A 112,157-nucleotide genomic window follows, 5' to 3' on the forward strand; every position below is an offset into this window, starting at 1 on the left:
GGCACAGTGACGTATGTGGAGACCCCTGTTCAGCTGGGTTTTGTGTGAGGGTATCCCGCTTTGCAGGCGGTGGTCATGTCCTGTGTTTTTAATGTGCATATTTCCTGTTCCAACTGTTAGCATACAGACCGACGTAGTTTGCCACGTAGTCAGTTCCTCTATTTTACAACAGTTCTCCTCAGCAAAAACTGGGTCCATATCCAAAGTAAGCTCAATATTTGACAATATTTACAATGTCTGATGCTCACAAGAAATCCTAAGAACGTACGAGTTCAACTTTCCCTTGGAGGATTCAGTTATGTTGTTGTGAAAGCGTATTGTAATTCCATGATTTGGAAACACAGTCAAAGTTTAATTTTTTTTTGTTTTCCAACTTAAACTAAAATCCATCTGGAGCAAAATGTCGGTTTGTGAAGGAGAACTGCAGGATTTTATAGCTGAGGATTTTGAACCTTTTTTCCCCAAAATCCATTACATATGTGGCACCAACTATAATTTAGCTCCTTATTGTCATTTGTGTTCATGATTTTCCGTCTTTTTACAACATATTTATGAGAGTACTCTTATATGTCCATACACTGTCACTTTTCCATCCTCTCTCTCTCTCTCTCTCTCTCTCTCTCTCTCTCTCTCCCTCCTCCTCCTTCTCTTACTCACACATATATGTAACACTCACACACAAGTACACACAGACCTGAAGGTCTTAACTGTTGTCCTGGAGAAAATTCCAAATAGGGGGATCTTGTTAATATCTTTTACAAAGATACAGTGTTTCAAGGCCTAGCGTTGGCTGAGGGAAACTTAGCGGACCCTAGGAAAAGAGATATTAATAACTCTTCCAGCCCAGCCCACCGCATTCTTAGCGTGTGAGTCACACTGTAAACCAATGTGTGTGGAGGAACGGGTGGTTTGCCTCTGTTTCTCATTTGTGTTTCTTTCCATGGAGGAGTGGAAGAGGGAGTCGAGGAGAGACCACTCCTCCCTGCACAAACTTTTGGTGCTACACACACACACTCAAGCACAAGCACACATGAACATGAAAACAACACACAAATACACAAAGTGAGGTAAACATTTGGAACCTTTGTTCTTCCAGGCAGTGTGTGACAGAGTATGGAGTACGAGAATAAAACATACAAAGAGGTTATGTAAGAGGTGAAAAGGGGTAATGTGCTTTTAAAAAGTGGCTGTGTTTGAGAGTCGGTGAGAGAGTGGGAGAAAGATTGCTCTGGAAAATGGAAAATGTTGGTATGGGGTTTTGGCTTGGAGTCCTGTGACTCACTGTTTATGTGGTGTGTCACTGAGAGACCAACTGCAAAGCATATGTGAGCTTAAGAATTGGCCTTTGTGTTTGTGTGTGAGCATCTGTGTGTGTGAGTGTCTGTGCATGCCCAGAGTTTATGTGACATTATGAAAGCTTAAATCTTTCAAAGGTGTTTTTCTTCTTCAAATGTTTTGACAGAGCTGAAATAAGGACATTTTTCTCTAGTTTGTTCAGTTATGCCCCAACCTCTCCACAGATCCAATAACTAAGCATTATGAGAGTATGATAGATAGATAGATAGATAGATAGATAGATAGATAGATAGATAGATAGATAGATAGCTAACAAATCAAAACAAAAAGAAAAAAATGCAGCAATGACTATAGTGTCAATGTCAGCACAGTTTTATTGAGCATAATAACAATGATTATTTTTAAGCAGTGGGTGAAGCTGTGTACAGTAGTCCTTAAAATTTTCTTACGTTTCTTATTTTCTTCAGCATTCATGTAATTTTATGTGACTTCCATCGTGTGACAACAGTTCATATGAGTATACTGCTCATTAAGTACAAATAAACAAAAAAAATCTTTTAACACGCACGAAATAGAGAGGAGATAGTTCACATGAAGTATATTCTACAAATTTTTTTTTAATTTTTTTTTTGGGGGGGGATGACATGCACAAGAATGTCTCTGCCATGATTCCTGCACAGAGTTCAGTTACAGTGAGCAGTTTTCTCAGGACAACAGCAGCCTGGAGAACCTCAGACCTGTCCGTAAACTGATCATTTTGAATGTTTCTCAACACTTCACATTCAGTTATTTGTCTGGTTATATAGATATAGATATGTATAAAAATATGTATCTGTAGCTCCATTGGCAAAGATGAAAGCACCTTGTTATTCACAAGTGAGGTTTGAGCTAAATCACAGAGTCTACTGTGTGAACAGTGTGTAGTCTTTCTCTCTCATATCACATCTCTAGTTAGAATAGTGCTGCACAGGGCTTCCTCTAACCAATAAAATGATGTAGCTATGGTTAAAAAAAAAAAAGACTGATCACAAATAGGAAATAATTCCTTTATTCTCTGAATCTGAAAAATTTCCAGCCTGCTAAGGAACACTTGTGTGTATACTTTAGATAAGTCTGACAGATAAAAGAAATTAGTGTTAGGCAGGGCATGTGAAAGAGGGACACTTAGATACATATGCGAAAGCGTGGTGCAGAAGACACTTAGCAGCCCCTGTGGCAAGGCACTTTTAAGATTTTCAAAGGATTTTCAGTGTTGACCTCTGGGCAGGATCCATTGTCTAGGCATCAGAGCCTTTTTGCCGGCGTTTGGAGGGTGGCACCAGTCGAGCAGGCAGCTCGGGGGGTAGTCCGTGCCCCTCGAGCTTTGCCTCAATCAGATGGCTGGCCAATGCGAACTCCTCATCGTCCAGCATGCCGTCACGGTCCACGTCTGACAGCTTCCAGATCCGGCCCAGCACGGAGTTGGGCAGTCGCGTGCTCACCATCCAGTCTTTGGCCTTGCTCCCGCTCAGCTTGCCCTCGTTTGGCGACAGGTTGTAGAAGATCTCGTCGTACTTGGGTTTATCCTTTGTTACGACCCAATCCTCCTCTTCCTCGCCTCCCTCACCATTCTCTTCCCCTTTCTCACCAAAGGGATCTCCCTCCACGAACGGTCCAGCGCGAGTTCCCAGGAAGGCTCCACCCTGTACCCCAGGTTGGTCTCCTGCCTCCAGTTCCTCCTGCCGCAGGAGGGGCATCAGTTTGGCTATGTCGGTAGACAGCAGCTCGTCCAGCAGAGCCATGTGGTTGGGTTTCAGAGATTTGAACTTGGTGAAGTCATGAACCATAAGTTGTTCCTAAAACAAAAAACAAAACAAAGGCAGAGGAAGAGTCAGCACATGTAGTGCACATTACATAAGAGGTTTAACACCGTGGATCTAAATTGAGATTGATCTTTATTTCTCGAGTGAGGCATCAGACATGAGTAACTTGTGCTGACCTGCATCTTGGCGCAGTCGGGGAAGTCCCCTGCAGAGATGTGGTGCTGTAGCTGGATTTTAGAGAAGATAACTGGCAGCTGGTATATCAGGTTTTTCTTCTTGTTGTCTTTGCGGAAAACAGAGGGCATCTCCTGCTTCAGATAACTGATGATGTGGGCGTGTACCTGGAGAGGAGGTGGATATAGGGCAGGTAAGTATTCTCACAAGCAGGTTACTGTCACAGTACCCAACAGGAAATTTAAGTTATGCTGTGTAATATTCTGAACTCAATGCTTTCGGCAGTCCATTTGCATAACTCCAGTTTGTCTCACTGTTAATACACGAACCAGTTCTAAATGCATTGAGAAGAACGCCTCTTGGTCACGTACCCTCACCAGACGAGCCCTCTTAACCAGGTCGTTGAGCTTGCGCAGGGCTGCATTGCGAGGAAGGTTCTGGATGTCGGCGAACAGGTCTTCCTCCTCCAACTCGAAGAGCTTGCGGTTGTCTGTCACCATGAGCGGCTCAGACCAGAAGGATCCGATGTAGACCCGAAGAACCTCGGGGGTGCCGAAGACTTTTCCCAGAGACCACATTAAAGCACCATAGACTCGCATCAGCTGCTGAGTCCCCACCATGTCGGCCTTGTTCAGCACCACACGCAGTTTGTCCTCATTGCCCTTGAGCGCCCCAATGGCCTCCGAGAACTCATCGGAAATCTCCAGTTTGTGGGCGTCAAATAGGAGAATGATACGGTCCACACGTTCCGCAAACCAGCGCAACACAGCAGGAAAGTCATACCCTGCGGAGAAAGGTTTAAACCAAAAACCCAAGGTCAGACAGCGTTAACCTGGTTACTTCTCAGTCCATAGTTACCCTAAAACTTGCTCATGCCCATGTTGTGCAAGAATTCTTAATTTTTGCAGTTCAATGAGAGAGGTGGGTCCCAACAGAGGTTTTCACTACGGTAGAGTACATGGCACACTTTTTACATTCACAGCACTATTTACAATCTCTTTTCATTCCTTCATTCATCTTTCCATCTTAGCCTTGCCTGTGCATTCCTTCATCTTCACACCCTTAGTTTTACACCCCTCCAATCCACATACTGCAGCTGCTCACAAGCAAGGAAATATGTGAGGCTAACCAGACCTTGAGAGGATTGCTGATAAACCAAATTCGTGTTATAATATTCACAAAGTACATGTATCTGTGGCCACAGGACAAAATAATTCTAAATGCTCATCACTTTAGCCTCTAAGATCTTAAAAACTTGGTTAGGACTAGAGTTGACATTCTGATGGTCCGTTAGGTAAAATTAATAAAACTAATATAATTCACTTTTTCAAGCATATGCACACAAGCTTATTATGTTAATGTTGGTATAGTCACAATGTTATGGTCATGCATGAACTGAATGACATTTTGGATGGATTTTAGAATGAGTGAGACGGTGTAGTATCCAGAGCAGATTTATGGTCCACAGTCATAACTCCATCCTGTCCCAGTTGCCATCCCAGATGTTTTGCACTGGACTGGAATTCAAAGAACTCTCTGGACCTGAGCTCCCTCTCTCTCTCTGTTTATGTCTTCATCATGTCCATGTTCTCCCACTGCCGGCTTCCCTGAGCTGTTACTGTTGTGTGTGAGAGTGTTTGGCATGTTGCAGGAGAGAGGGTTAGAAGGGTGCGAGGAGACTGAGGAGAATGGATGCTGTTATTCGGGGTGGCGTCTCTGTCATGCCCCTCCCTTCCCTCCCAAACCCCTCTCCTCACCTTTTCCGCCGGCCTCACCTCGGCTTACTCTCTGCTTGGCTCCTGACAGGATGCCAGGAGTGTCAATGATACTGATGCTCTCCAGGACCTGGTTAGGCAGCTGGGCACACTGGAATCTAGTAACAGAGGAAAACACTATGTCAAAAAGGGCATGGATTTCTGTTTAGTTTCATCATCACCTGTCCAGTTATTAAGCATTAAGGTACAAATTGCTGGGTAAATCTAAAGCAAAGTAATCATGGTTATCAGATCAAAGTATCTTAGATGACAATAAGTGTGGATTTATGGAAAGAATGTATGTTACGCTGAAGTTTCCAATGTCCAGTCATGACTCCCGGCGTGATCTAATGTGCAGACTACTTGCTGCACCCCTCCCAGGTCTGGCCCATTGTGTGGAAGTTGTGCACAAAACGCACTGGACTTCCTGAGGGAAAATGACCACCTCTGCCAGAATCAAACAATACAGCGTGCTAATGATCTTTTGCTTAGAACAACACGGAGACTTCCTGCTGTAAACGAATGTAACAAGAGTACCATTTCCCCTCAGAGGAAGCGGGAGAAACGAAGTTTGCTAACATACTTGCATACATTCATGCTGGGCCTGTGGATCTACTTGATCTGAAAACGATTTCTGTCAGAGTGAGGCAGCACAGGAGAGGAACACTGCCTGTGGCATAAAGACATAATAGAACCTTTAGGCAAGGACCCTGATTTTGTTGTGTTTCTGTAAAGCAATTGACCTGAAGTTACCTAATAAGAGAAGATCTCTCTTCAGATTGCTTGTACTGCTTGCATCATCACCCCAAGAACTGCCAAATGAGGCTTAGTGAAAATTTTCTTACAAGCAGACACACAAGCTGGAGATTTTTTTCCCATTGAATTCAGTCCTTACTTAACTTCACTACCGCATCCATTTGCCCTCCACCCTGTAGAACATGGCACATCCTCAGCACTGTATTTAAAAACTCCCAGACAACAAACAGTGTTTGCTTTCATCACCCTCTGTCTCATGGTATCTCTGCCTTTAACCATTTTTCCACAAATAAGGAAAGTCCCTCCCCCCTCAGAAATTTGGCAGTGACTCTTGAAATTCCATGCAGAGAAAACTGACGCACAGTCTCTCTGTTATCTCTCGCTTCTTGCCTTGATTGCTTCTTATAAGGAAGGGAATCGGTCAAGGGCATGGAGCTTGCTTTCCCACACAGTCCCACACACTCTCATAACCACATAACTGTGTATATGAAGATGCTGAAGAAAACACCTTTGTAAATACAATATTTGTTCACCTGTTCAGAAAAGTATTCCCAAAAGGGTTGAGTTTGCGGAAGGGCTTGTTTGGGTCCACAATGAGAGCGTTTCCAGGAATGATTCCTTCTTTTTCTCCATGCATGATGGCTATGAAGCTGTCTGTGGTGGGTTCAGGCCCCACACGACTGCCAGGATAGTCCTGTTCCAGAAGATACCTGAGACATGGGAACAAAGCAAGAGTTATTCAGTCATTTATTTAGTGTTGATTTGCTTGTCATTGCCAAGATCAGTGCCCCGGGCTTTAAAATGTTTTGACATAAAGCATGGACAAAGAAGATAACAGTGTGCCTCAATGCCCCAGTGTCATTTTTAGCTTTGGCCAAACTGTAACAATGACAATGACACACTCCAGCCTCAGTTCCTGTTTATGGATTTTGCCATATATCTAGAGTGTCATCTCTGTATTTTTTTCTTGTCATTAAACATCCATTCATTGACTTTCCAGTGGATTCTCAGTGCTGAAGAGAGCTTGATGTTTGGACTCATACCTGATGAAGGTGGTCTTTCCTGTAGAGTACTGTCCCACCACCAGCACCATGGGTTTGTTGTCAAAATCAGCATCTTCCAGGCTCGACGAATGGAAATCGTGAAAGCTGTAGTACTGCTCCAATGGCAGGAGTTTCTTACGGTAGAGTGACTTCAGCCCCTCCGTGACGGTGCGAATCACCTCAGGGGCCTTCTTGTCATTTTTCCGCCCCCAGCGAGACATTATGTTGGATGATGTATGAAGTTTAAGCGTCTAACACTTAAATTACTGGCGTGTCTTTTTTCTGTTCTGTGTATGTTTATGTTTCCTCTGGGTGAACCGTGGAAACCCCTCTTTCCTGTTTTATAAAAAGTGTCTTGCTGTCCCTAAGCTTCTCCTCCCAGTTCCCACTATAAATGAGGACAGTACAGTGTGGAGTATTTTGTATTTTTGTAAGTAGTTATGATCTATATGTTGGATTTGTCCCTTTATGGTAAGAGGCTGCAGGTTCTGTCTCTGCAAGTAAAAAAAAGAAAAACGACAAGACAAAAAAGTCTAACATTAGTCCCAGAATGTAATGAAAATTTTTTCACCTGGTCTTTGGATAAAGTTTTTTCCCTCGTAAATGTAGTGAGACTTTGCTTTTCCTGTAAATGTGGAATCTTGAGAGGATCCACTTTAGCCCACCGGGAAAGTACAAGACGTTGTCTGTGCATGCCTGGAAGAAGCTGATGTTCACTCTGGAAACACATACGCACACCCAGGCCTGGTTTCACACACACACAAGTGCAGCTCATTTCCGTATATTGAAAATAGTGAGACATGTTTTCCAGTGGAGGTTCCTTGTGGAACGTTACATGAGTGAAGGACTGACGTTGATGTGCACAGAGGAGGACTGCCGTGCACAAAGCACACAGGCAGACTTTACCCAAACACAGACCCTCATTGAGCCCTCTTTGTTCTTAGCCTACTGAGCTGAGACGTTCTCCTCTAAGAAGTATTAAATCCAGTGTAAATACTCTTTCTCTGCTTAGCCATACTGTTTTGTGATAATAAGCACTAAGCAGACACATACCGTTAAGTGTTCATCCATTAGTGGTGATAATACATATAGATCTAGCGATTGACAAAGTCCAAACGAAAACAGACTGTCAGCAAGAAGTGTCAAAAGAACTCAGCCTATGAGATGACGTACATGAGAAAAGCCAGGCTCAAAATGGCGAAGCCCTGCAATGGAAAGAGCCCCATCTTAAAATTAGGGCCTCAGTTATAGTGAGTGTTACAGAGAGTTAGCCCTGAAAAGCAGAGGTGTTTTGGCGACTCGTCAGATGGAATCCCTCACAGGTATGAGGTTTGGACCAGTCGTTTTGGAACATGAATCATGAGTTGTGCGTAGGGGTGGAAAATGCCTTGTGGCATCAGTCACCACCATTGCAACAGAGGCAGCAGCCCCTGGTGAAAGAAATAGGAGCTGTGTAGCTTAGCCCAGTCCCATAGTTAACATGGTGTTTCTGCAGGGATACGATAAGGAGAGAGCACGGTAATTCGCGTGATCTCCATCAATCTGTTACTCCAAGCATGCCCCTCAATTGACCCTGTAAGGGACCAGTGTCCCCCCCCTCCATTTTCAGTGTTCCCTGTGATTCACATCAAATACAGTACAGTTGTACTGGGAGACATGGACAAATATGGATATTTGACGGCTCAACTAAAAAAAAAAAAAAGCTGAAGTATAACAAAGACTGTGTACCTCTCAAGAAACCCAAGACAGCTGTCACCTAATGGAAAACCTGTCAGAGACCTTGTATGTTGTCGATGAGAGTTCAAATTAACTTTGGCATGTATGTAATATAAGGGTGAAAAACAGGAGCACAGCTCTATGAACATATATCCACATTTGTATTCTTACCTGGCTCGTTGATAGATGTTAAGATTGTTTGGGGAAAAAATTAAAGATTTGTCTTGCTTGAAGAGCCAAATGCCACCTTGTAAACACCAACAGGTCCTTTAACAGTTCACCTCTCTTGTTTTGTTGACACTATAAAACTCACCCTATGACAAATGGCTTCATATACTGATGCTGTTATGAAGGTAAATGTTTGTCCCTGGAACTCTGAGCATCAACGCAGCTAAAGTACTCGTCTCTGTGATGGGTCTTCTCCAGAGATTTAATATGTTTCAGATGAGCTCTAGATCTGGCAGCTCTCTTTCTCTCCCTCTCTCCTTTCTCCAGTTGGAACGACACAGGGACATGCAGGCAGACACACGCACTAGCTCTCTCTCTCTCTCTCTCTCCCACCTCTGCAAAGCTCCCTTTCCCTCCCTCTCTATCCTTCTCTTTCTGCACCTCCTCTTCAGGCACGGCCTGACGTACACTGGGGCAAGCCCTCGAAAGGCTGGTTGTTTGGAGCAGAGGAGATGGCATATGAACAGAGAGAGGGTGTGTACAGATTGGGGGGCGGGGGTCTTAATGGGCTGGTACATCAAGCGATTAGGGTGGAGTACCCTTGTTTTCTGTTAGTTGATGGTTATACATTTACACAGTGTTCCACGCACAGAACATGTCAACTGTTGTCTGTCTCACTCTTTAAAACTCAATGTTCATGTGACATGAATTACCATAGCTGAGCTCAAAACCCAGAATTAGTTTTCCTTTTATATGTCACTTATGCCCAGGGCTTGCAGTTCACATGATTCCTGATGTTCTATCTTAAAACAGCCTTCAGAAACTTGGCTCATTCTTCCCAGAATTAGGATTCTTCTTGCTCCTCCCCAAACACCCTCTGGGCATCTCCTGTCATCAACTAACAAGCACCTCCTGCTGGCAGCTGAATGCATTACACATGGTTCTCATTCATTATTGGAGCAGAAGACAGAAGTGAATTCCCATTTCTCACAAACACAATCACAAACTTTTAATGATGGCAACAAAATGCGTGTCTCTTTCATAAAAGAAGCAAGATTTAATTTACAGTTTTACTAAATGTACAGTTCTTTTTTCTTTAAAAAGTGTCATTATACACAATAAATACAATACAAAATTAATCTGTTGTACTATACTTCAAATTCTTAGTTCTATTTTTCTTTTTTTGTACATTATTATTGTTCTTTATCTTTTTTCCTTGTCATTGCTTAGGCTGTGTTTGCTTTTGAGTTTGTCCAAATGGGCTTTGAAGTGAATTACAATTTGGCAAAAAGTGAGTATGTATTTTAAAAAAAAGAAGAGGAAAAAAGCGTTCTGAGAGGGAACATTTGAGGAGGGGATGTGTAGGAGGAATCGAAGACTATGCTCTGAAACAGTCTATGCCACAATTATTCTCTGAAGTCATCAAAACTACATAAGAGAACTCTCGTGAAAATAAAACCAGGAATAACTTTTGGCGACCCCCTCCACCCCCAGACACGCATAAAAACAAAGAAAATCTGTGACCGTTTAAACTGTTAATGTGAGACACAAATCGGAATGCTTTAAGGTCAAGTGATCTGCTACAGACTTGGTGCTTCATGAATGCTGCATTTGTCCATTTGTGCTCTCGATAAACCTAAAAACCTAAATTCAAGTGTTTTGGAGACAAGGGCTCCTGTTTTTGTTACTGATGATTTTCAGTGTCAGGGTTCATCTTTCTATGTTGTACTAATAAAATGCAACAACACTTTACAGACAACATCAAGAATTTTGAGGGCAGTTGTAATGAGATAAAAATCTGGACCACAAGCAAGAACTTATTCGTTACCAGTGAACAGATTGCGATATCATCCTGTATGAGTGGACCTAGATGCAGACCTGCCCTGAGACATTAAATCATCCAACACCTTTTTCAAAGCATAACATACACTGAGATAAGGAAAACTAAGATGTTGCTTAAATGATGAGAAAGTGTTGATTTCAATTAATGTGAGATTTACAAGATCAAGTATATTTCTGGTTGATTCTATAATTTCATTTTAACCCACACAGTAAACAACCCAGACAACAGAACAGTGCCAAGAGCAGGCCTGAAGTTTTTCACCCTGCAAAAAAACAAATCAGACAATTTCATGATTAAATCATTCAAGGTGCACTTTCTCCTTTCAAAAGTACACTTGCTGGGCCATATGTAAACCAAAAAGAACATTTTTTTTCTCAGTCAATGTCCTTAGACAAACAAAGCAAACACAGCTGAACAGATCAAAGTGACTCTTTCTCTTTACTCTACTCTTCTCTCCAAGCCTCCTCTGCCTGTCTATCAGTCAGTCAGTCAGTCAGTCAGTCACTCAGCTGAGGGGCTGTTATCTACTGTGCGTCTGTGACACCAAATTCCCATTTTGGCCCCGGCCGCCAACCTGTGGGCCCTGGGTCATCGAGGACGAAGATGTTGCAGAGGAAGAGGAGGGGGGGGCAGACTGTCTGTACGAGGATGACAATAATGACGAAGAAGAAGGGGTGCCCGGATGGTGAGTTTGGTGCTGGTTGGGCAGGTTTGTCCCATGAACCCTCCCTGTGCTTCCTCTTCCAGCAGGCCCACGGCCTGGCGGACCCTGCTGCAGGTTGAGTATGCTGTCTATGGCGCACTGCAGGTGCTCGTTTAGGGAGTCATCGGGCGGCGGACTGCCACTGGAGAAGCTGGCATTGTCCATGTCTGGAGAGTCCGACTTACAGCGTTTGGCAGGAAGTGATGAGTCTCTTGTGTAGGAAGACTCTCCAGGTGAAGGGGGACCTGGTGCATGCTGGTCCATCCTAAATGTCACTCCAGCTCGCTCTCTGTTTTTGCCCCCCATACCCTTCACCCTCCCCAAACCACCCCCTTCATCCCCTTCCTCCTCCTCGTCTTTGTCTGAAAACTGTTGGTGGTGATGGTACGCATTTTTGATACCCCGGTAGAACACATCCTCTACCTCTGCCAAACCCCGTTCCCCTCCCCCTTGCTCTGTGTGTAGATGGGGCGGGCCTCTACCACCCTGCCTCTCCAGTTTGACACTGGCTATCACCGTTCGCTCTGGCTGTGGGGAGGGGCCTCGAGGCTGAGGGGATGAGGTTATGGTTCCTGTGGGGCCAGGTGGTGGAATGGGCACAATGTCCCCACCGCCCCCTGGTACGCCGGGCCGGTGCCGTGGGCTGATATTTTCACGATAGGTTTTGCGTAAGGGGAGGCGGCATGTGGTAAGTGGTGGGTTGGCGGTGGATGTGGGGTTTCGTTTGACACCGCCCACCTCGTGGTGTTCGAGGGTGCCATTCATTTGGGCAGTGGAAGTGGAAGAGGAAGAGGACCAGGAGTGAGAGGAGGATAGAGAAGAGGGAGCAGAGCTGGAGGAATCTCCGCCTCCAGTGGCAGAGCCGGCATGTGTGGTCACTGTGGTAGCAGTTGATGAGGACGCAGGGCTGCAGGTTGGGGGAGGAGTCCTAATCACAGTGGTTACTGTGGTGACGACAGACCTGGCCTTTGGGTGCAGCTCAGGTGTAGGTGGATGGGGATTGTGTTGGGACTGCGAGTGGACTGGGTCCAAGGCAGTGTTGTGGACTACTTTGCTAAATCCTGCCTCCTGCTTGATCTTCAGTTTCAAGCCGATTCGCCGCCTTGCCTCATAGGTCTTGATGGGTGGTTTGCTGGTCCGCTGGGGTAGAGTGTCGTCGTCATCAGTGGAGCGAGAAGAGGACGGAGTGCGGCCGAGGGAAGAGCTCTGACTTGCTTGCTCTGTTGATGGATGAAGCCCTGCTGCGGGTGTTGAAGTGCAGCTTGTAGACCACGACACAGAGGCACTACCTCCACCCTGCTTGATAACTAGTTTGGTGGGTGGGAAAGGAGCAGGGGCAGGGACAGGGGCAGGAGCAGGAGCAGGGGCAGGAGCTGGTGCTGGAGTTGGTGAGGCTGACACAGGTGGCGGTGGTGCTGCTGCTGCTGCTGCTGCTGTGGCTACTGTTGACCCAGTCCTGACGGAACTAAGCTCCAACTGAACAGGCTTCTCCAGCAAGCAAGGTTTTGCCACAAACTCTTCTGCAAGCCGATATGAACAAACAAGTTAACAAAGAAGCAAAACCAAATCAGATGAAAGTCATACAGTCTTTGTTCCATGTCACATGGAACAAACTCTTCCATTTGCAATGAAAAAAAAACAACTAATGACCTTGTTGGACCTTGTATATCTTTCAATACCTGGTTTCTCTTTGGCCAAAATCCTGTCCTGATTTAGAGCAATCTTTTCTTCCTGGATGAACATCCTGTCAATCATCACCATCTCTGCAGAAGGACCCAGCTTCTGTTTAGACACAAATGAGCAAATCACTGTTAGAGTTGGTGGAAGAAGTGAAGTTATTAATAGTATAACAAAGGAAACAGGGTAAGAGGATCACAGGTCAGAAACAATAGGGACAAAAACATACCCTTGATTCCTCAAACAGAAGGTGACGGTATTTATCAATCATGGCTTGCGTTCGTTTCAGAAGCTGACTGGAGACACTTTCAAACTCATCGTCCACTGAGAACAGAAAAAGAGAGAGGAAGGAAGGATTATGCAACTTACAATCATGCAATTAGGACACAAACAGACAAGAACAACCTGAGTAGTGATACAAAGGACACTCTGTTAAGGAAGTAAGTGAAAGAGCTTGTGAGCTCTATGGTACCTCGGCGGTAGTCATGAGGAGAAGAGGCCATGCCCTGGTACAAGTGGTAGGGCAGAAGTCTGTGGAGAGTGTCCTCAAAGGAGCGGAAAGGGGAGCTGTAGTCTGGGTGTAACACTGAGCCTTGTTGTTTCCTCAGCTGTTCCAGCATCCTGCAGAATTGATCATTGAGAAATGAGGATGATAGGACACAGCAATGTTTTGATTCTACTTAAATAAACTTTAACTTGCATAAGAACACCTGGCCACCTACCAGAGGCCAGTCAACTGGCCTGATAAGGCGAACTATAGAAAGTCTGAAAGTTAAGCTCAGATTGGACCACACACAAAAAAATGTAAAAGGCACTAACCTTGCTTCTTTGCTTGGCTCCATGCTGAATGGCCTTTTCAAAGCTGAAGTCTATCAAAAGACAAGCAAAACCACAACATGATGTATGGTTTATTGAACTATAGCCTTACTGCAGTCTTACTCATTTTCATTCCACAGGACCCGGCTAGGAGGCCAGTTCCATTCTACGAGACCACTAACATACCTGTTTGTTTCAACTTCTCTACTAATCAGAAAACCCATCAAGACATGTTAGTGCAGGACTACAACAGAAAAGTACCATCCAGCAAAGGAACAGAAAATCAGAAAGACAGCAGCAATGCATAACAGTATTTTTCTATGACAGCATTCTGACCACTCAGGTGAGTTATTGAGAAAAGTGAAACCTATTACCTGCACCTGCACTGGGGCGGGAGGCTGTGGTGCAGGCATCTGAGAGAGTCCAGTACCCAAAACCTGAATTGGCAGTGCAGCTTTGCCCAAAGAGAGCCCACTCACTGAGCTTATAACTCCCGGCTTAGCCTTCAAAGGACAAACGATTGATGAGGATTTTACAACAGAGCAACAAGTTAAAGAGGTCGACGCTACCAGGAGTCTTTTATAACCTATTATTGTAACTGCGCCATTTAAACACTTAAACTGTAGGTTTCTTACCTGAACTGCCTGGGTAAGGCTTGGTGGTGTGATGCCGTGGTTAACTGTAGATCCTACTGGTCCCGAGGCTCCGGAAAACACTTGGGAATCACTTGACCCTGTAATGGGCAATGTTCTCAATTAGAAACTTCTATTTTTCTTCTACAAGATTTTTGATTTTTTGTTTCAGTTGGGAAAGTACACTAAGGAGGATGCTCACCTGTAGCCAATGTCTTGACTAGCACAGATTTCTGCTGGACAAGAGAGGGGACCGCTACAGGGATCCCAGCACTGGCTGTGGACGTCACAACCTGAGCTGATGCCTGATCTGCCGGTTTGGGGAACTGAGCTGTGACTTGTGGCTGAGGAGCCTGAGTCTGCTGCTTGACCTGGAGGAGGATGTTCTGTTGAACCTGAATGAACAAGCATGAGCAGAAACATGAGATCTTTATCGCATCCCTGGGGAGGCATCCTTTAGTGCCCATGACTGTGACAATGTGGTTTAAATCAGGTGTACCTGATGCAGTTTTTCCAACAGCTGCTTCTGCTGAGGGGAGGGTTGGGTGATAGCAGACATAGTCTGTAGCTGAGTGTTGATCAGCTGCAAATGGTGCTGCTGTTCAGGAGTTAGGCCTGACAAAGTGACCTGCTGTTTCACCACGGCACCTGGAGGTGCACCTACTGCTGGCGTGGCAAACTGGAATTGTGTAGGCAGCACCTGTGGCGGTTTTGGGGAACAAGAAGCAGGAGGCACCTCTGGCTGGATAGATAGAGGCTGGGAGGTGGGCAGAGTTTGAGTCTGGAGTTGCACTTGTATCTGGGGCTGAGGTTGCTGCTGCTGTTGCGGTGGTGGAGGTTGCGGCTGTGTTGCTGGCTGGGGAGAGCCTCCTATCTGGTTGTGTATGATGAAAAGGGGAGGCAGAGCAGAAGGTGTGCAGGAGCGTGATGGAGTCTGAGACTGAGGCTGAGGCTGGGAGGGAGGGCGAGACTGCTGGTGAGCGTGAGGCGACTGGATCTGTTGGCCAAGGGTGAGGGGGGAAGCCTGTGAAGGTTGCGGGCTGTCCGATACTGAGGGGGTCACAGTATGTGTGGCCAAGGGCTGAGATGGGGATGCACTCTGGATCTTCAGTGACTGCTGTTGTCCGGCAGAAGGTACCTGAGGACAAGCAGGCAGGGGGAACATTGTAGAAGAATTAAAGACACATCACGTGAACATTTGGCTTATTAAATTTAATTTTTCAGCTGTATGTTTTGGAACAAAACAGGGTTGCATAAGGTTGTCTGAATTACAACCACAGAGCATTAGAAAGAACACATAGCGGCAAAAAAGGAAACAAGCAGGATAATAGGAAAGCAAGCAGAAACAGGACAGATACATTTTCTTCTCAAAAGCTTTCAAAATACACTTAAACCTGACATGGACTGACAAGAACACTGCTAAACAGTCAGGTCCATCTGAATAGAGCTATGTAAAATCATTTCTGACGAGAGAAACATCAGATCAGTCCAAGTGGATATTCTAGAGAGACAAGAAGTACAATATGAACTGGAAATGGTGACTTTTTAATAACAAAGGGAAGAGTAATCATGGAAAATGTGAGATTAGAGATAATTCAAGGTGAAATTATCTGTAAAGGAAAAGTGAAACAAAAAGAAATTTTCAGAAAAATAAAATTCAGGGAAAATGATCTAGCTAGCTGAGAGGTAAACACTGGAGGTGGCAGGCAAGTGATCAAGACTGAACTTTGGAAAGTGGTCTTGAGGGTGGGAAATGGACTTGCTTTTCATCTTGGGGGAAACTCTGGGAGTGAAATCCAGCAGCTATGTCAGTATAAGAGGTATGTTTTGGTAAGATGTTAATTTTATAGGGAAAAGAAAGGACACCAGGACCATGGAGAGCTTAGAAGCTACGGATATTCCACTCTACAACATGCAAAAGAGACGAAGGGAGATATATATAAAATGGTCAAGTTATAGTAAAGCCCTTTCCAAAGGCATACACATACCACACCAAATATGAGAAAGAAAAAAGAAAAGAGCAAACGCATCTTCTGCATCATTAACATTGCACTTTCACTACCATTACAATATACTGGTATGAAATAGTGTGTTTAAAATAATAACTCAACATGCAAATTTCTCATGCTGGCTTTCATGATCAGAGATGTGGCGATTGTCGGCAAGCGTGGATCGATAAATAAACGCTGAATAACAAACCATTTAGAAAACATCTTTGCTGAGTCAAAGGAAATGAGTCATAGAACTACAGGCAAAGACACAGAAATGGTCTAATAGTTTCACAAACTTGTCAATTTTAGTGTATGAGGAAGACAAACACACTCTTAAGGTTCAACGTTAGTTATAACAGGCAAAAAAAAGCAAGCAGACAGAGTATCAAATACCATCATACTAATACCAACTACTAGATATTAATATTCTAAATCTGAGTATTCCAAAATGAGAATAGGCTGCAGACCATGAAGACAGCAGAGGAGACAGATGCAAAAATGAAACTGAAAGGGACATTAAGTGATATGAAAGGCATTAGGGTGAAGAAATAAGAGACAGATAGAAAGGTCTACATGCAGATCAGCAAGGCACATTAATAGAGGGTGGGGGAAAGAGGAGGAGAGGGAGTTCTGCTGGGAGACACAGTGTTCCAATATGCAGCAGTGGCAGCAACAAGTGGGTGGGGCTTAGCACAGAGCGTAGGCTCGTCTACCTTATTAACCACTGCTGCCACGTGGGCAGGGCCAAGGGAGGGGCTCGGACTCTGACCCGGCTGAGTCTCAGTTAATAGGTTGTCATGGCCTGAGGGGACTGGACCAGAACTGCTGCCGCTGACGATAACAGATGCAGGTACGCCAACAGAGGCAGGTGGGTCTTTCCCTGCCTGGTGTTGCTGGTCCTGACATAAGCAAATTTATCAATTCAGGAGGAGGGGAAGAGGTACAGTAGTAATCCAAAGTGGTCAGAGGTCAGCTTGGGCTTTCATTTCTATTTTATGTTAGCTTACTGGCTAATGCACACAGTTTACAATCACCAAATAAGGACTAAAGAGAACACACTGACCTGTTGCAGGAACATTTGCAGAGACTCTTGGCTAAGGATCATGCTAGAGCCCTGTGGCGTCAATAACACCTTGCCTGGGCTATGCTGTGCCTGTGGGGTAAGACCCACTGAAGCCAGAGATGATGTCGATGTTGCCACAGTAGAGGACGGTGACGAGGATGACGACACTGAGACAGGCGCTGTAACAGATGGGACTGTCTGCACAGTGAGGATCGAAGGCTGTGGTTGAGTCGGGGCAGCATGAGCAGTTTGATCTGTGGAACTGCCCAGCACAGTGATGGCCTCCCCTGGCTGGCACTGTGCCAAGGCTCCTGCACCACTGCTGCTGCTAGGGATGCCACCAGGCTGCTGTTGCAAAGTTGGTTGCAAACTAACAGCTGAGCTTAAGCCCTCCATCGCCAGGGAGTTCTGTATTGGCATCCCTTGTATGACTGTTTGGACATGCCCTGTAACCGGATGGGCTTGAGTCTGTGTCTGGGCCAAGGAGACAGGCATTTGGAACAGTGTGGGATGTCCTAATTGACCGGGTTGGAGTTGGATGGGTGCAGAGAGAATTTGGGTGGCGCCAGGATGACCCTGTGAGGCCAACACCTGGCCAAGATTGATATTCTGATTGGCTGTCAGGATCTGATTGGCAATAATCTGCCCCCCTGTTCCCTGACTAGTGATGATGTGACCACCTGGGTGCTGGGTCAGGATCTGTCCCCCTGCCTGCAGCTGGGGTAAGAGGAACTGGTGGTTTTGACCTTGCAAGACTGTCTGGGGAATGACAATGCTGCCCTGTTGGTTTAATAGGTGAACACTAAGAGGTTTACCAGTTGTATGAGGAGCCTGTTGTTTAAACAGAGCTTGTGGAAACTGTGCCCCTTGTGATGTGGGCTGTGTGCTCAGGACCACATTTGAGCCTGGTTTGCCAGTCAGGAAGGCCACATTCTGGGCAGCAGACACTGGGACTTGCTGTACACCAAGGGCCTTGCTGGCGTCATTTTGTAAGGAGTGAGGAGCTGGGACCTGCTGTTGTTGTGGCTGTTTGAACAGTTTGGGCTGGATAGCGCCACCTTGTGGAGGTTTGGGCTGTATTGGAGTTGGTGTCCTCTGTATGATGACATTCGGCATGATTTGGCCTTGGGGCTGAGGCTGTGTTTGAGAACTGATTCCTGTTCCGATAGGAGCACCTCCAAAACCCACAATGCCACCAGGAGCAGCCATTGTGCTGCCACTACTATTGGTGTTTGTGCTACTCACACAAACTGCTGGCCCATTCAAGGCAGGGGACCCAAGGGTGGCCTTGCCCCCTTGAATTAATAGCCCCCCTCCAGAACTGAGAACAGATCCTCCAAGCCCAGTCTGGGCTCCAGCAGCTGCTGCCTCAGGCCCAGGCTGGTGCAACTGGTACCCACCAACGGTTTTTGTCAAGATTTGCTGCCCAGAAGGGTTTATTGTCATTACAGTGGGCTGGCCCACAACTTGTATCTGTCCAATGCCCAAAGGTCCTGACTGGCTTCCATTTGGTAGGGCTTGAAGGCTTGAGATTGGTTGAAGGGTAACGTTTCCCAGGCCAACTTGCTGCATGAAAGGCTGGACACTAATGGCCTTGTTCATGACCTGGGGTTGAAGCTGTAGGCTTGGATGAGCCAGAACGGACCCAAGCATGTCTGGTGTGGCATTGGAGGGTGTGGTAGTGGTGCCTGGGCCAGGAAAGATCTGGGTAGGTCCTCCAATGCCCACCCCTGGCAGGCCAGGGTCTGCTAGAGGTTGGACCACCTGTGTCAGACCAGACAGCCCGAAAGAGCCCAAGTCAAGCTCTGCTTCAGCTTCCTGAAGGCTCTGTTCTGTAATGTTGGCTTCAGCCAGACTCTGCTGAAGGATATCACATGGTTCGTGATTTGTCCCAACGCCATTACTCCCGCCATCTCCGCCTCCTCCCGGTGAGCCCCCAAGAATGTCATCATCCTCAAGGAAGTCCAAATCAACACTGACTCTGGGAAGTCCTGAAGGCTCGTTCGTTGGCAACGGAGCCTGTGGCTGGACCTCAGGAACATGGCCCTAGAAAAGATGGAGACAACAGAGTCTGATTGTGGACATTGCAAAAGGTTATGGATGGAACTGGAAACAAATGGCAGAGAGGGAAATGAGATGCAGAAGCCTCTGGTACCCTGGAGGCCCAGACAGGAGTTGTAGGTGTGTCGTTGGTGGATGTAGGTGCAAATGTGACTGTTTTGAAGGGAGGAGCTGTTGAACGCATGCCACATGAACAGATGGAGACAAGAGGGTGGGAAAATGGGGGATGTTACTCACCCCAGTGCTGGAGAAGAACGAGCTGGACGGGTCACTCGAGCCATCCAAAAGGTCGTCAGTGTCCAGCTACAGACAGACATACCCACGATAGGACAGAGAGACCACACCGATACAGACAAACACATGAGGGGGGCAGCAAGGAGACGTACAGGGGACAGACAAAGGGGTGAAAAGCAAGGGAAGAGCAAGGTAAGTGCAGTGTGTAGACCCACCAGTGCACAAAACAGAAAATCACAGAAGTTAAGCCATTTAGCAGGACAGGGAGACAAGAAAAGGGGGAATCAAAAGATGGGGAACCATTTGATTAGTATGTCATTTATGTGAATTAAAAAAGAGGAGAACTCAGGGTTGAAATTAAGAGACGCAATCATATTGTGAAAGAAGACACCCATAAGCAGAAGAAACGATTCAAGGACAGGAACATAAATTCCGCCCAGAAAAGGAGTTGAGGACATGGGGATATACTCTAGATAGCTAGCATGTTGTGTGTGAGGTGCTGTGCATCTATGCAGCACAAAGAGAGGTTTGACACCATGTCTGGGTAGCAGCCATGTTTATTGACATAGTAACCCTGAACCCTTATGAAGATAAACAAATGACAAGACACCGCTCTGGATTCCTGACAAGAACAGCTGACAAGACACCTTGTCTGCCATCCACTTTCAGTACTCACATGTGTTTCTGATCCATGAAGAAAGTCATTGAGTGCTTGTGGGTCACTGTAAGGCAAGAAAGCTCTGATGAGTTTACTCAGACTCTAAACTGCCTAATTCTTGACACTCTTGAGGAGTAATATTGTTTAACACCATGACAGACAAGCCTGCAACACACATTGTGTACTTACCAAATTACATCTAGCAAGCACCTGCCGTCTTCATCATCCATGTCAACTGGAAGAGAATAAAAAACAAACAAACAAACGAAAATATATATATATATATAAATATTGTGCACTTGCATGGGTGAAATATTACATTCACACTAATAAGAAACCAATATGAATCTTCTTCCACCAGAGACTACCATGCAGTACAAATCTCACTGCTTTAGATTTACATACGAGCTTGAACTAAGGAGTGCCAATGAAAGATAGACAATGCTACAACATTTGCTCAATACTACAACTATGAGACTCTTGCTTAGAAAAAAAGATAATCTATATTAAAACCTAATACCATAAAAGATATTAAAGGTGGTTCAGAAGATGTGCTGTCACTATAAGAAGAATAAAAGCATTTATACTTTTCACTACTGAGATTATCACATTTTTTTCAAGCAGCATGAAAGCATGATTAGTCTATAACAACCTTTTTATTCCATCTCATAATTCACTATTTAGAAGCCACACATATTATTATTTATACATTATTCAGAAAACTGACTGGAAGGACACACATGCTCCATCATAACAAAACAATGATCACAAGTGTACCATCATCACCATGTTAACTAAAATATGACAAGACAGATCATAACAGCCTGGTTCAATTCACTTCACATTCAACTGCTTTTCATCCATAAGAAGAGAAGTGAGAGAGATGAATCCTCTTAGGGGATGTAGGTTTCCCTCCCTTTTATTTTTGGCCTTAATGACTTTCTTGAAGGTCAGTTCATTCCCTGCCTCTAACATACATAACAGTCAGTCAAACAGGCTAACAGTTTAACTTGGCAAATTATAACAAAATGCACAGAAAACATCTCACCAATTTAAAAAAAATGCAAATAATTGCGACTTTCAGTGGTAAAACTGCACCATTCAAAAAACAGATGTGTCTCTGAGAGGTAATAGTACCGCACCGTGCTAACATTCTTGGATGGCGTTACAGTTGAAGTACAACACTGTTTACATTTTTGTCATCACTATCTAATTAATTATTACACTAAGCCCATCCGAAATATGACCAAACGTGAATAACCAGGGGAACTACCCTTTACCTAAAATACACCGGAGCAGCTCGTTTACATCATATTAAGACTTATTGTGCTGGAATTCGTCAATCATTGTTAAACACGAAAGTGGACCTCAATGAGCAGCGGGCAGGGGTGTCTTTAAAAGTCCTACTGGAATGTTACTCATACATATGTAATTTGTCCCCTTAAAATAGATTATAACAAAGAAAAGTATACTTAAATGAGCATTGTAAATTCTTGTTAACAATGATTTCACAGCTGACGAAAATACTCGAATATGACTGAACACCACCTTGGTGTTTATAAGTTTTCATGACGTCTGGTGTAAAATAACTGGCCATAAACGTAAACATAGTGTTTCCATAACCTGATTTAAAACAAATTAAAGAGGCGCAATATTTAGATAATCTGATTTTGAATACTATTTGACCATGCAGTAGAACGAACGCAAGAAAAAAGCGCGGTTTTTGCTCGGTCTCACACAGACAAGATGATAGACCAGAGACGTATTAAAAAAAACATGCAGACAAAATATCCCAGAGAATGTTGTTCTTTGCAACTCGATAAAAACAAAAACATTCATAAAGCTGGAATCGCGGCGGTCATTTAGTCTAATCTCAAAGAAACCAGAACCACAAAATGCATATGGGGTAGGCGGGGACGCGATGTACGCCAGTTCAAAAATAACCTGCAGTGTAACCTATCAAATCCAGATTTCGACAAAAGCATCCCTCTTGTGATGTCTTAAAATCACACACGAGCATCACACACTGAGAAGAAGGATAAAAATGCATGAATGGAGACTCCGGAGCCATAGGATACCAGGGGTTTTATCTCGTTTTGCATTGCTACAACTTTCCTGGAAATATCGGGAAGTGCAATGCATTTGATTCTGTTTGCTACTTAATCAGTATATTTAACGTTTCATACCATCTTTATTTACTTAACTTAAAAGCCTTCAACGCGCCTATATTCGATGTTCGAATTACAGCAAATTCAGTTAGCTAGCTATTGCTAGCTGACTAGCTATAATTTTGCGTTAACAGGTTTAGACGCAGTACGTATAAACCTGACAATAATGGAATATCACAATGATGATTCTGAATTAAACGCTTGAGTTGTTCAAAGACATGGATCAGTAACTGTCAAGATTAGACGTTCAGCCTCCCTTAAAAGCAATTGCGTATCTTTATCCTTGCGAGCTAAATATGAGTTTATGTTGGAATACTCTTGGACCAGGGGGTATGCTTGGGAATTCGTTGTAAAATCAATCTATTTGGCTTGTCGTGCAGGAGTTAGGCTATATGGACATGGTAGAAGTGATGTTTGCGACCTGGTTGCAGTATGCAAATGTTGCAGCTTTATAGTAGTTATTCAGATTTATAGAGAAATTGCTACATTGTAACAAACTCACCCGAGACGATAGAGGTGCAGGCAGCGCGGGGTCTCCAGTACGGCCCTGCACGGGCTCCGATTCAGGACCCGATCACAGAACTCAGAAGCAGGAAACAGTGGCCCGCCGCGTTCGCCTGCTCATTAATCACTTCGAAACAATACATTCCAGTTCAACGAACACCTAATCAGATTGTGTACACAAGCAGAAAAGTCAGAAGTATCTTATTTCAAACTTCGTTCAAAAATCGTTAAATTATAAGTGCGATTTAAGACGTTTCCGGACAAAAATAAAGTTATCACTCAATTGCTGTTATAAGTATTTAAATTTAGTGTAACACTATTGTTCGTACAGTATATTTCCAATTTTATTGCTGAGCTTGGGGACCTGCATGCTTTAACGATCTGTGTGCATGCATGTACGTAATGACAAATGGCGCAGACGTTTCATCATCTTGGGAAACATACGAACACTGTTTACTGCAATCACAAAAACACACAGGCGGATAACGCTGTAACTGTCGTCTGGGTCCGGATTCATGTCTTGGAAAAGCTTTTTATTTGTTTGTTTGTTTATAAACACAGTGAAATGTGTGACAGGAAAACATTTATGAACAGAAAAAACCGTTTACTGAGTCTGATTAAACTGAAGAATTACACTGTGCGAAAATATAGGGTAATGTGAAGAAGGAAGTATTTGGAAGGGGAGTGACTTGTCGCGTTGTTTATGCTCTGTGATTGGTTGAATTTGAAGTAGGCCTTGAATATTGTTTACAGTTTGGGTGTGGCTTCAAAGGTTTACATTGGGTCAGTGGCATTCGGCAATATTAGGGATTTGATTTGAAATCACCGCGTCGGGTGTCTGAAACGGCCCGTGATATAATTTACGTCTCATCTGTTGTATTTTCATTTAGACATGAGGATGATTTGTGCTTGAAGCTTATGATTGGGAGACATCTTGAATATTGCTAACCGTCAAGAGCAAAGTGTTCGTGGCCGATTGAGTCCATTCACATCTGAGAAGCGGGGTGGAAGGGAAGACAGCTAAAGATTTCTAAGTCATCAAACATAAAAAGATCATAGCTTGAAATGTAAACGTGGAGATAATAAATCGTATCTTAGCCCTTTCTTTGTAACCCATTTCAAGAGTGATACACTTTCTCTTCCTGCACAGTAGAAGGCGCCGAAAGCCTGCGTCAGGACGGGGATATTTTCAGTGTTATTCTGAACTCACATTATTCCCTTCTCCGACTCTTTATCCAGTCGCTCAACCAGCTGTAACCTCCCCAGTTTACCTTGATCTTCAAGGTTGGAGTTGTTAGTTGTTGTAAAGCATTTATATTCTTCAATTTGGTGATTTGGAGAGGGAGGGGGAAAAGGAGAGAGAGGAAAAAAGGTTGCACGTTTGGTTTGTGTCTGGTGTCTGAGTTGCAGTTGCAAAGGTCTGCATGCCTACAGAGATTACATTGAACGAAATTTGAAGACAGATTGAAGTATAGGGGATGCTATGGTTGAGTACCACACTTTTAAATCTGTAGATATTTCTCAGACCCAGTGGCTCAAATTTGACACGATTCATTTCAACAGTCAGCTTAAATTCTGGGTTTGACATGGGTAACACTTTAATTCTCTTAGCATACTTTAGCAAAACATTAATTGCTCTCAAAGACCTTCACTTCTTCACACAACCTCAGGCTGACATATTTCAATAAAAAGCTGCTCAAATCCTGACTACAAACTGATGGAACAATTGACACAAGTACTGCCTTGCGAATAACAAATATATATATTGAGTGAAGTATATATATGTGTGTGTGTGTGTGTGTGACTGTCAAATCAGTCATCGGTTTGTCAGTCTATATATATATATATGTGTGTGTGTGTGTGTGTGTGTGTGTGTGTAATAAAAATGTTGCCGCACTAGCTAGATGTGTATCTAGTTGCCCTGTCTATTAGCATATTAATCTTTAAGCCTCCCTGCTAGGACTATAATGTAATCTAAATTCAAATGGTAGAGATTGGCCTCCCTAATTGCCCATCTGACATAGGGCTAAAAAACAAGCAAACAATATAGTTTTAAAAAGATAAATGGCACTCTGGATATGAAGAACTTATTTTGTACAGGGAAGTTGTCATGGTAACCAAAAACAAAGCTTACAGAGTGATATATTAGTGCAAAGAAGATGAAAACAAATGACATAAAGCTGCCATCTTATGATCTATCACACAGATATACATTTAAAACTAAAACAGTGCCACACACATGACGAAAAAGCTTTGTAAGGCTGCCACCTGAACACACTAACTGCTGGCTGGGGAAATACTGCTTATTGATATGTTTCAGGAAGTGTACCCAAAAAAAAAAAAAAATTGAAAGGGGAACTAATGGGTCAGTGAATTTGATAAAATCACACTTCAGTCAACAAAAAATTTTTAGAACTTTATTGAAGTACTATCATCTGCTGGCAAAGACTTGGACTTCACTGGTGGTGGCGTTGTGTAAAATGATGCCACTGGATACAAGAGAACCATAGAAATCAGTTAACTTCTCTCTTTAGATCAGATTCAAGAGAAACATTAGATATTTGTACAGTAATATAATCATCATTATTAAACATCATATATCAATGATACAAAGAACGTGTTCAACTCTCTGTAATCATGAAGTTAGATAGCAAATGCACAAACTTAACCTTGACATTGTCACATCTGAAGAGCATTTATTGTAATAGATTCAACAGAAAACTTCAAATAATTTCTCTGATCAAGTGAATTGAACTCCACAGGCTTAGAACTACACCAGGTTCTAGAGTGGTTGTTCTTTAACACTGGTCTTCCATTACTTAAAAGATCATAAAAGATCATCAACACACTCCATCCTCCAGATTTCTGTCCTGCGCTAATATTACTCTTTTGATCCGAATGCTCCTAATGCTTCTACCTTTCCTAAAACAGACAGCTGCCAAATCTCAACTTTTCTCTTTTGTTCTACACAGACATGAATTAGAATTCCGACCATAAGATCGTGAGAAGTATTGTTACCATCCTAACTGCATGGCTGTCCCTGATCTACCTCCTACCCATTACCCCCATACACTGAACTAGTGGCAAACCTTCCAAATGGACAAAATGTTTGTACAAAACAAAATTGCACAATTCAGATATGGTAATCTTTACTAATTAATTTACACGATTCTCTTTCAACCATCCCAACAGAAAAATCACCAAGTTTCATTAAACATCAGGAGTTGGTTTATAAATAAGCCATGTGACAATTCCATTATATCCCCAGGCTCTCATATTTTGTACATTTTTGTGTATTTGTGTATTTTATTTTGTGTAACTCATTAATGCTGAACTGGATTCCTCTTCTTGGTTCTGGTTTACAGTCGATTAGATCAACTGTAAACAATTGTCCTGGATCACCATCCTCTTGACTGCACTGTTCAGATGTTGGAGACCACTTATTTGAACTGTTATACCCTCTCTCTGGGCCTTTCAACTTTTGTGATGCGGCATCAGGAACACACTGGGTGTGCTGCCATGCACTTAGTCATTACCATAAATTCTTTAATATCATTCCTGTAACACACCTTGATGGAGAGAAAACAGCAGCACACAAAAATATACTTATGACTCAGGGTCATAACATTGAATTATGGATATTTAGCTAAAATGGAATGAACTCTTCCCATACAAATGTTTTGCCTTAAGTCTGAGTACAGTGTGTTCTGCTTCTTTGTCGTTTACTTTGTTGTAATATGTGTAATTATGTAACATTATTGTTTATTTGTGATCACAAAAATAGTACTATTTAAATAGCACTTAAAATAGTACTTTAAAAAAAAAAAATCCGAGTAGTAATTTTTTAAATAGTTTTTCTTCCCTCAGTAATATTCGCACTACCAGTAAAGACTCAATTATACAAGTTGCAATCACTCACAGACAAACTACCATCTTTCCTGGCCTCCATGACCACATTATGGATTCAAAGGGCCCACTGCCGGACATTTGTTGGGAATAATGGGAATTGTAAGAAGACATGGTTATTGTTTCTCTCTGTGTGTGTGTGTGTGTGTGTGTGTTTAACAATTCATCCTTTATTTGGAGCAATTTTTATTATTCCTTCTCAGTGTGTTTGCTGGATGGCTATATATTTATGAAATCATGCTTTAAATTTGAATGTCTGAATGAACCAACTTTAAATTAGGAGGTTTAGTTTGTTTACAGTTAAAAAGCTTAGACTACTTCTTTGAAAGTTGAGTAATTAGACCTCTGTTGGGAGCACCTCCACCAGAGAGACAAAAACACTATTTTATATTTATTTTATGCTTGATTGTCTTTTGATTGTTGACTGTTTGCATGGGACCTTACAGGTGTGTGAAGTTTGTGGTGTGTGCATACATTGTAGGAAATATTGTGTTTGGCCTTTGTGATATGAGTAATGTGAGGTGTATGTGTGTCATGTTAGAATGTGATGTTTACAGTATGTAATCTGCATATGGTGTGCATTATCTGTATATGTGTGTGAGTGTGTGCTTCAGTGGGTTTACTTCAGCAGTGAGAAAAACAGCCTTGTCATTGCTTGGCTGTTGTTAAATGGTTTGGCACCGTTCTAGAATGAAATGTGAAGCAATCCACCACTTAAGCCAAAAGGGATTTTTTTTAATTCAATGATACATTTGATACTCAAAATCAGTTAGGAATAATTACAAAAAGACTAATTCCATTGAAAAACACTAATAGCCAAGTTTGGGGATGGCCCAGACTTTTATGGAGAATTTGGTGTTTCTACCAAACTAGAGACGATGTTTTTATAAAACTTCAAAGAATGAATTAAAACTAGAAAAAATAAATTGTAGAAATGGTGAAACTAACTTTTTTTTTTTTTAAATCTAAGTTTCTTTTCTAAATTATCTATCTATCTATTTTTTTTTTAGTTTAACTAAGCTAGGCAACACAGTCCAGTATAGCAGACATTCAGCTCACTACTGTACCAGCTCACGTGACGAGGGTTAATTGTCGAAACTTTCGACATGATAGTGAATCGATGTGGTCTCTCCCTAGAGTGTCTCGCTTAAACTTTGTGAATTATAAACTGAACAGTTTGCGTACATAGTAATTAGACGACATGGACAACTCTGGTAAAGAAAAGGAAGCCGTGGCTCTTATGGCTGAGGCAGAAAAGAAAGTTAAATCTTCGCAGTCCTTCTTCGGTTCTCTGTTTGGGTGAGAATATTTTAGTAAGCTAACTAACGCCAGTGTGTTGAAGACGAGCTAGACGGCTAGCAAAGTTAGCTTCCTTGGTATAAAAAGTTGAGAAGTAAGATGGCAGACGTTAATCGCAACGTATTGTCAGAAACCGTTCATTAATTCAGGACATATTATTATCGGTTTAAAGTACGTTGAACTTCTTACTAGCCACGTAGCCAGCGAAGCTAAGATAGGTTAGCATAGGTTTCTCATCCAGTTAGCTTGAAAGGTGTTATCCTATATGCTAACTGGCGAGTCAATATCAGTTTGTCTGCTGTTAATATTACTTTGAGCACAGTTTAAGTGAAACATTATATATGCTTGAACGATTATGGTGTTTTTAACTGTCCAACAACATGAGTGGATGTGGAAGAACTGCGAAGAGTGGACTTCAGGGCCTCTTAACTCTAAACTGGAATGTTTTGCAACTTGCTATACGCTGGGTAACCACTCAGCAGATTTCGACATCTCCTCGGTATCAAAGCTAATACATAAACAAACAGTCAGTTGACCGAGTAATGCAGACTCAAGTTTCATAGCTGTTTATCATCTTGTTAGATTTAACTTAAGGTGAAATGAACATAGTAACACATTCACGTATAGTTACAGTCACACAGACAGCTATTGATTTTGCTGCAAATATACATATAGTTAAGCTACAGTAGTGTTAACTTCGTGGGAAAAAACTCGCTTATATCACAGTCCGATTAAATTTCCGTTTTTCTCGCCTTGCAGAGGCTCATCGAAAATGGAGGAAGCCTGTGACATGTATGCCAGGGCTGCCAACATGTTTAAAATGGCAAAGAACTGGAGTGGTAAAGCCATCAAACTTCCCACCTATTTGCCAGTATTCAAATACATATGTCTCTGTGTAACAAACACTTGTTATGGTGTCTTAATCATGGACGAAGGATGACGTATGACATACTCTGAGGGGGGTGCAGCATTAGTGATGAGACTGTTCTGTTTCAGCTGCAGGTAATGCCTTTTCTCAGGCCGCGCGTCTGCATTTACAGATGCAGAGCAAACACGACGCTGCCACCAACTTCATCGATGCTGGCAATGCTTTCAAAAAAGCTGACCCTCAAGGTATTGTTCTGCAAGCATACACGCCGTTCACTGCAGCTATCTAATGACTTCAGTCACATGCCAAACACATGGCCTGGAGCTGTCTAGCTGGACTGTGCAGTTAAGATATTTTAGATACATGTAACATGTATATTGTTTAAGCTTAGATCAGATGAAGGAATTTCATTGCTTGCAAAAATAATGATCCACTTTGGGATCTCAAGTGGACATATCATTGCTTCCTCATGGTTTATTACCGTTTTGAATGCCTCTGTTGTTTAAAAGGTTAATGATTTTCTTTTTACTCCAAACCCTATGTCAGTCGATGGGTGAGGTGTTGTCTCCAGGAGAATGTAAAGTGTCAGTGATGTTCCATCTGTCTCTCTTTTTTCTTGACAGAGGCCATCAACTGTTTGAATAGGGCCATTGAAATATACACAGACATGGTAAGGACCTGTGACCTTTTTTTTTTGGCCCCCATGCATAGAGCCTACATGTAAATAATCGTGTCTGTTTTTGTTCACTGTGATTGTCAGCTGTGAAATGATGGCTGTGTCTGGAGTTTTAGATGACTGAGACGTTTTGATTGTCGTCCACTTGTCGTTTGTTAGAACAAACAGATTATGTTGTCTGCAGTTTGACTGGCCTTTAAACTTAAGGTGCGACATAATATTGCATCTTTTGACAGATGGCCTTATGGTGCTAGCTCTGTTCACTGCCAAAATTGGGATTTAAGCTCAGTGTCTAGTTTAGTGGGTCATGGTGGGTAGTGCTGTTGCCTCACAACAAGAAGCTCCTGGGTTTGATTCCCCGGCTGGGCGGCCAGGGTCCTTTCTGTGTGGAGTTTGCATGTTCTCCTCTTGTCTGCATGGGTTTCCTCCCTGAGCTCCAGTTTCCTCCCACAGTCCAAAGACATGCAGGTCAGGTGAATTGGGGATACTAAATTGCCCCGTGGTGTGAATGGTGCGTGAATGTGTTTGTCTGTGTGTCAGCGCTGTGATGGACTGGCGACCTTTCCAGGGTGTTTCCCCGCCTTCTGTCCAATGAATACTTTGATAGGTTCCAGCACCCCCCCATAAGCGGCTTAGACAGTGAGTGAGTGAGTGAGTGTTTAGTTTAGTTTAGATTGGAGATATCTTTCTGGCCACTAGAGGGTATGCAAGTTCTTTAACATTTTGTCTGAGGCTTGAGAGTTTTTTTTCCTTTGTTTTCCTCTGGGCCTCAGATCCGTACATTGTGTTCTGGTACAAGACTCAGCAAAACATAAACGTGCAGCTCTTAATCATCTGTATAAGGTGTCTTTTTGTAGAGTAAACATGTGCAGAGTTTGGATACCTTCAGAAACAGATGCAGGAAAAACTGTAGGCCCAGTGAAAGAGTTTAGGTAGAAATTTGGTCAGGTTCAATGCGGTTTCAAACCACTGTCTAACTACAGACATTCTTGTGTCATTTTAAATCGTTCGGTGCTTTCGTCATCCTGCATCCAGCAGCATTGTTCAGCTTCATCTACACGTGTTTGCAATTCACCTCAAGTTATACGCGGTGTGTTTATCCGTAACTTATAGAGGTTTAAAACAGAAGACGTTGTTAGAGTGTTTGTACTTTTTGTACAGTGTTTGGACTGCACAATTTGGTCAAAGAAAATTTGGTCAAAGAAAAAAAAAAAATCATACCATGGTTAGACGGAAACAATTTGCGATTGCGATTTGAGCTGCGATATGATAAACATCTAAGTTAGCATCTCATATATTTTCTTAGTTCTCAAGACTAAAATCAGATATAGAACTACACTGTAAAAGGATGTTTTGAAACAATTATGTCAACAGAATCATACTTTGAAATGTCTCAAACGGTACAAATTGTTTATAACCTTTCAAAAAAGGATTTCCCACAGAATGTCACACATGTAAAGTCACCAGCAATTGTTTGTTTTAGTTCAGGTCAGCTTTCGTCTGTCTTTTTTTCCTTTCATGGATAAATTCATCATAAAGCTCTAAGCTGTCGTGAAGCACGGGGTAATGCCCAATGGGATGTCCAGAAAACTAATGAAAGAGTTGGAGGCAAAGAACTCCACGCTAAGTAGGGTGGCCTACACCAGACGCGGGTTCACGGATTTAAAACTTTTGAACGGATTTATGACTGAGATGTACAGAAATACAAGCTTGACCAGCCAATCAGACATGATTTTTTTCCGTTGTCACTTTATGTTATAATATATTTTATTCAATCACAGCCTTTTGCGGTTTAGCAATCGCACGCGAACATATCACGATTTCAATTTTCATTCGATTGATTGTGCAGCCCTAGTACTCATTACACCCTGATGAACACCTCTAGGTTGAGCAGTAACTCACGTTGGCTAACATTTCTTTTCTCCAACAATAATCAAAGGCCAGAGTCAGGATATAGCACAAACATGCAGGTGGAATTTATGTCATTAAAAAGAACCCTTAAAGATTGAGTCACATCATTCCACAAGGTCATTTTTGTGGTAGAACAAGACCTACCACTGCAAAAGATTATCATCTTATTCATCTGACCATAGCTTATCAAAAGCTTTTCCTCTTCCCTGAAAAATCCCAGAAAAAAGACTTCAGTCTCTCTGCCTATACTATCTGTCCTGACTGAAACACAGCCAGCAAAGAAGCATGCATAGAGATTTCCATCAGAGGTTTCTGTCAGAAAACAGTACAGTCAGATTAAAAGGGATGAATCACCAGAATGCATTAAGAGAGACATATACAAAAGGAGGGGGCGTGGAGTCAGCAGTTCAGGACCAGTTCACCCAGTAAAGCTTACTGCTTCCTCCTGCAGAACCTAAATCTTTCAGTGAAAATGAAGGAAACATGGTCCCACTAAGCTAACATTGCCTGAGCAGTTGATCCAGTGCTGATCTGGTTCTGTCAGCAACTTCTGATTCTATATGTTTGGTAATTTTCAGCTAACTGGCAGTACATGGCCATGCAGGCACAGTGTCGTGTGTGTGTGTGTGTGCATGTGTCGTCTTCTGTGGTGTTAAATCACGTATTCAGACCCTCTTGCTCAAGAGTGTACTCCCTGTTTTCATTTTTTCGGTTTTGGTGAACCAGTGTGTGTTTCCCTCCAGCTCTCCAATACACACTCCCTCTTTCTCTTTTTCTTTCTTTCTTTCTTTCTTTCTTTCTTTCTTTCTGTCTCTGTTTTTGTCTGTCTCTCTGTCTCTGTCTGCAGGGGCGGTTTACCATCGCAGCCAAACACCATGTCACCATTGCAGAGGTATTTGAGGCAGAACTTGTGGATATTGAAAAGGTCAGACCAGGAATTTCTCTGTCTCTGATATTAGCCTTACAGAGCTAAATTTGTTTTCTTTGTCTTTGATATCAGCCCTGTGGGGCTAAATTTATTGTGTATTGACTGGATGGTACTGAGATTACAGTGGTTCTTATCAGATGTTTTGTTTGTTTGTTTTAACATACAGGCTATAGCTCACTATGAACAGGCTGCCGACTACTACAAGGGAGAGGAATCCACCAGGTTGGGTCACACACAGCACAAACAAAACTTTTGATAACCTTATCATTGTCATAGACCAGATAACAGTGACAGCACTGCATCTGATTCACAGATATAATTTTAAGAGGTGCAGAGGTTCATCAGTTTATAAAAATTCAAAGCACAAATTATTTGTCGTTATATAGAGGTGTGCCTTTCCATTATATGTGTGTGTATAAATATATATATATATATGTGTGTGTGTGTGTTTGTATTATTTATACATTCATTACAACAGAGTATTAGGGCCACATTGAGAGGAAAAATCCGGAGATTTCGCGAATAAGGTCGTAATATTACGAGAATAAAGTTGTAATTTCAGAAGAGGATCAGAAGAGTAGCGTGGTGCTGCCCAACGTGGCGCTGATGTGCCAAAAGATTAAGTATTTCGTTGTTCGTGAAACCTATACTAACGTAAAACTTCATAAGACGCTCCCCATTCCTCATTTTAATGCAGGCGGCAGGCTGCTCTTCTGATATTTTCCCTCTAAAATAACATGCATTGTAAATTACGACTTTATTCTAGTAATATTATGACTTTTTCTCATAAAATGACGACTTAATTCTCGTAATATTATGAATTATTTCTTGTAAAATTATGACTTTATTCTCGTGGCAGTTTCCCCCAAGACTGTGTGTGTGTTTCTTCGGATTAGACGCAATTTCTTGCGCAGTCCTCCCCTGATACGTATGATAATGTGGTGCTGATGTGCCAAAAGATTAAGTATTTTCTTAATTGTGAAACCTATACTAAAGTATCATTTAACAAGATGCTCCACGTAGGAGATTAACCTACGTTAGCTCTAGCAGCGTAGTTACTAGCTAGTTCATCTACCCGCCATACTCACTGCTCAGTCAGCCTGTGTGGTGGGGTTCACAGTGTTGATATAGGCATTTATTAATTTAGAGTTTAATTACTTGGCTTGAGTGTGGATTAGGAACTGAATGTTTGTTTTTAAATAATTTTCTTTTTAGTGATGTTTATGGTTATACATGTTTATTTCTGGGTTTATAAAACCCATAAACCAATATTACATTTGAGTGTTCATAATTATTATAATAGTTTATTGAAGCACACTTTATTAACACTACATATTAATATTTTAATATCCTAAAATTAGAAGTGTAATAAAAACAAAAACAGGACTGTTTTGCGGATTTCCACTTTTATTCGAATACAAATACAAATAATTTTTCTGCCTTAACAAATACAGACACAAATACAAATACTAGGATGTCTGCACATCCCTAATATAAATATATAGTTTTTTCTTTCTTTCTTTTTTCTTAAACCACACACGCACACATCTGTATGTGCTGAGGCAGATACTGAAACTAACTGTCGGCATTCTTTTTTTACTTTGGTTTCTGTGCCTCTAGCTCAGCCAACAAGTGCCTTTTAAAAGTGGCTAGTTACGCGGCCCAGCTGGAGCAGTATCCAAAAGCTATTGAGATCTACGAACAGGTGAGTGAGTCAAAACCTGTCATTTACGCTCACTTGCTGTTGAATGTTTTTATCTGAGTTTTTTGTTTATTTTTTATCTGAGTTCTTTGTCCTTCTCCAATTTGTTTTAGTACCGGCCTTTTTTTTTTTTTTTTAAATAAACTGGTTCCCATGACATGCTTCACTGGAATCATATGTATTTAGGTAAAGCCACTGTGGTAGTACAACATCAGTAACTGAGCCATATGAAAAGCAAGCTGTAAATACAGGGACCTATCTGTTCTTGCAGAACAGTCCCTTTTGAATGTAGCCAGACAAAGCACCTGGATCTTACAGCTAACTTTAAAAATATGCTAAAGTGAAGTAAGGATGTAGTCCCAGTGTGGTTTGCATGCAGTCTGTGTGATGCTGCGGTTATGCGTTTGGTCTGGCTGTAGGTTGGGACCCACGCAATGGACAGCACACTGTTGAAATACAGCGCTAAAGACTATTTCTTCAAGGCAGCCCTCTGTCACTTCTGTGTCGACATGCTCAACGCAAAGGTATGCTCAGGCTTTTAAACCAGAGACTGCTGATCAGTGTGAGTCAGTGTGATCAGTGTGTCATTCTGTTCACACATTCCAACACGTAGAGTGCTGGATTAAACACAATTATAAGGCCTCTGAGTGGATGAATTGTCTGTCAGTGCAAATTCAACAGGCCATGAGCCAGCATTCATTGTTATCTCTCTTCCTCTCTCTCTCTCTCTCTCTCTCTCTCATATATTTAACCTTTTCTCAACATAGCTGGCATTGCAAAAGTATGAGGAAATGTTCCCTGCATTTTCGGATTCTCGGGAATGCAAACTGATAAAGGTTGGTTTCCCACCCTCCCAGTTCTTTTCCTAGCTGTTAGGTTGGAGTGGTTTGAAGTGCATATCCTGATCCACTAAAATCAAAATCTTTCAGTGTTGAAATGTAACCTTCAACAGTAGACAACACAAAAAGAGGCTTAAAGTTGATTGAGGATTAAAGTCAACTTCATTTATTAAGGTTAGAGTAAATATCCAATATCCTATTTAAACTGTGAATAATGCCATTGTTTTTCAATATATGATTTTTAAAACCAACCAAACAAAAAAAACCCCAACAACCTGAAAAGCGTGGCATAAGCTCAAATCATTTTTAAAAACAAGTTAAATTAGTTTATGCGAAAATAACACAGTTTCCTGTAGTCTTTGCCGTGCACTGAGAGTAAAAGAGAAAAAAAAAGACAGCAGTCAGTGGTAACCATGTGCCCTCAGCTGTGGATTACAGAACCCTTATGCACTGTGAAAAGTCATTTATGCAAATACATGCAAAACCTTATATAAACAGGGCATTTAATTTAGTTGAGAATTTGACAGTTTGAACCGGATGTAGGAGGCAACTTTAAAACTCGTGAAACTAAGCAACAATTAGTGCCCTCAGTGTGAAATGTGAGAGTTTTGTGAGTGAGCTCTGCTGAGGTTTCATTTATTTTTGTTTTTCGTTTGTCTCCCTCATACAGAAGCTGCTGGATGCCTATGAGGAGCAGAATGTCGACGCGTACACTGATGCTGTGAGTCATCCGATGGCGCACATATGTCACACCGTCTTTATTTATGTGTTATATTGGTTAGGCCAGGATAATACAGCCACTATACATAATTATGAAACACAAAACATGTTCCACAACTGTTTAAAAATAGATCCAGTAAGGACAGCAAGACAATGAGAATGCAAAGCTGAAAGAGCAGATAATGTCCAGGGGAGGTATCTGATGAGAAAAGAAAAGGAAATTACAGGATCGCTTCCGTTTTTGTTTTAAGAAACACCACAGTACAGACACTGAGCAGAAAAACAGGATGCCACTGCAGTAAGAATGAATGACACTGATAGTTGTAATGTAATATCTCTTCCCCTCTGTGTCAGGTGAAGGAATATGACACGATTTCACGGCTAGACCAGTGGCTCACCACCATGCTGCTCCGCATTAAGAAAACTATACAGGAGGACGAGAGTGATCTCCGCTAAAGGCCAAATCGGCCTCTTCCTACAATCACCCCCCCCCCCCCCCCCCCCCCCCCCAAACCATGACCAAATTTAGCAGTCTGTCTCCATATTCTCCTCTTAAGTCTGCCTGTTCCTCTATCACTGACTCTCTTTGCTCTTTAGTCTCTGAGTCACAATGACAGAAAACCCTCCGTTGACTCTCTCCGGTCATATCATGTAGGTGCCTTGCCACAGACATGGTCTCATAGCAGACATCAGAGAACACTAAGTGGTTAAAAACAAACAAACATACATACCAAACCCCTTGTGATGAAGCCGAGTGTGGGTGTCGAGTGCCTTATTACTGACAGTAAAGCCACAGCCTGTTTGGGACGCCCACCGTTTTAGAGCTCAAATCACTGTGCCTTATACTCACACACACAAAAAAATTTTTATCTGTACGCTTCATGTGGTTTATTCTATATGTGTTCTTTGAATTTATATTACGAATTATACTGCAGTTTCTGACTTACACAACAGTGGCTCTCTCTTTGTTTGTGTCATTCTGTGTTTGTGTGTGTGTGTGTTTTTTCCTTTTTTTCCTCTGAATTGCTTCTATAGAGGTGAGGAAAAAAATCTCGTAAAATATATAGTTCTCTCTCTCAGGGGTACTTTGGCAGGCGGCAGGGGGTGGGCGCAGAGTAGTATATGAGAACACAAGTTCTCAGAAGTTCTCTTTTTGTCAGATAGTAAAAATGACACTGGTGGAGAGGCCATTCAACAGGCACTGCATTCTGCTGAAGCATGTCACCCATAATCAGATATTTGTATGGATATTTCTCCATACAAATCAGGAAAAACCAGTTTCGTCTATGGAGGAAGGAAAACTATATTTCCATACCATGTGAATTTGTCTTTCAGAGATATGAGTGTTGGCAAGCATTAATAAAATTTGTGGTATTTTCTGAGTATTATAAACCATTACCAAGAGATATGACCTGACTGGTCTTCTTCAGCCCTGGTTTGTCTTGATGTCTTTTTTTGCTCTTTTTCTGAGGTTGTGCCTATATTTTCATCTGAAGAAACATGGCTTGTTTTGAGGCAAAGGAACCGGGTTTTAGGCATTTGTGTGTGTGTGTCTGTGTGTAGGGGGGGTGATCTGAGATCTGGCCCTGTGTGTGTGTTTTTATTTATACACTGAGCCATTTCAATAAAACAGATTTTGAATTCAGTGTTTAGAGCTGTGTTTGAAACACTGGACCTTAAGTGGAATCTCAGAATGGTGCTGATGACCAAGGTGATGATTACTTGAAACGTTTTTTTTTCTTCCTCACAGGATGCAAGTGGTTTGGTAGCATTATGGTAGACAACTATATAGAGCAGGGGTTTTTGACTTGAGGGGGCCGCAAGAGAAGACTTAGATGCAAAATGGCAAGTACAATGAAAAAAAAAAAAAAATAGGTTGAAAACCCCTGATATAGAGCATGTCTGTTGGCAAATATGATAAGTTACCAGTTTCAGGATGTTCAATCATATTACACTTTGATGTAATATACACTTTGTGTATTTTAAATGACAGTTCTTAGCTGTCCAGCAGCAACTTGTGCACTGTATCCAGATGAGAATGTAAGTGACTGAAAAGATCACTCATTCCCCCAAATTGTTTTCCCCCACTGGCCCTTCATAATAATACTTTCCACCACTTGACATTTCAGAGCACTTTGCTGTCTGAAGCGTTAGTCTTTCATTGAGAGTAGAATTTGATGGCGGGAAATTGGGCAAGCACGCACCACCGCCCCACAAAAAAGGAAGGTTGGCCAATCTACCCTTATTTGTATTTTTTTCCTGCCTCTGTTAAGTCATGATAATAAATTTCTCAAGGGAAAAAATGCTGCAGCGGTTAGGTCGCCCATATCTTGTGAGAAAACCTTAGTTAAATAAAGTGGTAAGGGGGGCGAGGGCGTGAGGGTGAATAACTTTGTGACTACCGTCAGTAAAACCATCAAATTTAACAAACTGACCATAAGCATGGGTAACCATCACAAATATTTGCCCCGTGCAGTGCACTGTAAAATTAGTTTTCCCTCAGTGTGGGACACAGGAGGTTCTCACCAACATTTTTTTTTACTTTAAACAAAGAATAAAATGAAATCTGCAGGGAAGGTTGTTGGCCGACGTTAGAAGCAACCAAACTTCCGTTTTGCAGCCAGTTTACCGCTATACCTGTACGCCGTGACGAGTCGAGTCCGACAATTAAAACGTTGAAATTGTAAAGTGTAGTTTAAATTGCCCATTGCTCGGATTAGAAAAAAATCACGCCATTCTCTCAATTTTTGCGAAATTAAGATATTTAACACATTTTGAAAATCACCCGTGGATGGTATGGATCGTATAATACGGGAGGAAACCTGAACTGGCGACCTGAGAACTCCACAGAAAAAAATTGGTTAGATTAAAATGGAATAAACCGTGTAAGGTGAGCTGCATGGTTCACGGAATCTTATTCAAATGTTTGAAAGTGAGAGTTAAATGATCAAATTAATTACATCATAAATTACAACTGGCTGTTTCTGATTTCAGCGGGGTCATGTCATATATGATAGCTTTGGGTGGAATAAATAGGAACGCTCTTATGTTTAATGGCAGGATGTACTTTAATTCTTTTTGACGTTTCTGTTTTCACTCTGACCGAGCACTTTTTACACTAGCTTTGCTGTAGCCCCCAGGGCTGAAAACAGGAAGCTGTGGCAGTAAGAATTAAACATGGTATGGTTACCTTAGAAGCGTCGCAGTAGAAGGAGGACAAGGGTTGGGGTGGTTCCTTTGACACCAATTAGTGATAGCGCAGGTGTTCCTTGAGAGGGCACGCGTTGTGTGTGAACGTACATCTAAAGGTGTGGCACCTAATGTCCTTGTATCTTTCAAATGACATGGAAGGAGTGGCAACGATAAGTCTATATGAAGTTCAGAGGGAGTATTGCGTCGTAGTTTCCGTTCCAGTTTTCCATCTGCCATCAAGCCTGAATGTCCTCCGGTGAGTAAGCTGTTCTTGGTTGTTTTCGCGGGTCATCACGCGCAATATCTATAACTGATCGTTTTTGTTTGATTTGTTTCTTTGGTGTATCGTGTAGTTTCAGATGTTTTTTCCCTGTAAAACAACTGCTTTATTAAGTAAAAATAGTTTCAAAATATGTGGACATGCAACAGGTTCATGCGGTTAAATGCAACAGGTGGGACAGATTGATAGAATTCTTTAAAAAGGTGTATAAACAAATTGTCGCATGAAACCGAAAAACATTTCGTTTCCTCTGCTGGCTTCATAATGGGCGACGAATGTAGGGCGATGTCTTGTGAACAGTACAGCCGTATTTAGCAGAAACACACTGCTAAATACAGCTGTGTTTGCTTAGGCTGTCTGTCAAGGAGGAATAATGGCCAGGGCTCACTGGGCCCATGTCGTAGGGCACCGGGAACATGTCACCTCCATTTTGTGAGGGTTGTGGGAAATCTCAGGACCTTGACAGGACTATAAGTGTTTCGGTTATCTGTAAGAGTAGAGGGATCTGGCACAAATGCTGCCTAAAAAAACCCAACTGTATCCCCTAAAGTCGGGAGGTCTTTTGCTTGAGTTTGAGTTTGTGCTTTTTCAGTGGCTGACTACCAGTATCCAGGAATTACAACGTGAAAAAGGTTAAAGTATTTAATTTTAGCCAAATTTTCCTCACCAAGCTCAGGAAACATTTCTAGATCTTCCACCAACCCCCCACTTGCCCTGAAAACCACAGTCCACATCCCCAGTGTTTTTTTTTGTTTTTTTTTACCTAATGCAGTTGTATAAATTTTAAACATGAATGGGACCTATGGTGTGAGAAATGCTTTGTACAAATAAATCTATACTTTATGGATCCATTTTTGGTCCTTTTCTTAATACCTGAAATAAGTAGTAACATGAAAGAAGACTGAAAAGAGAACACTTTACAAACTTTTCCAAAAGTGAGACCGTGTAGCACTGCATCTTTGTGACTTCTTTTAATTCTGGAAGTGCTGGTTATGATTTACATTTTACACCTCTGTATTGTTTGAATAGTGGATGACATTCTTGTTGCTGACATCAGGTTTTGGTGTACTGCTTGAGAGCACGTCATGTGAAGTTGCGTTTCCTGTATGCCTTCTTAATAATTCAGTTTCCTTTTTCTTCAACAGATGAACTTTCTGACAGTCAATTCTCTGGAACTGGAATCTTTCTTAATGGCATTTTCTATGAAGTCTTCATCAACACATGAAACAGCTCAAGTTGATTAGAAACAAAGGGGGGGGAAAAACCCCCAACAAATTGGCGTGAATTCTCAAGGACCGTTTGAGAAGGCATCACACTTTTGTTTTAGGACAAACCAGTCAAAAGAAGGCGATTTTCATTGTTGATTGACTAATAGACAAATTAATTGCAGAGATTCAGCTTTGTATACTTTTCAAATGTATCGTCTCAAAGCCAGAGTAAAACGCCCAAAAGCTCTCCTCGTCGTGACACTCACTATGAGCATGTCTTTTCTAATACTGTACTCGATGCTCGACCTGCAGTATTCTCACGCTCAATCAGAGGTACTGGAAATTCCCCTTACTGCCACCCCTCTCAATGTCACGATTATGACCAAGACCTCAGTCAAAGAAAGACAGAAAACCACTGCAAGCCCAAATCAAGTGAGCTCTTCAGCCTCTGTTTTGGAGAAAGTCTCTATCTCCGAAACCTTCTGGAAGTCTGTTCCAAAGAACAGTGCTTATTGGAATAGGAAGTTTCATTCCATGCTCAGGGTTCTAGACCATATGGAGAATGTGACAAGCCATGAGTCACCTGACAGGTTTCACTGCATGAGGGAAAGTGATGAATCATTGCATTTGAACATCCCAGACTTCAACTCTTACCCTGCTCTTTATCAGGACTTTCTGCATAGTATGGCATGCCATGACTCACAGATTGTCATTGACCAGCCCAACAAGTGTGGCTTAGACAATGGGGATGATCATGTCTTTCTTCTATTTGCCATCAAATCCACTCCACAGCATTTTATGCAACGACAGGCAGTCCGGGACACTTGGGGAAAGGAAGGTGTTTATCTCAATGGGCTACGAGTAAGGACGGTTTTTCTCCTTGGCAGGTCTCATGTGGACGATCCTAATCTAGATAAACTCATTTCTTTTGAGGCTAAGGAGTTTGGTGATCTCCTCATTTGGGATTTCCAAGATTCCTTTTACAACCTGACACTCAAAGAGAACGTATTCTTCAAGTGGTTGCTGCAGAGCTGTCCCCGTGTCTCCTTTGTTTTTAAAGGCGATGACGATGTTTTTGCCAACACACATGCAATACTCAACTATCTAAAGACTCTGAACCCTACCATGGCATCCAAACTGTACACTGGTCAAATAATTTCGCAAGCCAGCCCCCTGCGTGACCGCAAGAACAAATACTATGTTCCACAATCCTTCTACGAAGGTGCCTATCCTCCTTACGCTGGTGGAGGAGGCTTCCTCTTTTCTGGTTCCCTTATTCATTCCCTTTACTCCATCTCCAGATATATCCCGTTTTTTCCCATAGATGATGTCTACACGGGGATGTGTTTCCAAGCACTTGGGATATTGCCAGAGAAACACAAAGGCTTTCAAACCTTTGACATCCGTGAACAGGACCGTGATAATGCCTGTGTGCACAGAGACCTGCTCCTGGTGCACCAGCGAGATCCTCAACAGACCACACGACTCTGGAGGGCCATGCATAGTCCACTCCTGACCTGCTGATTTACTCTCAGATCTGAACATATCCCTATTGTTCTGCTATGGCAACAGAAAAGAGATGCTGAGACTCTGAGCCTGCTCCAAGCCCTAGTAACTATGCTGTTATGGGTGAATGGCTGGTGACGGCTGGTGTCACTGTGTCAGACTTTGTGTCACGTTCTCTGGAAGGGTCCATGCATGAAATGTCTTTGTCTTGTTTTCTTGAATAATCTGTATTTACATGTGAATAGGTTTGGTGGCTTTGGCCAGAAATGAAGTGTGCCTCTGCAGCTTTCAGCTTTGAAAATATTTATAATTAGAATGAACTTAATCAAAAGAAAGCTGATGGGACAAGCTGCACATTTTTATGCTGTGTCTGAATGCGTTTAGAAATGTAAATATTGCACCATTCCATAAAAGTATCAAAACATTGTGGCTATTTCTTGTAGCTGTTTTATGATCTTACAGTGTTGGTAAAATTTCTCCGTGGCGGCCGCCACACAAAAATCTTTGCCGCCACGGCAAAAAAAAAAAAAAAATCAAGCCAGCCAATCAATCATCTAATCCAACGCCTTGGTGACTGAAAGCCCGATTCCTGCCCCGGCATTACAGAATTCTCTTGGTTAACCGCACTAATAGGCTATATTACATTGTCCTTTAGCATACGCTCTTATAAAGCTCTCTCCTTGCTCTATTAGGTCCAAGCTTAGTTTAGCTCTTATCCCGGCTCTCTTCTCTTTCAGTAACAGCCTCTCAGTAACTACTATATTGCAACCTGATCTTATCTACATACTTTGGCTGACTAAAGTAATATGACTACCGCCAATGGCGCAGACTTTTCTGTGGCTGCGGCAACGTGCTGGCACTTCTCTCACACACTGTACTACGAAGCGAGGTAACCAGTTTATCCAGATAATTTCTTGTTAATTTAACTCAGATTAAGTAGTAACCCTCCTAATAGAAGAGCCCTATGGTTTTGCTTTACTAGGACAATGAATATAGGGCTCCTATATTAGGAGGGTAACAACTGAATCTTAGTTAATTTAACTAGAAGTTACCTGGATAAACCGTTTACTCCGCTTCATAGTACTGCAAAATTACTGGCAAAATTAGCGTTTGTCCATGTTTTTCCCAACTTTTCCACTAACATAGAAATAAATGTCCAATTAATCTGTCCTGAGATGTAATAATCTGAAAAAAACAAACAAAAACCCAGCAAGACATTTAAGTACTTAAGAGTGAATTTTAACCGGGTTTTCTAGTTGGATTGATCTTGTTCGGTATTATCTGAGGATCTCACCCTTTACTGTGGTATAATTTGAGAGTCACAGCCTTACGGCGGCACCTGGTTTTCGTGCATTTTTACAGCGTGTGTCAAACACTGAGCTTATCATCATGTTTTTGTTCCAAGTGTTAACTATGAACCTTGGCTGGATAGCGTGGAAAGAGTTTGTAGATCAGGGCTAAATGAAGCACGTGGTGTTCCTCTTTACAAAGCACATCTGAGAACTTAATAAACCGCTGTCACCACTGAGGAGTTCTCGCAATCGATTTTAGTGAGAGGAAGGAAGAGGATTTAAGAAGAAATGAAACCATTTCAGTTCCGTCTTCTTGTCGGTCACTTTGCGACAGACGGCATCTTATAGCGAAGATTATATTTTGGCACAGTCCAGTACTGCTGCTAGCACCCCACTGTATATGAATATCCGTCTTTCATTTCTGTGTATGATGCGCACTCTGAGGCGTGTTTAAAATGAATGCATTATAAACGTCATTTTCTGGTCAGAATTTAAAAAAAAAAAAAAGTTTTCCGCATAAATAGCTTTAATTATAAGGTCACTATAACGACTCCATGAATCAGATTTTATTTCCTCTCCCACGTGACTGCCATATACCACCGGACATTTTTTGAAGATGGCCTTGAGTCTATGTTTATCACAGTTAAACGCCGATAAAACTCGTAAAAAAAAGAAAACAACAGGCCTCCCAGTTATCAAATATGACCACAGCAGAGGTGTCAGATATGCCACGGTGGCCTTTTCCTCACAGCTACTTTTAAGTAGTGGTTCTCGCGTCTAAGTGTTCTAAACTTTAAACCTCCCCTACAGGCTCCTGTGGGAGATGCTGCCACCGGTTCAGAAGGATACCACGCCCATCCCATCCCATAGCTCCGCCAGCCCTTTCCTGGATGATTTTTTTTGTGTGTGTGATCTGAATTTCAGAGAAACGTTTTCGGCCTGAAACGTACATAGTTATATTGCTGCTAATTTCAAAAGCATCATCGTCAAACAGCATTTTCCACTGACTTTCATTTGCAATTGGTGCTGTGTGGCAAGTGTCCGCAACCACGGTGCAGGTACACACTCAAAGAAAGACCCTTGTTTCCAAAGTTATTTTTATTGCGTGATAACCACATGGATTTTTCCCAATGCTCGAGCTACTGTGACAACAGTTGAGTCAGAAACCGTGTGTTTACTATGGATCTAAACCCACACAAGAACTATTTTGTTCCCAGATATCTGGATCAAAAAATGAAAGGATTTTACACTAAAGGAATTTTTTAAATCCGACAACAAAAGCAAAAACCATGGTTAAAGAAAACACACCCCAACCATAAACTAGATCACTTGTACAGCTATCTGTTTCTGACAGACCAAACAAGTTGAAGAAAAAAAAATGAAACAAAACAAAAAACCTCAACAAAAACAAACTAATAAATCCATCTGGAAAGTAACTGCTGTGTTTACTTAACACTTTTGAGATATTACTGTAACAGAATGTCTCTTTCTGTTTGACATCATGTCACCTAAAATATGAAGACATTAAGTGCCCTTAATAGATAGCATATTTCAGCAAGAAACAGTTTGTAGAAGCACAGCCAACCGCAGAAGGAAGTGATTTTCTAAATAAGTCTCAGGAGATTTTTGTGCAGATAAACACTGAAATAGCAACCAGTGTGAGAAATAACCGACTTAATACATAAGCGTGTGCTAATTGGATACTTAGCTTGTTAGCTACAGTTGTGGTGACATTAACAACATTGAAGTCTTTTTGTGCAATATCTCTCCACAAACTTGCAATCCACTCAGTATTTCAAGGCACAAGACTGGGGCAGGGAGGCCTCTGGTGGCAAACGTTATTTAACAAAACAACAACAACAACAAAAAAAACAGCCAAAGAACTTCCCTCATCAGCTATGATTTAATAAGATTTGTATGTATGATCTCTAAAACTGATAAGTCGATGCATAGGACTTCACTTGTGCACAACCATCCCTTCCAGATGAATGCCCCCCCTCCCAACTCCTTTCTCTTCCCAGCCCAATCTCAAATCATCCTCTGGCTCCTTTCAAAGATGTTCTTCCTGTAGGACTTCTGGCGCAGTGACTGGATACATTTCAATAATTTGAGAGATGTGCCTTTAAGCAAAGCAGAGGCTAATGTTGAGTTACTATCACATGGTCTACATCCAGCCAATCTCTTGGGATCTGCACGAGAGCTCAGTGGCAAGGGGCTAAGAGCTGGTTTGTGATTGGGCAGCCAACTCCCTCCTTCCCCTGGGGAAATGAGAGTGTTTATTTCTCGTAGATGTCGAGAGGGTAGTGCTCCTTGTACTGCTGGATGTGTCTCCACAGGTTCTCTTTTTGCTTGGCCAGGTTAGGGGTCATCTCCTGGTAGACGTCTGAGAACAGCTGGTCTGGACTGGGCTTCAGGCGTCTCTCTGCCTTCTCGAAGGCCTCCATCACCAGCTTGCGGGACTGCTTCCTCCAGGCACGCTCCTCATCCTCGCCCCACCAGCTGCGGGCCGTCATGTAGTGGCGCAGTCTGGATATGGGGTGGTCCTGTTTGTCCCAGTAGTTCACCTCATCCACGGAGCGATAGGCTGAGCTGTCATCACTCGTGCTGTGATGACCAATCCTATGAAGCAAAAGTAAAAAAAACCCAAAAAAACCACACACATACATACAAACACAAAGCAAAACTGTAAGTCCCACCCACTCAGAACATGAGTGAGAGTGAGGAATAACTGGACATTTGAATTCACACAGAAAGACAGCTGATTGGTGGGGGAGGTGATGATTGGCACCTGTAGGTCATAGCTTCAATGAGGAAGGGCTGATTCTCTGCCACGGCTCTGCGCCGGGCCTCCTTGGTGGCGTTGTACACTGCAAACACGTCATTTCCATCCACACGGATTGACATCATACCATAACCAGGGCCTCGGGCAGCTGGAGGGAAATAAAACAATGACAGCATTACTGCCAAGGTTTCAGTCAAACTAACCTGATTCTCACATCAGAGGTGTCCTAATCCAGTCCTGGAGTGCCAAGGTCCTGCTTGTTTTCAACTTTGGCACCCTCTGATGGGCTGTGGCAGAGTAGGCATGCATTTCTCAAGTTTAAAAAAAATCAACTCTAATAAAAGAGGTGAGGAGAAAATAGAAGCACGATTTTGCCCCAGCAGGACAGGACTTGGGACCAGACAGTAGGGCTGGTTATGGGTGCCCTTGTCCTACCTACGTGAAGCGCTCAATTAAGTGCTATAATGGCAGGACAATGAAGAGGCCAAAAAAAAAATAACCCCAAACAAAGAATTAAAATAAACTGAAAAAACAGAGGCTGGCTGCAGCTTACCAATGCCATCTCCCCTGTACTGTTCATTGGTGGGAGTTGAGATGGCGTAGCCATTGTTGCGACAGAAGAATATCAGCGGGCATTCCAGGGTTGCAGAGAAGTTGAAGCCTGCATGTGCGTCGCCTTCGCTGGCAGCACCCTCGCCAAAGTAACAGATCACAGCGCGGTTGGCATTCTCTCTCTTTATGGCGTAGGCTGCCCCCGCAGCTATAGCACGTGCCAGCGTACGAGAAAGAGAAAAGAACTTTTATTGACAAATTGATCCTTCAAGTACTATAGCAGTTTAAAACAGCTAAAGCAACTCTAACTGTATTTAAGCAGCCTAAATAAAACAATGCTTTTAAAATCTTGAAGATTTGCGCATAACAAACTGTTGCTTTACAAGCTAAGACAAGTTTTTGGATATGATTACAACCATAAGGAGAATAACACAATACATTAGGAGTATACTTAATTAAGTGAGTTTCTTCATTGGAAAGTTTCCATCCATATGGTCTTCTATTTCTTAATAATCACATGCTCCCATAACTGAACAGGACTTCCCTAATGTCCCCTGTGCTTGTGTTTTGTGTGTTAGAGCCACCCCTTTGTATGAGAATGGGATGAGAAAGCTTCAGGTAACTTATGTTGTTGTTGCTCTCTAACTGATATCTCAGTCACACCCAGAGAAGAATGTTTGACTCAGTCCAACTAGCTAACGTACTGAAACTGTGGCTAAATTAAACCTGCTTTAAAAATTAGTCTACAACATTTATGTCTCAGGTATGCGAGCGGACTACTTTTAAGGGTGTAACTCTTTATTCACTTCTGCATGACCTGACAAAAGCCATCTCTCGTACCATCAAAGCACAACTCCAGTTTATAACGATTTGTTTGGAGCTTTATAAAACAGTTTGTAATCTCACCAACGCATCGGTGTCTTGAGTTTTTAAGATTATTATCACTCTGTGATATCGTGTGTTACTGGAATGTTACAACTTACAGTCATAACATCCGTAACAACAGGAACATCTGTTTGATCTGGGAAGTGAGAGACTGATGCATGGGTACCACAATGCCGTGAGATATGCAATTTCACACAGTTACATAAACTACTGGTCAAGTCCTAACCCAATCCTTTCTTTTTCTCTTTGGATACATTCATCCTTTCACTCTGATCTTTGTGATAACTAGACAGGTTTGTGTGGTTATCAGTGAGTGTGATTGTCCACTAACCCATTGTGACCATGTTAAACAGGGTCATTATGAAGGAAGACAGAGTACTGAGAAATCTTGGCGGGGCGTGAAGCCACCGGCGTCTCACCCTGAGGGATCTGGGTGGCCAGAGGAGAGGAGATGGTGACAAAGTTAAGCTCTCGGCTGCCGTAGTGGACAGGCATCTGTCGGCCCTTGCCCAGGTCATCAGCGTTGGCATAGCACTGTGCCATGAACAGGTCCAGAGGGAAACCACGGTACATCAGCACACCTGTGGTGGGTGGGCAGGTGGAGAAGAGAACGGGAAAACAGAGAGTACTGTTAGTCTAAACAGATCATCAATCAGTCACAGTAAATTACCAGTCCTCACCACTGTTTCTGTTTGGTTCCCTCAGGAGTAATAATGTTATAATGTCTTCTTTCAATAGCATGACAAAAATGCCATTCAACTACAATCCCTGTGATATATCATACTCTCTAAGATTTTCCTGATAATTTCCCCCTGGGATTACAGTCCAAATTAGGCTCATTGAGAATTAGTGTTTCACTGCATTTTCAGGACTGTAAAACAAACATTGTGATGACTTCTTCAAAAGCAAATGCAGAAACTGAAGGATCTCCCTCTCTCTCTCTCACACACACACACAAACACACATTAAAAAAAAAAAAAACATGTAGGATGCACATTGGTGTTGCACTGTAAACCGGCACTGGAAAAGTAGTGTGGGGTTTTGAAATAACAGGTACATGAGTTTTGAGATACCAGCAATTCAAAAAGTCATTCGCATAGTAAAGTATTGATTGTCTGATCCGATTCAATAGGCCTCTGTCTCTTTTTAGAAGTGACGTTGTGATAATGGTATGTGTGATGTTATAATAATACTATGTGTGACACTGAAGGAAAAAACCCTGACTGAGTCTGTAACATGGGCCACAATAACAGAGAGGTGAGTTAAGAGCATCGGTGTAGTGAGAGAGAGAGAGAGAGAGAGAGAGAGGAGGGGGGGTGTAACTTTCTTGTTTTGTTCAAAGAACAGACTTAAAGAGATGGCGGATGCACCAACAACGCCTAAAACCAGTGACAAAGAGGAGGCCCCAAGTGATATGTGGATATTTTGGTTTAAAGTGGACAGAAAAGGCAAGTCCCCTAAAGACAGCAGCACTGCTGTCTAAGTGCCGTGTCAAAGTGTGCCTCCCAGACAGAGGGAACACATCACACCCGGTAAAACTCCCCACTTTATGAGGAATTCAAAGACTGATATTGTTAATTGTTGACTAATTCACTCCCCTGGTATTTTGATGAAAAACACACAGACATCAAAAGGTCTCTCATAATAGTAATAATATATAACAATATAAAGATTTGTATAGCGCTGACCATATCCTCCATGATGTAATGTGCATATGACGGTGTTGGAGAGATTGTCAGCAAACTGCAGAGAGATTTTTTAATCACGCATATGCCCGTCGTTTTATTTTGAATACCATTACTTTAATTTGTTTTTACTCTGTTACTGTTCTTATTGTTCTACACGTTTCTGTTTTGACTGAAAACATCATCCAAACAATTTGAAATTAAGCATAATAACAGCATTTAAGTGTGTCCCTGTTCTCTTTCAGGAAATGTATCGAAATTCATGACTTGATATCAGTATCAAAACAAAAATATTGGTACAACAATATTGGTACAATATCGGACAACAGTAATGCCCAGTGCACTCAGCCACACCCATCTCACCTGCCTCGCGGTACTGGCCGAAGACCAGGTCACTGGGATCCAGAGCGGCTGCGCTGCCTATGTGTGTGCCCTCCTCACCGTAATTCGTCATATAGAATGAAATTCGACCCTGCAATTAGAAAAACAGCAATTCTTGAATTGTCCCCATGTTTTCAATAACAAACACTATGTAAAACTATGGGACTTTGTCCCACACGGGAAATTACCTGTGTGGTCCAGGGGCACTCTTACCTGTCTCTGTGACTCGTACAAAATCCGATCCATGGTGTTTAATAGCGTCATCTTCTGGTAGAAATTCAATACCGTCTCTTTAGGAAGCTGACAAAGCGAGGACGGAGAGAAATAGTTCAGGAAGGTAAATATGAAGACTAACACATTCAAGGACTCGTCTGTACAAAATCACAGCGGAATCAAACAAAACAAAACAAAACAACAACAAAAAAGCATGCAAAATAGCTCAACACTGCACAATTCACATTGTACTGCCAAAAAACCCAAAACCAAAACCCCCCCAAAAACATAAAACCTAAAGGTCCTCTTTAGACAGAGCAGACTTTAAATCAAAAAGGTTTGCCTGTCAGTCTAGGTGTTTGTGTGTGATTTCAGTACCTGGGGGTCTTCAGCGGGGTTGATGATTTGGCCTTGTCTGTCCATCACTCTGTAAATGGGGATCCCGGAGATCACGTTAGGCTGGATGAACTCCAGATGATCCACGAATTCCGCTGACGCACCGGGAAACTGTGGCTTCTCTGCTGCCGAGTCGAAAGGCTGCTGTCGTAAAGCACCCTGAACCGAGAAGATACATATTAATGAACCAAAACCATTGGCCTGACATCTGTGCCTTTTTCACGCATCACTGAACAGGAAATTTCCTGACGATTATCAATTTACATGGGTACTTTCAAATGGAAATGCTAGCTATAACCTAGCCTTAAAGCACATCGACATATCACAATTAATAATTATAATCATAATAACAATGACAAAACCATCATGTAACTGAGAGAACATGGAACATGTTATCACATTAAAACGAACATACAGTAAGCCCCACAAGAGCTCTATGTTTTCCTGATGTAATCAAATATATGTGATAAAATAAATCAGTGTTCTCCACACTGAGTAACATAGCATTACAACAGCTACAATGATGAAAAAAAAAAGTGTTAGACAAAAAAAAATATATACTTCTTTGTGAATTTAGACTTAATGTGTTTGCAGCTTAGAAAACAACTGACATGTTACATACTCAACATCTCTATGATGCGTGTTTAAAAGTGTGATGAGTGTTCTTGTGTTACTGAGTTATGCGCCCCAGCTGTTGAAATCATAGTTTGCAAACAGTTTATGTTTTGATGGTGTACTGGCAGCAATTATCCATATAAAGCAGTTTGTTTTCCCTCCTCCCAAACTCTCCAATTTCTTATACATCACTGACATAAAGAGTAAATGAATAAATGAAATAACAAAAATTGGGAGAAAGAGGGATAAGGGGTGACTGAGGCAAAGTATTATTAAAGGACGTCACCCCCCTGTGGTCATCCAGTTCCATTACATTTACGATGCAAATAAATGAAAAACCGGAAAACCATACTGATTAATATGAATGTACCCTAATTTTAATACAGTTGTCTCAAGAATTTATCAAAACTACAACATTACGTTCCCTAATCAACATATCCATCTGCGCAAAAACAAGTTATTTTTTAGCTATATGAAACATAGGGAAACTTGCATAAGCTGCAGATGCTGAATACATGGAGTTGCGGACAGTGCACAGAGCTTAACTGTAACGAGTATACAGAGTTCTGAATTCATTTGAATTGAACATGGCTTTACAATGGCTGGTCAAACGCTCGTGACATAAAAGTGGGGTAACACTGGGGAAGTCAAATTGACTCTGCTTTGATTGTTCATCTACAGCCATCATATTTAATCATATTTGACACTGACGTTAATTTATAGCTGGAAACTGGTGCCTTTTAAATGTGCCATTCAGAGGTCAAATTAAGGGCAAATACTTAGATGAAGTTTTACTTAAACAGCTAATGTTTAAAGGGCAAGAAACAAAGTTAACCTAACGCAAGCGAACCAATCTAATCAACTCTCAATGCCTAGATCTCTATTTGTTGCCAGTGCCGCGAGGTGACATCTGTTTCCCCACTCCCCCAAAGCCAACCAATCAACGCAAAGTAAAATAATGTCACGGCACAGTGAAGGTTGAAATGCTGTGTAGGTGTTATTAACAATACTCAACTTAAGTATTCACAAAAAAGACACATGTGTCTTTGCTCAACATAACATAGTATAATCCAGTAACCTGCATATTCTCAAAGCTTTGTTTGAAAGATACATTAGCTAACCAAGATGCTAATGTAACGTGGAGAGCGTGTAGAGCTTCTGTTTACAAGCACATAAATAGAAACATACCAAAGTCATTGCTACACTAGGCCTTGGTGCAATTACTGATTAGCATGGCATTGCCAGCGTACGATAACAAACATCGCTTTTAACCAGTAAACTAACGTGACCGTTTCCATGTAGCCAGCTAGCTCGTATAGCACCATTAACTTCGCAAGCTCCGTAGGCTGACGTTCTCCTAAACGGAGAGAAACATCGAACATATACCAATTCGTGCTGTGCAAAGCTGTCCAAAACAAACTTACATTGACACGAAACGCCCTTTGCTGGAGAATTCTCGTTGCATTCAGTGCTGCATTCTGGCGAACTGCACGAAGACCAACTCCGTACAGGTTATTCGCTGCCCTCACAGCCGCCATCTTTCACCCCGTAGACGAATCGTTGCTGGTTACTTCAGGATAACTTGCATGAATAGAGACGGGATACAGCGTTATCCAAGTTCACTGAAAAGTCATGCTTACCGGCGGGACGCTTTCTGTTAGATCTCGACTTGCACTACGGAAAACATCACGACCAATGATAAACAGATGCCTGGTGAACAGTATGTTTAAATCAGCATCACAGGGAAACATTACACATTTTTGGATAACTACTGCAAGAGCAACAATTTGTCTTTAGCACGAATTTGACAGGTCATAAACAAATTATTGATTGGCGAGACTTAAAACGGAATGTGTAGCGTTGGAAATATATATTTTGCTAATTAATTGTGCCTTAATTACATCGGATGCTTTTTTCAGCGCCCAAATAGAGTGACACAGGCATCTGTGTTATGTATTTAACAAATTTTATCTTAAATTTGGGATAGACGATAGCGTTACAGGGAAAAATTCAGCAAAATCTGTAAAAGTACCTTTTGCTCTGCAGCGTGCTCTGGCGCAAAATATCCAATCATATTGCGCAATAAAGCGCAAGCGCGGAAAATCGTCATTATCACGCGTTGAAAACGATGACGATTTTAATATGCGACGAAAATAGAAATTCGTATGGAACCACGATGGAAGTGGAATTATGCCCGATTTTAAGGTCTTTTGGCAGTGAACAAAACGTGCTGTCCCGACCCGACGGTTCTGCATCGTTTGTTCAAGGTACTTAGCGTGCATTGTCAGTTGAATTTTCTCTGAATTAATGTTTTACACAGCTGTAGGTGAAGCTAAAATAAGCTACTGTGTCTTCTAAGTCCAACTCACCAGGTTGTTGGGCTAGGCAATAACCTGGTGAGAGCTAGGGTCTTCCAGATTGCGTTATTGAAGTGTATGAATGTTAGCACGCGTTCAGGTCATGTTTGACAAGCACTCTGCTCGTTAGATTCATCATAGATAGGTCTTTTGATATACACTCCTGTGTGATCTTGTTCAACCCCTCGGTCTAACACATCTTACACGTCTACTGAAGATTGTAAGCAATGCTTGAATATTAGCACCAGGGGTGTAAGATTTGGGATTGGACAAAGTGATACTGGAAGGTCGAATCCCTGGAAGATGTTCCTTACCACTGTTGGAGTCAAGCATGCCCCTACAAAGCTGTGTCGTTCTCTGTCCATTTCTCTGCAGGAGACACCAGTGTGTTGGCAGGAGTGTACGGTCCAGCAGAGGTTAAAGTCAGTAAGGAGATCTATGACCGTGCGACCCTGGAGGTCGTAATTCAACCTAAAGTGGGGCTCCCGAGTATGTAACGTGTTATTTACTGCCTCACTGTTACTGGAGTGTAATGACATTTCCTCCCCTGTGTTTCTCGCTCTCTGGTCTGTGTTTTGTCAGTATGGTTTCTTATTGCACAGAATGTTTGTCATGTTGTGATCAGCATAGTGCACAGGTGCTCCTCGACTTACGACGGTTTGACTTACGATTTTTGACGTTACGATGATGCAAAAGCGAACGCATTCAGTAGAAACCGTACTTCGAATTTTGAATTTTGATCGTTTCCCTGGCTAGCGATATGCGGTACGATACTCTCTCGTGATGCAGCTCCCAGTCAGCCACGCCGTCACGAGGGTAAACAACCGATACTCCACAGTGTACTGTGTTGCCAGCGTTTCTGAGCACGTTTAAGGTTGGCTACGCTAAGCTATGATGTTCGGTAGGTTAGATGCACTGTATTAAATGTATTTTTGACTTACGATATTTTCGACTTAAGATGGGTTTATCAGGACGTAACCCCATCGTAAACTGAGGAGCACCTGTATTGCAACTCTTAAGATTTGTGAAATGTTCATCTTTGTTTTGTTTAAAGTCAGCTTTTTGAATATTAAGAACATCAATCTATAATATTGTTATGTTAGTGTCATTCTGTTGTAGGAAGTAACTATTTCAGTACATCTGAGAGGCAGTATGTCCCTTATTACCTTGTATTTTGTACTGAAGAGGTGATTTTTTTTAATTAAAATAAGTAATAGTTTAAAAAAAAGGTTTAGAAATAACTAAATGCACTAACTTTTTGGGGTTTATGCAGTTGCTGGCTTTTGGCCACTAGGTGGCATTGTGGTACAGTGTAACAGCAGTCAGTCCTCAAACTCTTTAGATTGTGCTCTCTTAATTTGTCAGGCGTTAGAGAGCGTGCCAGAGAGCAGTGCATTAGAGAAACATGCGAGGCAGCTCTTCTTTCCACACTTCATCCTCGTTCTTCTCTCACACTCATCCTCCAAGTGGTCCATGATGATGGATCTGTATCCTTCAAACCACAGCAATGTGTCCCTCTTAAATATATGTGTGTCTGTGTGGTGAGTTTTACATAAATACACTGATGCCTTGTACTGACACATCATACTGCCTGCCACACACACACACACTCTCAAACAGTGTGAGTCCTTAACCCTCTCTCAGCTGCTGGCGTGTTACCTGAACGCTGCCTGCATGGCCCTTATAGATGCTGGGCTGCCCATGAGCAGCCTATTCTGTGGCATCACCTGTGCTATCAATACAGAGGGACAAATCATCACTGATCCTAGTGTGCAGCAGGAGAAGGTAAAGTTAAACTCGCCAGAGCTGCAGCTAACTCAAACAGTGACATTGTTCTCTCTTCATACCGAGTATCGCATGGAACATAATTAAGCAGTCAGATCATTAAAGTTACCCTTTGATCGGTGCACAATAATTATGTTTACTGTGTTTGTCCTCGAAGGAAAGTCGGGCTTTGTTGACGTTTGCAATTGACAGTGTGGAGCGGAAAGTGATGATGTCATCAACTAAAGGTTCTTTCTCAGTGAAGGAGGTCAGTTAAGATTAATTTAATAATATTTGCTTGTGTGTACTGCATGTAATGATTTTATTTTACTTAGTATATCACTGAGTGTAATCATTAACAAAGAACAATAATCCCTGTAATGAACAAACCATAAAATGTATTTTTTTCTTTCTTTTCCTTGTAGCTCCAGCAGTGCATAGCAGTCAGCCAGAAGGCATCAGAGGAGATATTCCAGTTTTACAGAGACTCTGTGAAAAGGCGATACTCCAAGATTATGTAAAACAAAAACAAAATCCAAACCTTTGTTTTACAGTTATTTTGTATTTTAAGACAACCGTGATCTTTAATGTGCCCATTGAGATGTTTTGTTCTCTTATTTCTTTGTGGACATGCTGCTGACTGTTTTTTCTATTAACGAGTGTAATTATTAGGACTGATGCTATGCCTCATATTAAATATATGATAAAATGTTTGAATATCTTTATTCCTTGCTTCTGTGACTCAGTTTGTCTAAATGAAATAAAATGATCAATCATTTATAATGAGAGGTGGTTATCCACACTTGACCTAAGAATGCAAATACGTACAGATTCTCTCTGCAAATGCCGATGTGTAATTGTATATAAGCGGGCAATTTTGACTCTACAAGTATCCCATTCTAATTTTACATTTCCCGCCCCATTGGAATCTTAAGAACGCCTCGAGGGCAGAGATGTTCTTTTATCAGCTCAGCAGTTATCTACCGAGGAACCCTCTCCTTTTTCTTTAATGTATACATTATGCATAACGCGAATTTCACCATGAATTGGGGATATCGACCGAAGAAAACTTTCCGTAATTTTCCGAGAACCGTTGCTTTGGGAGTTATTTTTATCGCTGTGAAAACACTTTAATAAAGCATTTCACTAGGCTGGGAGAGCGCTGGGTCACTGAGGATTTTACGTAACATATTAACATATATTTGCATTCATTACTATTCATGAGATATGACCTCACCGAAGTTGTGTGGAGATTTTATGAGGGATGCTCTTTTAAAATATTTGCTTTTCTTTTTCTTCTTTTCTAATTATTAAAAACTGTTTTCAACCTTTTACACAGCTGTCCAAACCGCTACAATTCTCTTATTTTTAGGCTCCACCACCGACGCAGAAGAAGACAAAGGAATTAAACTTTGAACGAAGTGCATTCATTATAGTCAGTTCGGCAGTTTATTTACATAGGCTACACACTTTTACACAACGTATTAGAACAAAAGAGAAACAAAGGGAATGAAATGAGGGGCAACAATCATTCCTCTTGACTCAGTCCAGACCCATCTTTTACTCTGGGTCCATTCTTAAGATTAATTTCTCAGTGTCTTTTTTCAGTCATTTATCATAAAAATGAACTGTGCATGAAATATGCAGCGCCTCTGCTCACTCAGAGGTACCTCGATATTCACAGCTATACTCGAAGCCCCTAATCAATATTCATCCGTTAACTCAGAGCGAAATGGAAAGGTTGTGTTATCTGTGTTACAGAACTTTTCCCTGCGTGATGTCACATATCGCTTTCGCTCGTGCTCCCCACTATGATATGACCTCATTCCTAAAAACTGGAAGTGCACCTGCCACAACGTGTTCAGTGGACTGCTGTTTTGTGGCTTTAATCTCTGCGAACAGGGGGAAATTTAACCTTTAAATCATTCGATCATGACATTTTTGAAAACAGGATCAGGATTTCGTTTTCTTCCTCTATAATTTTAAACATACCATTGGTAACACTGCTGGTGTCAGACTTTTCATAACCTAAATGTTAATTAAAACTAGTCCAGTGCTAATTTAGAGAATTTCCGCTCTGAATACTAAGCGACTGTTGGACCTTCTTCCACTTTTGTGCTCGTATTTGTGGCGGTGACGTCTTATATATTGACATCAAATGACCTAACCAGTAATCAAGATTTCATTTCCCTTCCTCCTTAATAACTCTGTTGTGAAATGTCAGTTTCGATGCAACCCTAACTCGGACAGACAAACGCTCCCTTTCATTCTAACAGATGACGCATTGTTTCTGGGCGCAGTAGTGAACTATTTGTTTGTAAAGTGTGTTCTCTCAGAGTGAATCTATTAATTAATAACAACGGCTCTTCAGGCAGACGTTTGATATCGGCATATTGCCATTACCGAAGTACCGTCAGACAAATGCAGCAGCCATTCACATCATACCTGGACACATTACTAAAAGTTATCCAGGCAAATTCAAACATACAGCATTTTTTTTGTAGCGCGGATGATTAGATAAACAAACATTGCTTCAGTGCAAAAATCACCATGCAGTTCTACTGTGGTAAAAAGGTCAAGGTCACCAAAACAGGTTTCACCTTGTGTTTGGTGGGTTTAGGTAACCCCAATATGGCTCATAGGTGTTCTGTCAAAGGTCCTCCACCATCCCAAAATTCCCTGTCGTTGAACAGATTTTTGTCATGATCTTAGAGCATGCCCTCAAATAAACAGGTGTGTCTTTTAGTTCAACAGCCACCGAAGCGAGTAGTCTAAAGACGTCAACACCCTGGGCTTATACAGATGAGCAAACACCTTCGCAGAACATGGAATATTTAATATATTAATATGAAGATGAGAAATGTCTTGCTCTGGGTTTTTGAAAAAGCTTTTTAAGCTCAACTATGGCAAGTGATATTACCAACAGAAGACTTGTAAAAACCGCCTTGAGTGCTTCAGATGGTAGTTGAAGAAAATGGAGAGTCGGTATTTGTGGAGGCAAGAATTGAGTTCCGTTAGAGTGGGTTCTCCACTCGACACTTGATGTGACTCACAGCTGAAGGTGTATGCCTGTGCTGTGCTGTGTGTTCTTTCTCTGCTGTGTTTCAACCATTACAGAACTCCTCCATTATAAATCATTCTCTCTCAAAATCCCTCTCCCGCAGTTCCTTTTTCCTACCTTTGTTTTCTTTTACTTCCGGCATCAAACTTGGTTGAAGATCAGCTGACAACAGATTGCACTTTCCTAGTTCTATCCTCCAGTTAGTGTTTGAGGACTACCTGATTTGGCACATCTTTACTCAGAAAAAAATTATTTCACTGTTTTGTTAAACTGAATGATACTCCTTTCAAGACTTTTTTTTAAAGAGTCTTTTGTTTTGTTTTTCTCCGGTGGGGAAACACATGGAAGCAGTACAGGTGTCAGTTTAAAGTCAAACCAGGCCTGAGGAGAGGAGTCTGTTTTCTGTGTGGGACGGGCGGCCGTGGTTTGTTCAGCGGGTTATGCCTCAGAGGACCTGTCCCACTGTCCAACACTGAGGTCTGTCAGGATGTTCTGGACTTGTCCTCCTCATGTCCTTCAGACAAACCCAGTGGCGCTTCTCGTTTCGAAACACGTACACCTGAGCACAGCACAGAATTCCCTTTCCTTTCCTTTCCTTTCCTTTGTGGGACAGTCTCTGCTGACAGTGTTCGGTAGAGTTACAGAGAATTCAGCTTAACCTGGACATGAAGCAACTCCCTTTAACTTACAGACCTTTTTATATGCAATTATGATAGGTCACAGTGTTCTAATATGACTCTCTAAACTATAGAGCTATCAGGGTGAAAGTGATGTGTTTCTCTGCACCATCTGAGCCCTCCTTTGCACAAAGTCTTTATCCAGTACTCTGGGAGCTTTTCAGGTATATTCCAGCTCCATTCCATTTTCATCTGGAAATGTCTGGCTTTGCTGTGAAATCCTGCATGTAGTTTCATCCTTAGGCTCCCTAGGGCATGGTTCTTACATGTTCTAGACTTCTCAGACTCTTAGAATGTGGTTCTTGCTAGTACTAAACTTCTCAGTCTCTCTGAAGAATGGCTCTAACCTGTTCTAAACGCCTCAGTCTCTCAGATCATGGTTCTTGAATCGTCTTCCCACACGTCTCCGTTCCTCAGATAGGTATTTGAGTGGGGCACTTATACAAAGGTGAATTCACTGGCTTTGATGGAATCAGGTCAGTGACTATGGAGGTGTGTTTGCGGTGTGTATGCTCAGAAGTGAGGGGGGTGGGACGGGGGAAAGCTGGAGGGGAGTGGACACAGGAGACCATTTTTTAAGGCGGTTTGCCCGACAGATAGGAGATAAGAGCGGCAATGGCGCAGATGTAGGTGATGATGCCGAAGATGATAGAGAGGATGGAGAGCCAAAGTGCCTGGCGAGAGGCAGTGCTGGCCCCCTGGAAGTCACCTTGCGCTGACGCCTTGTTAGTCTGGGCATGGTGTGGTCCAAAGGAAAGAAAGAGAAAAAAGAATAGTTAGTCATTACCAGCAATGAACATGTTCTATGTCAGTAACAGTCTCTCGCTTTGTGTGTCCTTGTCTGTCATCTTCTTCTCCTCGTCAATCAACTTTACTTACTCTATCTCTCTTTCTTTTATTTTCTATCTGACCCTCCTGTAGTCTGCAATGACCCTCATTCCAGGCAGCCCATGTGCTCTATCGGAAATCCATCACCGAGGGCCTCTCGTTATGACTCAAATTAAAGCCCTTAATGAAGGCCATTGATTTGAGCACAGGGCATGTACCGGGCTGCCAGTAAGCCGGACCACAGAGCAGTCAACTGGACCCAGAGCAGTCCTAGACCAAAGAGCAGCCCTGGACCACAGAGCAGGACCAGTAGATATCAGAGTGCTCCAGACACTTACTCCATATCAAGGCAGAAAATTGAAACACCTTTAAAATATCTGTCTTTGAGAAAAAAAAAATTCTTATACAGAGTGAAAATGGCTGTGAAAACATGATCAAGGATGCTCTGTTAAATTTTTAGATTTCTGCTCTAAATACTTTGTGAGAGACTAAGATTTTAAGTATTGCATGTTTTAAAATATTAATGTACTTCTTGTTCCCTGAAGTCCACGTTTTTTTCATTTTTAGAGACTCAAATGCAATGCTGAAGAATAACTGAGTGATCTTTTATAACTAGCAGAAAACATTGCCCATACCTCAGGTTTTAGAGCATGGCATAGGGTCATAAGTGCCTGGAGAAAGTTTTTTTTTTTTTCATGGTAACAACATTTTTCATGTAAGTTTATTCTTATGTACATTTATACACATATATTAATAAAAGATCAAACGGAGCCTGATATTGTACAAATACAAACCAAATATAATAAAGGGGAAACAATTATGGACAAAACAAGAGATATTGCTGCCCTGGCCATATCTGATATGACACAGAGTGACCAACCAGAGGCTGATTTAGAGTTAATTTACTGAAAAGTGTTGATCGGGCTGATTTTCTGTCTGGTGCAACCTATGCAACTTTTCAGTCCTGGGTCTAGGTACCTCACACAATTTAAAACAAATGGTATTACATCACTCGTCATCATCAGCAGTACATTCCCCATACCCTGAATAACCTGTGTTCTCTTGCCACTAAACATGCACCACATCTGGCTTTGATTGGCTCACCGTTTCCATGACGATCCTCATTAGCTACCAGGGCAATCTACCAGATTGCATAGCGTAGCTGACGCCAACATGCAGTATTACAGTGCTGTCTGTCACACTGACTCCCTGGTGATATAATCCCTCAAATCTCTGTGTAATCTGATTTAAAACCTCAGGTGTAATTCCATAATGTCCACGTTTACTCCCAAAAGAGCAGTGTCAGCAGGTGTCCCCAGTGCCATCTGTAGTCTATGCCAGCTGACTCTGCCACGCTATCTGTTTTGAATAAAACATTTCCAGTAAACAGCTGTCTGTTTGCTCTTTAAATTCCTGTCTGCTGCCGAGGTCATACATCTTTAAATCCAGAAATGATCCTATAAGTCTTCATTTTTGAAAGGTTAATGTTTTACTGATATCTTATCTCTGTTGTATTATCGCGTACAGGTGTTCTATAGAGTGTTCTCATATGTATTCCATTGACTTAAGACCTGTGACCCAACAAAATTGCGCTCAAGGTGTTTTTTTCAAAAAGCAGGCATAAACGAGGAGGGCGAAACGGTCATTTCACTCAGAAAATAAATCAGTGAAGGAGAAATCATCGAAGAATAATGAATTTTAAAAGGTCTAACATGTAGGAAAGAAAGAGTGGATTTTGATATAGGCAAACATGGAGGAGTGCCACAGTGTTTTATCCTAGCTCCTGATTTATGTCTTTCATTCTCCTTTCTTCCTCACATTTTTTTCCTCTGCATCTCAACCGGCTGACATTCCAATCTGTTTTTTCCTGCCTGCCATCTGGCATTCTTATATTTCATGTGGTAACAGGAAATGAGTGTTGGAAATTCATCGTTTGCGTAATGAACTAAAAGTACAGGCATAGGTCTGAAACAGTGGAAGGATTACTCCTTCTTTTGGACTGGGACAGAGGATCCCAGCAAGTTGAAGGATCCAGTTCACTGAAAATGGTCCATATAGTGTGTCAAAAAGTCAGTCAAGTGAAACTGTTACTATCAGCACAAATATCTCTTACAGTACAGTTAAAACTTTTTCACCATCATTGGTCTTTTCCTCTTGTAACGTGAATTTCAGAAACAAATGACTATTTTTAGACAGAGAACCGGCGTGGGAGAGAGTGACTGTGGCCTGGTAGCCCTCCTGTAGCCCTGACTGCATTTGGGGAGGATGCTGTGTGGAGGATACTAGTCTGAAACTCCTGCTGGTAACTGTGGGACAAGAAGAAGAAGAGAAGAGAAGATGCGGGAGCTTCTCCCATACCTTCTGGGACAGGTAGAATGCGGCAATTCCCAGGGGCCAGAAACAGCAGAGCATGGAGAAGAAAGCCAGGCCCAGGTAATCCTGAGGGATCATGAGGGGAAAGTTACTCTCACTGTCTGTATCGCTGAAGTCATCACTGGAGGAGTCCTGTGGAGGCGGGGGAGAGGAAAAAAAACCCTGAAAATTAAATGGTTATTTTTCATATGTCTAAATATGTCTCTCTGCTTGTCTGAAATCATCTAGTCACCCTTGATTCTATAGAGGATAAACTACATTTGCATAGATTAATATTTAATATTTAATATTTAAGTTTAAGATGAATACATTAATATTTAGACTGTACCATTATGTCAGTAAGTTCAAAAGGAATAAATTAATATTTAGACTGTAACATTATGTCAATAAGTTTAAAATGAATATAATTAATATTTAGACTGTACCATTGCGTCAGTAAATTTAAAATTAATATATTAATATTTAGATTGTACCATTATGTCAGTAAGTTTAAAATGAATAAGTTAATATTTAGACTGTACTATAATGTCAGCAAATTTAAAATGAATACATTACTGTTTAGGTCATACCGTTAGGTTCGTAAATTAAAAATGAACAAATGAATGTATAATAAATTAATAGTTTTTAATCCAGCCATATTGAGACACATCTGATTCAGTTAATCAAAATCCTACTAAGGATCTTAATGACGGAACTGGACAGGATGCCTGGGCAGGGTTGACCACTGGATTTTCAGGATTGTCTGATATTTTTCCTGTTAGATTAAAATTAGGATTAAGGTTGGGAGTTGTTGATTAGGTCTCTCTCAAATGATTAATCTAGTGGCAACCACATTAGATTAGACCTGATGGAAGACAGATCTGAAAATATTCCCTCTGAAATCACCCATGATAACCTCTGACTCAAATGTGAATGCCAGTGTTTAACTTTGTAGACAGAAGTCAAGTAAAGTAATAAGTGAACATTTTAGGTTCACTATTAGGGAAAAAAAGAGGAAAGGAGAGTGATAGGGAAAAGCAGGTCAGAGCAGCTGCTTTTAGTCCTGGCTGGAGTCAATCTAAAAACCTCAGATCTGATCAGCAATCTTTTTATTCTGAAAACTTTCTGATACTGGTTTGAAGTAAAAATTTGCTTGCCCTTTATTAAACACAGGTTGAACATAGTCTCTCAGTGTAAGTAACATATAACATCCAGGAAAGAGGTGAACCGAACCACCGACAGAATTAAAACAGAAGAAAAAGGAAACTGCATTGGGATAAACTGTGAATTGGTGAAAAAAAAGCAAATCTTGCTCTGGCACTTGCTGTAATCTAGGGGTTCTAACAAGTCCTGAGTGTTTCAATTTGTCAAAACCAAACTGATTTTAGTTCAAATGAATCATGTTTTTATACGACCCCTCTCCCCTCTAACACAGTATGTTTAACAGTCTCCCTAAACGCTTACATTTCAATTCAAATGTCGCCGACAAAGGTGTGTATCGGCAGACGGTCAGGCCCATTGTGGTATGCATCATATCAATATTGAGTTCGGTGGATAAAACTCAGTACTTATGAAAAAGTAATCTCATTGAGAGTTAGTAAATAAATTTATTTTGTATCTGTGCTTTTTTCTAAATTTAAAACTTATATTTTAGAATAAAATCTGCACGAAAGACAAGCAGTTAATGCAACAAATCTCTCTTTTTAAAAAAAAAAAAAAAAAAAAGTGGTAAAATGCATTTATGTCCTGTGTGGTGTGCATCAAGTTTAAACGTGATAAGAACTAGACACAAGAAGCAATCTAATCAGCAGCAGTATAAAAAATTTAACAATTACAGTGTTTTTTGAATTTCACATTTTTATGGTGGCTGTCTGGGTGATTCAGTGTAGCAGAAGCAGAGAATGTTGCAGGATTGTTGCTATTTTGTTTGTACCTGTGTGCGGGAACAATGAATAAACTTCAGCTGGTTCCACTGAGATAAAATGACTGAATGAGGTTATGTTGAATGCGTACGGGCAATGCTGCCTGCAGGCAAATCCTGACTCACGTCTTTGTTTTTTTCAGAGTCAAATATTCAATGTGTGTCTTTCCCCCCCTGACCTTGTCTGATTATTTTGGTTGTTTATCCCCAAAATGATATTTTTTTTAAACACAAGACATGCGTCATGAGTCTTTTTACCTCATATGACTCTCTCTCTCTCTCTCTCTCTCTCTCTCTTTCTCTCTCTCTCACACACACACACACACACATTCACACACACACACACACACATGCACACATACACAGGCGTTTTCATAATCTCAAAAAAACTAAAAACAAGGCAGAATAAAAAACAGTGAAATATTTAAATATATTGTGTTGCAGCAGCAGGCAGTGAAACTGAAGCACAGTTCATGCAGTATCCTGTCTGTGTTGGCACTGTGTGGATGTTGTGCATCCTGTCTGTGTTGGCACTGTGTGGATGTCGTGCATTGTGTTCTTTTACAATGCTTGACTCTATCCAATGATGTTACAATTGCTTGCCCTTGACATACACCCATCATGCAACTGCCACATACCATTTGTGGACAGATTGTAGAGAAAAAAGTCTGGCCTTGTCTCTCGGGATAAATTAATGCACAGCATAGGGTTACATGGGCTTTCAATCATGACTGGTTACCACAGTGATGGCACCTTTCTAAGCACCACTTTGGAGCACTGTAAGGAGCCTTGGCATTTTGGCTTCCTCTTTATTTGGAGGGTTTTGTCAACCTGGTCATCGCTCGCGTAACACAAAAACGTTTATTTGTGCTGATCTGGGAACAGTGCCCATTCTCTGCAGTGTGTTCACTTGTTCAGCACTGTCCTCTCTGTTCCCTGTTGCTCTGTTATTCTCCACCTGTGTCTGGTTTTCACACATTTTAGTCTGAGTGAGTTTTTCACACCTGACCTCTTGCAGCAAAATGCTTATGGCATATTATAATTTTCTTTTTTGTTTTGTTTTGTTTTTTTCCTTGACAAATGATTTACTTGACAAGTGTCTCTCTCTCTCTCTCTCTCTCTCTCTCTCTCTCTTTGTCTCTCTCCCTCTCTTTCTCTTTAGTGCAGACTGCTGGATGTCAGAGCAGTTTTGTTAGAACCTTTGTCAGAATGTGAAACAATGAGACATTTAATGTGATTAAAGACAAAAATACAGATAAACACAGTGGTTGGGAAGGCCAGAGTCCTGTTTAGGACATTGTGGAATTACTTCACATGTAAGCCCAGACTGAATGTATGAATGTACCTATGTCTGCAATATAAGAAATAATTGAAAAAATACAACAAACAACCTGACCTCAAAATATATCTATCTTGCACACAAGGGTGCAAGAGACTTTTATAATCTATCTGTGCTGCTAATATCACCTTTTATACGGGGGAAATTGCAAAATGAAGTTTTCTCTCTCCCACTCTATTTTCCCACGGGCTCAAGCTTTGTCTACTGGTCTATGAAATAGAGACTGGCATGGAAGCAGGCCGTGGCGTCGTGTTATTATCTGCACTTCAGTGAGCATCGAGCTTTATACAATTGTAGTGGCATGGATGGCAGATGCCTCTGCCAGCTCTCACTCTTCAGCTGTTTATGCCTTCTGCTTTTTCAATTCTGAATCCTACCCTCACCTCTGAGCCTGGCCTACATCTGAGTCTCTCATCTTTGGTGTAATAGCCTTTGGCTTGATTAGAAAAACCAAGCCTGAATCAAAGGTAATTGTCTATTTTTTTGTTTGTTTGTTTGTTAGGTTGGTTGGTTGCCTTTTTTCTTTTTTTTACCTGAGGAGAAAAGCCTCAGGGCCGTGACCTACAAACAAACACCTGGATTGTAAACAACACGGACAGAGTGACTTGGCATTACTTCAGCTCTCTCTCTCTCTCTCTCTCTCTCTCCCTCTCTCTTGCTCTCGTCTCTTGAAGAGAACACAGAGCATTACTGTGAAGCTAACTATACAACAGAGAAAAACTGACCTAGGCAGTTTGCTGTGCCACCGGCTGCCCTGTGTGGATGTTCTGTCTAAACACACATGCTGGCATACCTCCCTGCATGTGTATAATTTGAATTGCCTGGTCGGGAGAGATAATGGCATGTCTGCTGATGTAAATGTTGGACTGAGAGACACGTGCAGCCTCACCTCAAAGTCTGGCAGCAGGTCGTCCTCATCTTCCATGCTGTAGGACACACTGTGGACATCCCTGGTCTCCGCCAACAGCTTCCTCTCCAGAGGTGAGCCAGGGCCGATGTCCACAAACGTGGTCTCCAGGTAGTCTTTGTTGTGGAAACCCAGGGAGTCTGCAGGTCCCCACACCGGAGCTGGGGGGTATAGGGACTCCAGAGTGCTGGGTAAAGAGCAGGGGTCCAGGAGCTGCTGCTGGTGGATGTCTGTCGATGTGCAGTAACTCCTCCAGGCCAGAGGGGGTATCTTCTTTTCCTCATCACACCTCACCAAAATGCCCTTGAACACTCCACCAGTACTTGGGGTGTCTGTGCCAGTGTGTTTTGGGCTGTCCCCCAAAAGGGGATGCTCAAGCTCGTCCTGATTTTCCATTTTTAGGTGGCTGAGGGGTGTGGGGTGGGTTCTGTCTCAGGACAGAGGAGTGCCCGACCACATTAACAGAAGAGCCAGCACGACAGCACACTCCTCGCTTCAGCCCTGCGTTTGGGTCTTATGTGAGCTCTCTGGCCTCTCTGCTTTTAAAAATACAGCGGTAATCCATTCATAATCCAATTCTGTAATTTTTCTTTAGTGTGTTGCTTGTTCTTCAACCACACATACAAGAACCAATCAGGAAGGACTAAATAAATAAACAAACAAATAAATAAATAAATCGGGTGCCAGTTCTCTCTTTCCTCTTTTCTGTTCTGCAGAGGCTGTTGTTAGAGGACAGAGAGCAGATAGAAGTGGTGTTGGGGTGTGTGTGTGTGCGCGCGCATGTGTGTATGTTTAAGCTCCTGGAGCTCTCACGGATTCCATTTTCCTCAGATGTCAGAAGCTATTTGTTCCAGGGTGTAATGGCTTAAGGCCATGCACCATGTTGCAGGTTGTACATGATTGGCTGTTTCAGTATGCATGAATATGCTAATGTGGTTTTCCTTTTGTACGTAAAAAAGATGGAGCTGTCAATTCTGATGATGAAACACTCTGATTAGAACAAGCCTGGGTAAAGGAGTGGAGAAAGATTTCAGCCATTAACTTTCCTCCAGTACTTGTGCTGAATGGATATCCTGAATGTCAGTCAAGATTTCCTGTACCCCCACATTCCAGACAGTACCAAAACAAATCTAAACCTATTTCAGCTCAACCAGTCCAGTTTGGATTAACTTTTTTTTAATAACAAATTTCTAATAATACATACACTACGGTAAACATATCTTTTTTTCTTTTTTCTTTTAGAGCAGTTAAATGTGCCAAAATGGGTTGAAGGGATTTTTCATCCCACTGTCTCAAAGACATATGTTGTCACAGTCAAAAGAGAGTGGGGAAAAATTATAAAGGCAAAAAGGTTGTTTCTGAGGAAAAGAATGTCCTTGAAGAGCAGTGACAGAGCAGAGAGGGGTTTTTACAAGCTGTTCAAACCCTGCAAGAAGTAGAATGATATTTTTTTTTAGAAGTAACAGTCATAGACGGGAATTAGATTGCAGCAGAAATAGAATCCTCTAGTGCAGCGGTCCCGGTCAGCAAGTCTTAATGTAGTCCTCTGACTTCGCTGCCGGAGAGGAAAGCAATGAAGAAATCAGAGTTCCACAGGTATTGATTTATGGCCCTTAGTGTGTGTGCGTGTGTGTGTGTCTGTGTGAGTGTGTGTGTGTGTGTGTGTGCGCGCACCCACAGCCGGCAAGAGCTCTCCTCGGGGACATGTATTTTTAATTTGGTTGCACTTTCTCCGGCCAGAGTTTCAGTCAGGAGAGGCAAGACATCACTCTGTGCTTGGTCTGATGTCGCTCCCTTGTCTTGCTCACTGCATGTCCTCTGTTGTACTGCTAAAAGAAGGAAAACAAGGTTAAAGACTACACTTGGTTCAGTGCTATTGTCCTACATACACACACACATACTCACAAACGCTCACACACACACACCTGCATTCTAAATGATAGTTAAATGTTTCAATCTCAAAAAGATGTCCTCGGACCTAAAAAAAAAATACCCGTAGACTGAAATAGGAGGAAACCTTGGGACGAACTAGGATACAGAAGGGGGAACCCATCCTCCTCTGCCTGACCCAGCATGCGTGGAAAACAACGGAAAGCAAAAGACATTTGCCTTCCACCATCCTTAGACAACATGTGTTGGAGTGCTCATCCTATACATGGGTGCCAGAGTTAAGGCCGGTTTATACTTCTGTGCAGAATCTACACTGTAGGTACGGCATAGCCATGTACCCTATGCTGGAGCCTGACGCGCACAACCCCAGAAATGTAACTACATGTCACGGTGACGCAGACTGCAACAACTGTGGTTGATTCGCCTGGTAGAATCGCATTTCTAAACATCGGTTTGAACGTCACGGAATGTACAAAGAGATGGAAGAACTCAAGGGACAAGTACGTTCACCTCAGAGAAAGACTTTTCAGAAAAAGTAACTGTTGTCCAACACTGATTAGCTCCAACTCCAACATGATCCACTCAGTTTCAACTGCCATTGTTTGAAGTACATGAAGAAACTGAACACAGTGGCATAGCAACCCTACTACCAATTTGTATTTGGCGGTGTAATTGCAGAGCGACGCAGACACACCAGCACACAAGTGCAATTGCTCACAGTGGCGTAGGCCACTTGTGTAGGCTACGGCGTAGGCTCAGTATAAACTGGCCTTTACACAGTAGCAGTGGAGCAGTGTTCAGGAAGCAGGTATCATGGCTAGCAGAAATCACAGTTGTCCTCAGCTTGGCATAATGAGATTGATGAGCTGGACTGGGTGTGGCTGGGCCTCAGGGAAGTTCCACCCCAAAGGTGTGGAAGGAGATAAACGGAGGACATCACTGACTATGAGAATGGGGGGTTTATAAATTGTATTCTCAACTGAGTATAACTAGGGACTCCGGCAGGGGGTGTCAGAGGGTGACGCAGGCATGGCAGTCTCCCTGAGATACCAGGAACCCTCCAACACACAGTCAACTGACAGGAGCGATCAGATGCGATAGAAGTGTGGCAGCACTGACAGTCTAGTTCACTCTGTGTCACTGACCCTCCCTCAGCTCTGCTCTTTGGATATACGCTTGACTGACGAAGACTTTTTGACTTAAGCATACTTAGCTGTAGGCTTGGCTAAACAATTATGTAATTAATTGGATTTAAAGACTGAGAATGTCTTTAAATCCTGAACATTAGTTGGAAGGCTAAAGGAGCATGCTCCACTGCCTGTGGTAACTTCTGAAATTCTAAGAGCTCCCACAGTACCTGTGCTTGTGAGTGGAGCAGTTGAGAGGGATTATAAGGAACTAGTAGGTCACATTGATACTGGGAAGAAAGTCTATTCTGAGCTTTTAAGGGGGCAGTAGTAACTTGTAATGAGCATGAAATTTATGATGAAGAGAGCGTGGAGACAGTATACGATTAATGTGCTCAAATTCTTTAGTTCTAGTGAGACCTCAAGCAGGTAGAATTATTTGGAGCCTGTTCAATGACACTTAGAATCAGAGCATCACTGTACTCTTGCCTGGAACTAACAAATGCATGAGCTAGCATATCTGTATCTTGATGGGAGAGCAGTTTTCTAAACTTAGCGATGTTTCATACGTGGAAAAAGGCTACTCCGTGTTTCCAATATAAGAATCAAGTGAAAAATCAACATCAACAGTAACGCATAGTGACACAGTCTTTGACAGATGTAGCAGGCACAACAAAGAAACCAGCAAAGTTAAGTATACAATCAGTGACATAACCTCTAGTAGCTTTAGGACAGTAAAAGTACTTTTGTCTTTTCAGAATTTAAAAGAAGGAAATTACAAGTCATCTAGTTTCTGATATCCTTCAAACAGGCTTCTATCTTGGAGAACTTGCTGATATATACAGATACATGTCATAAGCATTACAGTGTATGTTTCCACATAATACCACACACAGACAGTATATACAGTGAGAATAGCAGAGGCTCAAGCATTGAACCTTGAGGGACACCATACTTTCCCTTAGTGTGCTTAGAGGAGTCACCATTTATATGTACAAATTAGCAACGATCAGTTTGGTAGGATGTAAAGCAGGAGAGTTCCTGTCCACTTATGCCAACCAGGTTTTCCTGCCTGTGTTGCTGGATATCATGATGTATAGTATCAAAAGCTGCACTTAAATTTAATAACATGATCTGGAGCAAGGAGTAAGTCACTGTATATTATTACCAAGAGCAGTTTCTTGACTATAGTGCTGTCTATAGGCCTGACTGAAAACAAACTATAGATTTTATTCTGCTGTAAGAATGAACATAACAACCGTCTCTAAGATTTTGGGAAGAAAAGGGGGATTTGAAACAGTCCTGTAGCTGGAAAGATCGTTTGGATCAAGATCTGCCTACTGAGGAAGAGGTTTAATTGGTACCACTTTACAATGAGACTACCCTTATAAAGGATTCATAAATGGCTAACAATTAGGTTATTAATTATGTTGTAAACACTTTATAAATGATTAATAAACAGTTATAAACACGTTATAACACAGTTTTCATACATCGATGCAGGCTCACTATTTGGCGAGATCAAGTTACTGCTGCACTTTTCATCTATCTATTCTGTTAAATCTCAGATCTTGCTAGTTGCTTATTATACTTTATGTTGTCCCGTTATCAGTGAACACGTTAAACTGTCAGCTTCATCTCATTTTCATGACCATTTATTTATTAGTTACTTACATTACACAGATAACAGTTACAGTACACAGATAACATTAAACTATCACAACAATTAACAACACAACACAAAGACTTCATGGTGAACAGTACACCTGCACTTCTACTAACCACAATGGGCTAAACTGAACAATAGCGAACTGGGGTTAAACAACAGTCCATCATCCCAAAGCATGTTGGGAAGCTCCACCCATCTAGCCACCGCCCCCCCCCAACACGCATCACAATATACCACTTTAATATGATAGCATATGTGATAATAATGAGGACGTCTGCTGTTAGCATGCTGACAATGTCAAGGTAAACAATGTTGCCATCCATTGGTTAAATGCTAGTAACTTATTAACACATAACTGATGGGGCTGACAGGTATAAATGCTGGCTGATGGGGAAGACAAAGTAAGCTAAGTAACCAATGAGATTGGAGGTTTAACAGTACAGATAAATGTGGGATCACTATTTAGCAAGCAACAGGTGATTGTTGCACTTTTTATCTAACATTTTATAACAGCTTATTAATGATTTATAAAGTATTCATAACCTAATTAATAAATTAATTATAAGCCATTCACAAACGATTTATAAGGGTAGTCTTACTGTAAAGGGGTACTGGTTTAGTAACAGCCACTTGAAGACTTCTGGGTACATACCCAAGCCATAGAGGTTAATTAATCATTTGTAACAGTGGTTTTCTAATCGAAGTTAATAATTTTTTAATAGTTTTGCGTGGGTGGCATCGATGATACAGGTTGTAGTCTTAGAGGGTGTGAGCACTAAACTCTGAGAGTCTAACTGAAACAGTTGAGTGAAACAATCAAATCGTTTGCTCAGCTTTGTGTGTAACTCAGTAGGCAGAGAGTCATGATGGGCTGCAGAGGAAAGTCAGAATTCTATCTCTTAACTTTATTGTTTTCCCTTCAAGGAAATTCATAAAGTCAGTGGAGCAAAAGGCTCAGCTGTTGTCTGATTCCTGGTTAGTTTTGAGACTGTAACAAATAATAATCTGGGGTTGTTCTTATTACTTTAAATCAGATTAGACACAGATATGACAACCTAGCACCAGCAAGGGCTCATTTGTATTCTAAGAGACTTTCTTTCCGTACAATATGAAATACCTGCAGTTTAGTTGCAAACCACCTCCATTCCAGCTTTCATGATACCTTTTTACTAGCTGGAGTCTGGTTAGCAAACCCTTCTTCTCTCTGACTCTTTTCTTCCTGAGCAGAGAAACCATGTCTAGAGTATCACGTAAGGCAGTCATCTGTTTAAGAGCAGCTATATCAGATGCCTCTTTTATGAGTGGGAAACAGTCATGGAGCTTATCAGTGAAGTCTAAAGGGCCTGTTATACTCGATGCATTGGTCTTTGCGCGCGTGCAAACTGTGACGTCACAGTGCCAGAACCATTTATACTCATGCTTGAGGCGCGTTTGACTCACTGCAGTCTTCTCCTAAACGATAGGTGTTGCTGCTGAGAAAAATACGATCTACATCACTGGAATAGCAATAAGAAGAGGTAAAAGAAAGCAGCAAATAAATTCCTTATGCGACTTAAAAGATTTGATTCTAAATTTAAGCTAAATTATTTAATTTGCATTCAATACTTGGATGGAAACCCAGCTAGTATTGTGACAGCATTACACTGTACGTTTGTTGTGAAAGGGCATCTGTTTTACGCTACTTCTGGTTAAAGTGTACTTGATGAATAAAAATGCAGCAGTATTTTGTGATTTACTACACATTCCATTTCAATAAAGAAGAATGTGTAGGCTAGTCATGGACCGTGAAAGTTGTGCCCTCTCACTTTTGCCGAGGTCTGTCCGAAAATAAATTTCCAACAACGTCACTGATGGTAGAGATGCCTGTAGAGACGGACCTGCTCACAGACTCTTGCCTCCAGCTCGTCCATTTTGCATATGCTCCAGCCATGCTGCGCGTACCAGGATACAAAAATTGAGAGGTGCACGACCAACCGACACGACACAAAAGCACACTGCCTTGACGTCATTTTGATGTCACTTTTAACGCGTGCCGCCACGCGCAAGGGTGGCAACGGCGTGTTTAAGCTAGGGTTAACACTGTGGATGCAATAAAAGTGCAGCCAACACAATATTTTGGAGCTGTTACAGAAAGAGATGCAAATTCCATTTCGTAGATGGAAAGTTAGCGATCTGAGATGTCTTCTGAAGAAAGGCAGTTAATGTTTCCACACAAATACCATGACTTAAAATCCAGCCTTGAGTATGATTACAGCAATGTGTGGGCCCTAGTACATTCTAACTGATCCCAACAGAATCAAGAGGAGAAGCAAAGGCTATTCTCAGAGAGTCCTTCTCGCCATATAAATGTTAAAGTCTCCAACAGCTACTGCTTTATCAGTACTAACAACCAGGTTATGTCATTTTTTTCAGACCTAAAAAATGCATCCAGTCAGGATTTCTAAATTGTGAAAAATGTCAGGGATTTGGCTTTTGCTTTCCACAGTTACCATTCATTGTGTGTGCATTTGCACTGCTTTGACCTTTTTCTTTAGGTCCTGCCTTCCTGCACGTCATCAATGGATGGTCTTGTACACTATCATGCCATAAACTTTGGTTAAACTGCATTTCATTCATTACCATTAGCACCACAGCAATAGCCAAGAGACCTTAAGAAAACTATAATGCCACCAAACCCTGCATCAAAAGAAATAAGATCATTGTACTATTGTCAATATACTAGCAGTTCTTTGCTTTAGTAAAGACTAGATAGCCTTGTATTGCAGCAGTTAAGTACAGATGCAGTTTTATATTACATTGCCAGACATCAACCCTACATGCACATTGACATCAACATTGACATTGATGTTGATGTTGACATTGACATTGACGGAAACCAGGAGTGATATGCTCTTAAATTCCCAAAAAGTTAGAAGGGGAATGTATCATTCACACAGATGAGTATAATGATGGTAGACAAACTGTCAACAGCACAACACAAAGAAAACATGATCAACAATACACATACACTTTGAGTAGACACAAAAAGGAAAACATGAATCAACAATAGTGAACTGGGGCCTATTTACAGTTTGTCACCCCAATTCATGCTGGGATGCTACGCCCACCTAGCCCCCAACACGCAGTATTTACAGTATTAAAGTTCAATAACATAGTTGCATGGTTGTGGGCGCATTTGTCAACTATTTGTCACCCCCCCCCCCCCCCCCCCCCCCCAAAACCATTTTTGAAAAACAAAATATGGTCACCCTAGATAATAGGCCAAATTTTTAGGTGGGAGAAAGTTCTTTCCTTTCGGAAAATGTGGATACTGTCTCTCTTAAAAAGTCCAGGCCTACCCCAGATGGTTTGGCGATTATAAATACGCCATAAATTCTAAAATAGTGGCTGGGGTCTTTATTTACCTCAACTGAAGAAAGAACCAGGCCTTTATCTGAGACACACTATTATTAGAGACAGGCCATTATTTGTGATTTTTAGCAGAAAACAGGCATTTTTTTCCATCTGTGACTTTTTCCAAGCACCATTAAGATGTGCTGTTATATGAAATAACTCATAGAAATAATGAAGTAACGCATAGGAAATAGGAAGGTTTTGGCAGTGATGTCCCTGAATACTAATAATGGGCCATTAACACACATAGTCCTACAGCGAGCACAATCCAGTGAGTGTGAGTTAGAACTCTATTGGTATGGTATTTCTGCTAAGAAGTGAAACTAATAGCAACAGAGTGGTGAGCATAATTACCTATGTTGTTGTACTGATGTAAATAATGCTGTGGAAATATGATGAATTTACCACCTGAGCCAACTTTTCTTTTTACCCGGCCTATATTTGTAACTGGCCTTTATGTGCCCAAGCAGGCGGCACCCCAGGCTATAATTTGAAATCCGCCATTATTTGAGACACAGTTTTTATTTGAGAATTTACGGTAGCCCATATTGTTTTCAGGGCACCGCCCAGACAACCTGCGATTTTGTAACAATAATATGCTGTACATTTCATCACACTGAATTAGGATGGGGCTAGAGAATATTCTGGATCCAGATTTTTTTCATCAAACGCATCTGTACGATATTATTCTAGTGACCCGCATTTGGCATAATCAGAAGTCATCAGTGCTGCTGTGAATAACAATCTCGTGAAAAAAGGTGTAACCAAATGTAATTAGTGTCACCATGGATGACAGTCTTTAGCCAGTACTTTTAAACTTCCTTTGACATCAGTCACTCTGGCACCCTGCATACACTGGACAATGGATATTGACGTTGCTATCTTCACATTTCTTAAAATAGAATTGCCAAGTGGCAAAGCTCTTTCAGCAGGTCTCCCAGTGAGTGAGTCACTAAGTGGGGAGAACCTGATGGTAATGTGAATAGGGGAATGGTGAAGCCAATGTGGGATAGATTTAGGTTTATGACTATGCTGTTGAATTGTCACCTGTTCACCTTGCTGTTAAGTTACTGCTGTCAGAGATGAAGTGGGGGAGTGGCTAACATTAGGTGCTTTCGGATTGAACAGTTCTAGGGTCTCATTTGATAGGAACTACCCCCTGGTGAACTTCCCCTAGAACTACATACGTTCTAGGGCTTTTTTTCTGTTTGCATTAAGTACAAATTTAATTACTTTTAAGACCTTTTAAATACCTCCAAAAGGAAAAAAAACCTTTGCTGTGGCAAAAGAAATCGACAAACTAGACAGTATACAGTATACACAATTAATGAGTTTTATTGAATTGGAATGACAGAAATACTGAGTGCACATTAGATAACATATAACTGCCTTCTCATTAACGAAAATAAAACTGTATAGCGATAGACCCAGTCCAATGGAAAAAAATGTCCCCCTGCATTTACCAAAGCAGTAGCGGCGAATGACTCGATGGGCATAGTACTTTTCGGGTGCTAGCATAGCGCTTGTTTCTGACGCTTGCTCGCAGCATCATGTTTTTTTTTTTCCTTTTTCCCCGCCACAGCCCTCAAATCGTAAGCTAGATAAACACATTCTTATTTTAGATGAAAATGCGGATCATTTTCAGATGGCTCTGAAAAAATTTCCTGTTCTGTAGTCTTAAATAAGTTGGATGCATCGCTCTTTCTCAGCAATCTTCTTGATCAGTCTTGAGTTTAACTTATACTTGTCTTCAAATAAAAGTACGACTAATAATGGACAAAGAGTAGTTAAAAATACTGCTCTCTGAGCAGGCCGGAAAGACCAAGTGTATGAGGTCCAGTCAAAGGTCAGGAGACACAGCTAGGTTAGAGGGCAGGCAGAGGGAGGGGTACAAAGACATCATTCCTGGCAGTTTCTAAAGGTTGAACCAACTCCAGGGCAAGAGGGACAACCAGAGAAAGCAGTTTCTTTAGACTCACACTGCTCGCCGCCATAGCAACCCCTTTTCGTCCCCCGCTCTCAGCTCATGATGTGCTGCGATTGATCTGGAGTTTAACACTTACAGCATACAAATCTTAGAGACGCTCTTCTAAACAGAGCAATTCACAAGCATCAACACTGCCAAACAAGATAGGGTGGAGTAGAGATACCCAAGGGCTCTGGCAGAGGTCTGGAAAGATCCTTCCTCTTTCATTCCTCCATCTGTCTGTCTGTCTATCTCTCTCTCTCTCTCTCTCTCTCTCAAGCCAAAAAAGAAAGAAAAAAAAACCCAGTTTCTAAAGACATTAGAGTTGAGGAGACATGCTAAGCAGAGATATGTGCAAGGAACCCCACACTCTGATGTCAGAGAGAGAGAGAAAGAGAATGAAGTAATCTGTGACTGTTGGTCATGTTCACCACAGTCTGACTCATCTGAGTGGATTACTAATGGATGGGCTGACTGTTTCTCTCCACCTCTTCCCTCAGGTTCAGACCCATCAGAGAAGAAAGTGTTTTTGACATGGTTTTTAGGACTCTTGTGTGTAGACTCTGGGGACTGTACTGGCCCGATAAATACCTGAGCTCCAGCTGTCACTCCATGTGCTTTGAAATTGTTCAGATTTCAGTCAGAATTCCGAACTCTGTTGTGTGGAGCAGTCCAAATTATGAGCCTCTCAACTCCCTCTGGGTATGTAGCAGATATTTTGACCAGTCCCAGGTCACGTGCGACTGAACGACACTGGCTGCAGCTGCAGGCCTGGGGGAGGGAGGCCATGGGTGAGCTGAGCAGGTGGAATGGTTATCTCGACATGGTGGGTTTCAGTGGGCCCTGAAAGGAGCAGCTAGAACCTGTCAGGCGCATCACCGTCAGGTACCAATAATCCCCAGCAGAGCTGTGTGTCAATCATCCAGGCCCAGACAAACCAGAGAGACAGTACCAGAGTGACAGGGCCTGCTGGAGGACAGAGTGTCTGTCTCCTGTCTCCCCTCTAGAACCTTCTCTGCCTCCCCCACCCAATCGCAGACATGCCTGCATGTCTGGGACCTTCACACCTTCAATTAACTCTGTCACTATGATTCTTCAGCTCTCAGAGTAACTCCCTGCTGTTGCACTCAGCAAACTACGGGGGAAAAAACCAAACCAGAAGAAAAACAAAATCAAAAAACAACAACAACAGAGTTCACGAATTACCCCTAGTGGAAAAAAGTGTACAAAAGTGCACTCAGGAGAAGTGCACTTTTTCTAAAAAAAAAAAAAAGTGTACTATTTATGTCCACATTTTAATTGCACTTCAGTGTATACTAAATGTACTATTTGGAACAACTTAGAAGGATGTTATTGATTCACAAAACATGTTTCCAAGACACATGTTACAAACACACTTCTAAATAGTGTCCTTCTAACATCTATACTTACAGTGCTGTCACAGCCTGGGTTCTCTTCAAAGATGATGACACTGTTTGAACTGTTCTTAGCCAATTGCCTATTAATTAGCAGCAGAACAAACCAATCAATAACACACTCAACATTTCTTATGGTAGGAGGAGAAGAACATCATTCGCGAGAACAATTACATTCTGCACAGATAACGTTCAACTATCACACGAAAGACAACACAAAGACTAGATGATGAACAATATATATACATGCGATGGTACTCCCTTTGACTACTTTAGCACTCTTAAAGACATGAATAGTGTGTTAATATATAGTCATGGTAAACTGAATCATTGCTCAAATCCATTGTCTTTTTGGTTTTAAAATTAGGAACAATATAAGGCCAATTAAGTACACTGTTGTCTAAAGACGATCTTTTTTTTACCTGCTTTGCTTCAAATGAAACGCACTACAAATGCTTTCAATTGTAGAGTGTGAGTGTATGTATGACATGAGGTGAGTAAAAAGTGAATGAAAAAATGCATTAAACAAAAACTTTCCATCAAAAATGACCTAAACCTGTTTGGACATTGCGTTAAAATTTACCCTAGCTGAACAAAAAACCAAAACAGCCAAACAAAAGACTTCTTAAGTATATATCCCCAAAGTAAAAAGTTAAATTGAAAATATTTTGTCTCTCAATGTATGTTTTAGCAGTACACTAAAGTTGATCATTTGCATTCGTTTAAGTAAGCTTTAACATATTAGGAAATTATTTCATCAAAGTGCACTTCAGTAGAGTGCCCTAAAGCACAATTTAAATGTACTTAAGTTACCATTAAAGCGAAGTTCCTTTTTTTTAAAAGATAACTTCAGTGTGTCAAAAGTACAGTCACTGAAATGCGTTCCAGAACAGTGACCTAAAATAATACTTGAGATGTATTCATACTTAAAGTACATGTAATTAAAATACATTAAGTTAGAAACATACTTTTATTACTCTTTGGATATTTCAAATATACTATTAACAGATTTAAATATACTGCTTTTTCACAAGGGTACCCCTGAGATGATTACTAATAAACTGAAAAATGACCCCAGTAAAGTTATTCATAACATAGAGAAACACAGCACATCGGGAAAAAGAAAAACTCACACAAAATTAATTTTGAATGAAAGATTTCTTTGAGGCACAAGACAATATTTTCTTGCATTTTGGAGGTTATGTGTTTGTTTATATGTGTGTGTGTGTGTGTGTGTGCGCGCGCGCATATGCCCATGTATATGTGTGTGTCTGTGTTTATGTATATATGTGTGTGTGTATATCTATGCATATCTAAGTGCTTATCTATGACTGCTGATATCATCCCTGGGGTAGTCATGTAATGCGTGTTCCAGATGATCTGTATTATATGGAATTCATCTTTCAGACAGACGGGCTTGATCACTTATTGTTGGTTATTTTTGTAAGTGTTATTTATGGCGTAAATAGATCTGAACAGGTGAGAATAAAGTAAGGGAAGAGACTTTTCACTCAGCGTATCCTTCACATTTAGATCTCTCCCTTTCCTTCTCATTGATTGTCTTCAATAAGACAAACAAAATACACTTCTCATCTAGTTGAAAAATATCTATAAAGCACTGAGGTTGTTGTGCAGGACTATATCTCCTCATACACAAGAGAAAATTATTTATTTTTCAGTATTCCTTAAACAGCTGAAGAATTCTTATCCAGTACCTGATGGAAAGCAGGGTAAAGAAAAAAAGGGCTTTGGCAGCTGGACTGGACTCTATTGCAGTTTCAGCTCAGTGTGCATGGAGCGCTCCTAGTAACTGCTGGCTATGAGAGCTGAGCTGACGCTTCATATTGCTTTGCTTGGCATTTCTGCTCCTCACCCCCCCCCCCCCCCCCCCCCCCCCCCCGCTCTGATACCTCCCTTTCACTGACCATCGGGCAGAGTTTGGGGAGCAGGTAAGAGTCTCACAGAGAGGGTGGTTAAGTGAAAACTGCCTGTCATCATCCCCCCCTGTCGATATCTCTGAGAGCAAACACAAAGCTTAAAAAGACCCAGGAACAAACACACACACACATGTGCACACACACTCACTCACTCAGACACACACATGCACACACACACACACACACACACACACACTCATACACACAGAGTATTCATACCTCTTTAGTACCTCCCACCCCTTTCCTTACCCCGCTCCCTCTCACGGCTGGGTTCCAGGAGAGATGCACTCAGCTTTATTGCGCCCGTCCCTCCTCTGCTCTCCTCTCCTCTGCCTCCCCACCCAAGCCTTTCCTCCATAAAAAGACTGCTGTCAGCTCTATTATAAGTCTCTGCCTCTCTTTCTGATTTTTGCTGCACACATAAAACATCCAGTCAGGTGGAGAGAAGGAAGCAAGGACAGCACCGCAAATCACCACCGACACTTTTACAGAGAGAAAGAAAGAGAGAGCCTTCTATTTCTCCCTTGCTTTCTTTCTTTCACCGTGTCTCTCCCTCACACACACACACACACACACACACACACACATATTGCTACCTGCCTTGTTTTCACTGTACTTCACAGTTATGCCTTTTGTCTGACTTTTCCTTTAAAGTTCATGTTGTGCTCCAGATTCATAACAAGGAGAGAAACTAGATTGTAATCGTTTCAATAGTTATCAGCATTGTGTGTGTGTGCGTGTGTGAGTTTGTGTTTGTTTTTTTAAATGTTTTTCACCCTTTTCAGTCATAAGTCTCTGCACCCTCCCCGTCTCTTCACATACACCCCCACACACCCAAGCACGCACACACACACACACACACACACACACACACACACACACACACACACACACACACTCTCAAATGCTCTCCAGACAATGCTTGAATTCCTCACCTCTGATGGAACACAGTGTTTCAGATATAGGGCGTGCACTCCCTGTCTCTCTCTCTCTCCCTCTCTCTCTCACAAACACACACACGCTGAGGTTCCAGATAATGTGGAAGACACAGTGAAAGTGGGCGGGGACAGAGAAAAAGCAGTGCATTGCCAATAAGGAGAGTGATGTATAAGTCTGATATTGCACTGATAGCAGAGCAGGAGCCAGCTGAGGAGAATAGCAATGTGAGCAGTCTAGCGTGAGATCAGATAAACACACACACACACATGTGCACGCGCACACAGACAGGCGCAGACACATCTAGAACGCGATACAGATGCACACACATATGCACACACACAGAAGACACATCATAGGCACATACAGGACACAGATATGATGCAAACACACATACACACACACACCAGGCACAAATAAGACATATATGAAATGAAGCAAAAATGCACAGCTGTCAGTAGAAAAAATAGAGATGTAGTTAACAGACACACGGCCAGTACATTACATAAAGCTAACCCAACAAGCACACAGAAAATGCCATTATACACAGTTCTACAGCAGTACTCTGTCTCTCTCTCTCTCTCTCTCTCATTGTGGGCAGTGCTACACAACAAATATCTACACCTTAGTGTTCAATATCTACAATTTAGAGACGTCAAGATATGCTATAAAGATTGTGTACGTGTGTGTATGTCTGTGTGTGTGTGTGTGTTCCCTTTTTTCTTTTGGTGTGTCTTGCTTCAGAATCATTCAGTATGGCTTTCTAATCACGTCGAGTCCCACTTGTGTTTCGCTCCAATGAAAACGGAAACGAGCGAGGGCCATTAACGAGGGGACGACTGAGCATGCCCCTCTGTGCTTTGGTGCCTTCTATATGATGGCTCTGATATTCTGTGTATGCTTCACAATTAATGAGCCAGAATTTGATTTGCTGTTTCCTTCACGCCAATGCACTGCTTTGCTTATATAAGAGAGAGCCTTGCTAATTCCCTCATGTTAATACCCTCAACACCAATCCAGCAGCGTCACCGCACACCAGTTTAAAAAAAAACCCAAAAACTTCTCTTCTCCTCAAAATGCACTATGATGAAAACACACACAAAAAAAATCAACAACAAGTGACAGCGAACAACAACAAAAAGCAAAAAAAAATCAATTACACTCAGGCAGAAGAAAGGGTCTTTTTTCCATTTTCCTATGGCTGGGTCCATGTGCTTGGTAATGAGCTCATTAAATGGTCATCTCTCAACTATTTATTCACCTCGATTTTCTCTCTCTTCCTCTTTTCCTCTCTCTCGCTCTCGATCTCCCTCTCTGTCTCCCTCTCTCTCTCTCTCTCTCTCTCTCTCTTGCTCTCTCCCTCGCTCTCGGATGCTGGAGGGTCAGGATGCTTGGATGAGGGAAATTACCCATATAGATATGAAGTGGAAATGTCCTTTATGCAACATACTGACTCCAGTCCTGACTCCAAGGAGTTTTGTTGGTTTGGGTAGGGGAGGTATCTTACTTCTTTTGTGTGTGTGTGATGGAGAGAGAGAGAAAGAGAGAGAAAGATAGGAAGATGCAGAAATGCAGAGTTGTGTGTACTAAAATCCTTCGGCTTGCAGCTGTCCTGCCTGTGTAGGCCGCTACATTACACATTAAGAGTACACTGTGGTCTCGAGGTGTGTGACACACCGACAGAACACATCAAAAGTATCAGCTGCATTTGAAGATGGTCCCCAACTCTGGATGGTTAATCATAGCCTCTCTCTCTCTCTCTCTCTCTCTCTCTCTCTCTCTCTCTCTCTCTCTCTCTCTCTGTGCTTTGAGATGGCAGAAGAAAACGTTCAGCTCAGGCTCATTAAAATCCTGTTTTTATTACAGGTCTGTAATAAAGGAGACGAGCCTTTTGACTCCTCAGCCCATCTCTAAAAGCTGCCGGCTGCTCATCTCCTCTTTCATCTGGAGGAGTTTTATCTCCTCTAATGTTCTCCTCAGTCCCGTGTCATTTCTCCTCTAATGACTCTCACACACAGTCCAAAAAAAGAAAGATATGCTGTTGATGAAAATTACCAGTGGACTTTTTACATTCCAGTATAACCATGTCTCTCTGTTACCAGTCTGTTCTGAGGTCAGATTAATCAGATTATAATCTCAAACCTGAATGCCACTACCTTGCTGATTTTCAGCCGTACTGTCCCTGCACTCTTCGCCATTCATTCACTCCCCTCCCCAAACACCGTCCACTGTCCTCCAGATCAATCCAATCCATCAGAGGAGTTTACTCTCATCTTCTCAGGGTTGTCAAGTCAGACACCTGATGGTTAAAAAAAACTGATGGTCTAGCAGTCTTTTTTTTCCTTTTTCTTTCAGAAATATGATATATATAGAATCAAGCCTGGGCTCTGCTCTTCCTCAGCCTTTCACTTTTGCACAGTGTTTGGCTTGAGGACAGTAAACGTGATTCTGCTGTGCGTGTCAGGAGGACATGAATAATACAGAACCCCAGCTCGGTGTGACCTGACCTCTTTTCCCTGACTCATCTACAGACGTCTGAACACCGCCCAGGCCTGGTGCACGCGCAGGCCAGCTCGGTGGGATCCACACCGTCTCACGTGTGGAGCTGGTCGTCTCACCGACACCCACACAGAGGCGTGCAAAGACTTAGAGACGAGAAAACAGAAAATGTCAACCTGTGATTGGTCAGGTTGTCAAAGACCAAAGATCTCTGAGTTTTGACTCTAGCCTGTTCTGACAATGCATACAGGGTCCATTGTTGGCACAATGCAAACACAGAGCACAAAGACCCAAAGGCTGAGTCTGTAGCAGCAGTCATGGCTGTGACTTTCTTTCTACCTGACAGTGTAAAGCTGAATTTCTGTGTTAGGCTGCCAGCCTCGTCGTTACGTTCACATGGAGAACAGAACGGTTGGCTAATTCTCTCTCGCCCACAGGCAGAGCGAGGTTAACGGCTACGCTGCAAATCAGAGGACACGGCAGCGCCGTCGCGGACGACAACAAGCATGATGATGGTGGTGAGGATGATGATGATGATGATGATGAAGACATGGTGCTGGTCTGTAGGGTTGTTATTCCAGCGTAATGCAGAGAGGAGACATCCTACGATATTAAGTCCAATAATGCACATTCAGTAGGCAGACTGATAATCCCCTAATCATTTATCCCAAAGCAGGCTCTTATCAGAGAGCTTTTATAAAATGGATCCATATATCAGCTTAAGCATGGGTGTGTATGTGTGTGTGTGTGTTCTACTTCTGAGAATAAAAAAAATCTACAAGGATGTGTCATTTAGAGCATGCACGTATGTATATGTGTGTGTGTGTGTGTGTGTGTGCGTGTGTGTGCGTGTGTGTGTGTGTGTGCGTGTGTGTGTGTGTGTGTGCGTGCGCGTGTGTGTGTGTGTGTGTGTGTGTGTGTGTGCGTGCGCGCGCGTGTGTGTGTGTGTGTGTGTGTGTGTGTGTGTGTTTGACACTGTTTCAAGAGCATGTGAAACAAAGGATACGCGTTACTGACAAAAGGATAGAAGCTTCTGCCAAAATCTTGTTACATCTCGTCCCTGTAACATTCCTCTCATACAGGACTGGTTTGATTATAACAACAGTTATGTTTTTAAAAATCCTGATAAAACATTTTCACTGAAACAGAGGTTTAAAAACTCACAATCTGTGCTGTGTTGTTTGAAATTCACACACACACACACACAAAGAACAATTTTTTAACCATAATTTTCCTAGAGCCACACAAGAGAAATCAGTCCCCATGCTGTATTCTCTCACCCTCAAGACTGCATGAAAGCACACTCACACCACAGAGTACAGAGTATGCACTATACATCTAAACCTTATACATCCAACACCTCATATCAATTCTTTAAGAAAATTCTATGTTTAAGTGTCTTGAAGATATTTTGACAGATGAAAAAACTTGGTGTGTAGGTAAACAGAAAACATGTGAAGGTTTTCAGTTCTCTTCTCCTTTCAGTTACGGCACTGAGTCATTCACCAGCGTTTCAGTGGCATACGTTACACAAAAGAACTGTAGATAAACCTACAGTGAATGCATTCTTATGAGAGTTAACAGGGACTTACCTCCACTGAGCTGCTCCGTCTCTCTCTCTCCCTCTCTCTCTCTCTGTGAGAATGTGTGTCCTGTTCTGTGTGATGCTGGAGCCAGGTGGAGAGGTACAGGGCTTGAGAGATGAGTGGGTCGAGTCCCTTTGATCCGTCTGAAGGTTCCACATTCACCTCTGCTTCTCTCTCTCTTTTTTTCTGTCTCTCTCTCTCACTCTCTCTCTTTCTCTCTGTGTGTCCCTGTGTGGGACAGCTTCTAAGTGTGTGTGTGTGTTTGTGTGTGTGTGTAAATCAGTTAGAAGTAATGCCTCTTGTTTACAGCTGTTGCCAAGCTTCAGTGTGTGTGCATGTGTTTACACACAGATCTGCAGATGTGCTCTTCTGTTGTGCTCTCCAAATGCACTCCTTTATCACCTGCCCTCTCTCTTTTTCTCTCTCTCTTCCTCTCCCGCTGTGTGAAAGGATAAATAGCTGTTTTTCACTGTTTGTAAATTAGAGCGTTTACACCACAACTGCAATTGCATGTCTGTCCCTCTTTTAGGCCAAACATCCCCTCCACATCTCCCTCTCTTTACTGTTGACTCTCTTCCTGTCCTCTCTCTCCTCCTTTACTCTCTTTCTCTTTCTCTCGACTCTCCTCTTTCCTCAGCTACGCATACCACCGTAGCAGTGCTGGATTGCAGGGTCTTAGAGCCTGACAGTTTACACACAACAGTTTACACTCTCTCTCACTCTCACTCTCTCTCTCTCTCTCTCTCTTTCTCTCTCACTCTCTCTCCCTCTCTCTCTCTCTCTCTGAGTGGTGTTTTTTTTGTGCCAGTGGTTGTTTTTTTTGTTTTTTTTACAGTGGCTTGTTAAGAAGCCTGGACTATGTTTTGACATGATGTATGAGTGCTGATGAATGGACTGTCACCGGGTTATTTTCTCTTTGCCTGTCAGGTTACTCAGAACCAAAGAGAGAGAGAGAGAGAGAGAGAGAGAGAGAGAGAGAGAATAAGAAAATAAAGCTCCATGTGCAGACACACAGGGGGCACAAAGCCTTTGGTGTGAGAGTACCCAGCCCCTGTGCACTCTTTCATGCCAGTCTCACCTCTGTGACCCACTTTAACCACCCCCCCCCCCAACCCCCTGGTCACTGTCATTGTGGGATTAAAGAATTCATGCTGAATAAGCAGATCAAGAGAAAGCATGGAGGAAAATCATCCCACCCTGTCCTGGATTTTCAGGATGATTCTGTGGACCTCAGGGGGCCCTGGATAGGACGTGGGGGGGGGGGGGGGGGTAGCCGCTGTAATCGATAAAAACAAATCCTTCAGGCTTATGTGGGCCTTTCATGAGATGCACTGGCCTCACATCCCCTTGGCTGCTGTTTTTGCCTTTTGCCTGTGTCTTCCTCTGGGGACGGTGGCTGAGCACATAGAGAGTTTATAAGCTGCATCGTTTGTCTTGTGTTGTCAGGGTGACAGTCGTTTGGTCCCGCCCCCCTTCAGCCAGCGTGGGGGATCAATAGGCACTCCACTCTCTCACCGTCTCTGCACCATCAGCCCCAGGCACAGGAAAAGAGGTTGTAATTGCAGAAAACTACTGCAAACAAGCAGTGCTGTCGTCTGAAGGTGTATTGTGTGTATATATGTCTGTGTGCGTGCGTGTGTGTGTGTGTGTGTGTGTGACTGGAGTGTGAGAGTATGAGTATGTGTATAAGGGGTATTCTTGTGGAAAATGAGAAAGAGAAACTACGGGAGGGGTGTGTGTGTGTGTGTGTGTGTGTGTGTGTGTGTGTGTGTGTGTGTGTGTGTGTGTGTGTGTGTGTGTGTGAGTGTGTGTGTGTGCGTGCGCGCTTGCCTGCTGTAGACTGAGGAGATGGCATGTATTATCTCTATGTTCATTTCATTACCAACAACCTAATTAAAAAGCTTATGGAAGTAAGGAGCTAAACTGTCTCTCCACTGGGGATTTTGCTCCAGCGCAGAGACACAAATGTAATTAGGCACAGAAACATGGTGAACACACCCCTGAACCTCACCAACAGCAATCACAAACTATCTCCCAAATAAATATCTCTGCAGGATTACACTGATTACAGCAGGAGGTGGTAGTTTCAGTTTATTATCCTCTGATTCAGCATCAGAGCCAGAGCAGACCTTAACTGACCTAACAGTATATTTGACCTGACTTTCTGTCTTTCTCTTTCTTTCTCACCCCCTCTCACACACATACACACGCACATACACACACACACAAACACACATATACATACACAGGCATACACATACGCATATACATACGCATACATATGCGCATACGCATACACAGGCATACATTCACACAAGCCTTGGCATACACACTCACACTGAGATCTTTTTCATAAATTCAGTCTGGTCTGATATTTCAGAGCATAACTTGAGGGTTTCGTATGAGAATGTGCGTGAGTGTAAACCGGTGATGGTGTGCGTAATGGCTCCTTTTTCTAATCATTCTCAGTCTTCTGGTTGGTTTTAATCCTGACAGCAGAGAGAAAAGAAATCAAAGGGAGCACAGGTACTGTTTGCTTTCTCCATTGTGTCCAATGTAAATTCAGTATCTTAAATCTCCTAAATCCATGCTTTGCCACTGATTCTGTTGTGTGTTGAGTGTGTTTATGTGCATGTGTGTGTGTTTGTGTGTGTGTGTATGTGTGCAAGCATGTGTGTATGTATGCATTTGTGTGTATATGTGTCTGTGTGTGTGCATATGTGTGTGTATATATTTGTAAGTATAAAGTATATATGTGCATGTTTGTGCATATGTGAGTATGTGTATTTATGTGCATGTATTTGTGAGTATATGTGTATTTATTTGTGCGTGTGTGTGTGTGTGTATTTGTGTGTTTATATGTGTGTTTGCGTGTAGCCGGAGGATGTACTTTGCTCTGGATAAGATAGAGGCTTTGTATTGTTTTATATTACTGCAAGATGCTTAGCGCAGAAAATCTGTACAACTACACTTTCATTTTTTTATTCTTAGAATGTTCCAGTGCTGTTCTTTGCCTCAGGAGAGATTAATTATTTATCACTCAGAGAGAGAGAGAGAGAGAGAGAGAGAGAGAGAGAGAGAGAGAGAGAGGGAGAGAGAGAGCGAGAGAGAGAGAGAGGGGAAAGAGTGAGCAAGAGAGAAATTGGTTAAAAGGATAATCAGAATGGATGGATGAGATGAGAAAAAGGATTTCCATCTAAAATCCTACAGTTAGTCTGTACACACATACACACACACACAAACGTGCGCACGCGCACACACATGCACCCTCCTTCTGTCTGTCTATCACATTGTCAAAGATTATTCCATTATTTTCAGTCTGTCTCCCACTCACCCTGTGCCAGGTGGGCAGAGTGGCATCAGATTGGCACGGATCAAAAGCACAGCCTGGGTCAGACCCCATCTCGCTGTGATGATGATTTTTCAGACATGTACTCACTCTGGTCCCTCTTTATCCTGATCCATGTGCTACCACAGTCAAAGAAAACTCACATGATGCACACCAATGTGAACTGGTGGATGTGTTTGAATAGTGCAGATCCATAGATGTTTACAAATTAAGAGAGAGAGAGAGAGAGAGAGAGAGAGAGAGAGAGAAAGAGATAGAGGAAGGAGATACTATTCCTACAGGGCAAATTAATGTACCGACAAATTGATTTAACGTAGTAACCCGTGAGATGAATTGGAAAGAGGAAAGATAGAGAGATTGAACAAGAAGAAAAAAAACAGGTGTGAGTGCCTGGAGCCAGTGGAGGATGGATGAAAATGTGAAAAAGAGAGAACAGGAGGGAGAAGAGCATGAGCACTGGAGAGATGATGATGGTTTGACTGCGAATGAATCAGATAATGGAGGCCGCCGAGACTGATGGTTTGAAGAGAGGGTACCATGAGGGTGTTCTCAGTGCAGCTGGGATACCAGGAAAAAAAAAAGATTACTCTTGAAATAGAAGCAAAACTCTGCAAAGTCCCTTGACTCCAGCAACTTTTGTCTGAGTTGTGTTTGTTGTCTTAGGCAGGCTTCCTTAAATTACAAGAACACAAAAGATCATCCTTTATTCATGCCTGAAATCTCCTTGCTAGTCTCTTTCTGTGTCTGTGTTTTCACCTGCATGATTTGAGACTGTCACCATGTACTCAACGTCCAGTATGATGATGAATGTCTTAGGTGAGCCCCTGATCTGATGCACTTGCAAACTGAGAGCTTTTGTTCCAGCCAATCATTTTTCCCAACCACTGGGCAAAGAAAAAGGTTAATATTTGTGAATATTGTCTCTCAGAGTATGAGGCCATAATCTAGAGCAGGCCAACAACCAGGACATACCAAAGAACCGTACCGAACGGTTCGATAACATACCGTGTACTCTTGCATCCCTACTATCTATCTATCTATCTATCTATCTATCTATCTATCTATCTATCTATCTATCTATCTGTCTATCTGTCTATCTACCTATCTATCTATACCAGGGCTATTCAATTAGTTTGGAATGGGGGCCAGTTCATTAAAAGGATCCCAAATATGGGGCCTGAGAAACATGGCTTGAAATAAGAGTGATCACATTAACAGTTACAGACACTGTGAAATGTAACAACATAGCAATGTATATATTGTATTTTGTAAATGCATAACAACATCACTGAATTGCATTGTTTCAAGACACATAGGTCCAAGGCATTTCTACATTCAAATGGCAACGTACACCAGAAATCAGAAATCAGTCCTGGTGAGCCATATCACAGACATTTAGAATTTCACTAATTTAACTAACAGACAACATCCACTTAAGTGCACACAACTGTATCAACAAAAACAAAACATGAGTGTGTGGTATGGTATTAGACAGAATTATAACAAGATATCAGTGCATAGTATTTTATCAAGGCAAATTATTTCTATGTTGAAACTACACCAGACTAGGGGTTGCGTAGAGTACTCAAGCATTCGAGTACTGGAGCAGTTATATCAATTCTCGAATTTCTACATTATAATCGAGTAGGCCTACTAGTTAATCCCATGATGCTAGATCTCTTGCGCGTACTTTCTTTTATTTGTCCTCACATCGTGGATAACTGAATGTGTGTTTACTTTATTGTTGTATTTCATTGTGCAGTCTTTCCCCCAACTCTCGTTATGATGAAATAACTGTGGAACAACTATGAGTTGTGGATTTCTCAAGGATCTAACATCAAGTCTGTCATATGATAGACTACACTAACGTGGGTAAACAAATTAATGTTGTGAAAAAACAGATGGAGGCAAATATGACAAATTTCATGTTTAAGTCGGTTCGACTTACTAATGATGACCAAGTTTCTCCGAATTTACAAAAAAAACAGCCGCTGTATCTAAACACAATACGAATACTTACTTTGTTGACTGAACTTTCTGTCTTGGGCTACTGTAGAATGTTGATAACAGTAACGTTAAAATATTGTTGGTATCATCCATACTTCTCCACTGTGTAAGGTAAGACCAAGTGTTATCTTCGTATCATATCATTAATTTTTTATGCTTTGCTCTATGTGCTGAGACCAACCCCATCGTAGTTGCATAGCCTTTTAATTGATGTGACATCCTCCCACCCCGAGAGCTCGAGCTTTTCAGGAAACGAGTACTCGAGTTGTAAGATTATGCTCTCGTGCAACCCCTACATCAGACACCTCAATAATCAGTCCATATGAGCCATACCACAGACATGTAGAATTTCACTCATTTAATAAACAGACAACATCCACTTAGGGGCACACAACTGTAACAAAAACGATATGCACTCGTCGCAGAGTAAACACGGGCCACACAGACAGATATAAACACATTCCTCTCTGCCATTCATTGATGAATTGCGTGTTTTCTGATTCAACTTTTCATTTTTAATGTAGAAAGAGACATTTTGTCTAACTAACCAGGCTAACGTGTTAGCAAGAACAGGACCACAGGCGCCGAGAAGAGAGCGTGGGGACGTGAGAGCGGAGAGCAGCGCGTGCGGCAGTCAGGCATGACTTTTATTGATTAGTCCGGGACAAACAGGGATAATTGTGTCACAGTGTGTCGGGACAAACGGGGTGGGACATTCTGACACAGGATCATACAAAAATGATAAACTTCACCTACTTAAATTTTTTTTAACTAATTAGATTTTTAAAGCAATACGTAGCCTACTCAAAGAGCCAGTACAAAGTACTCGCAGGCCGGACCCGGCCCCAGGGCTGCCAGTTGAATAACCCGGATACTGTATACGGGTCATTCCATGTCAAATTAGACAGAATCCAGGAAAGTGGTTGCAGCACCGTCTCAGAATTTGTTCAAAGTTTGTCTATATAACATTGAGTCCCAAAACCAAGGTCTGTAAGATATTTTTGTTCAGTTCCAGTGTTTTTATATTTTTTTGGCCCTTGATATTTTTTCATTTTTACACTCACAAAACCTGGGAAGCCATGTTTGGGCATTAATATCTTGATAAGTATTATTCCTAGCCTCACCAAATTTTGTAGGATGGAAGACAAACATGTTTTCAGTGTGACTGAACCATTAAAAGTTTGTACTGCAAAGTGCAAAAAAAGTGCAAAAATGCTAAACAAGAGTGATATTGCGGGTATTATAAACCCATTTTTTGTACCCATATAGCATCAATGTTTTTTTTTTTTTTTTCAAATACAATCTTTCATTAATTTTGTTCCAATATTTGAGGTCTCTATCACTAATGGACATGAAGTTATTAAGAATAAAACAAGGCATGGTAACATTTTTTTTTTCATTTCTGTAGGACCAAAATGATATGTGGGGTAGCTAGTAGGAACACGAAAATGTATGTGGAAATAGCTTAATGTATGGTCATTTAGTGTACAAAGTGCCAATGTCCTTCCATGTTCCCTTCATAGATAAATACACATAGTTAAAGGGATTGTTTTACCTCGAGGGAAAAAACATCCATGCAGAGGAAGCAGGATCTTTCCTTACTATCTCTACTTATGCGTGTCCCAGCCTCTGAAATTTTGATTAGAATAAAGAAATATGTTTCCTGTAGGCTCATTTTACTATAGGTCATTAATGCAAGCTACATTCTTGACTATCAGGGCCTCATTATAGAAAAAAGCATTAAGTCTGATAGATACAACGGAGTGGTTAAATAGTATTTAAAAAAGAATAAGATACTCAGTAAAAAATTCAAATAACTTTATTGAAAATGATGTGCAATGTAGCAAATTCATTCATTCATTCGTTCATTTTCTAAGCCGCTTATACTAATTAGGGTCGTGGGGGGGGTGCTATGTTCCATTATTCACTGATTGGTAGCCAGGAAGTGCTCAAAGGCCATTGCAATATCTTCATATGAGAGGGCCATTTAGGATACCCCTTATTCCTCCTTACACTTCCTTTTATCAAAATATTTCACTTATTTTCAATATCCAGAACCTTACAGGAGACACAGTTCCCATCTCAAATGCCCTCTATTCCAATGAACACACTTAAAACAAGTTATCCGTTATTTCTTAAAATTCCTGCATCACAGGAATTCAATATTCATGGAGATACTGAGGCAAAAAAATGTAATCCTGAAATGGACATTTTTCTGCTATAGGTAAAATATCTCTCAAATCTGTGTCTATTTTTGCATGTAGGAAAAACATTGGCACTTTATACCATTAATAACCATACATCAAGCAATTTCCACATACATTTTTATGTTCCTTCTAGCTACCCAACATACCATTTTGGGCCTATGAAAATGACCAAGGTATACTTGGACAATAAGTCTGATTCTGATTCTGATTCTGAGATTTGGGACTGTTTGAGTATATGTATATGTATATGTGGCTATTTGTTAGTCATATTACTGGTGTTAGCGTGTGTCCTGGTGTTCAGTAGCTCTGTAATTCATACTGAACACTGAGTCGGCTGAACACCGACCTACAGTGAAGTGCATTCCCTGTGAGGTTAGGGCACTGTCTCAGAGCCCTCTGTGTGTTAGACAAAGGACAAACAAACAGAAGACTACTAAACTACTCAAACAAACAGAAGACTACTAAATTACTCAGACAAACAGAAGACTACTAAATTACTCAAACAAACAGAAGACTACCAAACTACTCAAACAAACAGAAGACTACTAAATTACTCAAACAAACAGAAGACTACTAAATTACTCAAACAAACAGAGGACTACTAAATTACTCAAACAAACAGAGGACTACCAAACTACTCAAACAAACAGAAGACTACTAAATTACTCAAACAAACAGAAGACTACTAAACTACTCAAACAAACAGAAGACTACTAAATTACTCAAACAAACAGAAGACTACTAAATTACTCAAACAAACAGAGGACTACCAAACTACTCAAACAAACAGAAGACTACTAAATTACTCAAACAAACAGAAGACTACTAAATTACTCAAACAAACAGAGGACTACCAAACTACTCAAACAAACAGAAGACTACTAAATTACTCAAACAAACAGAAGACTACTAAATTACTCAAACAAACAGAGGACTACTAAATTACTCAAACAAACAGAAGACTACTAAATTACTCAAACAGAGGACTACCAAACTACTCAAACAAACAGAAGACGACTAAACTACTCAAACAAACAGAAGACTACTAAATTACTCAAACAGAGGACTTCTAAACTACTCAAACAAACAGAAGACTACTAAATTACTCAAACAGAGGACTACCAAACTACGCAAACAAACAGAAGATGACTAAACTACTCAAACAAACAGAAGACTACTAAACTACTCAGACAAACAGAAGACTACTAAATTACTCAAACAAACAGAAGACATTTAAACTGCTCAAACAAACAGAAGACTACTAAATTACTCAAACAACAGAAGACTACTAAATTACTCAAACAAACAGAAGACTACTAAATTACTCAGACAAACAGAAGACTGCTAAACTGCTCAAACAAACAGAAGACTACTAAATTACTTAAACAACAGAGGACTACTAAATTACTCAAACAAACAGAAAACTACTAAATTACTCAAACAACAGAGGACTACTAAATTACTCAAACAAACAGAAGACTACTAAATTACTCAAACAAACAGAAGACTACTAAACTGCTCAAACAAACAGAAGACCGTTAAATTACTCAAACAAACAGAAGACTACTAAATTACTCAGACAAACAGAAGACTGCTAAACTGCTCAAACAAACAGAACACTGCTAAACTACTCAAACAAACAGAAGACTACTAAATTACTCAAACAAACAGAAGATTTCTAAACTACTCAAACAAACAGAAGACTTCTAAACTACTCAAACAAACAGAAGACTGCTAAACTACTCAAACAAACAGAAGACAACTAAATTACTCAAGTCAAGAGGTGGAATCCATCACAACCCAAACATTAGTCTCGGGAATCCTCTGAAATATTAACATTGAAATATTTATTAACTTTAAAGAAGTCCATCTGCTACAAGCCCAAACATGACTGGGTTATTGTTCAGAAACGGCCTGTGTCTGGGATTTGATTGGATAAGGTGTAGGAGATGATTCTGGGTACTGAACCCCTAAGATTTGGCCTGTGAATATGTATGCCCCCCCCCCCCCCCCAAACTGATGATGTCCCTCTTGTTTCCTCACACTCCAGCTGTAAAAGGACCTGCACAGGTTTTCACACCGGCTGTTTTGTAACAGTATTACAGAAGATGAGACCAAATCAAATGGGGAAAGAGTTGATGATGTAATGTGCTTCAAAACACAGAGGAGAATATGCCATTAGCAGAGGTCACCGTTGCTGACTGCCTTACTGTGTATCTCTGCTTGTCTGTATTGTTCTGTGCTGTGAGGCTAGATCTCTCTCTCTCTCCCTCTCTCTCTCTCTCTTTGTGGTAGGAGGCATACATTTTCCTCAGCACAGCAGTTCTGCTGCGTTCTTTTTTTCATCAGCTTCACTCTGAGCTGAAACGACTCCTCATTAACAGTTAGCAGAGAGCACCACTAAACAGTGCTAAGTCACATCAGACAGGAAAAAACAACAAAATGACCACTTTCTCACTCACATTTGCATATGCACACATATGTTCTCTTTTGTACACACACATATGCACACAGATGCATGTATGCACAAGAACATGCACACACACACTCACACACATACACAAACACACACACACACACACACACACACAAGTTGTATACATAATCTCTCAAATACACTCACACACACACAAGCACACTTGTATAGACTTAAACACACACAAGCACACACGCAGACTGTATATATCTCTCTCTCAAATACACCCTCACATACACACACACACACACACACACACACATACACTGGTGTTACAGAGTAAGGAGTTTCAGTGGAGTTTTGATGACTGTGAGGAAGTTAAATAATGAAATAAATGCTGAAGTGGCCATTTAAGGGGATTAGGAGCGCAAAGACAGCTAGTGAGAGAGGGAGAAAGAGAGAGAGAGAGATAGAGAGAGAGAGAGAGAGAGAGAGAGAGAGAGAGAGAGCGCTGTCACTGAGCCCCCTTCAGGCTTTAAGAGAGTCAATGAGAGAGATAGAGACGGAAGGAGAGGGGGAGAGGGAGAAGAGATGTTTTAGGCTTTTTGGCAATTAAAGTGAATAATACTCTAAGCCAAGGAGTGGAGAAGGAGATCTGTTAATGGAGGCAGATTAAGAGTAATGGTGCTGAGCATGGTTAGCCTGCAGAGGACTCAAACACAAAACAAAAGACAGAGAGAGAGAGAGAGAGAGAGAGAGAGAGAGAGAGAGAGAGAGAGAGAGAGAGGATAACAGAAATAATCCAGTGTAATCAAATAGATGTAGAGAGCAGGGACAAAGAAAAGTCTGACAGATGAGAGCAAGAGTAAAGGGAAAAAATGTGAAGATGTCAGAATGTGGAAGCTTACAGAAGACACTTTTTACCTTGTCCTTTCCTCTCTCCCTTGTGTTCTCGCTCTCTGCCTCGTGTTCTCCCTCTCTCATGCGCTCTCTCTCTCTCTCCCCACACTCTGATGCTTCCCTTCATGTCTATTCTGAGAAAAATAAGGGTTATTTTCTCACTTAGCGAATATGGTATTCACTCAGCACACACACACATCCAAAGGAAGAGCTGACGTCACCTCTGCAAAGCTAACTAAAAAGGACAGAGAGAATGGAATGAGACCATGAGGGAGGTGGAGGTGGAGATTGGGGGGGGACATTGAAAGGGAGAGGGAGGGAGAGAGAGAGAGAGCGCGCGAGAGAGAGAGAGCATTGAGAAAGAGTAGGAGGGGGAGGAAAGAGAAAGCTTTAAGTGGACATGTGTCCTAAGAGAGATGGAGAGGAAGAGAGTGAGAAAGTGAGAGGTAATGGGTGTGTAAATATGTAAAGGAAGAAGAGAAAGAAAGAGAGAGACAGAGGTAGTGAAAGGGGGGTATACAAGGGATGTAAAAGGAGTTTAGCATACAGATCCATAGATGAATGGGGGGGCATGGAGATGAAGGTGATCTGAGCAAAAGATAGTTGTGGGTGGAGAGAGAGAGAGAGCGAGAGAGAGAGAGAGAGAGAGAGAGAGAGAGAGAAGAGAGAGCGAGAGAAGAGAGAGAGAGAGTTATAGAGGGTGGTGGGATGGGGGCAGAGTAGGAGACGTGAAGGTCTTTAGTGGTGCTCTCCTCTCCTGGCCCCATGTGTACGGGCCGTTGTGTGTTGTCCTGAAGAGCTGAATGATTGATGAAAGTACAGGGCTGGAGAGAGGAGGCCAGCCAGGCGAGACCTGATTAACCAGAGGAGGGAGGGAGGACAAGCACCCCCTCTATTATTCATTACTCCAGAGGACTGCAGAGTGGGAGCATGGCCAGAGAGAGAACGAGAGAAAGAGAGAGAGAAAGAGAGAGAGAGAGAGAGAGAGAGAGAGAGAGATATTTTTACACAACTCTCTCTGTCTCTTTGCCCTCTTTAGAGTGCTCCACTAAGTGCTGTGTGTTGAAGCTGTTTGTGCGAGTATATAAGTTTGTGAGTGTATGAGCGTGAATGAGTATGTAGAACTGCGTGTGTGTGTGTGTGTGTGTGTGTGTGTGTGTGTGAGTGAGTGTGTGTAAGTGCATATGAGATTTATAACCATGCAATATGGTACATACATTATATCTAACACACAGAACTCTGGTTTGGGACTGAGCAGTGTGTGTGTGTGTCTGTGTGTTTGGGACTGTAGAGCTGATGTAGACCACAACCTTCTCATACATGAGCCACGTGCTGTATGCAAAATGCCCTCTTAATGATTTATGAATCACCATACTGACATGAGAAATGATCTAAATAAGACAAAATAACTCCATTTACACTCCAATTACATATACACAAAAACCCATACTTACTCCACAGTTACACTTACACCCACACACTTATACATACGAAAACCACTTATACACATACATATATACGCATACAAAACCACACACAGAGACATACACGCACACACGCACGTGCATGTACACACATTCACACACTTATACATACAGTGTGTGCACACAGACACACACACACACACACACTGATCATCACGTCTCTTGTAGTCATAATGGAGCTGGGGTGAATGAGCAGGTAGAATATATACATTAGCATGTGACCATATTATCACACACTGTGTGTGTACTGAGGAGAGACAGCATGTGTGTTGTGTGTGTGTATCTGTGTGTTAGTGGAGAAGGTGTGTGTGTGTGTTTTGCTGTGTCACGCTGTCAGAGCCACTTACACGAGTTCCTGTGAACTGCTTCCTGTTGTACTGTTGAGATTAAATAATGAAACGCATCTGTTGTAAGACTGCATTTGGGAGAGAGATCTTCCTGCTGCTGCTCTGATAAAGGCAATTGGTAATTTCACATACAGCCAACAGGCTTTCCTACTTAAAAGACACACATTCAACATTAATGAGCCATGTTCCCTTCGCCAGAGGGAGAAAGAGAGAGATTAAGATAAGATGGACGAACAGGGCGAGAGAGACAGAAAACCTCTGCATGTGTGTGGGGTGGGGTTGGGGGCTCTGGAAAAGTGTGTGTGTGCATGAGTGTGTGCGTGCGTGTGTGTGTGTGCCCGTGATGTTCTTCTGTGCGACACGAAGAATGACTGAGTTGCTAAGTTCTGATTCTTTGGAGATTGACATGAGCCAATTAGCTGTGATTTCCCCGTTCCAGGCACTCATTATCAAAAAGATCTAGAAGGGCAGTTATTTGACCGGCATACAGATTAACCTCATAAGTCTTCTGCAACCTCTCATTTCTTCTTCCATCTTATTCTGTTTTCCATTTCCATTCCTTCCTATCACAGGAAACTTCACCCTTTCTTTTCAGCCGAATGGCGGATGGAAGTGAAAGAAAAGCTATGTATATTTATTTAACAATGAACTCACTTTCAATTTAAATTACCTAGGAACTCTTGGAAGTCTTTCCCTTGTGGTGGGGGAGGGCATATGTGTTCACATGCACTGACACAGGCTCGATGGAGAGAACCACTTGTGCCTCCGTGCTCTGAGTCCCATATACAGGATGGGCCTCCGTATTGTCAGTCTATGCATTACCTGAGTTCACCACTAGGTGGCGCAAATGATGCTGGAGACCTGATGGGGTATTAACAGCCTGAATGCTGCCCTCTCAGAAAGGGGAGAGAGGGAGTGTGTGCGTACCTTAACACAAATATCAATAATCATTGATTATCAGGCAATAGGACATAAAAGACTGAAATATAAACAGAGGACAGAGGGGAACACATAAACGGCATAAACATAAATGACCAAACTGAAAAAGAGAGGGAGACAATGAGGTAAACTCAGATGGGCCAGACATATTGAATTCAACTAGGTTGGGAAAGAAAGAGCAAGAAAGCGGAGGTAAAGAGTGAGAAACTGAGAGAATGAGCAAGAGTGACGGTGGAGGAATGAAATTTTCACATGACAAGAATAGGGGAAACGATTTTTAAAAAGCAAAAACACATGGAGTGGCTCGAGCAAAGCGCTGAGGAGAGGGTTCGTCTGTGACGCGAATGCTTTAACTGCAGCCCACGTCGATAGCACTTCATTTCAGCCCATCACTGTTATAATGGCCTTCCAATGAGGCAGCAAATGAGTCCTGCCTGCGCACAAACGCATTCAGCACAATTTCTGAACACTACTGCTGACTACCAAAAAACCCACCCTGCAGGAACGCGACACTGCCGCCCAGACTAAAGCAATGGAGTGTGTGTGTGTATGAGACACAGAGACAGAGAGTGGAGGGGGGGGGGGGGGGCTTTAAGGTTCTCTTTTATTGAAATATGAAATAGAAATAGAAAAAATAAAAATGCTAAAAATCTCTCTTAAAGGAAACAAAGACCTACATCCAAGCGAAATAATATAAAAATATGATACGATAAAGCAATATAAATGACTAAATAACTAAAGGACAATACAGCAAGATGACAGAGAGAGAGAGAGAGAGAGAGAAAGAGAGAGAGAGAGAGGGAGAGAGGATATTGACTTTGAAAGCCTTTTTTCTTTGACCAGTGAACAGTAATATGCAGACAGATGAGATAAAAAAAAACACAGCTGTTAAAAAAGCTCCCTTAAAGGAAGCAAAGACCTCAAACCAAGCAAGTAATTAAACTAAAATAAAATAACAAAATAGCTTAAGATTGTTAAGAGGGCAAGACAGAGTGTAAAGATGCTTTGAAAAGAAACAAAAATCAAGACCCAGTTAGACTGTGTGGGAACACAACACGCATGACATTTCTATGAAAATGAGTGGCTGTCAGAGTTTTGGGCTCTTTGATGAGAACTGAATGATAATCTTCCATAAATACACAACGCTTCATCAGCTGAACATCTGGTTTGGTTACGCAATAGCAAGCTGGCTTTTCACACACACATGAACACGTATGCGATGAGGACACAGCGTGGCTTTCACGCTGTCTACATGCACAGTATTCCGCCTCAGAAGAGCAGCAGCCCTGCCAGGGTTACTGAGAACACATGCAAGGTCAGTGGAGATATCACAGGATATAAACGACACAACATGGCTGGGAAACCTTACACACCGTTCTGCACTTTCATTGTTCTGCCTCTGCATGTGTGTGTACAGGTGTGGAATGAAGAGATAATGCTGGTGGTAATAGATGGAGTAATTAATTTTTCTGACATTATTGTCATAAATCTACTTAGGAATTACATGGTGCAGTACCAGTGAGGCGAGAGCAGAGTGGATTTGGACCGATAGCAATGCCGATCAAAAAGGAGCTTAATTAAAAAGATTAATTATGAATGTTCTTAGGACTTCATTAGACAAATACACACAGTGGAAGAGGATGACTGATTCATCTAATGTACTCCACACCACTCATTTCCACACCCAGCCAAAAACAGCTCTCGTTAGCGTCCATAAATCAATGCTTCCAATACACTATGAAAGAATTCTTGTTTAATAAACTATAAACAATACAAATAAAAGGTGAGGACAACTTTTTTGGGAAAAATCCCCCACCACCACTAGAGAGACATGAGGTAAATGAAAAGAGGCTGGAGTAAAGGTGTGCATGTGGCGGCTGTGGGAGAGGGGGTGTAGGTGGTGAGTGGAATCTGTCTCTCAGGCAGTGAACTGTATTGTGTGCAGAAAAATATTGTGTATGGCTCTCTACTGCCACCAACTGTTGGGTTTTTATGGATGTTGAACCAATTTCTTCATGCTCAGGGGAGCCCAAGAATTCCTTTAAGAGATGATTTCTCTTAACCAGTTCCCTTAAGCATAAGCAAAAGACAGTGTTGGCCATGCCACACGCTCCACAAAGTTACCCTCAAACAGCCTTCCCAGTAAGAGTCATAGATTCAGGACAGAAACAGCCATTCTTCAGCATAGTCAGTTTTTTTTCATTTGTTCCTTTATTACAGAATGTAACATGTTTCATCTGTAACAGTCAAACATTATGTGTTCAACGCAGTCTTTTACACACTCACACATACACTACACACTCTTATACCCACCAACTCTCACAGACAACTTGTCATTCAAATATTAAAACAAATTTTTAACACTCATTTTACACAGATTATTATCATCATCAGAGTGTCAGACAGTGCATAAAGTAACTGTACTTTTTACACAAAAAGGCAAAAAGAGAACATTCTCTTTTTTTAGAGCCCAATTAGGAAACAGAGAACATCCCTTCTCCAATACAACACAATCAGAAAACAGAATGTACCCTCTCTTACATTACCCAATCAGGAAACAGAGAATATACCCTCTCCTATACAAACCAATCAAAAAGTAGAGAATGTACCCTCTCTTACATAACCCAATCAGGAAAGAGAAAAGGTTTTCTGGAAACAAATGAGTGCCTAGTGCGAGTACAGAGGACAAAGTCTATGCTCTCTTTTCTAATACCTACACATATTGGCTGTTACAATTTAAATTGTCTCAAAGATATGTTTAACGTATGTCCAGTCCTAGGCTGTATAGCCATCATCAAAATTTTACAATGATTCAAAACAGACAAAAGCAGACAAAAGACAGAATCCTCCCATACATTTATGTACACAAACATACATACACACACACACTTACACACAAAAGCATCTTTACATGATTAACCAAGCAGTCAGAAATAAGAGATGAATTAAAAAAAAAGACAAAAAAGGCAGGTGTGAGCGAAAGAACGTCTGACAGACGAATTTCAGCAGCCCGATACGGACGCTCCCAATTACTTAACAACACAATACAGGCACTCCCAGTCTGACGCAGTGCCAAGCCACTCAGTCCTCTGTCTTAACATGGGGCTTTGCATTAAACTTAATTGAATCAATACTGACTTGCAAGTCATGGTAATTAATTCACCAAATGAATCAGCAGACACACTCATCAATCAGGCAGGCGGGCTGACCGTTGTAGGTCTCTGCTGAAAACTGCCCAGTTTTCCCTTCTTCTTCATAAAGAACTTCAATTTGCTTTGAACGGTGATTACATCATCTGAGAGCTCCTAAAACAACTGCCAAAACACACTATGTATAAAAAAATAATTTTCACAACAGCGATGAACTATATTTGATCATTAGTGCTTTCACTCGGTTCTATAAGAAAAGTTTTTAAAAATATACAACTCGCATCTGTTGCCCTGTATATGACACAGAATGAGTCCAAGACTCAGGAAATCAGTATCTTTGACTCCAGGACAGTGACTGTAGAGAATGATATTTGTCATGCACAATGACAGACATAACAGATCTGCGGCAGTAAAAATGTGGATTTGCAGTCACTCAGTGGTCCAGTGAGACGATTACAGACAGGAGAAGCTGACGCAGTCTAGCAGAGGGTCTTGGGCCGGACCTTAGGAAAGAGCTACAGAAAAAAGGAAAAGAAAAACAAGGAAACAGACACAGACACACAAAGAGCACATGTGAGAATTCACAGTGTGGAGGAAAACTATACTTTAAAACATGCTTAAAAATGCGTATTTGTACAATGAGGATAATTATGCCATCATAAAAAAAAATCCCCTCACTTAAAATTACATAGAAAACTAATAAACTCTTTGGTTGATAATCGGGTTTGACAAGTTTGGTTCTACAGCACCTCAGGCTGTGTGTTTAAGGACATGGCTGTCAGAAAGGAGTCTCACATTTTCACACAAATCATAAACACATGCACAAAAATAGGTCAAATTCCTTCCAAGCATAACATTCAGACAAAACACCAGGTACTCTACACCTATTCCTAACATAACGCCATTCGACGGAGCGAAATACTGTACGAAAACAATAAACAGACACTAGTTTCTATCGTGCTGTCCCCAAAGGTTGAGTGCAACAACACATTTCGTTGTAACGTCGCTCGGAAGCTCATTTGCTATCTCTTCTATCTGCTATTTGCTATCTTTTCACACTACGAGGTGCTTAGCGTTGCCGATCGACATGAGATATTTGGAGCGGAGGACTGTCCAACGATGCCTGCAACTACACAGACTTTTGTCAAGCAGGGACACCCTCAGATCAACAGGGAGAACTATCTTGGTTCAGGCAGCTAATTTCATTCCACTACACACCCCTGAGGCAGAGACAGTTTTCGGGACATGTTCTGGGACAGTTAGGATTCAAACCGTCAGTCTCTGATGCAGAACACAGCTGCAACTGTGTGGCACGAACAACTACATCTTCATTTCTGACTAATGGAACAATTACAATGAAACGATCACAACTGACTAGCATACTAACGTAATGCTCTAACGAAGTAACTAACTTATTAACGTAAATAAGTAACTAAACTACAGGAATAAATGAGCATACAAAGCCATTAATGTACTCCAGATGGCATTCTTATGAATTTTGTTTTAGTTTTCTAAAGTGAAATCAGTTAATAGCCATTTTGATTGTCTTACCCCAAAGTAGTTGTTTGGGACAAAGCCCTCTCTGCCACAGAGTGACGCCCACCACCAGTCCACTCCCTCAGGCTTCTGCAGGATGGTCACCATGTCTCCCTCTTTAAAACTCAGCTCATCTGGGGCCTGGGCTGGATAGCTCCACAGTGCATACAAAACCCCACTGTTCTCTACACCCATCGCCTCCTCCACACCTACACACACACACACAGAGGATGAATATCCTATTGTCCAGTACAGATCACTGAGTTTTATAACTTTATTTAATTTGTTTTAAGTTTCAAAGGACAAGTGGCTTACTTGGGAAGAAAAGACAAAAAATTGAACGCTTCAAAAACGGGGAAAAGTTCCCTCCTGCACTGTGTGGACATGTTTGGTGAGAATTAAAGCACAATTCTGTACTAGGTATGCTGAAAAAATGACTCCCAGGAAGCGGCACAGTGCTGGAAACAGTAACACTCCCTTCATCATAGGGAGTGTTTCTGTTTTTCTTGTCACGTTTGAATACACTCATCACAAATGTAAAGTTTATGCAAAGTTTACACCCACTCATCATCATTATTTTTACTCTTCTGTCATGGGAGTATGGGTGATTATGTCATGGGTGATTCAGAAGGGTTGTCGCTGCCAGAGGTCAAATGACTGCACTGAACTCTTACACCAGATCTCACCTAAATACATACAGTTGAGGATGCAGACCAGTGAGTCATTTACTAGATGTTTACCAAAAATCTGTTCATTAATTTCAGATTTAGTAGCTGCCAAATTCAGGGTTTATTTTTGATTTGGCTTTAACTGTGGAGTGGCTCTTCTGCTGTTTGTTTCTTACCCCTGAGAAAACTCTCACACTCCTCAAACCCTGGGGCATATGGGTCACACTTCTGCGCCGCTGTGGCCCCGTCGCTCTCGGTAACCGCCATCACAGCTGCCCCATTCCGCACCAGAAACTCACACAGATTCTTCTCGTTACAGGACGCTGCGCAATGCAAGGGTGTCCTGACAACACAGAGACAGAGAACGCTCTGAACCATCAACAGGCTAAACTAAAGTCACACACACACAGCACAAATGTAAGAACACAAAACTCTCACCCTCATCGCAAATATAATACACAGCTACCATGTTATAACAACACACACACACACATGTACAGATACGAAAACAACTGCGTGTCCAACTACGCACGCGCGTGCACACACACACACACACACACCAACACACAGAGAGACGTGGAGGGGGAGAGGGGGAGAAAGAGAGAGGGATACAGAGAGAGATGGCTGGAGAGGGCAAGAGAAATAGAGCTAGAGAGAGATAGAGATAGAGAGATGTACTCACCACCCATGGCTGTCTGGTGCACTGATGTTGGCACCGATCCGCACCAGGAATTCCACCACAGCATAGTGCCCGCCACAGATAGCATTGTGTAGAGCAGTCATACCCTCATCATTGGGCTGGCTGGGGTCGCTCAACTACACACACACACACACACACACACACCACATGCACGTACACACACGCGCACATGCACGCGCACATACACGTGTGCGTCATGACATACAGAATCACAGATACCCTATACATCTCTTTAACACAACCAAACACCTCTTACAACAATGGGTGTCTTTTACCAGCTTCTGTGACAGATCCTGCTGTGGCAGCAGACACCCATACACTCACACAGAGTGAAAGGTCAGTGGAGTTACCTCCTGAACTGCTTTCTGTACAGTGTCCAGTTCTCCTAACAAGGATCCATCCAGCAGCAGTACCAGAGGACTAAGGCGTGCTCTACGGCCGGAGGCCTTCCTCTGTTTATTCCGCCGCAAGATGGATCGGTAACCCTGAGAGAGAGAGAGAGAGAGAGAGAGAGAGAGAGAGAGAGAGAGAAATATGATGTGAGAAAGAAATCAATCTCTGAGAAACAACTGTGCAGACAAATGCTCATTTTGGATGAAATTCCTCAGTGTTAAATTAACTCCGAGAGTGCTAATCCTGCCTCGCACTTAGTGACAGTAAACACATCACTGGTGAATGTGCAGTGTTCTCGTCCCAGTTTTCCCTTCACCTGTACCTTTTGATCACTGGGGCTCTGGGTGTTTGTGATGGAGGGTTGTGGAGACGGTGCCGTTGGGCTCTCTTCTCCATCTGAGGAGGAGCCACTGCTGGCCTCACTCCCCAGATCACTCTTCTGGCTGCCACTCTTCCTGTGGAACAGCTTGTCGATCATCTGCTTGTACTGATATCCATGGGCCTTCTTCTGAGGCCGTGAATGGTCCACAGAGCCCCGTCTCTTCAGCGCCCGGGGGATCTGTGAGCGGATCCGTAGCAGCTCCTCCTTGTTTGGCAACACCTCTGGCACCACCACCATGGGCTGGAGCCGCGTGGGGCTGAGGGGGCGTGGAACAGCCTCTTCAGCAGGCGCAGGGCCCTCAGAGGTGACAGGCTGCTTGAGAGAGTCGATCTTCTCCAACTCTGCGTCCACATCCCCGGAGTTCAGCACTGCATGAAAAATGTATAGATTCCAAGAGAGAGAGGGAGAGGGAGAGAAAGAGAGAGTGAGAGAGAGAGCGACAGCAAAAAAAGAAAGTCAGTCTCTTTCATCTTAAGTAATGCCTGTCTTGCTGAGTATACACAAAGAAAGAGTTGGAGAGGAGAAGTCAGAAGTCCTCTGCTCTGTACCTTCACCACAGTAGGCTGGCAGTCTCTGTTCAGGTGGAGGAGGTGGGGGTAGATATTCGCGGGCTAGGGGCACTGCGGGGCGGTACTGGGCCATGTCTGGCTCCGTGTGCGGGCCACGAGTAGCCGCCGAGGCGTAATAGGGGTTCTGGAGTCTCATGATGACAGACAGTGGAATGGGCCTATGTTGACGGGCCCTGGAGTTAGTGGGCGGGATGGAAACGCGGGAGATGATTGACTGGGGGCTATATTGTGAGTGACCATGAGAGGCTTGGTCCGGTGCCACAGAGATTCGGTGGTTCCTTGGCATTGTGGCGCTCTGTGATGTCAGTTGGCGAGGCAGAGAAGAGTCCTGAAGAGAGAGAGAGAGAGAGAAAGAGGGAGGGAGAGAACACATCCAGAATTCTGTTCAAAAGTTCAAAAGTTTTCTTCGCAAAGACAGTGAGGGGAGGGGGAGGGGGAGAGGGAGAGAGAGAGAGAGAGAGAGAGAGAGAGAGAGAGAGAGAGAGAGAAAGAGCGAAAGAGAGTTACAGATAAGATAAGAGAGAGAAAACAACAGCATTATAATGGAACAACTTGAAACAACCAGAAATTAGTTATAATTTTTCATTTAAACAGGCAGCATAACCTTTAATTATGTAATTTTCAACTATAACTATAATTTTAGACTCAGCATGAACAGAGACATTCTCAAACGCAGGCACACACACAAACACACACAGTCAAAAACACTCAAACACATACACACACACCTTTTTCTTGGATGGTGGTGAGTCCAAGTTGGATTCTTTCCAGTTGTTGCTGCTGAGTCCTGGCCGTAGCCAGTCACTCTCTGGAACAGGATGAGGTGGAGTTAGGAAATAGATTAAAAAAGAAAAAAAGTACTGTTGCTTGAGTTGTTCCATGCCTGAGCGTGTTAACTCTTATCAGAAACTCGGTCAACGTGAGGTCATCACCTTAAAAGGGAAGCTCACCTTTGCTGAGACATTTTGGAAATTATGTCCTTTTAAATCAGTCACTTATGCAGTATTCCTGATATTTTTCTTCAGCAAACCAATATTAACTGATGTATTCTTTTAATAATAGCTTGTCTTAAAGAGCAGCTATAAAAGATATTGCTTTGTTCCAACTCCTATGAGAACAAATGAGTAGAATATTGAGACAGTTAAAAAACATATATATTGGAATGTAGGGTTTAGTGTGAGAAACTCATGATGACTCTCTGCACTGTCTCTGGTCATGAGACTGCGTTAGGAGGAGCTAATGGTCTGAGCATGAGTTAAATGGTTCTGTAAAGACTATCCTGCTGCACTTTGACTGTAAACTCACTGTCATAGGTGGGGTGAGGCTTTCTTTCATATGACACATCTAGGTCTGACTCGTTCCACTGGGCAGGGCTCCTGTGTTTTGGCATGCCCTCATCTGAAAGTGTGAGAAAGCAAGAGAGAGAGAGAGGGAAAGAGAAAATGACAAAAAGGGAGAGAAAAAGATTAGATTAGATTCTTAGAAAATCAAACTACAACTTGTCCTGTAATCTCTTTTATGAAATGCTGTAATCCAAACCTTTTGAAATGCCGCCCACACACCAAAACTATAAACAGACCCATGAATGCTGATTTTCAAACACACACACACACACACACACCCACACACACACACCCACACACACACAGAAGCCTACATACAGACAGTTTAAGTAGAATTTGCAGTACTATTCACATGAGTGGACAGTAACCTTTTAATCTTTTGAGGAGAATACTGAATGAGCAGACATGTTTAAACAGTCAAAGAGGTCACCAGATCTAGGATCTGATTCAGGTCGGTCGAGCTGCATTCCTGACCCTGGCGCCTGCCGTTGGCACTCACCTGTTTTGAAGGTGCGGGGCAGAGTGCTGGATCTATTTTGACTCAGAGGCTGGGGGGAGGGGCTCCTCGCCAACCTGTGGCCCATGTGGGAGGAGTCATAAGGAGGCAGGGAATTGGTCAGGGGGTGCAGAGTATTGCGAGGTGATTGGGGCTCATAGGACAGGCCAGGGGAGGATGGCAGCGCCTCAGAGTAACTGAGAGAGCTTCGGATTCCCCTGTCGTACGTTATCATCGGCGATGGGGAGGGGCGCCTCTGCATTTGTGGGGACTGGTTGGGCGGGGTCAGCTGGCCAAAGGCACTGGAGCGTTCGCGGCGTGGGGTGGGGGGGGTGTACTGTTGGGAGCTGAAGACTGGTGAAGAAGACCGATTCTTGCTGCTGGAGGTGAGGTACTCCAAGGAACGCTGGCTGGGCTCCAACACCACACTGCTGACTGGGGTTTGGGGCAAAGAAGTGCTGCCACCACTCCCACTGCTACTCTCCCTGCTCCTAATGCTGCTCCCCCCAACTCCTCTGCCACCCAGTTCTGTGTCTGTGGAGCTAGACACGCTGCTGTTGGAGAAATTTCTGCTGGAGAAAGTGTCAGTGGACGTCTGCTGGGGTTTGGCACTGGGGCTGGAGCTAGGCTGAGAGGGGACCTGGGAACACATTGCTATCGTCAAAAAGGGAGAAAAAACTCTTTGGGCACAATCTCAATTATTTTAGCTCTCAGGTAATGCTGAAGTCTCAAGATGGGCTGGAACTCTTACTGTTTTCACATAACTCATCTTCCTTGATGTGGAAATTACAACCTCAACCATGACATGTCTCTAAATATATGAGTGTATGAGTGTGTATGTGAGAGAGAGAGAGAGAGAGAGAGAGAGAGAGAAAGACAACAGAGACAGGTGCTGTACCTGTGATGTGGACTCGTTGGGTTTACATTCCTGCAGAAGGGAGTCAAATTCTCGTGACAGCTCATCAGCCATCGCCAAAGACGAGTTCAGATCGTCGTTGATGGTCTGGACTACACACATACACGCACCCACCCACGCACCCACCCACACACACATAAGCTCAACCACATACTACTAACTGTGTGCGGGAGTAATTAAGGTGTACATGAAATTATGTCACCCAAACAAAATTTAGCAACTGGTTGACAGGCCAAGCAGAATTTCGAGAGGCGGTGTCATAATGCTTGGTGTTCTCTCATTATGAAACAAGAAGCTGTGACATATACAGGATTTGTCTTATGACTGCATAATTCTCTGACCAGTCCAAACATGCAGCGGTAGATGGTAGTGTGTTCTGAGAGTTGTATGCATAGCATCATGTTTAATTAGACTGAAACTACTGCCAAGCCTTGCATGGAAAAACCTGCGAGAGTACATTCTTAAAAGCCTGAGAATCAATAATGTGGCTGTATCTGTAACTGAATAATCAACGTCTGTCTACATATATTTTGTCAAAGGACTTCTAAAAGTTTTGGAACAAGTTTCATAAGCAAAAGCCCAAGAATGTGTATCTGTGTCGGCTAAATATAGGTCTGTGTGTAGCGTGTGTTTTAACCAGAGGGCTGTTCTACGAAGCGAGGCAACTCGTTTATCCAGGTAACTTCTGGTTAAGTTGACTCAGAGTAAGTAGTAATGCTCCTAATAGAAGAGCCCTATGGCTTCATTCTTCTAGCAAAACAAAGTCATAAAAGTCTTCTAATTAGGAGGTTTACTTCTTAACTTAACCAGAAGTTACCTGGATAAGCCAGTTGCCTTGTTTCGTAGTACAGGCCCCAGGTCTGCTAAATAGAGATCCATTTGTGGAGTCTGCTTTATCCAGGTCTGCCAAATATAGATCCATAAACAGTGATGTACTCACACAGCATGCTGCTCCCGAAGGTGGCCTTGGAACTCATGGCTCCTGTGTTCTGTCGTCTGGTTACTGTCAATCCCGCCCCCTCCTCCTGGGTCAAAAGAGGTCAAATCAGGTTCAAGTATCAACTTTACTGTCATTATACCTTGCAACATAACAAAAAGCATATTCACTAGTTTTGCAACACAAAACAGTACAAAAAATCGTCTAGATCACAGATAAATGACTGTTTATTCATTATTTGATGCAATTTATCTAGATTTAGAGTGACTGTCATCCGTTAAGCGTTGCAGCGTGAGAGGCTGCAGGTGAATTAACCGATTTTAACAACATAATGGTAGAAGGATATAGGGGTATAAGCTGAGCTCATAAAAGAATCAAGTGGTAATTTCTGCTCAGCCCAAACTGCCAAGGGAGCATGCTCTTACGCAAGACACAGACCGCTGTAAATCAGTGTTGACTGGTCAAATGTTGACATCATGAGATAACATTACACATGGACTAAAATACCACTTCTCCTGCTATTAATGTGCCGTCTCTACGGTGGTGTGCATTTCCCATATTTACATTATTGTGCAGAACCAAGCCAGTATTCCTTTTTTCCTTCATTTTACCTCACTTTGTTATTTTATTTTCAAAAAAGCAGAGCTCTCTGGGCTTGGATCCAGCAGCCCATTCTGTGTGTGCGCGTGTGTGCGTGTGCGAGTGCCAGAGGCTTGAGTGAGCAGTGGAGGCCCATTGTGTGTAATTTGGGGCTTTCAGAACCTCTCCCCTCCCCTACTTCTTCCTTCCTCCCTCCCTCCCTGCCTGCGACCCATTTTGTGGATCGACATTCTGAACCAGAGTATCACCTCAAGTCGAGACAGGTACATTTCTCATCCCCAGGCAAGCTGAACCAACGGCATGACTTCCCACCACTGATTATCTGTGTTGTGTTACAACCCGTCGCTTAATAGAACATCCACTCGGTGATTCACAGAAGTCTGCTCCAGGCAAACTCACAGCCCAGAGCCAACATTCTATCACGTACTGAGAAGCCATTCAGCAGAAATTAAAGTCCGATAAGATTTGGGCCCTGAGCCCATGCGACGTCATGCAGAAAGTAAAACACCTGCGTTGGCCATCGGTGATTCAGTTATTTGGAAGATGATATCATACAGCCGTCTGGACCACCTGAAAAAAACCTCTTTTATGACTGTCTGAGTCTAACTGAGCAGTTTCTCCTCTCCCAGCCAGACTACTGGATGTTGTTGCCTAGTCAAGACCCTGTTTCTAAAGAAGGGACGGTTTCCGAACTGAAAAGACAGAGAAAGTTCACAAGAAAATACTGACTAGCGATAAAGTGCCAAAGCCAGTGTGTCAGCACAGGGAAACCTGCCTTTGTTGTAATGTCAACCACACTAAACAAAGAACCAGACATTCTTTCTCCAGTGACTGAATGTAGCTGACATCCTGCCAAGGAGCAGTCTGAGACAATGCATTAGTTACTCACAATGCTCATTGACCCAATGTCGTCTCACTGCCCAAACATCATCTCACTGCCCAAACAGAGTACCCCTTTTCCACTGCCCTGGTGCCGGTGCCTAATTGAGCACCGGGGCCGCGCTTTTCCACTGACAAAATACTGGTGCCGGTGCCGAAAAGCTGGCACCGGCACGGCACCACAGAATTACTGGTCCTAAAAGTTGGAACAGAGGCTATGCAAATAAAAACCACGCGAGAACCAATCAGTTCAGCATTTGACGTGTTTGCTACGTGACGTTCTCTAGAGAGGCGGGAGTAACAAAAAAGTCCGACCAAGATAGCGGTAGGCTAAAGGCTATATGCAGCATGAAAATATGTATACGATTAAAAGATGTATGGGCAATAATTTGTGTCTACATCAACACGGGCTGTTGTTTACACGTTACATGAACGTAGTCTGACCCAGAATGGTAGGAAAAACACTCACTCTCTCGGCTCTGGCTGGTGCAAATAGACCACTGGAGACCATCATTTGAACATTTTAAACTTGAGCTAGGTGACAGGCTTACTATTTTCATGAATTTCTTACAGGAGCGAAAAGTTTTTGGGCAAAATTCGTGAGGTGTCTCGCTGTCTGGAAGCCTAGCATAAAAGTAAAAAGCAAGCAGATCCGTTCTGTCCGACATTATTTTTCCCCATGGAATTTACCCAAACTTTCGCTACGTAGCGTTCGGTTCCCAAACCTGTGGAAATGCGGGCCGGTTGTCAAAAGGCACCAAGGCAGCACTGGCTCCGCACCGGCACCGGCACCAGCACCGTCCTAGTGGAAAAGCGCTACCCCAGTGACTCAACGCTGCCTCACTGCCCAAACAGTGTTTTACTGCCTCAATGGTGTCTCACTGTCACAACAGTGTCTTACTGCCTCAATGGTGCCTCACTGTCACAACAGTGTCGTACTGCCTCAACACTGTCTCACTTGCCAAATGCCATCTCATTGCCTCACTCCTAAGACACCGTCTCACTGCATCAATGGTGTCTCATTGCCAAAACGTCGTCTCGCTGCCCAAACAGCATCTTAGTGCCTCAACGCTGTCTCACTGCCACAACGCTGTCTCATGGCCACAATGATGTCTTACTGCTTCAATGCCATCTCACTGTCACAACAGTGTTTTACTGCCTCAATGGTGTCTCACCGTCACAACAGTGTCTTACTGCCTCAACACTGTCTCACTGCCCAAATACCATCTCATTGCCTCAATGGTGTCTCACTCCTAAGACACCGTCTCACTGCATCAATGGTGTCTCATTGCCATAACCTGACTTCTGCTGTGTGATCTGTAGCTCACTGCAAGAAATACTGGCTGCACAAGTTTGTTGAGTGGGCAAAACTCAGTCTTCTAAAACATATTGAAAATAAAACAAACCATATTTTTGTCACT

At 42.1% G+C, this 112,157-nt stretch overlaps 8 protein-coding genes across 11 annotated transcripts; 3 read left to right on the top strand and 5 right to left on the bottom strand.

The window, feature by feature from the left end:
* Nucleotides 1-2,296: 2,296 nt before the first annotated feature.
* On the bottom strand, nt 2,297-8,865 carry ehd2b (EH-domain containing 2b). The gene is made up of 7 exons (XM_030764990.1): nt 8,713-8,865; nt 6,826-7,319; nt 6,316-6,492; nt 5,048-5,145; nt 3,644-4,056; nt 3,275-3,439; nt 2,297-3,131 (listed from the first exon to the last, which is right to left on the bottom strand). The coding sequence occupies exons 2-7, from the start codon at nt 7,044-7,046 to the stop codon at nt 2,574-2,576; spliced, it is 1,632 nt and encodes a 543-aa protein (XP_030620850.1). The 5' UTR covers nt 7,047-7,319; nt 8,713-8,865; the 3' UTR covers nt 2,297-2,573.
* Nucleotides 8,866-11,009: 2,144 nt separating this feature from the next.
* On the bottom strand, nt 11,010-23,091 carry bicra (BRD4 interacting chromatin remodeling complex associated protein). The gene is made up of 15 exons (XM_030766635.1): nt 23,058-23,091; nt 20,577-20,622; nt 20,406-20,451; nt 19,733-19,798; nt 17,435-19,480; nt 17,085-17,270; nt 14,880-15,518; nt 14,583-14,775; nt 14,384-14,481; nt 14,123-14,251; nt 13,752-13,801; nt 13,405-13,553; nt 13,162-13,256; nt 12,935-13,037; nt 11,010-12,775 (listed from the first exon to the last, which is right to left on the bottom strand). Exons 2-15 carry the CDS (start codon nt 20,615-20,617, stop codon nt 11,073-11,075), a joined length of 5,544 nt encoding a protein of 1,847 aa, XP_030622495.1. The 5' UTR covers nt 20,618-20,622; nt 23,058-23,091; the 3' UTR covers nt 11,010-11,072.
* Nucleotides 23,092-28,082: 4,991 nt separating this feature from the next.
* On the top strand, nt 28,083-36,848 carry napab (N-ethylmaleimide-sensitive factor attachment protein, alpha b). Of its 3 annotated transcripts, none has more exons than XM_030794357.1 (11): nt 28,083-28,264; nt 29,024-29,103; nt 29,261-29,377; nt 29,756-29,802; nt 32,567-32,644; nt 32,814-32,869; nt 34,268-34,352; nt 34,769-34,873; nt 35,117-35,185; nt 35,859-35,909; nt 36,263-36,848. In XM_030794357.1, exons 1-11 carry the CDS (start codon nt 28,167-28,169, stop codon nt 36,362-36,364), a joined length of 888 nt encoding a protein of 295 aa, XP_030650217.1. In that variant the 5' UTR covers nt 28,083-28,166; the 3' UTR covers nt 36,365-36,848. The 3 variants fall into 3 exon arrangements, with proteins under 3 accessions (XP_030650217.1, XP_030650218.1, XP_030650219.1); XM_030794358.1 differs by having other exon boundaries at nt 29,024-29,100; nt 29,246-29,377; XM_030794359.1 differs by lacking the exon at nt 29,261-29,377.
* A 2,412-nt stretch (nt 36,849-39,260) lies between these two features.
* On the top strand, nt 39,261-42,479 carry b3gnt2l (UDP-GlcNAc:betaGal beta-1,3-N-acetylglucosaminyltransferase 2, like). Its single transcript, XM_030765762.1, has 2 exons — nt 39,261-39,356; nt 40,526-42,479. Exon 2 carries the CDS (start codon nt 40,796-40,798, stop codon nt 42,110-42,112), a length of 1,317 nt encoding a protein of 438 aa, XP_030621622.1. The 5' UTR covers nt 39,261-39,356; nt 40,526-40,795; the 3' UTR covers nt 42,113-42,479.
* Nucleotides 42,480-44,466: 1,987 nt separating this feature from the next.
* On the bottom strand, nt 44,467-52,975 carry bckdha (branched chain keto acid dehydrogenase E1 subunit alpha). Its single transcript, XM_030765027.1, has 9 exons — nt 52,928-52,975; nt 52,320-52,476; nt 50,263-50,439; nt 49,885-49,971; nt 49,654-49,762; nt 48,025-48,186; nt 46,722-46,928; nt 46,175-46,316; nt 44,467-46,005 (listed from the first exon to the last, which is right to left on the bottom strand). The coding sequence occupies exons 2-9, from the start codon at nt 52,431-52,433 to the stop codon at nt 45,663-45,665; spliced, it is 1,341 nt and encodes a 446-aa protein (XP_030620887.1). The 5' UTR covers nt 52,434-52,476; nt 52,928-52,975; the 3' UTR covers nt 44,467-45,662.
* An 82-nt stretch (nt 52,976-53,057) lies between these two features.
* exosc5 (exosome component 5) lies at nt 53,058-55,721 on the top strand. The gene is made up of 6 exons (XM_030766388.1): nt 53,058-53,162; nt 53,628-53,741; nt 54,618-54,739; nt 54,897-55,037; nt 55,195-55,284; nt 55,442-55,721. Exons 1-6 carry the CDS (start codon nt 53,072-53,074, stop codon nt 55,535-55,537), a joined length of 654 nt encoding a protein of 217 aa, XP_030622248.1. The 5' UTR covers nt 53,058-53,071; the 3' UTR covers nt 55,538-55,721.
* Nucleotides 55,722-59,329: 3,608 nt separating this feature from the next.
* tmem91 (transmembrane protein 91) lies at nt 59,330-66,497 on the bottom strand. Its single transcript, XM_030766928.1, has 3 exons — nt 66,084-66,497; nt 61,941-62,087; nt 59,330-59,485 (listed from the first exon to the last, which is right to left on the bottom strand). Exons 1-3 carry the CDS (start codon nt 66,495-66,497, stop codon nt 59,330-59,332), a joined length of 717 nt encoding a protein of 238 aa, XP_030622788.1.
* A 33,863-nt stretch (nt 66,498-100,360) lies between these two features.
* Nucleotides 100,361-109,329, bottom strand: ppp1r13l (protein phosphatase 1, regulatory subunit 13 like). 2 transcript variants are annotated; one of them, XM_030766019.1, is made up of 12 exons: nt 109,261-109,329; nt 108,303-108,412; nt 107,408-108,044; nt 106,871-106,963; nt 106,294-106,373; nt 105,545-105,893; nt 104,937-105,364; nt 104,572-104,706; nt 104,204-104,337; nt 103,698-103,864; nt 102,869-103,062; nt 100,361-101,832 (listed from the first exon to the last, which is right to left on the bottom strand). In XM_030766019.1, exons 1-12 carry the CDS (start codon nt 109,295-109,297, stop codon nt 101,797-101,799), a joined length of 2,400 nt encoding a protein of 799 aa, XP_030621879.1. In that variant the 5' UTR covers nt 109,298-109,329; the 3' UTR covers nt 100,361-101,796. The 2 variants fall into 2 exon arrangements, with proteins under 2 accessions (XP_030621879.1, XP_030621878.1); XM_030766018.1 differs by lacking the exon at nt 109,261-109,329 and having other exon boundaries at nt 108,303-108,511.
* Between the last annotated feature and the right edge of the window lie 2,828 nt (nt 109,330-112,157).

This window comes from Chanos chanos, chromosome 2, assembly GCF_902362185.1.
Source record: "Chanos chanos chromosome 2, fChaCha1.1, whole genome shotgun sequence".
Classification (NCBI taxonomy): domain Eukaryota; kingdom Metazoa; phylum Chordata; class Actinopteri; order Gonorynchiformes; family Chanidae; genus Chanos; species Chanos chanos.

What these genes read in the sequence shown, in the direction of transcription:
- ehd2b (XM_030764990.1), bottom strand. Translation starts at nt 7,046, where the DNA reads ATGTCTCGCTGGGGGCGGAAAAATGACAAGAAGGCCCCTGAGGTGATT. An exon ending in GGGAATACTTTTCTGAACAG is followed by an intron (nt 5,146 to 6,315) that starts GTGAACAAATAT and finishes CTCTGTTACTAG; the next exon opens with ATTCCAGTGTGCCCAGCTGC. An exon ending in CAAGCAGAGAGTAAGCCGAG is followed by an intron (nt 4,057 to 5,047) that starts GTGAGGCCGGCG and finishes CTTTCTCCGCAG; the next exon opens with GGTATGACTTTCCTGCTGTG.
- bicra (XM_030766635.1), bottom strand. Translation starts at nt 20,617, where the DNA reads ATGGATGATGAAGACGGCAGGTGCTTGCTAGATGTAATTTG. An exon ending in TGGCAGCAGTGGTTAATAAG is followed by an intron (nt 15,519 to 17,084) that starts GTAGACGAGCCT and finishes GCTTGTCCTCAG; the next exon opens with GTACCTTCTGCCGGACAACA. An exon ending in AGTCAAGACATTGGCTACAG is followed by an intron (nt 14,482 to 14,582) that starts GTGAGCATCCTC and finishes TGCCCATTACAG; the next exon opens with GGTCAAGTGATTCCCAAGTG.
- napab (XM_030794358.1), top strand. Translation starts at nt 28,167, where the DNA reads ATGGACAACTCTGGTAAAGAAAAGGAAGCCGTGGCTCTTATGGCTGAG. An exon ending in CTATTGAGATCTACGAACAG is followed by an intron (nt 34,353 to 34,768) that starts GTGAGTGAGTCA and finishes GTCTGGCTGTAG; the next exon opens with GTTGGGACCCACGCAATGGA. An exon ending in TCGACGCGTACACTGATGCT is followed by an intron (nt 35,910 to 36,262) that starts GTGAGTCATCCG and finishes CCTCTGTGTCAG; the next exon opens with GTGAAGGAATATGACACGAT.
- b3gnt2l (XM_030765762.1), top strand. Translation starts at nt 40,796, where the DNA reads ATGTATCGTCTCAAAGCCAGAGTAAAACGCCCAAAAGCTCTCCTCGTC.
- bckdha (XM_030765027.1), bottom strand. Translation starts at nt 52,433, where the DNA reads ATGGCGGCTGTGAGGGCAGCGAATAACCTGTACGGAGTTGGTCTTCGT. An exon ending in ACCCCGCTGAAGACCCCCAG is followed by an intron (nt 49,972 to 50,262) that starts GTACTGAAATCA and finishes TCGCTTTGTCAG; the next exon opens with CTTCCTAAAGAGACGGTATT. An exon ending in GGCCACCCAGATCCCTCAGG is followed by an intron (nt 46,929 to 48,024) that starts GTGAGACGCCGG and finishes CACGTGCTATAG; the next exon opens with CTGCGGGGGCAGCCTACGCC.
- exosc5 (XM_030766388.1), top strand. Translation starts at nt 53,072, where the DNA reads ATGGAAGTGGAATTATGCCCGATTTTAAGGTCTTTTGGCAGTGAACAA. An exon ending in ACCTAAAGTGGGGCTCCCGA is followed by an intron (nt 53,742 to 54,617) that starts GTATGTAACGTG and finishes TTAATTTGTCAG; the next exon opens with GCGTTAGAGAGCGTGCCAGA. An exon ending in CTAGTGTGCAGCAGGAGAAG is followed by an intron (nt 55,038 to 55,194) that starts GTAAAGTTAAAC and finishes TTGTCCTCGAAG; the next exon opens with GAAAGTCGGGCTTTGTTGAC.
- tmem91 (XM_030766928.1), bottom strand. Translation starts at nt 66,497, where the DNA reads ATGGAAAATCAGGACGAGCTTGAGCATCCCCTTTTGGGGGACAGCCCA. An exon ending in ACCTGCTGCCAGACTTTGAG is followed by an intron (nt 62,088 to 66,083) that starts GTGAGGCTGCAC and finishes CCGCCTCCACAG; the next exon opens with GACTCCTCCAGTGATGACTT. An exon ending in CATTCTACCTGTCCCAGAAG is followed by an intron (nt 59,486 to 61,940) that starts GTATGGGAGAAG and finishes CACCATGCCCAG; the next exon opens with ACTAACAAGGCGTCAGCGCA.
- ppp1r13l (XM_030766018.1), bottom strand. Translation starts at nt 108,458, where the DNA reads ATGTGTGTGTGGGTGGGTGCGTGGGTGGGTGCGTGTATGTGTGTAGTC. An exon ending in GCCCCGCACCTTCAAAACAG is followed by an intron (nt 106,964 to 107,407) that starts GTGAGTGCCAAC and finishes TCACACTTTCAG; the next exon opens with ATGAGGGCATGCCAAAACAC. An exon ending in GTGTGAGAGTTTTCTCAGGG is followed by an intron (nt 103,063 to 103,697) that starts GTAAGAAACAAA and finishes GTGTGTGTGTAG; the next exon opens with GTGTGGAGGAGGCGATGGGT.